General features: G+C 33.4%; 1 protein-coding gene across 1 annotated transcript; it reads left to right on the plus strand.

The window, feature by feature from the left end:
• The first annotated feature begins 3,862 nt into the window (after positions 1-3,862).
• On the plus strand, positions 3,863-112,525 carry CUL3 (cullin 3). The gene is made up of 16 exons (XM_074298586.1): positions 3,863-4,480; positions 37,990-38,187; positions 58,544-58,657; positions 77,269-77,429; positions 78,774-78,888; positions 79,654-79,882; positions 83,589-83,734; positions 88,287-88,463; positions 91,484-91,654; positions 92,109-92,216; positions 99,226-99,350; positions 100,084-100,180; positions 102,340-102,474; positions 104,883-105,069; positions 106,347-106,492; positions 107,753-112,525. The coding sequence occupies exons 1-16, from the start codon at positions 4,415-4,417 to the stop codon at positions 107,882-107,884; spliced, it is 2,307 nt and encodes a 768-aa protein (XP_074154687.1). The 5' UTR covers positions 3,863-4,414; the 3' UTR covers positions 107,885-112,525.
• Positions 112,526-128,985: the final 16,460 nt, after the last annotated feature.

Consider the following 128,985-nt stretch of genomic DNA (forward strand, 5'->3'; position numbering starts at 1 on the left):
TCATCTTTGACTTCCTTGGAACTCATATACATACACACACATATAGACACATATGTACAGATACATACACGTTTATAGAATACACATATGTACATTTGTCCAGTAGTATGGTTACTAGATCAAAATGTAAAAACATTTTAATCAATTTTCTTAATTCCAAATTTTTTTCTGAACAATTGGCCCAAGTTAAAACTCTACCAACATAGGATCTGTGAAGATTGGGCAGCGGACCTATTGGGCAGTAATGTCAAAAAACAGTGGTGAAATATTTTAAAAAGGAAAAAGTATCTTGATTTGCCTGCCTCATAGCCTCTTGTCAATAATTGTTTGCTTCTTTTAACACCTCTGCTACTTTGTGAAGTGTGAGGTTAAACCTGGGATTTTAAAGTTTGTATTTCTTCATATTGGTTGATGATATCTAGTATTCTAGACTTAAAAGAGTTAGAAGGGACCTTGGAGATAATCTAGTCTAAACTCCTCATTTTAAAGATGAGAAAACTAAAGCCCAGGAACTGTCATGATTTGTTCAAAGTCACACATTCAGACTGTGATAAATATCAGACTTTAATGAAGAGGCTTTTTTGTGCCCCCATCCGTACTCAAGCTTCTTAAGTCAAGCTCCATTGATTTTCTTTAAACAAATGCCACTCAGGCTGTTTTCCAAAAAGCATTTGGTGCTGTAATGAAGGGAACCATGGGCTTAGTTCAAAAGTGAGAGTAGATACTTCTTAGATGTATGACCCTGGGCAAGTCACTGAATCTCCTCTTCAATTTCCTCAGTTGTAAAGTGGGGATAAAAATAGCACCTACATCCCAGGAAGCTTTGCAAACTTTACAACAATCTATGTAAATGCTAGCTGTTATTACAAATGACTAACAAGGTATCCAAGAAAGGAAAGAAAGTTGCAATTTAGACAAGAAACCTAGGCTTTATTCTTTGAAGTCAATATCTGTCAGATATTACTCAAATTTCTATATAATTTCAAAACAGTTTTTCTTCATAATGATCAGGCAAGGTGCTTAAAATATTTAGTATATTAGATATAGTAATATATAGTATATTTATCCACATCTTGATAATAATGAAGGTTTTCAGAGTTGAAGTGCTGGGGCTAATACTTTTATACCTGATCCCTTTGAGCTCTATAAGTCAATTATATTAGTTAAATTGTAAGATTTTCAGTTATCTTTCAAAGACCAAAGTCTGTTCCATCAAATCAGATATGCCATTGGTCAAGAAATTATTAAGATGGCTTAAAACACTAATTGACTATCTTTAAGATCAGTAAATTTCTCTCTCACTTAATAACCACTTCTGTGCAAAGATCTTTTTCTCTTTCAATTTCAGATTGCACATTTCAAGGCTGAAGATGAAGTCCCAGAGAATTTAACGCATTCTGCCTGTGTCCTCTACATAGGCATGTTGGCAAATGGGGCTGTCATTTTCCTGAATGAGCATGTTCCCGAATGAGCAAAAATATAGGCTGGCATACATGTGAAATTCTGGCAGCTATTTTCTTTGCTCTTCTTTCTCTGCTAGATTGGGAATCAACATACATTAAAGGAAGTACCCACAAGCCTTGAATGTAGAAGTCTGGGAACCATTGAGTAAGAGGGAGTTCTAAGGCTAGAAGACTTTTTCAATATAACTGGATGATGTGCTACTTTTCTATAAAAGAAAAAGCGTACAAATTCATTATTCTATCAGACCTCTTAATAGTAATTCCTATCACTCCAAAGCCAAAAACTTAGATGTAGAAAAGGTGATGGACTTCCCCATGAAACTGGGGACAGTTATAGTTCAAAAGACCTTCTGTTGATTACATTATGTATTTTTAGATCTAAAGTAACCAAAATAGCTTGCCATGATGGGCTAGCTTGTCCTTTGTTTCAACAGAAAGAAAATATGAAAATCTGGATTTACAAAACAAATAAACCTACAAAGTGACTTCATTTTATAAAAGCATTCCTTTATACTTCCTTTAGACAGCGGAATGCCCAGATATATTTAAAGTAGGGCTGAATTTTAAAAATTTGGATTTAAAAGGTTTTTTGTTGTTGTTGTTTGTTTTTTAAAGAAAACAGCCTTATTACACAATGCAAGGCAAACCAGAAGCTGGGAGAGCAGCTTTGATCTGGTGCTAATGAGGTAAAGGCATCACAACAAAATAAGGAATGTGCTGTTGAAGTTATATTGTAGAACCAATGGAAAAACATCAATTGCTGCAATAATCTAATAAGTATATAAGGGTAGACTTAATTAGTACAAGAATGATCAGCTCCTTCCTTGGATCCATACCATAGGAGACTACATGATACTTACTTTACACCCCTCCCAATCATACCTCATTGTTCCAGTTCTCAGGTGACCTATATTTAGCCTTATAAGTTATGGGCAGGTCTTGCCTCAAGCAACATACTCATTTCTCAAGTCTTTGTTTTGATTTGAGCAAGAAACAACAACAAAAACGATTTTAAAAAAAGGAACAATTTTTTTCAAATAACCATAGACTAATCAACAAAGTAAGTGTTGAAAGCATAACAACACCCAGTAGTTTAATTACTCAATGAATTCATTAACCTGAGGTAACTCCAACCTCTTAAAAAAAATGCCTGAACTTATTAAATAGTTCTGATCTAAAAAAGAATCATAAACAAACGTTCTCAAAAGTCGAGAACATGCTGCAGAAAATATTGGTAGGTTCTGAGTGTGCAAATGGTTATTTCAGAGGGGTTTAAATAGGAGGGTCCTCTTGTAGGGCTTGTAGAGCAATTTAGTCAAGTAAGCAAAATCAGGAAGTAAAGTTGATTATAATTGGAAAGTAAAACCACGAACGACTCAGACCTTGTGGGGCAACTGAATGAGACGCCAAAACAACAACAACAACAACCGAAAACAAAAAACAAAACAAAAACTCTCCCCCCAAAAAAAGACCAAAAAGCAAAAACAAAACCCCAGACAAAAGTCCCAAACCTTGAGAGCATTACAAAAGATAAATGATTTTAAGTCTAATTTTAAGGATTATCAGTAATTGTGAACAGACTCTGAATTGTTTAAATTGTATTTTCCTTCATGTTTCTACAACTAGATCACCTCTGTCTAACCAGTTTACACCTGATTTAGTGAATTGACATGACTTTATTGCCATAGCAACTGCTTCCCCCCCCCCCCCGAGTCCTGCCAAAAACGTCATGCCTGAGCCGCCTTCCGTGAACCCCGGGGCTTGGGCCGCTTGGTAGCTAGGTGAGCCCACGGAAGATTCACCTTCCCATCTCTGGAAAACCCGTTCCGGCCGTCGCCCCCTCCCCCCAGCCCCTTCCAAGGGCTGACAGCAGGGCAGGTACCTCCTCCCACCCAAACTCCCTCCTCCGGTCTCCCACCCCACTGGTCCATCCTGTTTCATTATGCCCCAGAAAAACAGCCTTTGATGCAGGGATGCCTTGCCACAGCCTCCACAACAGAACCCCCACCGAGGATCTCACGCCTCGCCACAACTAGGGTCACTACTCTCACTCCCACGTGACCAGGACCTCGTTCCGCTCTCCACCAATCAAGAGTCACCTCCGCCCCGAACCTGGTCTCGGACTCTCCAGTTTCGAAAACGTAGCTTTCCGCTCCCCGCCCTCAACCCCTCCCCTTCCCCGCCCCTCCCCTCCGGCTCCTCCCACTCCCCCCCACCTCCCGCCCCCCCATCCTTCCTCCCTTGGCTCATCCCCACCCGCTCCGCCCGCCTCGGCGGCCCCGCTCCGGCCTCGGGCCGCTCTCGCGAGATCAGCGCTCCCTCTCCCCCCCTCCCCCCCCACGCTGCGGCCGCCTCCCCCTCCCGTCCCACCCCCTACCCCCCTTCCCCCAATCTCTCTTACTCTCTGGCTCTCCTCCCTCCCTCCCTCCCCCCTCCACCCTCTGGGCCGGATCTTGTCTCGCTGAGGCGGAGGAGGAGAAGGAGGAGGAGGAGGAGGTTCGGCCTGCGCAGTGAGATGTTTGTCCGTCGCCGCCGCCGCCGCCATCGCGGAGGAGCGCGATAGAGGGAGCCCAGCCGCGAGTGACGGGCCCGGGGGGAGGGGGAGCCCCGCGGAGCCGCCGCGCCAGCGCAGCCCCCGAGGGAAGGCCGAGCCACAGCCGCAGCCGCAGCCGCCGGGGCCGGGCCGGGGCCGGGGCCGGAGCTAGAGCCGCCAGAGCCGCCTAAGCCGGAGCCGGGGCCGGAGCCGGGGCCGGGGCCGGGGCCGCGGGGGTCCGGCCGCCTCCCCCACCCCCGAAGTCCCCCTCCCCCCTTCCCAGCCCGGGAGCCGCCGGTGTGTCCAGCCCGCCCGCCTTCGATGTGACACGGGCGCCCCGGAGCGCGACCTGAAGCCGCCACCGCCGGAGCAGCAGGAGGAGGAGGAGGAGCAGGAGCAGGGGAGGAGGAGGAGAACCATGTCGAACCTGAGCAAAGGGACGGGCAGCCGGAAGGACACCAAGATGCGGATCCGGGCCTTTCCGGTGAGTCTCTCCTCCGCGCCCGGGGCCGAGGGGCCGGGGGCCCGGCCGAGAGACGCACTCGAGGCCCCGGGCTGAACTCCCCCCAACAGGCCTCAGGGCCGGCCGCTCCCCCCTCCCCCCACCGCCGCCTCTAGGGCCGCGGGGCTGGAACCTTCCCGGCAACGGGGGAAGCTCGGGGGGCGCCCCGCGGGGGCGGGCAGCGAGGAGGGGGCGCCCCGGAGCGGGCGGGCTGCCCCTGCGTCTCTTCCGCAGGGCCGGCCCAGCGGCGGCGGCCCAGCTGGCGCCCGGGGGCCTGCGCGCCCCCCGTCTGCAGGCCCGGGGGCCCGGCCTCTCGCCCCGCCGCCCCCGGCCTCTATCCCGGGGGCGCCCGGCGCTGCTCATTGTAAGCCCCGGCGCGTGTGTGCGTATGAGTGCGTGCGTGCGTGTGAGTGTGAACTTTGAAAGGGGGTTTGCTCTGCTCTGAGAGAAAAGTGCCCGAGCGGCTGCCCGGCGCCCGAGCCGCGTCCCGCGGTCGGAGTTTGGCGGTCGGGCGCTGTGACAGGTGTGCCCCTGCCTGCGCCCCCACCGTGCGCGCTGCACACCAGGGACCCAGAGCGGCTTGGACAGACTCCGGGGGGCTGTCACCTGGTGTGCGGGCTGTCCGGGAGACTCTGGAGGTCACGTTTGGTGGAGGCTAGTGACGAACGTAGAATAATAACAGACTGCACATACTTGTGCGAAGAGAGTATTAACAGGCGTCTAGCCAGGCAGAGATTCTTCTGAACTCAGAGCTGTAGTGATAAAACGGTAATTATAAACAAAACTCCCGCAGAGTAGGAGTTAAGAATTTTGCTTTTTCAAAGGTGTATGCATATATATGCACAGTTAACTGCTGAGAAGGAAGAGTTGTTTTTTAAGTTCTCAAAAGAAAAAAGCCTTACTCCGTAACTTGAAATTAACAATTGTCATAGGTATTTTTCATTTTATTTTTGTATTTGGTGGGAGAAGTGCTGGGAAACTTGTGATATCTTAATCCTAAACTTTTAAAATGCAATATATATATATAGTTAAGAATTTGGGGGAGGGGGAATGAAATGACTATATGCAAAGTTTAGGGGATTAGAATGCATTTATAATATTTTATAAATGTATTTTAGTCTTGTGAAGTAGGTAAAGCAAGTTTTATCCCCATTTTACGGATGAGAAAACTGAGGTGCACAGAGTTTGTGACTTTCCTAATGAAGGAGAGCTATTTCATTATGAATAAAAGGAGTTTTGCCCACCGACAATTCTTTGTGAGTATGAGAGCTTTCATTAATTTAAGAGTGTGGAATGAGATTATACTGATAGATTTTGCACTTGTAAAAGGAACTGCGAGAACTTTTAGTCTAACTTTTTAATTACAGATGAGGAAATCCAGGAAGGCCCAGAGAGAAGGGAAGTTAATTTGTCCAAGTTCACACACAGCCAAGTAGCCAGGAAGGGATTTGAACTCAGATCTTTCTATTCTGAATGTCTACTCCCCTTTCTACTACTTCACTTAACAGTCTTTGATGAAATTTATTATCACCTTTTCCTTGAGGAGGAAAAATGGTACTGTACTAATACTTCCGTTGATGAATTCTTAAGTTGAATCCAGAACTGCATTTAAATGAATATGAAAATTTTGCCTTTTTTTTTTTTTTTTTTTTTTTTTTTTAACAAATCCTCAGGATTGAGTCTTAGGAAATCAATTGCTTTTTAATTATTACTAAGTGTCAGATTTTGTAGGAAACAGTATGATTTTCCAGTCACTTACCCTGTCATAGTGAGTTCATATTTAACATTTTGAATATTAACTTTTGCTGAGATTTATTATAAAATATAGCAGCATTCATATCGATAACATCTCTGTGTTAAGAGTAAAACTTGGGTTGGGCTTTCCTTTTGTCTCAGTGTACTTTTGACAATGTTCAAATCTTTAATTACTGGTTGGTTTTACTTCACCATCCTCCAGTAAATTTCAGTTTTGGCATTAGCTGAAGAGTGTGAACTTCAGGAATTAGCAAGATTTTTGCCTTGTTTGAAACAAAATTTAGAGCAGCATCATGGTCTGATGCTAATCAAGGTATTCGCCTAGCATCTCCTGTTTGCTACAAGCTGGGGATACAAAGACAAAAATGAAACAAATCCTTTCCTTCAAGGAGTAGGGGGGAGGCATTAAATGTAGCTTGGGGGTCAGGAAAACCTTCAAGTAGAAGTTAATCTGAGCCTTGAAGGAAGTGAGAGACTCTGAGAGTCAGATGAGGAGGAGATAGTATGCTCCAGTTTTGGGTACCAATCAGTATAGAAGTTAGAGAAGGAAAATGGGGTGTGCCTTGTGTTGTGGAACAGCAAGAAGAGTGGTTTGCCTGCATTGTGATCTACTTTAAGGAGAGTGAAGTGAAATAAGGCTATAAAAGGGCTTTAAAAAGGATTTTATGTTTTATCCTTCAGATAGCTGGAAGCCATTGGAGTTTATTCAAGTATATCCCAGTTGTACTTCAGAAATATTCAGTTCCCATATGTAATTACTTATAATTTAAAAGAATGTTAAAATTCCTTCTTTTTTCTTTATCAATATCTAGTTTTAAATTCCTTGTTAGTGTGGCACCTGTGGCAACACATTAATTACAGATAAGTACCTCTATAGTGATGTATTTCATTGGTGGCTTATTCATCTTCAGTTATAAAAAAATTTGACAGACCTTGTTTTTCTTTTCTTCCTGGTTAGTTGCTTTTATTTTTGGAACAGATTGAAGTTGGAGTCACTACTCAGAAATAGTAAATGAATAGAATTTCCTATTGAGAAAATTTGTATTGTCTTATTAAATCTATCACTGTAAGTTTGACTACAGTCATTTTAAATTAATAGGAATTAGATTTTTTAAGGTCTCAAAATTTCACTTCAAGTTATTAACTTCCCTACTCCTGGAGAATTCAGATGGAAAAAAATTACTGTTTTTTTCCCCATGACTTGTCTGCTAATTAGCTACTTAATTTCCAGCTCACAAGCTAATTTATGCTAGCATTTTCTTTTTTGTTTATTTGTTTTGGCAAGGTTATTGGTGTTAAGTAATTTGTCCAGGGTTACATTGCTAGTAAGAGTGAAATATCTGAGATAGAATTTGAACTCAGGTCCTTCTGACTTCGGGGCCAGTGCTCTTTTCATTGGGCTTTTTAGCTGTCCCATGCTGGCATTTTCAAAACGACTTTGAACATTTTTTCTTAGTGCCAGTAGTAAAAGGAGGCTCTTTTCTATTTTTGAGCATGTATAAATATGCTCTACACCAAATCCTTCAGATGCTTCATTATGTCATGGTGGTGACCTAGAGTTTTTGAAGGTTATGTCAGGAGAGCCCAAATTATGGCATAGTCTTTTTAAATTGAGCCTAAAGACTGATATGTCTATTTTCCGAGGATTGACCTAGCTAAGTTCAGACAGGCTCATCTCAGATTAGCTCAGGATGATTTATTTCTGAGGTATAGTAGCTTTTGTAGACTGTATGTACAAAATTACAGATGAATTATGATCTGCTTTGGTAGAGGGAATGCTTACCCAGATGAAATCACAGGTTCTTGAAATGTTAAAGTATTATAAATGACTTTTTCAGCATTCAGACCATGACTCAAAAAATTATTGTTGCCTTGATTTGATACTAGAGTTTTTAAGCAACATTATTACAATGCCAAAAACTGATTTTTCTCTATGATGAAAAAATAATGAGGTTTCTATATTTGTTTATTATTTACAGAAATTAAGGATTTTTGACAATTCTACTTTTTGAACTCTGATTTGAATAAAATATTTCTTTACATTTTATTGTTCAAGTTTTGTAAACAATTTTTCTTCTTGCGCTTTATAGTACATGTCAGGAAAGCTTGTGTAGATAGCAGCTTTGTATAGGCATGTAACAATAGAAGTTTAGGAAACTTGAATACTGCTAAAAAGTGTATATAGCACTTCCTTTCCTTTTCAAATTGTGCCCTTTACTGAACCCTTTAGAGATTCCTTGTTAAGCTTTTCCCAGATGGAGGGTCTGTCCTTAAGACAATTTATCTGGGGAACTGCTCATTATTTAGTGTCTACCAGCCTTTCCTTAGGGAATAGATTCTGGGGTGATACTACCTAGGCTGTTTACATGATGCTTGATTAAGATGTGTAACAGTGGAAAACAGATAGAAGAATATTTCTTGTTTTCAAATTGTCTAGGTTGTGCTTGGAAGCCAACAAAAGAGAGTATTAGTATTTTAGGGTTACTTTTAGGTTTTTCAAAAGGACAACAGTTACATATAGTAGGGACCTGCATATCATATTAATTATTAGTCATTTCCAAGATTATTTAAGTCTAAATTGAGAAAGTTATTTGATTCTTATGTCTGATTTAAGTTCATCTGTTTAGGCTTAATTAGGTAATTTAGTACTGCAATTCTGGATATGGGGAAATAAATTTTCAGTTTAAACTCTGAAAGGCTTAGAGATAGTAAAAGAATTAAGCTTCAAGAGTGATGAGTGGGGGACAGGACTCACAAACGACTTTTCAGCTTTTGTGTGTGGCCTCAGACAGTTCTGCTATTCTTACAGTAAAATTTCTTCTTTAAAAGTAACAATTGTAGAAATAGCTATGTGGAAAAAGGAGAAACTACTAAAGCAAGTCAATATAAAATGTTAAGAAGTGGGAATTGACTAGATAATTATATACTTGTAAAAAAATTATGGAGCATACCTTTTCAAATCCAGTTGGCCCGAAAATATATTTTTGCAATCAGTTCTAAATCTTTTAAAATTTGGGATTTTATTTACTCTAGTTATCTTTTGATATATCTGCATTAGGTATTATTTGTGCCATTTTGGCTTTAGTTGAGAAAGAAAGATGTTTACAATAACTATCCATAAAAAATGTACATTTGCTCTAAAAATAACATTTTTTCTTCAGTTGCTGGGAGCTTACATAATTGATCATTGATATCAGTAATTGAATTAAGTAGATCTGTAGTGGTTTATGAAAATTGGTTATTTTGGTAATACATTCTACTATAGTCTTTGTCCTCTGAAGTAAAATACATAAAAGCTTCTTTAGTTTGGAATCCACTATTTTTCCTACATTAAAATAATTGAAAGTAACAACTGCTTTTATTCCTCAAAAATCTGCCATTTGAACTGTTTTGCTAATGATAGCATTCAAGTCCATGAATTTGAAAAAAGCAAAATTTTGCTGAATTTTTCACACCCCTTTCACCTCATGAATTATAGAATCTGAGTACTAGAAAAATCCTCAGAAGCCATCCTACTACAACCTGTAATTGATCACAAGTCTTCTCTTCAAAATTTATGAGTAATGATCATCCAAACTTTTTTTTTAAGACTGCCAAATATAACCTTTAGTGAGCATAAAGTGCCTGTAATAAATTGAATTGAAGGTAAAATGTGAAAGAAGTAGTAATCATAATTCACATGTTCACCATTTAAACATTTTCAAAGATTTTATTCACATCAAATCCATAAAAGTAGTATGTTATTCCCATTTTACAAATGAGGAAACTCATAAGGCTCAGAGACATTAAGTAACTTAAGTATAGTCAAATATCTAATTTCAGTGATGAACTCTTAAGTTTGTTCACATCCAAATCCAATTCTCTTTCTACTATGCCATACTGATAGTGTTGTTAAATAATAGATACATTTATTGTACAGAGAAACAGAAGTAAGTTAAAATATCATCTCATGCAAATTTTGGTTAGTAAGTATAGTATAGAATGCTGTCATTTCCTAAATATTTTAAAAACTTTTAATAAATGCTTTTAGTGCCAGTTTACAGAAACCATATCAAGAAATTGGTTTCATTGAAGATTTGGCATCTTTTAGTATCTTTAAAAGAATGTTGTGTTAAAAGCTGTTGGCAGAGAGAAGTACTAAAAGTGTCCTTTCAGCCATCATTTAAATAAGTGTATGCAGACTACTTTGGAAATAATATTTATTTGGATCTAAAAGTTCAGCAATGTTTATTTTTGAAAATGAACCATGCTAATTTCCAGTCATATCTTATGCATAATACTGTTTCATTTACTAATTGATCATATTGTAATCTTCTCCAAGTTATAATTACTTTGTGAGAGATGATCTGATCTTTTTGCCCCTCCCCCCCTTTTAAAAATTCTTGAACCTATTTAGGAGATAGGAGACACAGGATTAAGATATCATATGATATTGTTACCAAAGTAATTAGTCACTCCATCTCTAAAACTATAGTGATTATGATTACATAGGTAAATCAGTAGAGAGGTAGTAAGCCAGTGAATGTTAGGAAGCATTTGAACTAATAATTATGTGAACTAATATGTAAAATGAAATGGATCTTGATTGTATGATTAATAAAGATTTAAAGCCAGTTATCATAAAGGGGCAGTTATCCTGGACTTGTGGGAAAGAATTTTAAGTGTTAAGTTATTATTATTATTATTATTATTATTATTATTATTATTATTATTATTGCATAATATATGGGTATTTGTGTTTTTTTGGTGAGTTTTTTAAATTAATCAATTAATTTTTAATTATTTTTATAATTATAATATTTTTTGGCAGTGCATATGCATAGGTAATTTTTTTTTTTTTTTTTTTTTTTTTTTTACATTATCCCTTGTATTCCCTTCTGTTCCAAATTTTTCCCCTCCTTCCCTCCACCCCCTCCCTTAGATGGCAGGCATTTCCATACATATTAAATATCTTATAGTATATCCTAGGTACAATATATATGTACAGAACCGAATTTTGTTGTTGTTGTTTCAAAGGAAGACATGTATTCGGGAGGTAAAAATAATCTGGGAAGAAAAACAAAACAAAACAAAATGCTCACAATTTACACTCATTTCTCAGTGTTTCTTCTTTGGGTGTAGCTGATTCTGTCCATCATTGATCAATTGGAATTGGATTAGCTCTTCTCTATGTTGAAGATATCCACTTCCATCAGAATACATCCTCATACCGTATCATTGTTGAAGTGTATAATGATCTCCTAGTTCTGCTCGGTTCACTCAACAAGTCTCTCCAAACCTCTCTGTATTCCTCCTGTTGGTCATTTCTTACAAAACAATAATATTCCATAACATTCATATACCATAATTTACCCAACCATTCTCCAATTGATGGGCATCCATTCATCTTCCAGCTTCTAGCCACTATGAAAAGGGCTGCCACAAACATTTTGGCACATACAGGTCCCTTTCCCTCCTTTAGTATTTACTTGGGATATAAGCCCAGTAGTAGTATGGCTGAGGGTATGCACATTTTGACAACTTTTTGGACATAATTGCTCTCCAGAATGGTTGGATTCTTTCACAACTCCACCAACAATGCATCAGTGTCCCAGTTTTCCCACATCCCCTCTAATATTCATCATTATTTGTTCCTGTCATCTTAGCCAACCTGACAGGTGTGCAGTGGTATCTCAGAGTTGCCTTAATTTGCATTTCTCCGATCAATAGTGATTTGGAACACTCTTTCATATGAGTGAAATAGTTTTAATTTCATCATCTGAAAATTGTCTGTTCATATCCTTTGACCATTTATCAATTGGAGAATGGTTTGATTTCTTACATATTAAAGTCAATTCTCTGTATATTTTGGAGATGAGGCCTTTATCAGAACCTTTTAACAGTAAAAATGTTTTCCCAATTTGTTACTTCTCTTCTAATCTTGTTTGCATTAGTTTTGTTTGTGCAAAACCTTTTTAATTTGATGTAATCAAAATTTTCTATTTTATGATCTATAAATGATCTCTAGTTCTCCTTTGGACACAAATTCCTTCTTCCTCCACAAGTTTGAGAGGTAAACTATCCTATGTTCCTCTAATTTATTTATGATCTCGTTCTTTATGCCTAAATCTTGGACCCATTTTGATCTTATCTTAATATATGGGGTTAAATGTGGGTCCATGCCTAGTTTCTGCCATGTTAAATTATTTTCTATCTGAGAATTTTATGTTAGTCATAATTTTAGGGCAAAAAGGGAACATTAGAAGGTGTACCCTGCCCCCCCCCCCCAAATTTATGACGAACTTAAGATGAACAAACATGGATATTTTTCTATACAAAGAAAAGCCCAAAAAATTGTATGTAAAGACTTAAGCTGTGCTTAAGTGCCATTTGTTTTTTAATGTACATGCATACACACTCTGTAGTAACAGAATTACTGTTTTTGGCCTCTTCTGAGCCTTTTTTTTCCTTCTGTATTCTTTTAATATCTATCTCACTCATCTTTCAGCAAATATAATTCATAATCATCCGTGGTTTTGTTTAAAAAATGTATAGATCAATTTGCACCGCTAGTCCATTATCTTTCTGACTAAGAAAGGGGGTGGCATGCTTCATCATCAGACTTGTCCATAGACTTTCCAATTAGTTTTCTTTTACAATATTGTGGTTGCTTTATTAGTAGTCTTATTTCTCTTTGCATCTGTTCATAGATGTCTTCTCAGATTTCTATGAACTCGTTTGTCATTTCTTATGGTACAATATAATATTCCATTACATTCCAATAATATTCTATTACACTCTAATAACGCAATTTGGTTACTATCCCTCAGTTAAGAGGTATCCACTTTATTTCCAATTCTTTGCTACAGGAAAAAAAAATTAGAAATATTTGCGTTGTATATGGGCTCTTTCCCTTTGACTTTGGACTTTAGGAGATACATGCCTGTCTTTTTTCATAATAATATTTGCCAAGGTAATGAGTATGAGATAGAATTTTAGAATTATTTTTATTTTGCCCTTATTTTGACCAATTCTCCCTTTCCCCAAAGTTGTTGGTAGCTTCCATTTATTTTGAGAATTGCTTTCATATCTTTGTAATATTTGCCTTTTGGGAAATTGCTTTTATTTTTATGTATTCATATTGGTTTTCTGTATTATATATTTTTAATATCAAGCTGTTAACAGAACAAATAAGCTACAAAGATTGTTTTCCTTCTGCAACTGTTTCCTTCCTGAATCTAACCACACTGGTCTTGTGCAAAACTTTTCAATTTTATGTAATCAGAATTGTCCATTGTATCTTCTGTGACCTACTCTTTCTTAATGAATTAAAAATCCTTCCTTTGGGCATTGTGGTGGAAGGTATTTCACAAGATAAACACTATATAGCACTTTAAAAGATTTGTTATTTAGTTTTTTTTTTCCAATTACAACAGGCATTTATTTCTTTTTCACTCAGCCTCCCTTCCCAAAAGAAAGACATCCTTTATTATAAATACATATTTTTAGGCAAAACAGATTCTCCAAGTTGGCCATGTCTAACAATGTTTCATTCTGATAGTTAGGCATCTCTTTGTCAGAAGGTTCATTCTTAAGTATCTGTACCCTGAAATCATGGTTTTTTTCATTATGTTGATCAGAGTTTTTAAGTTTTTCAGTTTCCCCACACACCCAGTTCTATTGTATAAATTATTCTCCTGGTTAAGCTCACTTTATTCTGCATCAATTCATAGAAGTCTTCTCAGGTTTCTCTTAAACTGTTTCTTTTCATCAATTTGTATAGCACTGTGGTATTTCATTACATTGATTCACCAAAATTTGTTTACCCATCCCTCTAATTAATGAGCACTTCTTTTCTTTCTATAGCTATTTGGGGGGGGGTGTATAGGGATTTTGTTTTAATCAATATCTTCCTTGGAGTATAAGACCAGTAATGTAGTAAAATCTGTTATTCTCAAAGTTATAGATATTTTTGTCACTTTCTTTGCTTAAATCCAAATTGCTTTTCAAAATGATTATGACACTTCAGAATTCCATCAACAATGTCTTATTATGTCTGTCCTACACCCCATTTGTTTCTAGTTCTTTGTCATCACAAAAAAGCTGTTGTAATTATTTTTGTCTACTCTTTGATTTCTTTATAGTATGAACTTACTAATAGTCAAAGGAATATATAAACAGTTTAGTAACTTTTTGGACACAATTCCAAGTTGTTTTCTAGAATTGCTGGAGTAATTAACAATTCAACCAACAGTGGATTATTAATGTGCCTATTTTCCACAGTCACTTCAGCATTTATCATTTTTCCTTCTTTGTACATTTTGCTAATCTGATTATTTGTGAGGTTCTACCTCAGAATTACTTTAATTTGCTTTTCTTTAATTATTACTGATTTGAAGTTTTTGTATTTGTCTTGCTGCAAATTTTTTTTTCCAATTAGCTGTTTTCCTTTTTAACCAAAACCAATTTACTTTATTGATGTTTTTATTTCTAGCGTTTTAAGGGTTACAAAATCTCCCCACAGCAACTTGGTTGTGCATTTATTCTTATCTCCATTTTTATCACATGAAAAAACTTAAGATTCAACAAATGTGATATAAGTTGTGGGATGGTGCCACAGCTTATCAGTTTCCAACCCTGGACTTAATTTAATGTCTTCAAGTCTAGAGCTCTTTCCAATTTATAGAAATCTTGTAAGTTGTCAAAAGTTTCCTTTTGCACTTTTGAAATAGGAAAGATTTCAAGAAACCCATTTAAAATAAATTACTTGAGCATAGTATAAACTAGCAGTGTTTAGAATGATTCATTTTTACCTATTCAGCCTGATATATTTTAGACTAGGCAACACTTTGCCAATTTTCAGCTACTGTTTTTGCTTGAAAGCATAAAATTGCACTTAAAAATAGTTATAATTAATTGCTTGTCCATTAACTGTAACTGATTTTACTTTAAATCTGTTTCTAAACCTAATATTCATAACTTTTTGGTCTAATTTAGGGATTTTTTTTTTTTAAAGAAGAGATTTGTGATTTCATTGGTATAGAAACTCTCAAGAAAATTTCAACCAATGCAAATTTGCAATCTAGAGAGTTTTCTGGGGGCATTTAGAGGGTGGATAATTTATCTAGAGTCACATAGCCACTATGTATCTGCAGTGGAATTTGAACTCAGTCCTGCTGCCTGTTCCAAAGATAATTCAGCGATGTGTTTTTTATTGTAAGGAGAAAAATATTCTACATAATGAATAATTCTTGAACATGGTTGGCTAATAACTATTTATCAAGTATTTACTGAGTTCTAGGAACTGTGCAAATCACCAGAAATAAAAATACAGGGTGAAATAATTATTAATTTTAAGAAGCTTGCATTCTGGTGGGGGAGACAATTATAGTATATATAAAATAAACACAAAGGAAATACCATAGAGTAGAGGGAGATGGGACCAACAGTTGTAGGATTGGGAAGAATCATGTCTAACCTAGCACTTGAACTGATTTTTAAGGAAGAAAAGAATTCTGTAAAGTAGACCTGAAGAGACGGTACATTCCAGGCATAGGTGGGGAGGATAGTTACAAAGGTATAGGTACAGAGAAGGGAGATGAGGACAACATAACATCTGAGGGCTTAGAGAAAAGGCCAGTTTGGCAGGGTTGTAGATGGCTTTGGAAAGATGTATTGATGTCAAGTTGTAAAGGACTTTAAAAGCTAATAGGAGACCCTGGCGTTGATTGAGCAGGGGAGTTGTATAGTCGGGTCTGCATTTAATGAAAATAATTTTGGCATCAGTGTGGAAAATGGTTTGCAATGAAGAGAGACTTGAGGCAGGAAGAGTAGATAGGAGTACTTTGCAATCCTTGACAGAGATTATGGGGGTTTGCCTGAGCTGATGAGCTAGCTGTTGGAGTAGAGGGCTTGAATTTGAATAGCATTATGTAGATTGCAAAAGTTGTATTTTTAATCTTATTTTTTTTGTGATTATGTCTCCGAAATATACTTTCCTGTAAATCTTGTACATTTGAAATGTTAAAAACATGAAGGACTGAAAAAATTACCTTTATAGTTTTCCACATTTTATATTCTCGTTGGCAATGTATATTAGAATTGCTTAACAGGATATCCTATAGAACCCGAAGATGTTTTAAAGCTTCTTAAACTGTGAGTTAAGTGATTCCCCTATAGGATCTCATAACTTAATATGGGGTTGTAAAATTGTGATTTATTATCATGTCTGCCTATTTTATATACCTATATACCCAAGGTCATGTAAAAATCTCTTGCGTGAAAAGGAGTCAGGAATGGAAAAAGTTTAAGAAACCTTGTTGTGGAAATGTTATGCTAATTCTTTTAGAGCTTTTTTTTGATGGCAAAATTTTGATTTGCTTATACCACGTATCTATACTGAAAGTAAATCTAGAGATTCATGTTGTATTGTAAATAAATTTTAACATGAATCAATGATGCTCCCTTGTTCATGGAAATATATACATGTGTCAGATTTAAGTGCTTTGTGAGCTGAACATAGACTGTTTCCTTAATTATCTTTGTGTATTCATATACAAATCTGCCACAAGTCCTTAATAAATGCTTGTTGATTGAACTGTTAGGATTCAGTGAGAACTGGATAATTATTGAGCAGGTAGAATCAAACAACTTGCATCAACTCCCCCCTTTAATTTGTAACTGACAGGATCAACTTCTAAAGTGTCTATGTCTCTGGGTTTGTTTCTTCATCTTCAAAATGAAAGGGTTTCTTTAGCTTTAAATCTATGATCTTATGGGAAAATTGGCTTGGATATGCCAACTATTTGGGGGACACCCTTGATTTTTTTCCTAAAAATCATATACAGTAGGTTAAAATCTTATTTTACCTTTGGTAATATGATGCAATTCACTTTCCCAAGAACATAACATGTTAAATAAGAAACATAAAAGATAAGTAAATATATTTAATGAATGATATTTATGGCCATATGTGTTGTTTTTTAAAGTATTTTTTGATCAGAGAATTTTAAATTGGGAAGAGCCTTTATAGCTGTTCAGTTCAACCTCCTTATTTTTATGGATGAGAAAACAGTACAAGAGAAGTCGGGTCACTTGCCTTCACATAGTTGGGACTGCAATTCAGGTCTCTTGACTGACTTAATCCATACCACTAAATTGAAACCTAAGACAGAGCCATTCATTGTTCATGTTATAGAATGAAGACAGTTATTTAAAAAAACAAAACAAAACAAAACAACTTTCTGAGTAATAAGAAAAATAATCATAGGTTTTTTTTTTTGAGATAGTACGATATAGTAGAAAGAACACTGGATCATTATAGCCAGGTTCTTGCATTCTTCACTGTTGCTATGAATTTGGGTTGATTACAAGTCTTTGGATCTTCTTTTGCTCTTTGGTAGAATAAGAAAATTGACAAAATCTCTTCTTGCTCTAAAATGGTATGGTTTTATTTGTTTATTTTTAAAGTTAGCTTATACAAGTTATAGATAAATGAAAGCTCATGAATTCTAGTGTAGCAATTGTTTAATTGTAATCTTAACTTCTCTTTTCAACTTTTTACATTCTATAAAGTAAAACTGTAAACTCACATGGAATTTATGCTCATTAAATCAAAATGTGAAGGACATGAATGATCTGACAGCACTTTTAATTTGAAATAAAATTTAGGTTTGCATAGCATGATACCATAAATATTTATTTTATGTGACAATACCCTAGAATCCTTTTTGTGTGGTGTTATTCTCAATCTCAAACCCACCCCATCAATTCCCTCCAGAAAAAAAGATTCTTTTAAGAGAGAAAGAATTAGATATTTAAAAATTTATAGTATTTCACAAAGGCTCAAGTCTTTACCCTTATTTTGTGGATGAAATAATGAGGTGTTATTTTGCCATTTGTCCCAGTTGGGAGTTTGTTTTTCATGTTAGATTTTTCATTGTAATTTAAGGGAGTCCTGTTTCATCTTTTGTTAAATGACCTTTTAATATCAGAACCCAAAGCTCCATTGTGAGGGGGGTAACTTAATTATCCTTGATTAGTTCTACTTTAACATTTATAATTTGAGAAGTTACTGTAATTGACCATAAAGTAAACCATTTTCTCTTATCACTTTTGGAACTTTCTGAACTACTTGAATTTAGCTTTCTTATTGTTTTTCCACCTAAAGTCCAAATGGGCATTGAAAAAAAAATTGCTTTTTTCTAATATGGCTTCTTCAAGAGTGTTAGGGAATAGCATCACTAATCTCCAGTTGCATGTATGCAAATGACAGGTTCTAGTTATTATTTCAGAATGTTGGTTTGATAGCTTTATTTAAAAGTCAGTTTTCTAAGTATGGAAACTTTGTCTCTTTTGTGTCTTGGGGTTTCTTTTGAGGAGGAGATTCTTGTTTTTGTCTAGTTTAAAATTTTTTTTTAATTTAAGTCATTCTAAGACATGAACTACTCAGGCCTAAATAATATAAACTGTTTCTGGCATACAGGCAGTGTCATCTTAAGAATGGACAAAAGTGGAATCCTAAACCCATCTTCCCTTTCATTCATCTTCACCTTCCATAGAGGATCTTTCCCTCTGTTCCCTGTCATCTTGGTAAAATATTAAATGTCAGATACTGTTCCTAGGGATACAGGATATTTGGAGGGGCTTATGATGCATTATTGCATCTCATGTTTTGGCTCCAATTGTATAGTTGTTGTTTTTTAGCACTACTATACTTCTTTACTAATATGGGAACATTTATAGCATTGTTTCTCTGGGAAAGTATATTTCAAATTGGTCACAAATTCAATCCATTCATAAATATGGGAATGTTGTATGAGAAACTTTAATTTAATTTTTTTTTTTTTTTTTTTTTTTTTTTTTTTTTTTTTGCTGAGGCAATTGGAGTTAAGGGATTTGTCTAGGGTAGGGTTACACAGCTAGGAAGTGTTAAGTGTCTAAGATCAGATTTGAACTCAGGTCCTCCTGGCTTGAGGGCTGGTGCTCTAACCACTGCACAACTTAGCTGCCCCTTAATTTAACATTTTATAACTGATATAGATAGATCATCCTAAACTTTTATTTTGCTGTGTTTTGATAATCCTCAGGAACTATTCACATGTTAACTTATAAAGCCTTTCACTGGATTTCCCTCTATTGATATTGTTTTCTGTCTACTTCAGATTTCACTTTTAGTAGCAAACTCCCTTTTCTCTTCCTTTCTCTTCTTACCTTTCCACCCGCATTTCAAATAAGTGAAAGATTGCCAAATGAAATGATATTATCAGAATTGATAAATCCATAGACTTAGTTCTACATAGAATTATAAGCCAATAGAAAGGGTCTAGTGAGGTATTTATTATCCGTCTTTTGGAGTGATACATGGAAGCTATGCAAGGGTTCCCCCCCCCCAAACTTTGAAACCTTTTAAAGTATGTAGTGATGTTTCAGTTAGATGTGACTTGATTAAAGCAGAGAAAAGGGGTGAAGATTTAGTGGTATGTTAATCTGACTTGGTCTAGAAGTCTCACTGTGCTATATTTTATTCTTTTAACAAATACTTTAATGCCGTGTGTGTGTGTGTGTGTGTGTGTGTGTGTGTCCCTATTGTTAAGGAATTTATTATCTAATGAGAAGCAGAATCCTGAGAAGTTATTTGTAATTTTTTCACTAATCTAACTATTGTCATTCTTTGAACTTCTTTACCAAAGCAACTAATTTGAGCTTTTAGATTTTAATTTGAGAATTAGATTAAAGCATCACTCATTTTTCTTTTCATTTGCTGTGGCTCATTTTTTTTTTTTTTTTTTTTTTTGGCTTTGTCATTTTGAATTGCCTGGAATCTCAAATTCTCACCCTTTTCCCCCACCCACCATTTTTAAAATTTTTTCTTAGAGCAAATTATTCACAAGGGACTAAAGGCTTCTTTCTTGTCCTTTGTGTGCTGTGGATATGAAGAATAAAATTCTTTTCATTTACATTTCAATGTATGTAGTTCACTCAGTCTTTGAGCAGTACCATCAGAATGTGTAAGTACTGTACATTTTATAGTATGCAAAATCAGATTTTTCTCTAATTTGGTTATTCATTTTGCGATTATTTCAAGTAATATTAAAAAGAAAAAAATCAGAGATTCCTGAAGGGAAATCTAGAATATATTGTGCAAGCAGTTTTCCATAATAATTGATTTTGAATTTGGGGTACAAAGTGTGGGCACTGAGGAAGGGATGTACCTTCTGGAGACTGAAATGATTGACTTGCCTTAGATTCAAAAAATGTTCTTAGTGAATTTAACTATATGCATTTAAAATGTTGGCATTTTAATGATTACTATTATAGTTTATTCTTGCACAATTGATTTATTTGAATTTTTTCATTAACTTTTTGAATAAAGGTATTATGTGAATCTAATTTATAAATTATCTGCCAGAATGATATCCCTCGATTTGTCATGGCAACATAGAAATGGGTCTAAATGTCTTAAATTCTTTGATTAATTAGTCTGGGAGGGAAGAAAAACATTTATTAAGCACCTACTATGTGTTACTTTGTGCTAAGCACTTTACAGATCATTGGCTGACCATTTGACGTTATCTGTTCCCTCATTTTTCTTTCTTTCTTTTTTTTTTTTTTTAAAGGAGGAGGACTGGAAATAACTTGCTCTTAAAGTTGTTTGAAGGGAAAAAAAGACCGCAAACTAAAAAATGATGTAAAGTGAATTAATTTAACCATTTTTGTTCAAATTACACTACAATCAGAACACTCAATCACTTGTGCAGAATTATCCTAATGCAATCTAATAATAGTTTTCACTTTTTGAGAATATTTATATTTAGGCACCATCAGTTCTGTGAAGTTTTTCTGAGTTAAATATTTATAAGCATGTCTGTAGTTGATGAGACTAGGAGTTGACTGATTTAGTTTTTTAATCCCTTAACTTTCATCAGTCTTTCATTATTGTGTTCTGAAACTACATGATTGAGTTGAGACCTATAAAACATTGATTATTCTGCCAACAGTGCTGTAGTGTTCCATTTGATGCCAGTTGTGAATTAATTTGGCAAAAGTAGTTATCCAAAAGAATTTGAACGTGAGGCTTCAGTTCACTTTAGTTTCAAATTTTGTTTCATGGAAACCCTTGACCAAGTGAGAAGAATCTAAGAATAGTGCCTGTCGTGAAATTGATTTTTGTAGATTTTTTTAATCATTGAGGAAGAAAGAAAAAATATGGTGCCGATTACACAAATAATCTCCTTTAAATATAATTTTATTTAGATTCTGATTAGTCCCTGGAATTTAAAGTTAGTATTATTTGTTGAAAAAGATTGCATGAATGTGATGGATATTTTAGAAAACTGTATTATCAGAGTAGTTTTAAGTTATAGGTGTCAAACATTGAGCCAGCTTATTCAGCAAAATAACCCCAGTGCAGTTTGAACCAAATTAAGCTAGGAAGTATTTAACAAAATAAAATACAATAAATGATAGATAACAATACATTTAAAAGCTAAGTCAGTATGCAAGGATAAGGCTGGTTATATATGGCTTAATGGTCTTTTTTTTTTTTTTAATTTCTTTGTAGATTTTTATGAGATATTGCCTAGATTTTTAGTTAACAGTAGTTTTTACTGTTTAAATGTTAAAAATGTACATAAGCACTATAAAAGCCCAGTAAGTTAAGCAAATAGGGCTTTCTCATTTTGTCTGGCTTAGTTTTTAATGTGTACCACCTCTATGAAATTTATTATATACAAATATGAATTTATAAAACAAAGTGAGGGAATTTTCTGTAAAAACTTTGTTAATTGACCACATGGTATCTCCTTTAAATATCTTCTTAAGTGAATTTAAAATTTTAAAAACAATAATTTTTCAAGCTTATGTTGTACAAGATGAAAGATTCCTATTAAATGCACAAGAAACTGTTGACATGGAGTCTTAAGTAGTATAAAATAAAGCAGCTCTTTGACTATTTCCTTTTACAGGTGAAAAATCATTACACTGATGATTCTTGCCTCCTAGTTTATTTGCATGGATACTAGTAGGTTTTGTATTAGCCTTTTCCTATTAATCACTTCTTATCTCTGTCTTCCTTAATTCTGCAAGAATCTGACCTAGACTGATTTTTGTACTGAAAAGAGCCCTGTAGTCTTTTCTGTATTGTTATAGCTGTACAATATTATGCTTCCCCCCCTTCTATTATAATAAATTACAAGAAATTTTTTTGAGCACCTGTGTGCAAAGATCCTGGAAGTTCTAGAGTTATAAAAAGTGGCAAAAGAAAGTTCCTGATATTACAGGGCTTATGATATGAGAATAAAGATATTCTAATATCTGTACAAATATAATATGTACAGAATAATTTGGGGTGTTATCTCAGAGGAAAGGAGGTAAGATTGAGAAGTGGAAAGGACATGGACTTCCGTCTAAAATTTGAAGAAAGTCAGGGAAGCCAGTAAGAGAAGAGAGAGGAAGAAGAGAATTCCAGTCAAGGAGCACAGCCAGTGAAAATTAACGGTTGGAGTCTGAAGATGAAGTATTTTGTGCAAGGAACAGCAAAAGTCTGCTGGTTTGCAGAATGCATGGAGGGGAATAAAATGGAAAAAGCTTGGAAAGGTAGGAAAGAGGCAGGTTATGAAGGGCCTCAAAAACCCAAAACAAGATGGTTCGATGTTGGTGGATGTTCAGTGGATGGGATAAAAGGAATTGTGGTTAAACAGCCTTATGCTGTTTAATATTTTTATCATTTATCTAGATAAAGGGTTAGGCATCATGTTCATTTAATTTGATAATAACCAAAAAAAATTGAAATGAATAGCTAACAGTGAATAACATATTCTAAAATGGTCTTTGTCAGACCAGAGGCTAGGGATGAATGGAATACAATTAAATTCAATAGATATAAATAAATTTAAAAAAAAATAAAATTCCGCAAATATAAGTTGGAAGTGAATTGTGTAGACAGCATTTATTATGAAAAAAGATCTAGAGGTTTAAGTGAACTGCCAGTTTAACATGAGTCATCACTTTAATGTGGTATCCAAAAGCAACAAATGGGATCTCAAGTTAGGAAGAGAAAAGGTGTACAGCTGACAGGAATAGGAAAGTGACATCATCAGTGTGCTCTCCCTTCTTCAGACCTCATTTGGAGTGGGAAGAGATTTAGGGTTGGGCTTTAGAATATCCAGGCATGAGGTGATGAAGTTTTGTGCCATACTGGTTGGAAGTATCTGAGGAGAGAAGGGACAAAAGAAAAATGTTACAAAAATAGAATCATCAGGAATCAGCAAATAATGGAATATTGGCAAGGAGGATGAGAATGCATGAGATGTCCATTCCTAACTCAAGGAGCCAACATGTACACATAAAAAGTGTATATATAATAATTATATACAAAATCAATTCAAGGTAACTTAGAGGGTGTTAGTGCCAGCAGTTGGATCAGGAAAAGTATCACTATGAGATGATCTTTTTGCTAAGCTTTGAATGAAGGATTCAGTGTGGCAGAGGGAGGAGGAGGTGATTTCCTGGCATGCTTGGCAAAAATGTAGAAATGGGAGATGGATGGTTTCTTTTGTATGAGTTCGGCAAAAGGGCTAGTTGGGTTGTAGGAAAGAATGTGAAGTGGAATAACATGGAACAATTCTGGAAAGGTAGGTTGGACCTAAGTTGTGAAGAGCTTTAATGAGTAACAAAGATGTTTGTATTTGTTCTTAGTGTTAAAAGGGTAACCGTTGAGAAAGCAGTTGCATTATAATGCTTAGCACAGAAGCTGGGAATGTAAACCACAAATATACCTTAGGGAAAACAGTTTGAATTACAACAGTAGATAATTGAGTAGAAAAGCATCTAAGTGATCTGAAAGTAGAATTTCTAAGTTTTAAGTTTTTAGAAATGGTATATGTAGTTTCATGAGATGGTTACTTAACTTGAAGTAAGGTAGAGAAATGAAGATTGCTATAGTTGAGTAATTGGGTTGCCATTTGTTAGAAGGAATAGGAGAGATCCCAAGTGAAGATTGAATTCTCTGAGGATGGCAAAGGGATGGATTCAAGAGGAAAATGATGAAATAGATAATAGTTATTAAGGAAATTAGGGTGGGTGACATAGAGATCTGTAGGTGATGGTAATATAAATAGAATATTAAATCGAATTTAATAGAATAAAGAAGAAAAAAGTTATTGAGGTATGGTGGGGCAAGAAAGGTTTGGAAGATAAAATTCAGAATAAAGGTTACTAATGTTACCTGTGACTATGGGACAGTAGACGAGTGACCACCATGGATTGTGATCAGTGTGATTTTTTTTTTTTTTTGCCCCCAGGGGAAAACTAGGCTTATAAAAAGGACAAAATAGATTGAAAGGAGTTTGGAGAATAGAATTAATGGAGTGTAAGTTTTGGGAGAGTTAGAGGCTAGTCCCCCAAAGATAAAGTAGTCAGAGAATATCAGCAAGCAATATTCACTGAATCACTCATTTAGTGAAGTGTTCTAAATCACTCAAACAATTATGTAAATTAAAACTCAAATGATTAAAACCAAAATGATAAATGATAGAAGGGCTGAGGGTCAGCTATTTTAAAACACTATTGGTATTGATCCAGCTATTTTTAAAAACATTTTGGAATTAGGGTTAGAATACTAACTAAACTTCATACTCTTTAACTTATTAATATCACTACACTATGTATACCCTAAGGAAGTCAGAGATGGGAAAAGTCCTGTATATACAATATTTATAACAACACTTCATAGTAGTAAAACTAGAAAGAAAATGAATGCCTGTTATTTGGAGAAATGGCTTGGATACAGTGTGAATTTAAGGGAACATTATGACATGATAGAAAATAATGAAAGTGAAGAATACAAAGAAATTTGAAACTTGTTTGAACTGCTGAAAGAATGAAATAAACAGAAACAACAGTTTATAGATGACCACAGTTATGTAAAAATCTTTAAAATACAATTTCTTTTTAATTCAATGACTAGTCTTCAAATTATGAAGCAAAGCCCCCTCCCTTTTTTTTTTCTTGTATGAAGTGGTAGGCTGCAAGTGGAAAATGAGGGTACTGTTGGCTGATAGTACTTATGTACTTGTTTTTTTTTTTTTTTTTTTTTTTTTTTTTTTTTAAATATCTTAATTGTTATACTTTGTCCCTAGGGAGGATATGGTTTGAGCTCCTAGGAATCATCAGTAAAGTGTACTTTATTAAGATAAACTTTTTTCAGCAACATTGAAATTGGTTTTTTGATTTCTTTTTTAAGATAAAGCATGCATTTTGCATCTAAGGCAAAGAAATTGAGGATTGGGAAACCAAATCTATGGGAAAGAAATATAGAAAGTATTGAGAGTAAGAAGAGAAAAACAGCCTAAGTCAATGAAAAGAGCAGTGGATTTTAAGGAAGAGCTGGATTTGAATCTCGTCTTTGATACATAGTTTTGTTACTTTAGTTGTGTTACTTAATTTCTTGGTCTCAATTTCTTTTCATTTATCTTAATCTCCAAAATTGTTCTTCCTATTTCATATGGTTGTATGGAAAGGATTTTTTTGTAAAATGTAAAACACTATAAAAATGTACATTTTTGTTGTTCCTAGAAACTTAGTTTGAAATTCTAGATAGAATTTAGAATGCTGATTTTTCAGAGTTTGATCATTTCTGATAAAGTGACCTCTAAAATAAGATAACTGTCAAAAAAAAAACTAATGATTTAGTCATATAAATGTCTTGTCACTTCCATTCAATTGTTATTAGATTTTTGGACAGCAAAAATACATATATTCTAGTTTTTCCTGATTACATATAGCATTGTTTAACTTCAAAATATTCATTATAATTTTTTTTAAATTGGCGTTTATACAATCAAGAATTATCTGTTAAAAGAGTACTGTGAGAACAGCTAGTGCAACTTCATACTTGAACAAGGATATTCTTTATATCATAAAAAATGATCTTTTTATCTAGCTTTTTTGCTTGACAACTTCCCATTCAAGGGAAGTTACTATTTCTTACTCCTTAAATTGGACATCCCAATTTGGATAGCTCTAATTCATGTCTTAAATTTGACTCTTTGAAACTTTTGCTTATCTCTCATTCCTTATTCTACCTCTGTGGTTCTGCAAAATGTTTAAGTGCTAGCCCTTCATATATTTGAAGATTCCTTCAAGTCTTTTTCTCTCAACTAAACATCTTTTAACTGATTTTCATATGGCATAAGTTCTATTTGCTTTCCAGAATCCCCTTTCTTGCTTAATAATATTCCTAAAATGAAAAAAAAAATAACAGAATATAGTGCTGGAACTGTGGTCTGATCAGGGCAGATTACAGCAGAATTCTAGGTCTCTAATTTTTGACACCATAGCCCGTTAAGAATTCTAAGAATGCACTAATTAGTTATCTTGGCTTCCATATCACATCTTTTACTAATATTGAGCTTGCATTTCACTAGAATTCCTAGGTTGGTTGGTTATTTTGTTTATTTAAGTGAAATAATGTCTAATCGTGCCTCTCTCATTGTCTGTGTGTGAAGTAGTTTCCTTATTAAATTTATCTATTCATTTTAGTTCTATTCAGTTTTCTGAATTACCTATGGACATATTTTTATTTTTTGAATCGTGTCATCTGTTATATTAAGTATCCCTTACAGCTTTGTACTATCTAGAAAAGCATGTCATCTGTGCTTTTATCAGAGTTGTTGTTAAACAGGACAGGGCCAATCATAAATACTTCTGACACTTCACCTCCTTTAATGATAACAGTGAATCATTGAAGATTAATCTCTTAATTTTGCCAGATTACAAATTTGAATCTCCCTTAGTTTTCTTGCTTACATCATTTACCTTTTCCACAAGATTATATTGAGAAATGTTCAGATGACTTGATGTAATTTAGGTAAAAAATATCAGCATCATTCCTCTGGTGTACCAATCTGGCAATGATATCAGAATTGTAAATGAATCCATCATTTTTCTACTTGACAAAAGGAATATATTTCTTGGGACTTAGATTGGTCAGAACAATTAATTGGAGTTAGACTACTTCAGGGAGTTGTTTTTAATTACATTAACCTAATCACCAGGGTTCTCCTGGTTCTGCTAATCTTGTTGTATTCATTTTATGTCTTCACTTAGTAAATATACTATCATTTGTTCATTCATTGCTACCATAAATGTTCTCATGAATATTTGGGTTCTGTAATTTTTCACAGATCACTGACTTTTTTTTTGCTCTCAGTGATCATGTGAATGACCAGTTATTCTAGTACCAGATATATAGTTCATCTGAGCTAAGGAACTTGAACTTAATAGTATGTAGATGCTCTTACAATCTCATTAATTTTATATTGATTTGTTAGGTATATTTTTTCTGTTCTTAACCAGTCCAGATCTCGTTGGCAAAAAAAAAAAAAAAAAGAAAGAAAGAAAAAGAAACAAAGTAGGAATTGAATAAGACTGCCTTCTCTCTGTTGTCAGAGCAATCATCTAAGCCTATCTTTTTTTCCTTTAATATAGTTACATATAGTTAACTTATTACCACTCCTCTCGCTTTTGTTACTTACTGCTTTTCTTACCATTCTCAGCTCATTATAATCCAATAAGCTGCTTGAAGTCAGCCTATTTATTTTTTTTGGATCCTCAGTGGTTTGTAATAGTAGGTACTTAAAATGCTTCTTGATTAATTTGGTCCTTAAACTTATCATGCAATTTTTAAAAAATTGATTAAGTACTTGCTTACTTAATTTGTAATGTCTTTAAATCATAACTCCATTGACAATGGAGTTGATATGTTAATGATAATTGATAGGAAATGAAAAAATAAAATCTTTATGCAACTATGCTTTGTTTTTTCAGAAAACTTTATAACATCAGAATTCTTTTTGCTTTTTTTTTTTTTTTTCAGAATTTTTTCGAGAGTTTCTCATTATTCCAAGGTTAAATCTCACCTATAGAAAATTGTCTTGACTTTCTGAACTTTAAAATCTGTTATTCTTGATCTAGTGTTGTCACATTTTTTCCCCTGCTTTTTCAGCACTTATTTTTCAGTTGGAGTGTTCACTTTCTCCCAAAGTTGCTATCATTTCCCACCCATAAGAATCTTCTGACTCCAGTCCATCCTGCATCCATTTGTTAAAATGATTTTCTAAAGTGAAGGTCTGACCATGCTGCTCTCCTGTACTCCTCAGTAGATTCCAGTGGATTCCCATTATCCCCAGAATTGAAATCTTCCTTTTGGCTTTCAGAGCTCCTCACCACTTATCCTTCCCCCCTCATGTCTGCCTCCTGATTACAAGTCTCAGGTGGCAGAGATCTTTCCTGATTCCTCCTTGTTTTCCTGCCTTCCCTCAGTTGATGACCTTCAGTCCTTTCAGTACGTGACTTTTTGCCTGTTGTCTTCCCCTTTAGATCAGGAACTCCTTGAGAGCAACCTCTGTGTTCTGCCATCATTTGTATCCTTAATGCTTGATATCACCTGGCACATAGTAGGTACTTAATAAATGTGTGTTGACTGACTAGATCCTACGGACAATGGGGAATCAGTGAACCAATTGAATGAAGAAAGAGAATTTATGTGGGTAGCTTAGAAGATATGGATTGGAGAAGGACGAGACTTGAGTCAGGCCAGTTAATGGGCTGTGGCATTAATTAAAAAGTTTTTTAAGCTTTTTCTTTTGTTGTTTTTTTTTTTAATAGCTTTCTTATATATAAAAACATGCATGGGTAATTTTTCAGCACTGGCTCTTGAAAAAACTTCTGTTTCAACTTTTCTCCTCTTCCCTCTACCCCCTCCCCTAGATGGCAGGTAGTCCCATACATGTTAAATATGTTAAAGTATATGTTAAATCCAATATTTGTATACATATTTATATACTTACTTGTTGCACAACAAAGATTAGATTTAGAAAGAAGGTAAAAATACCCTGAGAAGAAAAAACAAAAATACAATCAAAGTATAACAGAAAGAGTGGAAATGTTATGTTGTGGTCATACTCATTTCCCAATGTTCTTTCTCTGGGTGTAACTGGTTCTGTTCATTATAGATCAATTGGAACTGATTTGGATCCTCTCTTTGTTGAAAAGAGCCATCCATCAGAATTGATCGTCATGGAATATTATTGAAGTGTATAATGATCTCCTGGTTCTGCTTATTTCACTCAGCATCAATTCATGTAGGTCTCTCCAGGCTTCTCTGTATTCATCCCGCTGGTCAATTTCTTATAGAACAAGAATATTCCATAACATTCATATACCACAATTTATTCAGCCATTCTCCAATGGTGAGCATTCCTTTAAGCTTTTTATTTTCAAAACATATGCATGGCTAATTTTTAAACATTGATCCTTACAAAATCTTGCATTCCAAATTTTCTCCTCCTTCTCCCCACCCCCTCCTCTAGATGGCAAGCAAGCCAATATATGTTAAACATGGCAAAATATATGTTAAATCCAATGTGTTTAAGCATATTTATACAATTCTCTTAACTGCACAAGAAAAATCAGATCAAAAAGGAAAGTAAATGAGTAAGAAAACAAAAATCAAGCAAACAACAATAAAAAGAGTGAAAAGAGTGAGAATGTTATGTTGTGATCCACATTTAGTTCTGTAGAATTAATTTAGGTAGAAATCATGAAATCCTGCATTTAGGTGGTGGTGTGTATGAGAGAAGGTTGGATGATGAAATGTTATGAAGGTAAAATGGCAGGATTTTGCATCTGATTATATGTGTGGTATGAAGAAGGGAGAAGGATGCTGAGGGTACCAACCTGGGAACCTGCAAGAAGAGTGGTGCCCACAGAAATCAGGTTTGAAATAGGGAGGGAAGAGGGGTTATTTGGTAAAAAAAGATGAGTTTTGTATTAGACATTTTAAAGAGGCACAGTTGGTGATTCAGTACTGAAGCTCAGAGAAGATATAGTGTCTCCCTCCCTCCCCCACTCCCTTTTCCTCTTTTTCTGCTTCTCCTTCTCTCCCCTCTCCCACAAGTGTATAGATATATAATCACATTTCTGAAGGTTACAAATAAGTATGTATTTGTAAACCATCAACAGATATGTGATAATTAAACCCATGAGAACTCATGAGGTCACAGAGTTTATAGAGAAAAAAAGAGGACCAAAAACAGAGTCATCAGGAATATCCCCCCTTAGGGGGTATGATTTGGATGATTAACTAGCAAAGGAGTTGTCAGATGGGTAGGAGGAGAATCAGGAAAGATTAGTGTCAGAAAAGCAAAGGAGAGAAAGTTAAGTTTTTTTGATAGTGTTAAATGAATAGAGAGATCAAGTAGGGTGAGAATTGAGAAAAGATTATTAGATTTGACAGTTGAGATCATTGGTAACTTTGAAGAGATCATTTTCAGTTGACTGGTTTGAAGGGATTGCAAAGTTTCCCAGTAGAATTTTCTATTTTCTCAACCTTTTGAAAGATGAAACTACCATGAGTAAAGTCAGGAAATGGTTACGTGTTCTGTTTGGAGTAGTAAGTTTCAGCAGATGAAGTCCTCATCCCTTCTATATGTATATTGTGTTATATGTTTAAAATTCATCCATTTCCACATTCTGTCTTTTGAACTATATTGTAATCATATCATCTTTCCTCTCCCTGTAACATTTTTGTCAGAACTAACCAACATATTAACTGATTGAGCATATGCAGTGTCCCACTCGATTTCCATACTTCAAAAGAAAAGAAGGTGTGTCTTATCATCTCTTCTTGAAGTTAGGATTGTTCTGATTCTTTTGAATAAAATATAACCCCTTTGAGTTATATTTTAGTTATGAGTTCATCCCATTCTCTTTTACTTTATGCTCTTTATGTCCTAAGCCAGGTTATGAAAATCATCTAGGAGCTTTTCTTTTATACTGGAGAAAACAATGGAAACAAAATTAGGAGGGATTTCAAGGTACTTGTAACATAGAAGAAGGGGTTGGGAGGTAATACAACCTTGCTACGGTGGCAACCATTTATGCCCAATTGGAATATTTAGTACTTGGTATAGCTAATTGAAAGTTAACAATTGTATTGTAAATAGCTTTCATGTAATTGGAGTGACTACTTAAATAACCTATAAAGATCATTTAGGATTGGTTCTACTGTTATATTCCTAGTAAATTGTTTCGGAGTAGCTCAAGTTTGTTATCTTGACATTACATTTCTTGAGATTTTCATAATCCTTATGCCATTTTTACCGTGAACTTGTTTTAAAGGCATTTAGATTTTTTCCCTTTGATTTTAAGCTATTTCATGGAAAGTAAAATTTTTTTTAATATACTCCAACAACCTCATTTTTTTTTTTTTTGGTGCATATTGTACTCAAAATTTTGAAAGTGATGATGAAATTAATTTCATATTTTTTGTTTTAATGGTAGGAAATTAGATCATTTTATATTTTTAAAGTCAATTTTGATGGATTAGCTTGATGGCAGCCCTGTTTGAGATATTTCTGCCAAAAAAGGGGACATGAGATGATCAGAAAAAGTAAAAAAGGACAACTTGACTATGTAAGATTGGTTTTGCACAAACATAATCAATGCTCTTAGAATTAGATGTTAAGTCTACTGGGGAAAACATTTTTGATAGCATGATTACCTTATAAAAGGACTAGTATCCAAAATTTGTAAGGAATTGATGCAAATATATAGAAACAAGAATTATTTCTCAGTAGATAAATGGTCAGAGGATTTAAACAGTTCTCAAAAGAAAAATAGGCTAGTAACTATGTGGGAAAAATACTTAGCATAAACAAATAATACATATACAAATTAAGTAACTGAAATATACTTCATATTTATCAGATTGGCAAAGATGACAAAAAAAGAAAATGGTAATTGTTGAAAGTCCTGAGAGGACAGGCTTCGCAATTTAATGAACTGTTGACGGCACTGAAATTCATTTGAACCCCCCCAAAAAATCACTAACCCATCTATAATACCTTTGAAACATTGTTACTACTTCCTAGTCTTTTGCCCCATAAAACATCAAAGATAGAGGATAGGATGTCATATGCACATAATATTTATAGCAGTATGCTGCTATTATTATAGCAAAAAATTGGATGTCTCCATGTAGCTAAACAAATTATATGAATGTAATGAAGTAAGAAATAATCTTGAATTTAGCAAGATTTGTGTGAACTGATAACTAATGAAGTGAGAAGAACCAGAGAACAATTTATGCAATGATCATAAGTGTTATGAAATTGGGGGAGGAGATGGTAAGGGAAAAATTTTTTAAAGATTAAAGAGTTCTGATTAATACTTTGTTCTACCGGAGCTTCAAATGATGGATGATGGAACATTCATTGAACAACTTTTAAGACCAAGACCATATATTTTTAAAAAAAATTTTATATACAAAGCATATGCACAGGTAATTTTTCAACATTGACCCTTGCAAAAAACTTGTTTAAGTTTTTCACCTCCTCCCCTAGATGGCAGGTAGTCTCATTCATTTTAATATGTTAAAGTGTATGTTAAATACAATGTATACATATTTGTACAGTTATCTTGTTGCACTAGAAAGAGGGTAAAAATAACCTGAGAAGAGAAAACAAATGCAGGCAATAACAGAAAGAGTGGAAACAGTGTTTTTATATGGGTGTAGTTGGTTCTGTTCATTAAAAATCAATTGGAACTGATTTGGATCCTCTCATTGTTGAAGAGAGCCACATCCATCAGAATTGATCATCATACAGTATTGTTGTTGAAGTGTAAAATGATCTGCTTATTCTGCTCATTTCACTCAGCATCAGTTCGTGTATAAGACCATATATTTTTAGACATGACTGATTTGTGAATTCATTTTACTTGACTAATTTTGTTACAATGTAGGTATTTTGTTTTTTGAGGGAATAGTTGGGTGACTGGAGTGATATAGATGTAAGTGAAATATTTGAAAATATATGAAAGAGAGCAGAAGGAAGTTCAGAAGGGGAAAGGAAAGCTGTATAGTGTTAGTACTGCTGTGTTAAATTTAATCTATATTTTAAAAAACAAGAGATATAATAGGAATTATTAGCTTCATGAACAGCCTTCTTTTGTTCTTGTTTGTATATATTTTTGTTCGATGTCTCCCAAGTTCATAATTTCTAAAAAGACGGTATTCTGATCAGTCAGAAGAATCTTTATTTGAGCTCTGAGTCGTTCTACTTTTATTAATTGGCATTGAGCTAATCAGTTCTTCAGGGTATTATTTGAAGCTATTTAACAAGGTTGCTATGGAGAAAACTTGTCAAAGAGGTTTTTATTAATATGTAGATTTTTATATCACCTATATTTCCCTTTGCATTTCTCCAGGAAAACAAATTATATTATTTATTTTAAGCAAGAAGGAAGAAAAAAAACTCAACAAAAGTAATAGACACATTTTTAAAATTTAACACATATAGTGTACTACAGCTCTGGGACTCCTATTCCCAGAAAGAAGTATCTTCTCAAGTTTTTCATTTATCATTTTGCAATAATTTTCATTTTATTATGTGATGATTCTTTTACTTGTGTGTGTGCATTTATTTGTATGTATATACAGCTGTACATACATATAGATATAATTTTCTAGGGTCCTGCTTCCCTTCTTTTGCAATATTCATTCAAGGCTTTCTAGTCATCTTGTTCTTTGTTTCTTTATGGCTCAGTAGTAGTCATTGCATTTATGTGCCATAATTTTTCTAGCCAGCTCCTTAATCAATGGGCTTCTACTTGATTTGCAGTTCATAGCTACCACAAAAACGCTACCATAAGTATTTTGGCATATTTTTTGAGGGGGAGAGGTAATGATGGCATTACTAACCTTCTTTTACCTAGTAGCGGTCAGAGGTCATGGACATTTGAATCATTTTATTTGCATAATTTTATATAATAGCTAATAACTTACATGGTAAACCTTAAGGCAGAGTTCTCAAACTACTGCCTTCCAGTCAGATGCGGCCTGCTGAGGACATTTATCAGGTTATGGCAAATGGGCCGAAGGGAGGAGACAGTGTGAGCTTTTGTTTTTACTATAGTCTGGCCCTCCAACAGTCTGGGGGACAGTGAACTGGTCCCCGATTTAAAAAGTTTGAGGACCACTGCAAGGTGTAGTGTCTGTTAAAGTTATAGAAGAACAAGCAATAGATATGAAGGTTCAGTTACAATTTAAATGATTTCCTGAATAATACTTGATATTTGAGCTGTTTTTAGGCATTAATAGGGACTTTTTTTGGGAGGGGGGGGGTAACTAATAGAAAGCAATAGGTTAAGTAGATGTCTGTCTATTGGGGCATAATTAAAGGAATTTATGACACATAAAAATATTATTCTTGACAAATAAAGAATTCAGAAAAACTGAGAAGACAAGTGTTTTTTTTTTTTTAATAATATTATTTTTCCAAATACATGCAAGGATGATTTTCAACATTAATCTTTGCAAGACTTTGTGTTCCAAATTTTTCTTCCTCTCTTACTCCCCAACCCCTCAAGATAGCAAGCAATCTGATATAGGTTAAACATATGCAATTTTTCTAAACATAATTGAGGAGACAAGGCTTTTTTTGTTTTTTTGTTTTTTTCTTAAAGCTTAATTTCAAAACACGGATAGATAATTTTCAGCATTTACCCTTCTAAAAACTTGTGTTCCAAATTTTTTTTCTCCTTCCCTTCCCCTATCCCCTTACCTAAACAGCGAGTAATCCAGTTATGTTAAATACATGCAGTTCTTCTATACATATTTACACCATTATGCTGCATAAGAAAAATCAGATCAAAGAGGGAAAAAATGAGAACGAAAACAAAAAGCAAATAACAAAAAAAGTGAAAATGCTATGTTGTGATCTTTATTCATTCCCCACCCACAGTCTCTTCATCAGACAGTCAGTGGAACTGGTCTGAATCATTTCATTGTTGAAAAAAGCCAAGTCCATCAGAATTGATCATCCTATAATCTTGCTGTTGCTGTGTACATTGTTTGAGGAGACAAATATTTGAGCATATCGTACATATTGTACTGTAATAACACATGGAAATGTTAAAAAGCAGGTGATCTCAGATTAAAGGCAGTTGACAACTATTGGTTCCACAGAAACTGACATTGAAGCTCTGTCAAATGCAGTCACTGTGTCAGTTGGTTTTGCTTATGTTTTCTTTGAGACAGAAGGGTACAATTAAAGGGAAAGTTGCTTTTGGAAAATGACTTTAATGTAAAAAATACAAGACAACAATAAAGCTTGTTTTAAATGAAGAAAGCAGAATGTATATTAATATAAAAATAAGATTGTTGAGACTTCTTTACACAGCAGATAAACTATCTTTGAAAGGCTTTTTTGTTTTATTTTTTGAGGGGCAAGCATAGTGATATTCAGGAATCAGTGGTTGAGACAAGTGACATTCTTCAGAGTTGTATTTCATAAAAAGTAGAGAAAGTGTGAGAATGTGTGTGTATGTCTGTGTATATACGTATAAATGTTTAATATTTGGGAATCATTTCCATAGGGGTGATAATTGAAAGCATATGAGTAGATGAGATCACCATAGAAAGACAGCCAAGAACAGCCTTTGGGAGACACCCATGATTAAAGAAGATGAGATATCAGCAAAAGATGCCCTTTTTAAGGCATTTGTAGATATGTTTCTTTGTGTGAGTAGATTCTTTTCAGATTTACTTGATTAAAATTGTTATGGTCAAGGTAAAATTGAAGGTTAACATGGTGGAGACAAGTTGTTGGCACAGTGGATAGAGCACTGGTCTTGAAATCAGAAGGACCTGAATTCAACTACTGCCCCTGAACTAGTTGTGTGATCCTGAGCAAATTTCATTTATCCTGTTTGATTCACTTTCCTCATCTGTAAAGTAGAGATAATAACTGTACTTACTTCTCCTAGGCTGTTGGGAGGATTAAATGGAATGATAATTGTTAAGTGCTTTAGCTGTGATAGCTAAATGATTAGCTGTCATCATTATTATTAGGTTATGAAGATCCGTGTATGTCAAGTAATCAATCAATAAATATTTATTAAATGCTTTCTAAAAGAATATTTTGCATTTGATCCTGGAGGCAAAAAGGAGCTACAGAGTTAGGGGATGGGGTGAGACATGATCAGAAATATGCTTTAGGAAAATCACTTAAATGGATGAACGGAGAATGGATAGAAATAGGGAGACTTGAAGCAGGAAGACCCACTGGGATTGCAGTAAATCAGATGTGAGATGATGACTAATGGGGGCAGTATGAGGAGGAAAGGGGACTTATTTGAGAGATGTTGCAAAGGTGAAGTCAACAGATATTGATAATGTAATTATGTCAAGTTTCTGATTCTCGATTTAAATGAGTTATGAAAATCTATAAAATTTTCTTTTTCCTTTTGAATTTTTAGAGAATTAAATTTAAATAAACTTGAGAGGAGTGTTATAAAAGTGTTCTTTATCCCTTGGTTGTTATTCTTATATGTATAATTTATTTTTCAATGTTAAAGAGCCTTCTTAAGTTTAACGAAATCAAAGTCTAATACTGGAAAGACTGTTGAATAATATGGTGAATTCATTGAATTATAGTACTCAGCTTGGCCAAGCAATGCAATGCATATTGGTTGGCTTGGAATTCTTCCCGAATCCAGGCAGGTTCTCTTCACTAAGCCATCTAACTATCACAAGGTAGTATCCTCCTACTTTTCTCTCAGCCACAAACTCATCAGTTCAGTGACTCTGTCTTTTTGGCTGTTCCACAAACTAAAGACTCCATCTACTGGCTCTAGGCATTTTTTCTGTCTCCCATTCCTGGAATACTACCTGACTTCCTTTAAATCCTCTCATGAATCATCCAATTCTTGATTTGGACAAAATGAAGCCTTCCCTCTCTCTGTTATTTCCTATTTATCCTGGATATAGCTGTGTGTGTGTGTGTGTGTGTGTGTGTGTGTGTGTGTGTGTGTGTGTGTGTGTGTGTGTGTGTGTGTGTGCGCGCGTGCGCGCTCACGTGGGCATGTGCTCCCGTGGTGTGTGCATGCATGTTGTGCGTACTACCCCATTAGAGTGAAAGCTCCTTAAAGGCAAGAAATGTCTTGGCTCTTTTTATATCCTTAGCTCTTAGTAAGGTGCCTAGCACAACAATTGTTCATTCTTCATTTTTTGAAGAGGATCAGTGACATCACAAGGTGATATTTTGATTTGCATGTGAATTGGATTTAAGTGAGCAGAGTTGCCACAGTCTTTAGCATCTCTCTTTCTCTTCCTGAGTCATCAAAACCCAGTAGTGACAGAGAAGTCTGGACAATTGGTGGAAGGTCCAGGATGCAGTGGATGACCTTGGTATCTTCCATATATGACAACTCTAAGCACTCCATAGCACCTCTGTCAGCTGACTTCATTTCCATTAGAACAAATGGGCTTATCAGCCCATTTTGCTCAGGGATGCTTTCACATGCTTGGTGTTGGTATCACCTAACTCTCACTAATGGCTTTAAAGCCCATCAGTTATTCTTAACCTGATTAAGCCCATCTGCCGAAACAATTTACGGAGGTATGACTAGTGTACTACAGCTTCTTGGAGCCACAGGTGAGAGTGGGTGAGGTGGGCACCAAACATGGATGAGCAGTGCTCAAAAGAACTCAGCAAGTCCTCACACCAGAGTTTCTAATCCTCCCTGGATATTCTGTATACCTCTGGGATGTAGTAGATACTTAATGATTGAATTATTCCTGACTAGTCATTTTTAGCTAATTTTATTTTGTAAAAAATGATTTCACAATACTGTGACTATGATTCAAATAAACTAATTCCTTTTCTTTATATCTTTTTTCTTGGCTATTACAGATGACCATGGATGAAAAATATGTAAACAGCATTTGGGATCTTCTGAAAAATGCAATCCAAGAGATCCAGCGTAAGAATAACAGTGGTCTTAGTTTTGAGGAGCTGTATAGAAATGCATATACTATGGTTTTGCATAAACATGGAGAAAAGCTCTACACTGGACTAAGGGAAGTTGTTACTGAGCACCTCATAAATAAGGTATCTATAACTTTTAAAGACTTGATTTTTTTTTTTAACATTAAAGCTTTTCATTTTTCAAAACATATTCATGGAAAATTCTTTAACATTAGTCCTTGCAAAACCCTGTTTCAATTCCCCCCCTTCCCCTATGCCCTCCCCAGATGTCAAGTAGTCCAATATATGTTAAGCATGGTAGAAATATATGTTAAATCCAATATATGTATACATATTTAACAATTATTCTGCTGCACAAGAAAAAAAAGAAAAGCAAAATAGAATGCAAGCAGATAACAACAATAAGAGGCAAACTGTTTTCCTCCTTTAGAAATTTGTTTTCATTGTATACTGACAATCTGGAAAATTTTTCTTTGATTTGAAACTTCATTAATTTAGTGCCTACTTATTTGTAATTAGCAATCTTTTAGATGGGAGTTGTGATGATGCTGTTTGTATTTTCTTTGTAGAAGGAGTTTGCTAAGCAATTTAAAAGTATAAAGAAGACTAAAAAGGATTATGCTTACTTGAGAGAATAAAGTTTTCAAGTACCTTAGAAGTGATTGTTTACTAAACTGGCTGTCTGGCTGTCTGATACTTCTAGACTAGAGCATTAAAAGGTTAAGTGATGTCTTACCCAAGTTCACAGAGTTATGTTATATGTGCCCATGAATTTCTGGCTAAGTGCTATGGTTTAGGATTAACTCCCCCCCCAAAAAAAAAAAAAAAAAAAAAAAAAAGAATGATTTTATGTTGTAATTGAGGACTAAGATGTGTGTTCCAATAAATAAGTGCAATGTAGTTTGAGAGAAAAAGTAATAGTAGCTAACTGGTAAGGTGCCATTAGAGAGATCTTCCAAGAGGAGCTTTATAACACCTGAACTGTGAGTCTTAAAAGGAAGAGAAGGATTTATGCTTGGCACACAAAGCAAAGAACATCAATAGATAAATTAGAAAACAGCCATCATTTATTTATTTATTTTGAAAGCATAGCCCTACACTGTAATATTTAGGGATTGAATTGGACATTTTCTGAAGACCTGTTTTCTAGTATAGGAGACCCTATTCTGCACACTGGATGTGGTGTAAAAATTACCAAGAAATGTAAAGAAGTACTGTGGCCTCAGAGAAGGGCAGTAGCGTAGACTTTGGTTTAACTTCTGCATCCAATACTTAGCTTCTCTGTGTCTTAGGATCTTCGTTTATAAAATGGGCCCATCATTTTCATTACCAACCTTGAAGGATTCTTGTAAGGAAAGTGCTTTATAAACCCTTACAAATTATATGTATATTTATTGTCATTGTTATGAATGACTTTTATCTTTTTGATTTGGAGAAGTAAAGCAACGTGATTTCTGAACCCAAATTTAGAAAAAGAGACCACAATGTAATTTTAACTTTTCCTTGGAAATTGATTGTCAGCCATTCCAGGTTACATGGAGACATTTCAGTGCAGTCTCTGATAGTCCTGGAATTTATAGGTTCTTCATGATATGATTTTTAGAATTTGGGCAACATGGAGAAGAGCATCCTTTAAGGACCTTATACTAGATAAAAACCAAGTTTGCATTTCTGATTCACTACTTGCTAGGGAATTTGCTGGTATTGATTTGAGGAGCCTCAGTGCTTGAGAGAATTGGGCTAATGTCTCTGCAGTTATTTTCCTATAATTGGACATTGATAGAAATGACTCTCAGGTCAATAACTTTCATAATTCAGCTATAAAATGCACGGCATTGTCAGGGATATAAAGTAATATAAGAGTCTAACCCTGCTTTCTAGAACAAAGCTTCTTAAATATAGTTCATGACAGTTGTGGGAGTTGCAAAAAAAACCCTGGTCAATACGAAAAGCAACCAAAAATTAATTGAAAATCAAACACATAATGAATCTAGGTGACAGTGCTTGCCTTTGTGGCATTGTGTAATTTCAGTGTAGCCTTGGCTCTGAATACACAACATGATCACTTTACATTGTGCATCCATGAACACTCCCAGAAATATCTTGGCTCAGATTTAGGTTGCATGATAATTTCTTGGGTGAAAAGGGATTGTCAGTGGAAAAAGTTTAAGAAGCTATTTTAGAGCATCCTGAAATATAAATATTAATGATAACTAGCATTTATATCCTTTGAACCTCACTGACCCTGTGAGATGGATGCTGTTATAATTGCTATTTTATAGATGAGAAAACTGAGACTGAGAGGTTGACTTGAGTAGGCTTATATAATGCCAGCACAGATTTGAACTCTGGCCTTTTGATTTTAAGTCTAGCTTTCTATCTACTCTGCCAACTAAGCACATTAAATGTTAAGTAATAATTCCAGGCAATATTTAGAGTACTAAATGGGCAGTACAAATGGTTCTATAGTAATCCTTAGAAAGAAAGAGATTGATAGGAAGTAAACTATGTCTCATATTTTGTCGTTTAGTTGTGTCCAACTCTTTGTAACCTCATTTGGGGTTTTATTAACCAAGATACTGGAGTGGCTTGCCATTGCCTTCTCTGGCTCATTTTACAGATGAGGGAACTGAAGCTGACACATGTAAGTGGCTTGCCCAGGGTCTCACAGCCCTTAAGTATATGAGGCCAGATTGAAATTCCTGAAGAGGAGTCTGCCCAGCTCAGGCCTGTCCCTGTTCTGTTCACCATGCCATTTACCACCAATGGCTCCCTTCTCCATTCCTTTATTCCCTCATCTCCTTCCTCAAACTGTACCAGCTTCCCTAGTTACCTTTAAGACTCAGCAGAAATCCCATCTATTCTTATCTCATTCTTCTGATTTTCTACCCTTTATTCAGATTTTCACTTGAAAATAGCCCTGGTGAAGTCAAAATATATGCAAAGATAGTTTTCAGCATTCATCTTCGTAAAACCCTGTGTTCTCCCTTCTTTCCTTTTACCCACTCCTCTAGACAGCAAATAATCCAATATATGTCAAACATGTACAGTTTTTCTACATATTTCCACACTTGTCATACTGCACAAGAAAAATCAGATCAGAAAGGAAACTAAGCAAATGAAAAAGGTGATAATAATTTGTTGTGATTCACATTAAGTCTTCACAGTCCTCTATCTGGATGCAGATGGTTCTCTCCATTGGAGTTTGCTTGAGTCACCTCATTGTTGAAAAGAGCCTTGTCTATCACAATTGACTCCCTGTGAACTGATTGGGAACAGCAGTTCATCTGATCTTTGTTGGTGGTCTGATTTCACTGTGTGTTTAATGATTGAGTTTGACAGGTTATTTTGAGGTCTGTATATATAATATGGAAATTTGTTATATGTTAATCATTTAAAGAATATTAAATTTCTGGCACATAATTCTAGTAACCACATCATAGTTTTCAAGGTACTTAGCAGGTGCCAAATTTTTGAACACTATGGTTCAAGTTTAACCCTCTGACACCTACTAGTTGTATTATCCTAGGAAAGCCACTTAACCTTAACCTCTTAGTACTTCAGGAATGCTATAATGTGGTAAGTTGTAGAGAAATGGTCAACATATATTGGTAGCTTTAGTTTTCTCACTTTTGAATTCCATATATCAATGATTTCATGCAGTTTTTATCATTTCTGATGTTATGTTGGGGATAATAGGGGATAGATTTCAAAGATTGGAGTTAGATTGTGGAAAATAGTGAATACCAATCTAAGGAGTATGAATTTCATCCTATTACAAATTCAGATTTTTAAATGAATTCAAAGACCCATTTTACTAATATAAATATTCACAGATAGAAACTACTAAGAAAACTAGAAAACAATCGAGCAAAGATTAGATATAAACCAACATCTTATGCTGTATACCTACACAAAGTTATTAAGGAAGAAAGAACTTCAACATTGTGGATTGGGGAAGAGTTCAGAAAACAAATAATTTTGTTTGCATAAAATTAAAAAAAAACAAACTTTTGAATAAGAGAAACCAGTGCAGCTAAAAACTAGAAGAGAGATGGGTATTGAGAGGAAAAAAATCTTTTCAGTAAGTTTCTCAAAAAGAAGTTCTATCTAAGAAATATGAGGAACTTATTCAAATTTATAAGAATAACATAAACATTTTTAATAAGTTGGTGGAGGACATGATCAGGCATTTCTCAGGGAAGAAATTCAGGGTCCCCTGAGCATGTGAAAAAATTTTCTAAATCATTAATAATTAAAGGAAGGAAAATTAAAGTATAAGATTCTACTTTATATGTTCAACTGACCTTGTTATAAAGAACTACAGGAAATGTTACAAATTTTGAATTATACTCAAATAATACTCAAAGTGACGCTAAACTACATATCTTTTCACTCACTAATCCCACTTAGTACTTACTGCATGTACCCCCAGCCAGATCAAAGGAGAAAAAAGGATCCATTGGAACAGTAATTTATAATAGCTATTTTTGTTGTAGCAAAGAACTAGAAACAAAAGAGATACTATCAGTTGGAAATGGCTAAACAAATTATAGCATATCAATTTATTAAAATATTACTGTGCCATAAGAAATGATGAAAGAAATGGTTTCAGAGAAACCTGGGAAGACTTAATTGAACAAAATGAAGTGATCAGAACTAGAATGGTGCATACACTAACATTTCATTTTTTTGAATGTTTCATTTTTTTCCCCAATTACATGTAAAAACAATTTGAAAAAATTTATTTTTCTACATTTTTTGAGTTCCAAATTTTCTCTTTCATTGAGACAGTAAACAATTTGACATAGTTATACATGTAACAACAGCATCTTAAAGAAAACAACTTTGAAAGATTAAGAACTCTGAACAATTCAATCATTTATAAAAAGGTCTTCCTTGTCCTAAGCTGATCATGGGACTGAAAGATGCAGAATGAAATAAACATTGTCAGACATAGTCAAAATTTGTTTTGCTTGATACTATTTTTTTTTTTTTTTTAAACGATTTTTGTTGTTGTTGTTTTTTTTGATGGGGATAAGTGAGCGAGAGGGAGAGGTTAAAGACAGGGTAGCACATTTCCTTCTCTAAAAGACATAAAGAAAAGAAAGTAATTGAGCTTAGACTAGAATGCCAGAAAAAAATGGAGATAAGTAGAGCAGCTTTTTGAAGACAATATGTCAAATTTTAGAAAAGTAAGTTTTACATATTTGGGACTTCTAATTTCATATATAGCCCTTTCTGTTCTATTATATATATGGAAATGCCCTCCTCTTATCTCATATCGAAGGTCAGAATTTTTTTAATGGTGCAGTTGCTGGCCATTGGAAGTTTTTTTGTTTTTGCTTTAACAAAAGATAATGATGGCAAAAAATATAGTATTCTAGAAATACACTACTGCTAGTTTAGTATAGCATAAGTTTAAATTGTGTAGAAAGTTGAGAGACTAGAGAGAGAACTTTTTTATCCTATTTTTTAAAAATTAATTTTATAATTATAACATTTTTTGACAATACATATGCATAGGTAATTTTTTACAACACTATCCCTTGTACTCCCTTCTGTTCCGAATTTTTCCCCTCCTTCCCTCCACCCCCTCCCCTAGATGGCAGGCATTCCCATACATATTAAATCCTATTTAAATCCTAAATTGTATCCTAGGTACAATATATATATATGCAGAACCAAATTTTGTTGTTGTTGTTGTTGCAAAGGAAGAATTGGATTTGGAAGGTAAAAATAACCTGGGGAGAAAAACAAAAAAATGGTAACAGTTTACACTTATTTCCCAGTGTTCCTTCTTTGGGTGTAGATGATTCTGTCCATCATTGATCAATTGGAATTAGATTAGCTCTTCTCTGTGTTGAAGATATCCATTTCCATCAGAAGACATCCTCATATAGTATCATTGTTGAATGATCTCCTAGTTCTGCTCATTTCACTCAGCATCAGTGGATGTAAGTCTCTCCAAGCCTCTCTGTATTCCTCCTGTTGGTCATTTCTTACAAAACAATAATATTCCATAACATTCATATACCATAATTTACCCAACCATTTTCCAATTGATGGGCATCCGTTCATTTTCCAGTTTCTAGCCACTACAAAAAGGGCTGCCACAAACATTTTGGCACATACAGATCCCTTTCCCTTCTTTAGTATTTCCTTGGAATATAAGCCCAGTAGTAGCACTGCTGGATCAAAGAGTATTCACAGTTTGATAACTTTTTGGGCATAATTCCAGATTGCTCTCCAGAATGGTTGGATTCTTTCACAACTCCACCAACAATGCATCAGTGTCCCAGTTTTCCCACATCCCCTCTAACATTCATCATTATTTGTTCCTGTCATCTTAGCCAATCTGACAGGTGTGCAGTGGTATCTCAGAGTTGCCTTAATTTGCATTTCTCTGATCAATAGTGATTTGGAACACTCTTTCATATGAGTGGAAATAGTTTCAATTTCATCATCTGAAAATTGTCTGTTTATATCCTTTGACTATCAATTGGAGAATGGCTTGATTTCTTATAAATTAGAGTCAATTCTCTGTATATTTTGGAGAGATAGAACTCTTAAACTACTTTAATTTTAATATTCAAAAGGATATTTTTAAAGCTGAGAGGTCTTAAAAATGATCTAGTATAAAATTCTTTCCCCATCTCCAACTGAAGAAATTCTTATGTTTTATATGGTGATAAAATATTCAAATGAAACTGTTAGGAGGTAATCAATGGTTTGGGAATAAAACTGGAAATAAGTCTTAAATTTGGCATCTCTTTGCAAGAAGTAATCATTGGAGAGAGAGTGTGTGTGTGCATGTGTGTATGCGTATGTGTATGTGTGTGTATATTTTGGACCATGATTCAGTTGGTCAGAATCCATACTTAGGAATGACTGGGAAGAAAGTTATTTTCCATTAAGAATTTTGATTATGTGGGGCAGCTAGGTGGCACAGTGGATAGAACACCAGCCCTGAATTCAGGAGGACCTGAGTTCAAATCTGGTCTCAGACACTTAACACTTCCTAGCTATGTGACCCTGGGCAAGTCACTTAACCCCAGCCTAAGGGGAGATGGGGAGAATTTTGATTATGAAAAAGAATTGTCTAAGTAGATGGAACAGCACATTCAAGCAAAGACTTTTCAAGTATAGGGAACCCCACCCCATCTTTTGTTTTCTATAGTTTTTTTATTTTAAAATTTTGAATCACTTGATCTTTGACACCTTCATTTCCAAATATATTTTTCTTCTTTTCTTATACCTATCAAGCCATTCTTTAAAACAAAGAACAAAAAAGAGACAATTTAGCAAGAATCACCAACACATCAGGTAATTTCATAGTATATGCAGTATTTCACATCCTTTATTTTCATCTCTTTTCCAGGACATAGTAAAGCTAATAATTGCAAAATTTTTAGTTTCATTTTTATTCATTTTTCAGTGTATTATTTTATTCACATATATCACTCCCAAGTCTTTCCCTGCTTCTCTTAATTCTTCATATGAATTTTTTCTTGTGGCATCATAATATTCCATTATGCTAGATTGTAAATTACTGGAGGGCAGAGGTTATTTTTATCTTTGTATACTAAGAACTTCATTTAATGCCTGAACTTAAGGGATGTTTAATAACTATTAGTTGAATTAATGAACATTTTCAGTTCTTTATCCCTGACAAAAAAGAGTTTTTATAAATATTTTGGACCCTTATTCAAATATTTAATATTCTTGGGGTATACCAAATTTATATATAAAATTAATGATTGAGGTTAGAAAAGGCATCAGCCTTCTATAAAATCAAGATATCTATATTGATATTTTCAGAGAAAGTCTAAAACTAGAGTTCTTAACCTAGGGTTTTTCAATATAATTGGTTTCTTTCCCTCTGTTTTATTTTGTCATTTAAAAATAATTTTTCTCATAATGTTTAGATTGCTGGGGTGGGGATGGGGGGTCTCTGATAGACATAGGGTGAAAAATTCCTATTTTAGAACAAGTATCTAATAAATGTGTGTGTGTTTTTAAATTGAATTGGATTTAGTTTTTGTGAATTATATATATACTTATCCATTTGTTGCTTCTCAAGGAAGCTTCTTAAGGTAGCCAGCCATATTTGTTAATTTTAGGATGACTGAGTTTTATAATGCATTTTAAAATGTCACTATTGAAGATTCTGCCATTTCAATTAGAGTATGCTTGTTTTTTTAGCTTATTTTTATTTCTTTTGTTTATATACCATCTTCGTTCTAAATCTCTCTCCCTTTCCCATCCAGTAAGTCATATGCTCTATCAAAGATGAAAAAAAGAAAGTGAAAGAACACAGTACAGCAGAACCAACTATTAAGTCGGCCTGTCTGCTGAATCACCCTCTATTTTCCCCACTTTAAAGGAAGGAAGGGAAAGCACTTGGAGTACTTTTAGATTTTTCTTTTTAAATCTTTTTTAAAAAGGTGTACTTTTTAAAAATGCTTATCCCTTTTTACTACAAAATATTCATAGTAGCACTTTTTGTAATATCTAGGAATTGGTAGAGTAAATAGCCATTAATTGAGTAATGACTAAACAGATTGGTAAGAGTTTATATAATAAATTAATGTAGGTGATGAATACAGAAAAGCATGGAAAGATCTATATACACTGGTACAGACTGAAGTAAGTAGAACCAAGAAAACAATTTATACAATGACTGTGACAATGTAAATGGAAAGAACATTCACTAAAAAAGAAAGTCATTGTTAGAAATTTAACGAAGATCAAGCTAATTCAAATAAAGAGAAATGAGAAGACATCTCTAACATATAACCCACCCCACTTGGAGATAAGAAGTCTAGCAGTAATAACATATTGCACATATTTTTGGATTTTTTTCAGTGAATCAGTTCATTGTGCCAACTGTTTGTCATCTCTTTAAAAATATATATATATTTATTTATTATTTGGGATGGCTCTCAGATGGTGAAGGATACTTAAGATGACTATGGCAATTAAAGAAACCCAAATAGCAATAAAAGCTTTTTAGCTTTTTTTTTTTTTTTTTTAATGAAAGGTTATTTGGAAGTATCATCAGTTACCAGTTTTAATCCATGTTTTCATTACAAAAATGGCTACTCAACTGCCAGAAAATAAAGCAGTGAGCATGCCAATAGGGTTTCATCAAAAATGGGTTTCGTTCAGCAACTTAGTTTTTTTGTTTTTGTTTAGCAAAAATGTTTGGTGAAATATGCTATATTATGGAAAAAGAAAAGTGATATTGACTAGATTATAGTATAATTAATAGAATGTGGAACTATGTGTTATTTTTAGTTTAATTTTCAGATCTACATTCTTTCCCTCCTATTTCCTCTACCCGTGTCAAGAAATAAAGAAAAACAAAAGCCCTATTACAGATATATACATGCATGCATGTGTACATATAATCAAACCCCCATGTTGGCCATGTCCAACATACAAATGCATACACAATACAAATGTGCATACGTGCTACAAATGAATGCATGTGTCTCAATTTGTACTGAATTCATGCCTTCTCATCAGAAAGGTGGGTAAGGTAGCATCTTTCATCTCTAGTCTAATGAAATTAGGATCACTCGTTGTGTTGTATTCCCAAGTCTTTCAAAGTTGTTAATCTTTATAGTATTGTTTTTTATGATATCATAGTTTACATTTTAGGTTAATTAATACTGAATGTGCTCACTTTACATTGCTTCAGTTCATATAAGTTTTCTCATGTTTTTCTAAAAAATTTTTTAATAAGTCACTGAATTTAATCATTCATTCATATATATATATATATATATATATATATATATATATATATATATATATATATATATATATAACTTGTTCAACTGATTTCTGGTGAATATCCCATCATCTTACAATTCCTTGCTACTATAAAACGAGCTGCTTTAAATATTTTTTATGTCTGTAAGTCCATTTCCTTTTCGTCTTTCCTTGATCTCTTTAACAGTATAGATTGATTAGTAGTGTAACTTTGAGTCAGTGTATATGCATTTTAATAGATTTTGAGCATAGTTCCAAATTACTTTCCAGAATAGCTAGAACAGTTCATAGATCTGTTAACAGTGCATTAACATATGCATTTTCCTACAGCTTCTCTAATATTTGTCATTTTTAAAAATCAACTTCCATCTGATGGATGTTAATAGAATCTCAGAGTTGTCTATTTCTGTGTTTCTCTAATTGTTAGTTATTTAGAGTAGGGTTTTTTTGTGGCTATTGGTAGCTTGGATTTCTTACTCTGAAAATTGCTTATTCATATCCTTTGAATAATTATTAACTGGGTAATGGAATTTGTTATTTATTAATATGAATTAATTTCCTTTATATCTTTATATGAGACCTTAGAAATAAGAGTTATTACAGATACTCTCCTCCCTTTTCCCATCCTCATTTACTGTTTCTCAATGTTACTGCATTGGTTTTACTTGTGCAAAATCTTTTTTTGTTTGTTTGTTTTATGTAATTAAAATTGTCTTATTTTGCCATCTTATGATCCTTTGTAATTCGTGTTTGGTCATGAACTCATTCCTTATTAATAGACTTGATTGCTTTTTTGTTTAATTTGTTTATGATGCCATGATTTGGAACTATATGAATGGTGTGAGTAGTGATCAGTAATTTGCTGTATACTTGGAAAATAGTCTCCAGTGGAGTGCACTAGGTATCTAGATGCCATTATATGTAACTTGCTAATAAGTTCTATTGTTAAGATAATATATAGGCAAGATTCAAAGGACCCTCACTTGATCCTGGAACTAGGAATAATGGATAGATGTTGGCAGCAGCATATTAAGGCTTGCAATCAGGAAAATCTTTCAAAATACTCTAATAATTGAAATTTTAAAACAAGTGCTGCTGGATGGTTACTTGTTGGGTATATTTTAGAGAGGATTCATTTTTTATATAGAGTTTGGTATAGATGGCCACTGAAGCATTTTGCAGTGTTCTTGCTTTGATAAATGACTAGGTTGTGTATATCTCATTTGTACTCTGAAATTAGGCTTAGTAGTCAAGAATAGAAATGTCATCCTTACTCTATTGAGGAAAACAAAATTATGTAATCATTTGCCTGCTGTCTTTAAAGGGAATTACAATTCTATTTCAAAATTAACAGCTACTTCCACGCATCCTCTTTAAGTGAATTCTTTTTTATATTTTGGGAGATAGCTAGTTTTTGAAACTCTTTAGTTTATGGGAGAGGATGGATTATGCAACTATGTGTCATTGGTTTTTCCCCTATGCTTATAAGAATTAAAGCATCTGTTTTATTAATTTTATCATTGTACGTGCTGCTCTATATTTGACTATGCCAGTTACTTTGTGATGTTTATCAGTCTTTACTTTGGTTAGTTAAGTAGTTATTACAGGTTTTGACGGAGAAACATCATTTCACTTCTCTGTGCCTTTTTTTTTTTTTTTAAACCAGGCTAGCGAAAGGCCATTATGCAATGTAAAGAATGAGTAAAGTGATATTTAGCTTGAAAAAGAAAAGACTTCACGGGGCCTTCAGAATAAACTTGGCTCTGGATAGCAGCAATAGCAAGAGTAGAGGAAAATGTAGGCTTAATATAAGGTAAATTTTTTTTGACAGAACTGTCTAAAAGAGGAAGCATTGGTTGTATTGTCTGCTCTCTATGTAAACAATTGAAACTGGTTTGAATCAACTCATTGTTGAAAAGAGCCATGTTCATCAGAATTGATCATCTTATAGTCTTGTTGCCATGTATCATGATCTCCTGGTTCTTCTCATTTCACTTAGCATCAGTTCTTGTAAGTTTCTCCAGGCCTCTCTGAAATCATCCTATTGATCTTTTCTTACAGAACAATAATATTCCATAACATTTGTATACCATAATTTATTCAGCCATTCTCCAATTGATGGGCATCTATTCAGTTTTTAGCCACTACAAAAAGGGCTGCCACAAACATTTTTGCACATGTGGGTCCCCTTTCCCTTCTTTAAGATTTCTTTGGGATATAAGTTCAGTAGTAACACTGATGAATCAAAAGGTATGCACAGTTTGATAACTTTTTGAGCATAGTTCCAAATTGCTCTCCAGAATGGCTGGATGTACTCACAATTCCACCAACAATGTACCAGTGTCCCAGTTTTATTTCTCTGATTAATAATGACTTGGAACATCTTTTCATATGGCTAGAAATAGTTTCAATTTCTTCGTCCAAAAATTGTCTGTTCATTTCCTTTGACCATTTATCAGTTGGAGAATGGCTTGATTTCTTATAAATTACGAGTCAATTCTCTATATATTTTAGAAATGAGGCCTTTATCAGAACCTTTGACTGTAAAAATGTTTTCCCAGTTTATTGCTTCTCTTCTAATCTTGTCTGCATTAGTTTTGCTTGTACAAAAACTTTTTAACTTAATATAATCAAAATTATCTATTTTGTGATCAATAATGATCTTTAGTTCTTCTTTGGTCACACATTCTTTCGTCTTCCACAGCTCTGAGAGTTAACTATTCTATATTATTTTAATTTATTTATAATATCATTCTTTATGTCTAGATCATAAACCCATTTTGATCTTATCTTGGTATACAGTGTTAAGTGTGGATCAATGCCTAATTTCTGCCATACTCGGTTCCAATTTTCCCAGCAGTTTTTGTCAAATAGTGAATTCTTATCTCAAAAGTTTGGGGCTTTTGGGTTTGTCAAACACTAGATTGCTAAAGTTATTGACTATTTTGTCCTGTGAACCTAACCTATTCCACTGATCAATTAGTCTATTTCTTAGCCAGCACCAAATAGTTTTGATGACTGCTGCTTTATAATACAGTTTTACATCTAATAACAGCTAGGCCACTTTCATTTTTTTTTTGTTTGTTTTTCTTTTACTTTTTCCTTCATTAAATCCCTTGAAATTCTTGACCTTTTATTCTTCCAGGTGAATTTTGTTGTTATTTTTTCTAGTTCAGTAAAATAATTTTTTGGTAGTTTGATTTGTATAGCACTAAATAAATAGATTAGTTCAGGTAGTATTGTCATCTTTATTGTATTTGCTCGACCTATCCAAGAGCATTTGATATTTTTCCAATTGTTTAGATCTGATTTTGTGTGGAAAGTGTTTTGTAGTTCTGCTTTGACTTTCCCTGGGCAGATAGATTCCCAAATATTTTATACTATGGACAATTACTTTAAATAGAATTTTTCTTTGTATCTCTTGTTGTTGGATTTTGTTAGTGATGTATAAAAATGCTGATGATTTATGTGGATTTATTGTATAATTTTTGATAAATTTGTGGATTATTTCTAATAGCCTTTTAGTTGATTCTCTGGGGGTGTCTAAGTATTTACTGTAAATTTTCTAGCAAAGAGTGTGTGGTTATTTCTTAGAAATGTAGTAGATGAGATTATGTTCAGAAATGGGTTAGACTAGATGTGCCCTGAAATTCCTTTTAATACTAATTTTATTATTCAATGTGTATATGTGTGCATGCATGCTACATTTGTCTGTGCATCTCTGTAGTATTTACATTTGTCTGTGCATCTCTGTAGTATTTTCAATGATTTGCAGTTGTGGTTCCCTCACCAGATTGGGATTGTTAGCTCTTACTTAGCCTTTTGGAAGGTTTTTTTTTTTTTTTTTTGTTTTTTGTTTTTTGTTTTTCTTGGTACATTGAAGAATAAGTAGATGAGCTGAAATTTTTAGGAAGAAAATGATTCAGGGGAAACTATATATATGGACAGACATACTTTCACATTATAAGCAATTTTTAATTAAAAATATTGTGTTTTTTTTTCCTTTTTTAAAAAAACACTTGACAGAGCATCAAACATAACAAAAATGGTAACATTTTAACTTATTTTTGATGGGAGGATTAATTCCAGAATCAGCTGTTAATATAACAGACCATCAAGTACTGAGAGCTCAGATGAAAATTTGTAAAATGCAAGAAAAAAATGATACAAATTTCTTTCTTTATCCCCCCCCCCCTTTGAGGCTGGGGTTAAGTGACTTGCCCAGGGTCACACAGCTAGGGAAGTGTTAAGTGTCTGAGACCAGATTTGAATTCAGGTCCTCCTGAATTCAGGGCTGGTGCTCTATCCACTGCGCCACCTAGCTGCCCCCTTTATTTTCAAAAAAAATTAATAATAGCTTTTTATTTTCAAAATACATACAAAGATAGTTTTCCACATTGCATCCTTATAAAACTTTTGTGTTCCAAATTCTTCTCCCTCCTTTTCTTCCACCTCCCTCCCTTAGACAGCATTTAGCCAATATAGATTAAACATATATAATTTTTCTAAACATATTTCCATACTTAACATGCTGCACAAGAAAAATGAGATGAAAGTGGGGGTGGGGGTAGGGGGAGAAAAGCAAGCAAATAATAGAAAAAATAAACATACTATGTTTTTATGCATATTCAGTCCCAACAGTCTTCTTTATGGATGCAGGCTCTCTCCATCACAAGTCTGTTGAACTGACCTGAATCACCTCATTTTTCTTTTTTTAATTGTTGCTGGTTTTGTTGAAATTTTAACTTAGTTTATTAGATGTGAAGCCTTTTATTTTCAAACACATGCATAGTTTTCAACATTTACTCTTAAAAAACCTTGTGTTCCAATTTTTTTCTCTCTTCTCTCCCTTCCCCCCACTCCCTCTCCTAGACAGTAAGGAATCTGTGTTAAATATGTGCAATTCTTTTATTCATTTTTCTACAATTACATATTGCACAAGAGAAATCAGATCAAAAAAGCAAAAAAAAAAATGAGAAAGAAAACAAAATACAAGCAAACAATAAAAGTGAAAATAATATGTTATGATTCACATTCAGTCTCCACAGGCCTCTCTTTGGGATGCAGATAGCTCTCTCCATCACAAGACCATTGGAACTGACCCGAATCCCCTCACTGCCAAAAAGAGCCATGTCCTTCAGAATTGATCATTGAGTAGTTTTGTTGTTGCTGAGTACAACAATTCGTGTGTTGCTGTGTGCTTGGTTCTACTCACCTGCTGATCATTTTTTATAGAGCAATAATATTCCATAACATTAATGTACCATAACTTATTTGGCCATTTTCCAACTGATGGGCATCTACTCAGTTTCCAGTTCCTTACCACTATAAAAGGGTTGCCACAAATATTTTTGCACGTGTGAATCCTTTTCCCTTTTTAATAATCTCTTTGGGATACAGGTCCAGTAGAAACACTGCACAGTTTGATAGCCCTTTGGGGAAAGTTCCAAATTGCTCTCCAGAATTGTTGAATCAATTTATAACTCCACCAACAGTGTATTAGTGTCCCAATTTTCCCTTATCTCTCCAACATTCATCATTGTCCTTTTCCTGTTACCTTAGCCAATCTGAGAGGTTTGTATTGATACCTCAGAGCTGCTATATTTGCCTTTCTCTAATCAATAGGGATTTAAAGCTTTTGTTCATATGACTAGAAATGGCTTTAATTTCTTCATCTGAAAATTGTTTGTTCATAGTCTTTGGCCATTTGTCAATTGGAGAATGGCTTGTATTCTGATAAATTTGAGTCAATTCTCTATATATTTTAGAGATGAGGCCTTTATCAGAACCTCTGGATGTAAAAATTTTTTCCCAGTTTTCTCCCTCCCTTCCAATATTGGCTGCATTGGTTTTGTTTGTACAAATATTTTCCAGTTTAATGTAATCAAAATCATCCATTTTTGCATTTTATAATGTACTCTAATTCTTTGGCCACAAATTTCTTCCATCTCCACAGATCTGAGAGGTAGACTATCTCTTTTGTTCTCCTAATCAGCTTATAATATCACTCTTTATCTAAATCATGAACTCATTTTTAACCTTATCTTGGTATTGGGTGTTAGGTACTAGTCATTGCCTAGTTTCTGTCATACTATTTTCCAATTTTCCCAGCAATTTTTGTCAAGCTGGGGTTTTGGGGTTTATCAAACACTAGGTTACTATAGTCATTAACTGTTGTGTCTTATGAACCTAACCTATTCCAATGACTGACTACTCTATTTTTTAGCCAATACAAAATAGTTTTGATGAGTGCTCTTTTATAATATAGTTTTAGGTTGGGTTCAGCTAGGCCACATTTATATTTCTTTTTCATTAATTCCCTTGAAATTCTTGACTTTTTGTTCTTTCAGATGAACTTTATTTTTTTTAACTCTGTAAAATAATTTCTTGACAGTTTGGCTGGTGTGGCACTAAATAAGTAGATTAATTTAGGTAGAATTATCATTTTTATTATATTAACTCAGCCTACCCATGAGCACTTGATATACTTCCAATGGTTCAGATATGACTTTGTGCAGAAAGTGTTTTGTAATTGTGTTCATGTTGTTCCTGACTATGTTTAATAGGTAGACTCCCAAATACTTTATATTAATTTATGGTTACTTTAAATAGAATTTCTCTTTGTATCTCTTGTTGCTAGATTTATTTTGTAGTCTGCTACTTTGTTAAAGTTGTTAATTGTTTCAAGTAATTTTTTTTATTTCTCTAAGCATATTATCATATCATCTGCAAAGAGTGATAATTTTGTTTCTTCATTCCTATTCTTAATTCCTTCAGTTTTTTTTTTTTTTTTTTATTAAAGGTAACATTGCTTAATACAATATTGAATAGTAATGGTGAAAGTGAGCAGCCTTGTTTCACCTCTGATCTTATTGGGAATGCGTCTAGTCTATTCCCATTACATATGATGCTGGGCTTAGAATAAGAAACACCTGTCTTCAAGTACAGCTTAAGGCCATTAATAACTCTGACCTTGGACAAGTCATTTAACCTTTGTTTTCCTCAGTTTCCTCTACAGTAAAATAGAGATTATGATAACTCCTGTCTCCCAGAATTGTTTTGAGAATTATACGAGGTGATATCTGTAAAGTGCTTAGTATCACACATGGTACCTTATAAGTGCTATAGAAATGTTTATTCTCATCTCTTTTCACCCTTGTTCTAATTAGTATCAGAGATCAGAACTGAGATGGATGGAAAATATAGACAGTCATATCTGCACACTGTATAAATTTTGACCAACAGTCTGTGTATTTATGACAGACTGATAGATGAACTAGATCTGCCTAGAGTTAGAGAGGAAAAAAGACTTGTTGCTTTTAGGAAATTGCAAGACTTTTTTCCCCACTCTAAACTTCCCATAAAAGCCAAATTTGCCTATTTTTCCAGTTCTTAAGAGTCTATGGCAGCAGGAAGTGGAATATTACTGTGTCCAAAGACCTAAAGTTGAATATCATGGAGAAGTATATGTGTATATGAGCAGACATGTAACCAATGAGGAACTTTTGTCATCAAGGGATTATATGAAAAATTATGATTGTATTTGGTAAGAGTGCAGGTTAATAGATGCATAGCCAGAGAGCCTCGCTGGTATCTTCATAGTGCTGAAAGAAAGTGAGTAAGCTTCCAGAACTTTAGGTAGACTATGGGAAAGAAACTTTTGGTTTAATTTAAAAAAAAAAAAAAAAAAAAAAAAAAAGAATAGTTATATATGATCAGCTGGCATGGGTGAATTTGATCTTCATTCTTGCAAGGAACTCTTGAAATGATGAGAGCACAGATATTTAAGTATTAAAAAACAAGGGTACTATATTTTAGTTTTTTGAATTATGAACATTTTTGGCTACTTTTTCTCCTTAGTTACCAATATATCAGGTATACTTGATAAGTCTTTGGGGAAAGGGGTAATTTGTTGAAAGTACTCATTTTCTTATAAATGGTTATGCTTTTATAGGATTGGGGCTTTTGTTTGTTTGTTTTTGGATTGGATCTGTAATTTTCTTGATGTGGGGAATTCCCGATAAGTAAACTACCAATGGAAAACAGTACTTACTTGAGAATGTCATAGAGTTTCCTGGGTCATCGAAAGGTTATATACATTTAGAGATCAGAGATACGATTTGTGATTATTGAATTGTCATTACTGGGGATACTAGTAGAGGGAGCTGGTTTAGTCTGTGAGGGATTTTAATTTTTGAAAAGTATCTTAACTTATGATTTTTGTTTAGAAATATCATATATTTGTTCTTTCATCATAAAATTTCATTGCTATTACATATTTTAAAAATAATTAATTTTTTTTCTAAAGAGAGTCCAGTTGTACTGAGTAGCTAAAAATTTCTTGTTAAACATGTAATTTTAATACTATCTAAATTAGCATCATACAACTAATTTTCCTCCTACTTTTTAGTTTTGATTTATTGATGTCACTTAGTCAATGTTTATGAGTATGTGTATGTGTTTGTATGTATATGTGTGTAAACGTAATTGTAAATGGAATGTTTTACAGAGCACAGAAAAAAATTGGCTGAGCCACAGTACTCTTAACTTAGAGAGGAATGGATCTTAAACCACAGATGTTGTTTTGACCTCTGGTAACAAAGTTTGATTATATAATATTGGACTACATCCTCTTTAAAAATTTTTTATAATAGCTTTTTATTTTTCATAACACATGCAAAGGTAGTTTCAAACATTTACCCTTGTAAAACCTATTGTTCCATATTTTTCTCCCTTCCTCTTTTACCCTAGATAGCAAGTAATCTAGGATAGGTTAAACATGTGCAATTCTTCTAAACATGTTTCCACATTTACCATGCTGCATAAGAAAAATAAGAACAAAAAGAAAAAAAAATGAGAGGAAAAAAGCCCAAGCAAACAACAACAAAGGTGAAAATAATATGTTGTGCTCCATAGTCAGTCGCCATAGTCCTCTAAATGCAGATATTTTTCTCCATCACAAGTATATTTGAATTGGCTGAATATATCTTTTTAGGAGCTATTGTGGTTGCTTCCACTTTTTATAGGAAGACAGATCTCTTGTATCATAGTAAAAAGATAAAAATGGATTGTACCCCTTTTCCTCTCCCTTTGTATTTCTTCTTATGTGTCAGATAAGGCTTGCTTTTGGAATCTGATAGGTTTTTTGTTTTTTTTTTTTTTTGTAATTTTTTTTATTTTTATAATTATAACATTTTCTTTGACAGTACATATGCATAGGTTTTTTTTTTTTGTTTTTTTTGTTTTTTTTTACAACATTATCCCTTGTACTCCCTTCTGTTCCGAGTTTTTCCCCTCCTTCCCTCCACCCTCTCCCCTAGATGTCAGGCATTCCCATACATATTAAATATGTTATAGTATATCCTAGATACAATATATATGCGCAGAATTGAATTTTGTTGTTGTTGCAAAGGAAGGATTGTATTCGGAAGGTAAAAATAATCTGGGAAGAAAAACAAAACAAAAACAATGCTCACAGTTTTTAATTTTTTAATTAAATTTTTTAATCAATTATAATTTGTAACCAATTTGTAACCTTTAAATGATATTCTTGTATCTTTCATAGGATTATAGATTTAGAGCTTCTAGACCAGGACCTTATATGCTATCAAATCCAGTCCCCTTATTTTGTAGATGAGTAAACTGAGTCAGAGAGAGGTTAAATGGCTTGCCCGGGGTCACACAGTAAGTGTCTGAGGGGAATTTGAATCCACCTATTATTAAGTCTCCTTACCCACACTATTCTTTTTTTTATCTTTTTTTTTTTTTTTTTAGGACAGCCTTCTATTACTTTCTATTGTGTTAATTCTTATTATTCCATTATTCCTTCATCTTGAAACATGTCAGAATTTTTATTCTTTTTAAAATTGTATTTCAAATTTTATCATGCTCATTATATTTTATAATAAAATTGTTTTGTCATTTAAAAACACTCTACTTGTATCTATTATAATTTATAACATTTTGCAATTTTCCATAACTTTTTTCTGCGTCTAATTGTTCCTGATGAAACTTTGGATCCTTACTTGGTATCTGCTTAATAATCCAAATATTAACACGACTATTCTTAGCCATACACTACACATCTGACACCCCAACCGCCTTCTCTTCAGTCGCTCACATCTGCCGCGATGTCAACTACGGCTGACTAATTCGCAACCTTCACGCCAACGGGGCTTCCCTATTCTTTATATGCCTGTTTTTACATGTTTATATGTTTATATGACATACTGTAAAGTTGTTTGTTAAATGTTTCTACTCCTGCCATGTTGTTGTAGAGAAAAAAGTTATGTTATTTCTTTAAAAGAGGACTTTTTAATTCCATCAGGTCAGACTTCCCTACTTTGCCCTAAAAATTTTACTTTTAAAAAAGATGAGAATACAGTATAACATAAGAAATTTAAAATATCAAGGCTCCCATATTCCTGACCTGGGCAAATTTTACCAAAACTGAGCTTTCTATAGATTGCTTTCTTTAAAAATGAATATTGTTACTTTTTTCTTTTTCTTTCTTTCTTGCAATTAGGATTAAGATGACTGCCTAGGGTCACACAGCTACGAAGTGTTAAGTATCTGAGTCCAGATTTGAACTCCGGTCTTCTTGACTTCAGGGCTAATGCTCTAACCATTGCACTACCTAACTGCCCCTACTTTTTATTTAATAAACCATTCAAACTAAACTCAGTCTCTTCTGTTGCAGGTGCGAGAAGATGTACTAAATTCGTTGAATAACAACTTTCTTCAAACACTAAATCAAGCTTGGAATGATCATCAGACAGCTATGGTGATGATTAGAGACATTCTAATGTATATGGTAGGTAGCAATTTTTTCAAGAGGGATAATTATTGTAAAATATAATTTTTTTTTAACAAACTTACCATTTCTAAGTCCCAAGATTTTATATTTCCTTAATAATCAGTGGAAGTATTATTCTCCTTTTTGTTTTTTCCTGTAATTTGTGATTCAGAATTAAGTTTAAAAAAAAAAAAAAAAGCTTTTATTTTTCAAAATACATGCAAAGATAGCTTTCAACATCCACCCTTGCAAAACCTTGTATTCCATATTTTTCTCCTTTCCTCCCCACCACTTGCACTGCCCTAGACAGCAAGTAATCCAATATAAGTTGAACATGTACCAATTCTTCTTATCCTCCTTCCTCCTTCTTTCTCTGTTTTCTCTTCTTTTTCTTCTTTTTTTAAGAATTCACATTTTTTTTAATTAAAATTTTTTATGTTCAAAACATATGCATAGATAATTTTTCAGCATTAATCCTTGCAAAACCCTGTCCCTTAGATGGCAAGTAATCCAATATAGGCACACATTTGTACAATTATCTTGCTGCACAAGTAAAGAAAAAAATGAGAAAAAATAAAATGCAAGTAAACAACAACAAAAAGAGTGAAAATATGTATGTTGTGATCCATACTTAGTTCCCACAGTCCTCTATCTGGGTGTAGATAGATGATTCTCTTCATCACAAGATCATTGGAACTGGTCTGAATCATCTCATTGTGAAAAGTCAGTTCTAAACATATTTCCACATTTATTATGCCGCACAAGAAAAATCAGATCAAAAAAGGGGGGAATGAGTGAAAGAAAACAAGCAGACATCAAAAGGTAAAAATACTATATTGTGATCTACACTCTGGCTTTAAATGGCTCTTTCCATCATAAGTCTATTGCAATTGTCTTGGAATCACTTTAGAATGTAAAATTCTTAGAAGAGACTGGGGGGGAAAATGGGGGTAAATACAGTATGTTAACTTACACAAATTTTTTATGCTGAACATTCAATTCAAAGTTCTTTAAGTGAAGGAAATGTTCGTTTTCCTGTAATTTATATGGGTAATTATTTTAATATAGATGACTGAATTTGAAAAATTGCTGACTCAGCATAGTTTATTTACTCCTTTAAGTGGTGCTTTTCATGTTCTTAGAAAGAAATTAGTTGGTTGATAGTATTTTGAAAGTGTACTTGCATTCTTTATCATTTTCCCCCACAGTAAAAATCCACTCCTGAAAAATCTTTTTGTTTTTTTCCCCCACATGTGTAGTAAGATAAAATCTTTGGAAAATGTTATGTATAAAGTAGACTAATTGATTAATATAAGAGAATTGAATAATCCATGTTAAGCAGTTTTCTTTTGGATTACAGAATTGTATCATTATAGTTATATATACATAAATTTCCTATATGATAAATTATCACAAGCCTGGTTGTGATACTCTAATCTTTATGCTATAAAATGCAATTGGGTTGGAGCTAGAGGCTCTGTTGAAATGATAAGGATATTTGTTCACCAGGCCCTCTTTACTTACCCAGCTAGGTATATAATTTTTTTAAAAACTGATATAGCACTTAAAGTTTTCAGAAGGATTTACATAGATTTTTTTTTTTCTTAAGCCTTACAAAAACCCTGTGAGGTAGATAGCAAAAATAATACTTACACCCTATTTTAAAGATGAAATGTAAGTTTCCAAAGTTCAAATCCTTACTACTGGTCATGTAGGTAGTAAAAGGAGTAGGATTTGAACATCCATTGTTTTAATTCTAAAATTGTCACTTTGTTGGCCACAACTTACTGTCTCTGAAACTTAGTAATTATATAGTATCCAAGCCCTATAATTTCTCTGTCACTTGGACATCTCTAGGATTTACTGCAAAGTCATAGACTTGTTTTGATCCTTATTGAAGGAAGGAATTCTATTATGATGTCCTCAGGCTGACATTTCACAGGTCCTTGATGTATTATAAAATTAACTCATCATAGTTTAGAGAAACAAAAATTAATAGATCTTTATTAATTGTAAACACAGACTGATCTGATCAAATAACAACCATTATCCTTCTATGTCTATTAAGTATACCAGTTTTCTTTCAAGACTTTGTAGTTTTAGCCATATTGACCCCAGGGATTAAAATGCAACCGAAAAACAGATATTTCCATTTATTGTTCTAAATTTTTCTTTTCTTTCTTCATTCTTCTTTGCCTGACAGTAATCCATCCTCTGACAACATGAATGAATAGTATGGATCTGATCTTACTGGTGGTAGTAAGAACGTGATTATACAAAAAAGCTGTATTATTTTGATGAAATTGTATAAATACAATATAGCCAATATCAGAGAGAGAGAACTGTCTTTGGTCTCAATTTATTCTTATCTTCCCTTAATAAGTGTTCCATTTTTTTTTCCTCTTTAGGCAGTAGCCTACTCAATTCTTTTCCTCCCTTGCTTTCAACAGAAAATCTTGTCAAGTGTTCCAGTGAAAAAATAGATGGAAAGTTCTCTACTAAAGGGAGAAGACATGATAACATGTGACTTATGGATAGAAGGAAAAGTTTAGAATAGGTACTGATGGGAGTGGAATTGAGTAAAAGAATGTGTATAGTGTAGTAAGAGCCCTTTTGAGACTATATAACAAATTTATAGTGGACCCACTTAGTTTGATTATATGACATTGTCGACATTCTGTAACATGGCTATTCTTCCCAATTCTACACTCGAGATTTTCTCTTCTTTCTCTGGTCCTGGAGGAAGAGATAGTTCTTCTCCTCACCAAGGCTAAGTCTTATTCCTGTCCCTTCCTGTTTTCTCCAGCAGTATTGTCATTTTGATTATTTCTTTCCATCTCCTTCCCTTTGCCTGGAAAATGCCAAGATCTCCATCCTCATTAAAAGCCTTCCCTTTTTCCTACTTTCCCTTCAAGTTATCAATCCTATATCTCTTCTCTCTTTTTACTGCCAAAGTCCTGGGGAGGAGAAAACATGCTCATTGTCTCCATTTTCTCAATTCCTTTTCACTTTCTAAACGTCTTGCAATCTAATTTCTGAGCTCATGACTTAATTGAACTTTCTCTCTCTAGGATTAATGACAATTGCCAAATATGACCCTTTCTCAGTCCTATTCTTCTTGACCTATACAGTATTTGACACAATTGATCATCTTCTTCCCATGCTTCTGCTCACTTTCTATTCTCTCAGTTTTTGTGATACTGTTCTCTCCTGGTTTTCCTACATGTCTGTCCAGGGATGTATGGAGTGCTTAGAAGGACGAGTATCTTTAGTATGAGGTCTTGCTGAGCCCTTCAGGACTGCTCATCCACCTGATTCACCTTCCTCTCACCTGTGGTTCCAAGAAGCTGGAGCATGCTCAGCAGCCACACCCTGGTAAACCTCAACAGACAGGCTAAACCAGGTTGAGAGTAATCCACAGGCCTCAAACCTGTTGGTGAGTTAGGGGGATGTCTACCCCAAGGATGTAAAGATTTTTCCCTGCAGTATGGGTAGATGAGTGGCCATGTAGGCAGCTGCAGTTGTCACTATAGAATGATTAGAGCATAGTCACTCATACATGGAGAACACCAAGATTATTCCCTGCATTCCAGGCTTTCATCAATTGTCCTGACGTTTGTCTTACTACTGGACTTCAGTGACTCAGAAACAGAGAACAAGGCTGATGTCTATGTGCATCTCTGCCTCAGTTAAATAGAGTTCATGTACAAAATAAGACATCACCCTGTGATGTGATTAATCCTCTTCTAAAATGAAAGACAAACAACAAGAGGATGGACCACTGCTTTTTAGTCTCCTCGTTGAATTCGTCCAACAAACTACCCAACCATCCTATTCCCTTTGTTAGCTCTATACTAAAGCTCTAGCTTGGGTCTTAACTTACCTCTGAATTTTCCTGATGAGTGAGCTCCCATGTACTGTGTACTATGATTTCTCTGACTACTACTCTGTGCATTTATTCCCAGTCTGTTTCCTGAACTCCAGTCCTATATCACCAGATGCATATTGAACTTCTCTGAGCATGTATTGACATTGTTTCTCATCTCCATGCTGCTGCATAAGTTTCCTTAGAATGCACTCTGTCCCTTACCTTCACCTGGTAAAATCTGTAACTATATTCACACTTAATTCAACTGCTATCTTAATCTAAAAGACTTCTATCCTGATCCTATCCAAATACCAGTGTCTTTTCCCCAAAACTTGCATTGTATACATTTTATATTCATGTTTCTATTAACATCTTGTTTAAAATAGATATATCAATAGATATCGGTTTCTTTACATTGTAGACTTTTTCATTCTTGTCTTTATATTTCAAATTCTTAGCACAGTTCTTGATACATTAATGTTTTTTAAAATAAATATTCCTTTACACTATTTGTGTCTTTGGTATAGTATTAGGCAGAGTGGTTTCTGAGATGATTTCCTTTTATTTCCTCTTAATTTGCTGTGAATTATTTTTATTATTGATTTTGGTAAATTTCCTTTCTTTTAATCAGAGGTTATAGTTAATAATCTAATTTGCTTTTTCAAGCATTCACTCCTAGATTATTAATTTTTTTTAATCAGTTCATTTTTTTTTTTTTTTTTTTTTTTTTTTTTTTGCAATTTTAAAATGTCTGTTGTTAAAATTAATGGATACTCCAACAAAGTTCTATCCTTGGAGGACCTTTTCGCTTTACTTTCCCCTTTCTGATTCTACCCACTTTCAGGGGGTTCCAACTAATTTTTATGCAGATAATCTTCAGAGCTACATAATCCTACTCTGGCTTGGAGCATTTCTTCACCATTTCCAGCCACTTGATGTAAATGAATGGTTAAATAATTTCTCATATTCAGCTTCTCAAAAACTGAACTCATTGTTTTCCTCTTTAAAACTTGACCTTTCACCAACTTTTGTTTCTGTTGATGAAATTACCATCAACTCTTTCATACAATGTCATCTTTTACTCTTAGTACCTTACATCAAATCTGCCTCTCAAATACTTTTTCCTCCATTTTTTTCTCCATTCATACTGTCATTACCATAGTTGAGACTTTGGTTATTTCTCATCTTTGCTACTGTAATTAATTTATTTTGCCTCAGTTTCTCTTTTGTTCTTTACCTAAATGCCAAAATTATATATTCTAGATTTAGTTGCCAAGCAATCTTCCAAATGCACAAAGTCTAATCATTATACTTAATATATACATATATATTAAGCAATATATATATATATATTGTTTAAGAACAGTTAACTGCCTAATTTTGTTGATCTTTTTGATTTTAAGAATTTGAGTATTTTAATATTTGTTGGTTTTCTGTCTTTATTAAAATTAAGTCCACTTTATCTTTTTTTTCCCTCATTTGATGATGAAAGTATTTAGAGAGTTAAATTTTCCCTAGAGATTTGCTTTAGCAATTCTATTTTCCACCTTTGTTTTATACTATTCCCCTTTAGACTCTATTCTGTTGTTGTAATTATTGTCTTAGAATTGTTTCAGTTATGTCTGACTCTTTGTGGCTACATTTGAGATTTTCCTGTCAAAGGTACTGAAATGGGTTGCCATTTCCTTCTCCAACTTATTTTGCAAATGAGGAAATTGAGGCAAATGGGATCACACAAACTAGTAAGTGTCTGAGGCCATGTTTGAACTTGGAAAGATGAGTCTTCCTAGAAATTCCAGGTTCAGTGCTCTTTATTCATTGCATACTTAGCTTTCCCATACTTCATTCTAACTGAACTGAATTATCAACCTTCCTTCTGTCTTTCTGAACTCCTTCTGTATTTACTGTGGTTGAACTCCTCTTCCTTTAACACCCATCTTAGGTGCTGCCTCCATGAATAGAATCTTCACTGATTTATACTTCTCTTCCCTCAATTGAAAGTTTTAGATATCTTCTACCATTTTCTTGTAGCTATGCTCTTATCACAGTCTAGCTTTTATCACATTTTTATTCATTCACATTCACACATGCAAACATGTATGTCTTTCCGTTTCCACAATAAAATTGTCTTAATCAGTAAACATGAATTTAGTGTATCCTATGTGCTAAGTGCTGGATACAAAGAGGCAGAAGACAGATTCTGTCTGCAACAAGTTTATATCTAGTGGAGAAAAGTGTAGGAATTGTTTTAGTATTCATTTTCTAGGTCTCCAGCATAATACTTTTCATAGTGACTTAACACACTCTTGAATAATTTAACATGGAAAAACATTTAACTTAACAATTCGGTTGCATGTATCTCAGTTTTTCTATATTTTGGAAGCAATGATGCCTGTGGTAGCATCCTGCTGGTGTTTTAAGTCTCTGCCCAGTTCAATCCATCCTCCATTCAGCCTCTAAAGTGGTTTTTCCTAAAACTTGGAGTCTGATCATGTTTTTTTCCCATCCCTTTTCTCAGTAAACTCCAATGGCTTCCTGTTGCCTCCAGGAGCAATACGAAGTGCTTTATTTGGTATTCAAAGCCCTTAGTAAACCTAGCATTTATGCCTTGCTCCCTAACAGGTCCCCTTGTGATCCAGGTGTCCTCTGGCCTTCTTACTGTCCTCCATGCCTGGAATACTCTTCTCTGCTCTGATTAATGACCTCTCTGGCTCTATTGAAGTCCCAAATAACATGGGTGTTTTCTTTCTTTTGATTATTTCCTGTTTATTCTGTACATAGCTTCTTTTGTATATTGTTTCCCCATTAGATTGTAAGCTCCTTGATGGGGATTGTCTTTCTCTCTTTTGTATTCCTAGTTTTTAATAAACACTGCTATGTGCCAAGCAGAGAACACAAAAGAAACTTGCAGACACTGGCCCTGTTCTTAAATGCTCACTCTCTAATAGGAGAGACAGCATGCAGACTGTTTGAACAAGATGTAGACAGGATGTGTTGAAGATAACAGAAGGAAGATGTTAGCATTAATGGAAATCGAAAAAAAAAAAAGTCCCAAACTGAATTTATTACCTTCCCTGATGTACCTTTTCTACATACAGCTTCAGGTATTGTCCCTGTCACCTTTGAACCCTCACTTTTTTCACTGCCCCCCCCCATCTCCTCCATGTATATGAGGGAGCATTTCATCACTTCATGTACTGACTATGCCCACAGCCTGTTGTATGGGCTTCAAGTCTCTTCCCAGACCACTTCCCTATCCACTAAACTCCAGGATTCAATAGAAAAGTTACTGTTTGACTTTTAAAGTCCCTTATAACCTGGCTCCTTTCCACTTTTCCAGTCTTTTTAATATTCTTCACAAAAGACACTTCATCTCTCAACTCTTGAGGTGTTCATCCCACCCCACTGACTGTCCCTCAAGTGTGGAATTTTTCCCTTCTCAATTGCTTATGCTAGCTTCTTTCAAGTCTTAGCTAAAGCAACCCTTTGCTTAGATGGGGCTGATGTGCTCAGGAAGGGTATGGATATATCTGTAGGCAGTATGGAAGCAGCCAGAAGAGACTGAGAAGTGAGAAGGTAGGAATGATAGAGGAAGAGAGCTGTGGAGAAGATAAGATAAAAATGAATGATTTTATACATTTAGAGGACTTCACCATGCCATGAAGATGGACCAATCTCTTCATGTAAATCAGACATGAAGGAGATGGTGACTTAAGATATCTGAATGAGGTGCAGTGAGAAGGAAAGGATAAGAAGGAACTCTGAGGAAATGGCCTCAATTTCTTCAGTGGCACAAGAGGCAAAGTTCTCAGCTAAGAGAATGAGAAGAGGGGGAACCCATGGGAATTTTGAGATATATTTAGACAAATTCTGTGAAACATTAAAAGTACAGCACCTTTTCTAAGTTGATCCTACCTGTAGTTGGAATTATTTTAAGGAAGGGAGACAATAAAAGAAAACATGAAAGATCCTCAAGCATAAGTTCTATAGAAGTGTGGGTTTGTTCAATTACAAATCTGATGGCATTCATCTTTAATGAAACTAGGAATTACTGGAAACAGATTTCTGTGAAAGCTTTTTTGAATTTGAGAAAGGAAAGATTGACTAGATACAGTATTCTACTTGACAGTTTTAATTAACCTATTCTTTATGAACAACTTCATGTCTAACAGCTATTGGTACCTACTTAGGGTAAATATGTGAATTGTTCTGTTTAAGAACTATTCATTCTTAGTCATAGAAAGCATAGGCTTAAAGAAGTTTTAGAATTGGTTTTGTTTAACACTTTCATGTTTAAGATCAGATAACTGAAACCTAGAAAAGGCAAATAGCTAACTTAAAAGATCTTATAGGGAGCTAGTAGCAATCCAGCCTTCTAGACCCCTATCCATCCACATTTTAAATAAACTAAACAAATTTTAAAACTTGAACAATCTACTATTTAAAGAAATTGCATGGTGAGTCTTTTGATAATCATGTTTTGGTTTCCTCCACTCCAATTTCAGATCCCGTTTATGCCATTTTAATACAAGTTCCATTTTGGCAGTCTTATTTGTAATTCTTTCTCCAGAACTGAAAACGATTCTTGGCACAAAGTGAGTGCGCGCGCGTGCACGCACACACACACACACACACACACACACACACACACACACACACACACACACACACACACACTTGTTTATCTGTGCCTCATGGTGGATTTTATGTATATTGTGTAAATGAGGGTTTTCATACATTTATGTTCAGATTATTTGTAGTCAGAGTTTAGATTGTACTTTGCAAACAAATATTTCAAATTCATTTTTATTTTGTGGAGTATCATAGACCTATAATTATCTCCGCAAGAATTCTATATATATCCAAATCATGTAGTAGTTCAGTTGTTAATTAATCAGCTATGTTTAATGATTTTTATTAAAACTCCATGGGGCCACGTTTCCTTTGAGTTGTTAAATTTAAGAATAGGAATTCCAGTTTGCCAAGTATGGTGTATTGAATTGCGTGATGACAGTTCTCATGTGTCTCATGTATGAGTTGTCTTTTTCTTTTGGGAGGGGGGCACTATTTTGTTTTTTTCTTTTTCAAGATTACCTTCTATAACTGTTATATAACTTAGCTAAGTTAATTAAGTAGTTGGTAAATTTTTTATTCCATTGATCATGGGTATTATCTTAGTCCATACCTTCTTGTCCTGTGCAGACCATCATTGCTGCCCCATGAATCACCATTCTTGCATTCTCCAAGTCTTCTTTTAGGTCTTTGATAAGACCTGGATATCAGTGTATTATTTAGGCTGTTTATCTGTTTTGTTACCCTTGTTCTTTGTGCATGTCTTCCTTTTCCACCTCCCTTTTCCAATAATAATCTTTCTAATAGTATGTTTTACATATCATTACTTATGTACGTTGGATTATAACAAAATACTGTAGTCTGCTTGCATTTGTCCTTAGTTTTTCCATTGTTCTGTGGAATAGCCATAATAGCTATTCTTCAGTGATTTTGATATAGATAAATTGCAGGCTCATAGAGTCACTGACTGTGTGGAGGGGTGTGTGTGTGTGTGTGTGTACATTTAGGAAGTAGCTTGAGATCATTAAAAATGTTGTACAATTTCTCTGAAACAATCCAGTTGACTTTTCCCCTTGCATTCATTTCTGGATTAACTCATTAACTATCTATTGTGTCTGTTCAAGATACAAGTATTGATGGACTGGATCATTGAACTGTCTGTCCTATTGCATGCTATATTCTGAACAATAAGCATTCTATCTCCACTTGGTGATTCTTGTATGCATTGTTATGATGAAGTTTTAGACAACTATGAATTTATTTAGAAGGTTCTTCAGTATTCTCTACTTTATACAATCTATGGAATGCAATCTCTAATTAGCTTCTGGAAGACCTCAACATCTGTGCCATGAGTTCTTAAACTTTTTGTGTGTGTATCATGGACTCCTTTAGCCATCTGGTGGTGCATCTTGCTCCTTTCTCTGCACAGTTTTCTTAAATCCATAAAATACATATGATTATCAAGGAAATCAAAAGTTGATGAAAATGACAAAGTATTTTTTTGTTTCTGCTCTCAGTTTATGATTTTTCTTAAATCAAGGTTAGAACCCTTAATCAATAGGGGATAAACCCCTCCTCCCCTTTCTTGGATCTTGTAGTGTACATTCTTTGTGATAATGACAAAAAAGATTTGGTGGGTTTCCATGCTTCAGTTGTTGTTATACAGTGAGTTGATGATGGGACTCAATTGTTAAAGTTTTTGTGTCTATCAAGGAACAGCATATGATTTTAACATATATGGGACATAGCTTGCTGAAGGAAAGACTTAAAAAGCTACAGCTTTTTTTTTAATCCTCTAAGATGTGTAAATAGGCACAGAATAATCTTAGATTCCATGTTTTTTATGTAATTATACAGTTGTAATCTATTCTAGTAATAATAGATAACAATTTATGTAGTGCTTTAAGGTTTACAAATCACTTTGTATACATATGTACATACATACATGCATATGTACATACACACATTATCTCATGTGATCCTCACAACAACTCTGTGAGGTAAGTGTTGTTATTATCCTCATTTTACAGATGAGGAAACTGAGGCTGAGAGAGATTAAGTGACTTGTCCAGAGTCACACTCCTGGTAAGTGTCTGAGGTAGGATTTGAACTCAAGTCTTCCTTATTCCTAAGTCCAGCATGCAATCAGCTGTGCTTCCTAGTTTCTTAGAAAATTGTTTGAAATTCTATTCCCTTCTCGTGTTTTCATCAAGGATGCTATTAACATGTGTGTAAATCATTCTTATAAAGATGAAAAAGTAGACAGATGGTTTGGCAGATATTGATGACTTTGCAGTTGTAGTTTTGGATAATACTCTTTCTTTTCCCTTCAGTTTGTTGTCATCTCGTTCATATATCTTGAGTTACTTTTCCAGTATTCCCTAAATTATTATGTCACCTTCAGTAAAGATATCCTCCTATGTCCTGTCTGTTTCAACTGCTCTTATCTTTTATCTTCATTAGTACCATTTCTACCTCTTTATTTAGTGTATCAGAAATTGATCTGGTAAAACATAGTGACTATGCTTTTATTGCTAAATAAAATAATTTCTATAAGAAATGCTGTTTCATTTTTTGCTTTTATTTGTATTCATTGTTTTTCTGGTTGTATTTTTTATAGTTTCACTTTCTAAATGCTTTTAAAGTGATAAGATTTAATTGGGCCCCACAACAATCTCTACAAATAAACTACCCTCCATTGCTTGTTGATATTCTATGAGACTATAATGTTCATAATATTTTATTGTCCTTTGAGGGATTTTTTTAAAATATGAAATTATATTCTCTCCTAGTGTTTGACAAACTGTTGGCCTAGAGCCAAAAACAGGCCCAAGCTAAAAATATTTTTTTGTTTGCCTTAAAATAAAGTTTTATGCTTTAAAATGTAAAAAATTATTCTTACCTATCAGATTTGGCCTTCCTGACTAAACTCTAACATGAGTATTATTGCCCTTGTAATTTGATCTGGATAGTAAGTACATGTGTTGTCTAACTAAGATGGTTTCTAGACTCATTAATTAAATTTCTGTGTGAAATGGTGATATTTGATTTCAGTGTCTTTTTATTGTTCCCATTTTTGAGCATTAGTAACATACTTAACTGGTTCAGTTTGAAACTGCTGTAATTTTATATTGTACCTTCATCTCATCTTGATCCTTTTGATTTGCATCTTCACAAGAGTCTTTACAAGAATCATCTGTGTCCATAGAAGTGATTATGAAATGACTCCCACTTAGATAACCATTCATTTGCTATCAAGACATGTTCAGATTTGGTTTTGTTATGTTGTTTAGTGCTTTCCATATCTTAATGCCTTTCAGATTTCTTCTTGGGAAAAAAAAAAAAAGTAAGACAGTGGAACAGTTTTTCAGATTTCACCCATACCAAAATTTTTGAAAAAGAAGTTTGGCACTAGGTGCAGAATCACAAAAGCCAAATCTTTAAAATAAGGAATATTGCACTTAAATTTTAAACAATTCATAAAATACTAAAGAACTTAAATTCTTTATTTCATTCAGCATTCCTACCACAGCCCAACTTACCTGGTATTAGGCACTGTAATAAATCCTATTCCGTTCCATTCCCACTACTTTCTCTGTTTGCTAGGCCTTTCCTTATTGGGTTCCCCTACTGCACTGACTTGGCCTAAACCTCTCCTTTGCAACTCCCAAGTGATGTAAGATGTTGATTTTTTTTTTTTTTTTTTTTTTTTTTTTTTAATTCAGCCATGAGTACCATACTGCAACACAGTAATTCAGGAGTAGAGACAGTAAAGTACTCATTAATATGCATTCACATTGTGCCACCAAAGAAAAACTCTACACTTGAGATTAGAATTTCAAGAACAAATAATACATTTTACAAATACCAAGAAAACAGTACCTAATAATAGAGCAGACACTTACGCAGTGCTTGTTGACTGAAGTGAAAGGCAGTCAGGGAGTTCAAACTGCAACCAAAAATCATGTCTTTCATTGCTAAGTCCAGCCATCACTGAAGAAAGATGGATCTTAAGCAAAAGAGAAGAATTTGAAGAATTTCTACCAAAAACTAAAATCTTTCACAGGTGAGCTGCAATATTTGACAAGTTAGCACCTTAAAAAATAGAAACAAATGACATGTAAGTAAACAATTATCAATAAAAGACAAAGTCAACTCTCAAAAATTGGTTTAAGGAAAATAAAAGCTCAAGGATGTGAGGTGCTTAAAAATAAGGTCTAATTGAGGAATAAAAAGAAGGAAAAACTGGATTTAATGCTTTGAATTAAATTCTTTGTTTATCATCTTTTCTATCATCTTGATTAGAATTAAGGATTCTCCACCAAACCTATTTAATTTTTTTAATCTTATCTGGTTTTCTTTTTTATTAATGGTATGTCTTCAAATAGTCAAGTCACATCTCCATTTGGAGTTTACCATGGTCTACGGTATAAGATGTTGATATAAAAATAATTTTTGCCAAATGACTTTTTAGTTTTTCTGGAAGATTTTGTCCAAATAATTTCTCATTTCCTATTTTCAAATAATGACTTATTGAACAAGGGTTTTTAATTTTTCTGTAGCATATTGCATGTAACCATTTTTCCACTTTATAAAAGAGATCTTACCCATATCTCAGGGCATGAAATTTAACATATCATAAAACAGCTGTTATAAAGGAAAAATTCCTTGGTCCAAATAGATTTACAGATTAAAACTATCGGACTCCCTTTTGTGGAGACAAATAAAAAAGTCAGTGTATGTTACCCACAAAATATTGTGGATGAAAATGGATTATAGGTAATCATCATTTTATTTAATGCTAGTCAGCTAGAATACTCAGAAGTCATTTGTATCCTCAAAGGACTTCCTAAAAGCAGCAGAGAGAATCTGCCTTTTTCTAATAATTCCCAACATTTAGAATGCCCTTTATTAGAACTGTAGGATAAAATACTGATGGACTTGGAAAATCTGGGTTTGAATCTTTTCAGACACTTAAAAAAGCTATATGATCCTGGGTCTTCCACTTAAACTTTGTATGCTCTTATAAAGTAAAGGGATTAGACACAGATTTTAAGATCTCATGTACTCTTAACTCTGATCTTATGATCTTATGATAATACAAATGCTGCATAAATTTTTAATAATTACGAGAAAAACCCAAAGCAGGAAGGGATAAAGCAAACAAAGCTATTGGGGGTAGGAGGGGACCACTCATTAATGTTGAAATATGGGTTTTTAAAAAAAATTTTACAACAGACCATAACACAGCCAATAAGTTACTGTGACTAAAACATTTGGAGAGATTGTCATTGGACATAGTTGGGTGGTATCAATGCAAGAAAATAATTAATTTACACATTTGATACTATTCTGATCCAACAGCTAATATACTATATAGAGTTAGACAAAAGAGTTAAATTCATTTGCAAGAGCATAAGGAAAATATGCAAGGAGGAAAAAAAAACTAGAAATGAAGACTAGGACTTTGACCTCATTTTACAGCGTAAAGCAGATATAAAAATTGTTACTGATTTTAAAGTGGAAAAATGGTTACATGCAATATGCTACAGAAAAATTAAAAACCCTTGTTCAATAAGTCATTATTTGAAAATAGGAAATGAGAAATTATTTGGACAAAATCTTCCAGAAAAACTGAAAAGTCATTTGGCAAAAATTATTTTTATATCAACATCTTATACCGTAGACCATGGTAAACTCCAAATGGAGATGTGACTTGACTATTTGAAGACATACCATTAATAAAAAAGAAAACCAGATAAGATTAAAAAAATTAAATATGGTTTGGTGGAGAATCCTTAATTCTAATCAAGATGATAGAAAAGATGATAAACAAATGGGTAATTATTATGACAAAGAAAATAAAAAAACTTTTTTGCATACAAAATCAATGCTAAAAGGAATGTATCAGTTGGGGAGAAATCTTTGCCTCATCTCTAATAAGGGTCTGACCAAGTATATAACCAATGAAATAACCAATCTTGTAAGGTATACTAATATCTTAATCATGTAAGATAAATCATTATCTTAATATTGGCATAATGATTACAATTCTCATTGTCAATATGGTGAAAGATTTCACATCACTACTCAGGAAATACAAATCAAAACTACTTTGAGGTCTTACTTCATACCAAGAAAATTGACAAGATGACAAAATATCAGAATAAATTAGTTATAGAAAATAGAAGAAAGGCAAATTAACATGTTGTCAATAGAACTATGAATGGATCTAGCTAATTTTAGAAAGCAAATCCTTAAAAAGTGATTAAAATATCCATACTTTTTGACCCAGAGATTCTCTTATGACGTATATACCAAAGAGATCAAAGATAGAAAGAAAAGTCCTCTTTATACTAAAGCATACATAATAATGCTTTTTGGGGGAGAACAAAGACCTGAGATCAAAAGTACATATCCATTACTTGGGGAATAACAATAAATTACTTAATATTAACAAATTGCCTAAGATGCATAGTTATAAAAAATTAAGAGAACCTATTACTCCTAATTTAATTATTGGTACAAACAGAACAAGTCTTTTCCTTTTTTCTTTACATATAATAGCCATAAATTGTGTCTTTTCCAGATTAAAAATTTCTGGTTCTTTCTTACCCAACTTAATCAAAGTCCTTAAAATATAATATACCATATCGAACACAGTTTCTCAGTTTGGCAGTTTGGTTTCGCCCGAGAGCATAAAATACAGCCCCTGCCATCATCTTCTTTAGCGGGGGAAGCTGTTAGACTTCTCTTAATGCAATCTAAGATTACATAAGCTTTTTTTTTTTTTTGACTAAAGTTGCACAGTGTACTTATTGAACTTTCAGACTATTAACACCTTCCCCCTTCCCATCTTTTTAAGCTGACTTAACATACTTTGCCTAATTTTTGTCTGTCTGTTTGACCTGCATTTAATGTTTTATACCCCAGACTAAGTCTAATTAGATTACATTCACTGTTCTAGAATATTGAGATCTTTTTTTTTTTTTAATCCTGTCTTATATGATATAGAATGCAGTATGGTGTAGTGCAAACAGCATTGCCTCTGGCACCAAAGGATCTGGGTAATTTAGGTACATTTCTCATCTTTGCTGTAATTCTAGTTTTTTGTACATTTTTCCTATCGTTTCATTTCATGTGATAGTGTTTCTGAATGAAGTTTAAACTGCTAGAGTTGGGTTCAGAGGACCTGGCTTCCAGTCCTGCATCTATCATTTATTCCATTGAACAAGACCTTTGTTGTGGCCCAGTCCTTAGGTCTCTTCACCTGTAAAACTAAGGGTTTTCCTTTTTTTTTTTTGTTTTGTTTTGTTTTGTTTTTTAATATCCTTGATATATCCTGATATTTGTAAACAAATGATCATCTGATCTATGATGCTATAATCTTCAGGATGGTGTTTTTCTTTGTGCTTCTAAGTACTGTTAGGGAAGGTAACCAAGGATCCCTTGAAATATCACTGCTTTGGTTACATTTAGAAACCCAACAATTTCACTTGCTCTTCCAAGAATAACTTTGAGATATCCTTTGATATAACTGTGACTTCTCTTTTGTAGCACTGCTTGTAACTAAAAGGTCAATATTAATATGGTTGGAGATCCTTTGGGAGTTTGGTTAGTTGGTTGCTAGATTACAGGTTTACATTTAAAATACTGACAATTAAGTGAATATGATAGGTAATAGTAAAATCTGTGATTTTTAGCTCTATTACCTTTCCACTTCTTTAACTTAATCATGGTAGAAGGAAGCCCTATGGATCTTGCAAATCATTTAATTTTTATGTTTTTTGGATTGCTGGGGTCAAAGGAATCATGAACTTGTGTGTTTCAGTGAGCTTGCCTCTCAGACTTTGTAGGGTCCTATGGCTTTAAATTGTAGGGAGAAAGGTGACCCAGGAGAGATGGATAACTCAGGTATTAAACTATAGACACCAAGGGGGCAGCTAGGTGGCGCAGTGGATAGAGCACCAGCCCTGAATTCAGGAGGACCCCAGTTCAAATTTGGTCTCAGACACTTAACAATTTCTAGCTGTGTGATCCTGGGCAAGTCACTTAACCCCAACCTCAGAAAAAGAAAAAGAAAAAAAAGAACTATAAAGACACCAAGATAAACAATTCTGATGTGGAAGGAAAATGGAGATTTCTGAAAATTGATAGCATAGTGAACTAATCAATCAAATTTGAAGCAAAAGACAGATAATGGAAGAGGAATACAAAGAAATGGCATGGTCCTTAAAAAAAAACTTAGCAGTGTTAATGCTCAGAATGAATTGAAACTACCAAGGAAAAGAAGGACAACAAAGATCTGGAAATCTCTTCAGTTAACCTATTCCTTTCTGTCCCCTTGTTTTTTGTAAGGAAAAGGAGCTTGACTATAGTCCAGTGAGCTGAACTTTTTTTTCCTGGCAAACTCTAGACTATATTTTCAAAATGATAAATTGCAATGATCGTAACTGGTTTACATGCTACTATGCACTTTTTTAGTTAAAATTTTTAACCAGAGGAAAGAACTTGAGCTTTAATTTAAACAATGAGTCATTAACAATGTCTATTGAATTTTATCCTGAATTCTGTTGGGATGTCTTCATTTGAATCCTTAGAGTTAGTGATTGGTTTAACTTTATATACTATCATTTTGAACCCAATTCCATATCTCAGATTATTCATTTGTTCCTTCAAAGTATGTGTGTAATTACCATACATATGTAATAGAGGAATCCATTTCTCATTTTGGGGGAGCAGTTTGTTTTCTGCTTTTAATAAGGATAGTGCTATTACTATTTCTTAAAATCTGGGTCTTTTCAGGGATTAACTTATTTTGGTTGTAAAGCCAGTTAAGATATATAAAAGTTATATGGTTACAAAGGACTTGAATATTGAAAACGATTGATTGGACCCAAAGTCATTAAAGTCTTGATATCAAGTTGGAAAGAGTTGGGGCAATCAACAGGCTTGTGTTAAATGTTCTATCAGTGACTTGGATAAAGATATTGCTGACTTGCTCATCAGATTTGCAAAAATACAAAACCAAGAGGAAAAGTTTAACATATTAATTAGATGCCAGCAACAGAATCTGTCAAGATCTTGGACAGCAATATAATGAAAAAAAGTTTAGTAATAACAGTATAGTAAAACTGTTGTGAGTTCCAGATACCACTTTTACAGTTGTGATATGGGTAGTACACATCTGATAGCATTTTTCACAGTGAAAAATAGTAGAGGGTTTTGGTGGAATGCAGGCTCATGATACAGTAGCATTATATAGTAGTCCCATAAAAGTACATTTTCCACTTTAAGGGATTTTTAGTAAATAAGATTAGCAAAGTGATAGACAGACCTATCACCTTGGTCAGTACTTATATATATGATTCTGTTCCGTATTGGGCGTCATGTTTTAGAATGGGATTTGATTAGTTAAAGAATGTCTAGAGAATGAGCAAGATGGTCAAAAGCTTTGAGATCATCAATCACAGTTTATTTGTGAACAACAGTCAATTTATTCAATGTCTCCTGAACATCAACATTGTACTAGACTGATCGGTCATATTCTTGTGGTCTATAGTGAAGAATGTATGTATACAAGTAAGCATTTACAAATTAAATACATATTTTATTATGAGAAAATTCCATTAGAGATACTACCTAAGGTTCAGTTGAATACTTAGCCTGGGCTGGAGAATGTGGCCTAATTTCTTTCAAATTTTTCAGAGATTTTAATGTGGAAAATGAATTAGCCTTGTTTTCCCTGTCCTCAGAAGGTGGTAGGATTTATGAGCAAAGGGTAGAAACTACTGAGTGACTTAAGAAAAAGTTTATGAACAGTGAGAGATAATTGAGAATAAAAAGGGCTGTCACAGGATCAGATCCATTCTTTTTCACAAAAGGTTGTAAAACAAAGGTAGATGAAGTGTATCCGATAGTTTTTAAGAGTCCCTTCCAGCTCAGAAATTCTCTCATTTTGTTAACATACAAACAACTAGGCTGCCTTGTATGGCCAAGATTATTTTTGTGCATGACTTTTAGATAATTAAAGCAATTTTTGTATAATTTTGAGTACAAGTAAGTAGTCTATTTTTACCTCAAAATAATGCATTGAAAAGAATTTTATTTTTACTCATTTGGGGAAATTAAAAGTTTTATATACAATCATATATTATATGTGCTTATTTACTTTGGTTTTGAATTACAGGACCGTGTCTATGTCCAGCAAAATAATGTGGAGAATGTCTACAATTTGGGATTAATTATTTTTCGAGATCAAGTTGTACGATATGGGTGTATTAGAGATCACCTCAGGCAAACTCTGTTGGACATGATTGCAAGAGAAAGAAAAGGAGAAGTCGTAGACAGGTATGATAACTTCTATTTACTGCTGTAATTTTTGAAATAATATTTGAGTGAATATTTTTCAGCTGATGAGTCAATGGTTAAAGCTGTAATTTTAATCCCCCTCCTCCCCCAGGCAATTGGGGTTAAGTGACTTGCCCAGGATCACATAACTAGGAAGCATTATATGTCTGAGATCAAATTTGAACTCAGGTCCTCCTAATTAAAGCGCTAGTGTTCTATCCACTGTGTCACCTAGCTACCCCAAAGCTATAATTTTAAACAATAAGATTTATTTATTTTCTTCTAATATGTTCTTAAAGGATCAAAAGGTGTTTTCTCTTAACTTTAAACATTGAGAATCTTTTTTTAGAAAATAAATTTTTTCATTGGAAAGATTTTTGTAGACAGTTGTCCTCATGTTGACTTTTCATACTTGTTTTCATTATCTTGGCTTTTTTTTTTTTTTTTTTTTAGTGGTTTATTCCTTTAGTCTTTTATGAAAAGTCTATATTCTGTTTTTATTATTTCATCTTTTTTTTCAGACTTTTAAAAATTGAGCCCTGAAATTATTTTAGCTTTTACATTTTCAAATTAGATTCTTATCAATTTTTTTTCTTTGATTTCTGGCAGTAATAATAATAGCTAAGGTAGCTCTTTAAGGTTTGCAGTGTATTTGAAAAATACTTCATTTTTATCCTCATAACCCTGGGAGGTAAGACTATCTTTATTCACATTTTACATTTAAGGAAACTGAGGCAGGCAGTGGTGAAGTGACTTGTCTAAGATTACAGATCCAGGATCTGTACAGTCAAGGATCTGAACTCAGGTCTTCCTGACTCTAGATCAGATGCTCTATACTGTGACACACCCCTAGCCACCTCTGGATGGTATTTTTTATTTTAATATATATAATTATGTACTTGTCCTGTGACTCAAGTGGCAAGAACCTTGCAAGATGGTTCTTGAAATGATAAGCACCTTATTTGTAATATACATGACTCTTATGCTTCACTACTATGGTCAAGGTTGCTCTGAAGCAATGTGAGGGGCAATAGATTTTTTTTTTCTTTTTTAACTATGCTAAATAGTCCCCCTTTTTAATGGTTGTTATTGTTGTTGTTGTTTTTAATCCATAGGTATGTTTTGATATCTTAGGCGCTTCAGAATACATACAGTATCTTAATCAACAATATCTAGAATTAGACCTAGCACAACATTTAGAAATAGTGTACATTCTTTTGTACATATAGTATTTTTCTTAGAGATTTTTTGTATACAGGCATGATATTTTCTAAACACTTGATGTTTTGATCCTTTTAAAATTTATTTTACTATCTGTTTAAATTGTTAAATTCCTTTTCACAGAGGTGCAATAAGAAATGCTTGCCAGATGTTAATGATTCTAGGTCTTGAAGGAAGATCAGTTTATGAAGAAGATTTTGAAGCTCCATTTTTGGAGATGTCTGCAGAATTCTTCCAGGTAAATTAATAATGCTGTAAATAAATGTTGTTAAAATGTGTCTTCATGCATACGATGTAATACAGTTCAGTCAAGTTTTCAATGTAAATTAAATTTATGGAAAACAACATTTTTTCTAAGAATGTGGTGAATAGCACAAAGCATTTTAGTGTTTCATTTAGTTTTCACTTTAATTGAAATGTTCATTTATAAAACAAGTTCCCAAAATAGGCAGTATAGCTATTTTTTACTATAGTTATTTTATAACAAAAGTTGCTGTGTGCTGGACAGTGACAAAAGTTTTACTAAATATGTTAAATAGTAACTTGAGGAATTCAAGTCATATCTGACGATTATGGGCTTACTACAAGATCCATTGAAAAGGTAATTTCTTGGTAGATTAAGGTAGCTACCTTGTCATCTTAAGATTTTTTTAGACTCTCTTTAATGTCCATCAAATTAGAGTGAGGGTCAGTAAACAATGATCAAAATCTGCAGAGTAGGTGTTAGATACTTATTTAATTTCAAAAGTATGCTTTTTCAGACTTAGGTGTTATGGTTAAAGAACATCATTTGACTTATAGACTGGATTTTTTTTTTTTTTTAAGAACCATTATAATTAGGATCTTCTCAACAATCTGCATAAAATGTTTATAGCACCTTTTTAAGATATTGTCTTGTGATCAGTAGTGTAGAAGTGAAAATAAAAACACAAATATTTTTTACATTTTAGGTCTTCTATATGTAAAAAAGTTATTCAAGAATTTTTTTTTTTTTTAATAACAGATGGAAAGTCAGAAATTTTTAGCTGAAAACAGTGCTTCAGTTTATATAAAGAAAGTAGAAGCAAGAATTAATGAAGAAATAGAACGAGTGATGCACTGCTTGGACAAATCGACTGAGGAGCCGATTGTAAAGGTGGTTGAGAGAGAACTAATTTCTAAACATATGAAAACCATAGTAGAAATGGAGAATTCTGGGCTTGTGCATATGTTGAAAAATGGAAAAACAGAAGGTAAGTTTTAAAAATATCAAGTGTTGGCAGGTTCTTTAAATTTTATGAGTTTTTGAAATTAATTGTGGTTTTTCAAATATTGATGTAGGTTCTTCAGGGGTAATAATAGAGCATCATTCTGGGATTACTCTCTTATTGATCTTAAGTACTTGAGCTTCTCTGCTTCTGGCGTGTCTGCCTACTTAGAACTGTTTTAGAAGAACTTTATAATCTCCTGGGTCCCTTCTTTTCTCTCTCCATTTTCCCTCCTTCACTTGAATTTCCCCTTGACAGAAAAAAAGGTGAGCTCCAGGATGCTTTTCCTATAAATTTAAAAAAAAAAAAAAAAAAAAAAATTGTGGACAGGTTTTTGAACTTATACTTTGTGATTGTTTAGAATTAAATCATTGTGTGTGTGTGTGAATTTTTTTTTCAAGTGAAGTTTAATGTGGTTTCAGTAGTTATGTTTGACTATTTACTTTTTTATACTTTGTTAGGAAAGTTCTTAGAATTTTAAATTTATATTAAAGAACATTGAAAGGTAAGACAGAACAATCAGAAACTCTTTCAACTATTTTAGAGAAAAATCAAGTACTTCACAGTTTGGATATTAATTGTCTTATTGATGTTCATGTTTAGATTATAGGATTTTAGAAGTATTAACATACTTCCAAGGCTCCTACCACTATATCACACTACTTTCTTTTGTCTTTGTTTTCCTAGAATGACTTTAGAAAATTCAGAGGCTACACAGGCAGTTAAAACTTTTTGAAACTCCAGAAAGCAATTGCTTTTATGCTATTTTCATTGTCATCAAATTTGTTTTTAAGTTAATAACATTGTAATAAAAAATACAAATGCAACTCTCTGATACTTTGTGTTTCTTGTTAGAATTGTTAATAGCCATTTTCTGTACATCCAGTTTTACTAAAGGAGTTAGGGAATGTTTCTAGCTATATCTGAAACATTTAAAAAGATTCACGAAAAATGATTTATCTGATTCATAGTAGCAGGTGCCAAAGCTATTGCAGCAGTCCAGGTAAGAGGTAATATGAGCTTGAACTAGAGTGGTAATTGTGTGAGTAGAGTGAAAGAGAAGCAACATACAGGTCATTTTGGGGAAAGAGAAACAAGATTTGATAACTGGTAATCCATCAGGTGCCAAGTACTATCATTCAGAGGCAGTCTTGCATAGTTGATAAGAGTATAGAAATTGGAATTCCAAAGATCTGGGTTGAAATCCTTCTTGTGTCACTTGTTTGTTCCTGAGCACATCACTAACCATCATTGAGCCTCAGTTTCCTCATTTGTAAATGGAAGAGTTGGCACATCAGTGACCTCTCCTATCCTTCTCAGCTCTAGAATTATGATCCATTCTCTGTGTATTTACCCTTGCTTATTTACTCTCATGCCTGTAGTTGTCTCCTTCCTCATTCTTGCCTCTTAGAATTCTTTCTTTCCTTTAAGATTTAAGTCAAGTTCTACTTTCTGCCAGGGCCGTAGAATGTGAAGACCTGTGCTCAAAAAGACCTAAATTTAAATCTTATCTCATCATCTGTTTATCTTAGTTTTCTCAATTGTAAAATAGGAATAATAATAGCATCTGCCTTCTAGGGTTGTGAGGATCAAATGAGATGATTTTTATAAAGTGTTTTATACAGAGCATGAAACATAGTAGGCACCAAACAAAAGTTAATCATTTATTTTGGTTATGATAATTATTACTCACTAGAAAACTCTTAAAACATTTCTCCTCGTATTTGGCCTGTCATACTTTCTCCAACTTATAGGAAGAGTTTGGAGATATGAACTATTCTGAACTAGTCAGTAGTTCTTGAATGTTGTTCTTACTGCTGTTGTCAAAAATCTTTCCTTTTCTTACATCATTTCTGACCAATTCTTTTTCTTTTTACACACAAAATAAAAAACCATATGCAAAATAAGTATAAACTACAGACAGCTTTTAATTACACATATACAAATTTAGAAATGGGATAGTTGGGTACAAATTTGCCCAAAGTGCTTTTGTTTCACAAATTTAGTTTAGTATGGCTATATCAGTCAAACTCAAAATATTAGTTTTTAAACTTGAGAAATTCAGTAGAAATTATTGTCAGGTTTCCTAATTAGTAGATTCTGAATAATCATTTACCGTTTTAAGATAATATTTCAAAAACTTCATTGGTCAAAAGTAATAATTTAAAATGTAATTTGTATATTGAAGGTTAAAAATGTTAAACCAAATATGGGTATAAAAACACTGGTTTATGCTAAATAACAATTTATATTCCCCATTTCATTTTAAAAATGTGTGTTAAATTATTTTATTAACAAGATCCTCTGTATGATTTAACCAAACTGATGAACATCATCTTGTTAGCATTAATCCATTTTAAAATTTTCCCTTATTAATATTTTTGAATATATTTCAAGTAACAGTGATAATTACAACAACAAAATCATTCTCAAACTATTTCATTTTAATGAAGAAAAAGATATTCATCAAAATATAATTCAGTACAGGAATCTGAAGATTTTGATGAAGGTAATCCCTCTCCCTCTCCCCTACCCCCCTGCCATCCTCACCCAACAGAAATTCATAATGGTGAAAGTGAAGTCTTATTGAGATTATTTGCCAACAAAGTGAAAAACCTCTCTGAATTTAGATAGGTTCATCCTCGGTAGACAGATGTGATGGGTATCAATGGGCTTGTACAACAAGCTGTTCCGGGTACTCCCATTGTCATAGCCTTCAGGAACATAAGGTTAGTTCTAAACCATAAAGAGATTTAATAGAGTAGTATTTAATCATAATAATCTTTTTTAAATTTCAAGTTTCTTACATTTTAATCTAATAATAGCCATAAAATGGGAGAGGGACAGTGTTTATCCTAAATGAAAGATTATAAATTTACAGTATAACAGAATCTTATAATATAGATATTATGGTAGAATATTTATTCCTTCCCAGTAGAGGAGTTTGTAGAGTTATTCTGAGAAGGTTTAGTGAAGAGAATACTTTTCTTTCCCTTTGTTTCAAACAAAGTTTGCAAAGATGAGAAATGTTCAAATGATGTTTATCTTAAGCAGTTTTTCATTATCTTTATTTATATATATATATATATATATACATACATATATATGTGTGTGTGTATATATATGTATATATATGTGTATGTATGTGTGTGTGTATGTATATATATATATATATGCTTCTTAGATTCTTTGGCTGAAATAATTAGTTATGATTGTCACATGACTTTCAAAAGATGAACAAGAATCAAAAAATTGTTTTCAATACCTATAGAGCTTGAGGTCATTTTGATTTTTCTCCCTAATTGTTATCATAAACATTGTTGCCACAATTTCATTTTTATAAGATAATTATAGAAACCATATCTCTAATATAAGAATTATAGTAGATAAATGAATTAGAAGTTCTCCTCTAAAATTTTGACGATGTTTTGCTGTAAATGTGTATTCTAATTTTGATATTTTGAGATTTCTATGTTATAATTTTAACTTTTAATATATCTTAAGGAAAATTAGTTTGAATCAAAACTTATTTGTGTAATATCTTATTCTAGTTGTATTTTTTAATTGCATATTGAGCATCATAATGAAGACTACTCATTGCAGCATTAATAGCCTTTTTAGAATAAAATACTTTGTTTTTACTCACATTTTAAAAATTTTACTGTAATCACTTTTTTCTTTCTAATTGTAGACCTTGCCTGCATGTACAAGTTATTTAGCCGTGTGCCAAACGGTTTGAAAACTATGTGTGAGTGTATGAGCTCATATCTAAGGGAACAAGGCAAAGCCCTTGTTTCTGAGGAAGGAGAAGGAAAGAATCCAGTTGATTACATTCAGGTAAGTATTTGTATATCTTTTATATGAGTATTTCAGTTAGTGCTTTTTAAAAACAGTCATGACAGTAGGAATATTGAGAATTTTTTAAATGCCTTTAGATCTTAATATAAATAGCTTCAAACTTGACTATGCCATAAATGATCATTTGATAGCTGGAATATCTTAAATGTTTGGAGAAAAGTGACAAATATTGTAAGTCTTACATTTTCTGTCAGTTCCCCAAACATATCTGATCACTTTGATCTGCTATTAAATCTTAGTTCGACCTTCTTACTGAAATAAGTACCCCTGAGAATAGAAGTATATCACATAATTTATAAATATTCTAATTTTCTGAGGCATTAATGTTTCACAAAGAAAGCAAAGTTATATTCTTAGTGTGTTCCAATTATTTTTTTTTAACTTCTAAGCAAAACCAACTTTATAAAGTAAATTGTCATAACTTTAACACACAAATTTTACAGTGTGTTAATTTTATCTCCAGCTTCTTTATACACTCAGTTTTAGTTAGTACTTTCATTGTTTTTGACCTGGCTAAGGCCCAGCAATGAAGATGCATCTCTTTATCAACTATTTAACTGCATGTAGTTGCATACAAAATTACAACGAAGTGCTTTCCCAATATTTAAATAATTACTTGGGGATTTAGGTGATTATCCCTATAGAATCATAGTCATAGGATTTGATAGTTGGTTATGGGGATCTCATTGGCTATCCAGTTCATCACAGACTTGAGCGGAAGCCCTGCTATATGCTAATCTGACTGTTTGAAAACTACCAAAGAAGGGGAACCCAACTCTTCTTAGGTCCTCATATTCTAGTTCTTGACTGTTTTAAGAGGAAGTTTTTCCTGAATAACATGCTTACATTTGTCTCTGATTTTAAAAAAAAGTATCTGTAATAAATTTTACATGTTCCTTTAAAAAATTTCTGTTTGTGAATCCATCTGAATTTTCTTGTGCATTTTTAAAAATGTTTCATTGACATTTTTTGGCAACAAGACTGCTGATCACGAGCCCTCAACTATCTTTCTCTTTTTAAAAATTACTTCCACCCTCTATCTTTTAAAATAAACTTGTAAAAATAATAAGCATAGTATAACAAAACAGATCCACACAGTGGGTATGTCCAAAAATGTATCTTTCTTTTTGCATGTTGAATCTACCTCTCTGTCAGAAGGTGAATGGATGATATATGCTTCATTATAGGGCCTTTGGAAATATGGTTTGTCATTGCATTCAGCAGAGTTCTTGAGTCTTTTAAAAATTTTATTGTGGGTTTTTTTGTTTGTTTTTAACAGTCCTGTTCTTTTATTTATTGTTCTCCTAGTTCTGCTCACTTTACATACTGCTGCCCAGTATTCTTTGAATTTTTTTCTTCATCCTTTATTTTTTCCTCTTTTAAGTTATTTTTTATTTACAATTTTTTTTAATTTCTGAATTTCATATTTTCCTCTCCTTTTTGCTCCAGTCACCCATTCATAAGACAAATATTACATCACTTATACATTTGAAATTATACAAAGGCTATTTCCATATTATTTACATTGCAACAACAAAAAAGGCAAGGTTTCTGTCATTTCCTAAGAAGGATTATATTCATACAATCATGTAGTTTATCCATTCCAATCCTAATTGTTATAACTCAGCCCTCTCTTTAGATTTAAATTACTTTTTATTTTTCCATTCTTGAGTCTTTACTTTTGGAATTTTGAAAATAAGTGAATTTTTCCACTTTGCCTCTACAAGTTTTGTTTGTGATATTTAGGAATACAATGCTTCAAATTTTAAATTATGATTTTCAGGAATTCATTGTTTCTTAAACCATTTCTTCTGTTTTTCTTCACAAGCCAGTTGTATTTGATATTCTGTATCATATTGTTAGTTCTTTGTTGGGGTTTTTCCCCCTGTTGTGGTCTTCATTTTGTTCTAATATTTCCAACAGTTAGAGATTTTAATAAACTATTCTCTTCTAGTTTTTAGAGTCAGTTCCTTAGAAAAAGCTTACCACTTTCTTTGATGGATTATTTATTCTTTCTCTTTCCAGTAAGAGTCTTTATTTTATTTTTTTTGTCCCTTCATTTCTTCTATGTTTCCATGCAGTCTTTGTGGAAAACCATTATTTTCTTTGAGACTTCTTTTATAAGAGTTATTCTTCCCTGCGTTTGGGAGAATTTCTAGCTCTACAACAGTTTTGTATACTCAGTGTCATCTTTGCTTTTCTCATCTGTTCAGCTTTAATTTCTGAAGAATTTTTTTGCCTGCCTTTGCCAGGGCTGGGCTCTGGCCTTTCCTCCTTTTTTTTGGGGGGGGGGTCTTTGACTCTGCTTGGTCTCACACTTTCCCCACATAACCTGCTAACATTCATTTCTCAGGGTCAGGGCTCTGAGCCTCCTGACAAGCACATTTAGTTCCCTGTCCTGCCTTCTGTGGTCCCCTCAAAGGTTGTGGTATGAGCATTCTACTGGATAACTTTGTGGCCTCACCTCTTACTAAAATTTTTCACTGGGTGGCTGCCGGCTGAGTTGTAGAGACACCATGTCTCTGTGAATTTTACCCATTGCTCCTGGTTCTGCCCTTTGGGGCCAACTATTTGAAGACATTGTCACACATGAATCTCTTGAGTCTTGTCTTCTCCAGGACAAACACACCCAGGTTCTTTGTTCTGTCCTTATATGTCATGGACTCAAGACCCATCTCCACTTAGACTATCTTCCAGGCAGTCTTCACCAAGGTCGGGTCATTCTTAAACAGGTCCTGGCACTGAGTCCAGTGCTCCAGATTGCAGCCAGAGTGCAGGGCTCAGTGAGGTACCGTTTCAGAGTGCTGACACCTTGAGCCAGAAGTCCATTGAAACTCAAGATCTGTTTCAATGTAACTGCTCTCTACCCATTTTACTTCAATTTTATATTTGTGAAGATGATTTCTTTTTGATAACTTAATTATAGCTATTAAATATGATTATATTAGAATTAGCCCAGTTTTCTGGCCTGTCGAAGATTTTTTGGTTACATGTTCTCTGTGTTAACTTTTTATTCCATTTTTTTTGTTGTTGTTATTTTTAAATTAATTGGGTATGATACTTTACCGAGATCAATGATAAAAATATTAAACAGCAATCAGACAGTTTTACCACAGTTCTTCTCTGGAGATCTATTGATCTCCTGACATTGGACCATTAATAACTACTCCTATCCTTTCTATCTAGCCAGTTCAGAATCCATCAAATCGTTTTGTCATTTAGTCTATAGTTTATTCTCCCTAAGAGAAGTACAAGATACTTTACAAATGCTTTGCTAAAAACTACATACTAATTAATAATTTGATCAACTAAAGGAATAGTTTGATAGAACCTTTCCTTTTTTTATGTTCAGTTTTTTCTTTGGTTAAATGTAAACAGAAATTAAGTTCCAAGTTCTCTCCCTTCTTTCTTCTTTCCTCCCACTCCCACTTGAGAAGACAAGCAGTTTGATATAGATTGCACATATATGTTCACTTATGTAAAACATTTCCCTTTTAGCCATGTGGCAAAAGAAAACCTAGATCCAAAAAATCGATAATGAAAAAGAAAGTTTAAAAAAAAAAAAAAAAAAGGATGCTTCAATTTGCATTAAGATTTCATTAGTCCTTTCTTTGGAGGCAGGAGAGCATTTTTCATCAAGAATCCTTCACAATCATTTGACATCATTATATTGCTAAGAATTGATCATTATACAATATTGCTGTTACTGTTATTCTGGTACAGTTCACTTCACTTTCCACAAGTTCATAAAAGCATCCAGGTTTTTCTGAGAGTATCCTTCTTGTTATTTCTTATCCCACAATAGTGTTCCATCACAATCATATACTATAATTTGTTCAGGCCTTCTACAGTTGATGGGCATTCCCTCAATTTCCAGTTCTTCGCCACCATAAAAATACAATTGATATCAATATTTTTATATGTATAAGCCTTTTTTTCCCCCAGCTCTCAAGTTTTATTGCTGGGTATGTTGCATCTGTACAGTTTCATAGCTCTTTGGACATAGTTCCAAATTTTGATACAGAATGGCTTGATGATCAGTTCACAGTTCCACCAACAGTACATTAGTTTTCTTTCATCCCCTCCAGGATGTATCATATTCTTTTTCTGTTATGTTAGCCAAACAGAAAAGTGTAAGGTAGTATCTCAAAGTTGTTTTAATTTGCATTTCTGTAAGTGATAATTAATCCAACTTGATCTTAATGAAGCCAGCCTAACTTTTTGGGATCACCATTTATTTTTTCAGATGCACCAGCCATATTTTTAATAGCCAGTTGTGGAATTTTCTAAGGCATTTAACAACTCTTCCTCCTGTTCTTAAATCTGGTTAACATTTGCCTTTCTCCTGTCTTCAACTAACTTCTGTGATCTTTGACGCATCTAATTCATTGTTATAAGTAGAGTAAGCTAATTTCTCCCCACCTTAAAATAGTCATTCATTCTACCAATTTCAATATGCCAATTCAGTAAAAAATTAGAATTTATCAAAATGTTCTTTTTTTTTTTTTTTTTTTTTTTTTCTCCTTGTAAGGGTTTACTGGATCTGAAGAGTAGGTTTGATCGCTTTCTCCAAGAATCATTCAATAATGACCGGCTCTTTAAACAGACAATTGCGGGTGACTTTGAGTATTTTCTCAACCTCAACTCCAGATCCCCAGAATACCTCTCATTATTTATTGATGATAAGCTTAAAAAAGGAGTGAAAGGAGTAAGTATGAATATATTTGAGGCTATATAAAAGTAAGATCAATGGAAAAGTTAGAACAGCAAAAAGACAAATTACTTTTTATGATTTGAGTGTTATATGAAATCTTTTATGGATTATTTTAGTATTGATGCATTGTGAAACATGTACTTTTTATATTTCAGTCAACAGAATAGGTATCAAGACCAAACTATAAAAGACAACAAAGCTGTTTTTCTCAAGTGAATGAGCCTCTAGTTGCAATTGTCACAGCTGCTTTTTTGAACATATTTATCAATGACCTACACTTCATACTTTTGGAACCAATCAAGGGGGTAGAAGTTATACATTTTAAGTTCTGCTAAATAGGTGATATACTTGACACATGTTTGATAACAGAGTTATATATTGTGTGACAGTATCATGTTTTGAGACAAGGGAGAATCATCTAGTATTTATTAAGCATCTTCTATGTGCCAGACACTGTGCTAAACTTAAGGGATACAATGAAAGGCTAAAAAACCAAACAAAACAGTTCGTTTTCTCAAGGAATTTGTAGCCTGATGAGAGAGAGAGAAGAAACAAACAACAATGTACCAACAAGACAGATACATGTTAAATTTGGTGTAATCTTATAGGAAAGACATTAACATTAAGAAAGACTGATTTCAGAAAGACTTTAGTTGAGACTTGAGGAAGCAAGAAGAGAAGAGTGTCCAGTTTTTGAAAACACTCAGATTTGGGAGGCGCAGAGTGTCTTGTGCTAATAACAGCCAAGGAGATAAGTGTCACTGGACTGTAGATGAGTGGAAGGCGTTAAAATGTAAGACCTTGAAGTAGGGTGGGGAGGAGGTTACAAAGGGCTTTGAAAGGCAAACTAAAGAGTTTATATTTATCTGGAGGTAGTGGGAAGCCAGTGGTATTTAACAAATAAGAGGGTGACAGTCAGGCTTGTGTTGTAGGAAGATCAGTTTGATAGCTAATTAGAAAGTAGATTGGCATTAGAAGCAGGGACGGACACCAGTCAGCAGGCTACAGCAACAATCCATCTGTGAGGTGATGAGTCCCCAGCAGGGTGGTAGCGTCAGAGGAGAGAAGGAGGCATATACTCGAGGTGTTACAAAGGTAGAGAGGACAAAATCTGGCCACTGATTGGATGGGGGTGGGGAGCTTGGAGTGTGGAGCTGAGGATGACACGTGGTTTGAGCCTGGTATCCAGCTCACTAACCGAGTGTGTGTCGCTTGGGATACTAATGCTCGGTCACAATAAGGAGGTTTGTTAGAAGGGAAGCATTGGAATGAACATAATGGGTTTATTTCCAGACATGTTGGGTTTAAGATACAAGTGGGGGAAATCAAGTTCAAGATGTTTAAATGGCAACTGAAGTTGCAAAACTGGAGGCAAGAATAGAGTTTGAAAAAGGATCATTAGATCTAAATTCTTTGCATAGAGATGACAGTTAAATAAATAGTTAAATATTTAAAAAATAGTTAAATCCATGGTCATTCATGGGATCACCAAATAATCCAGCACACGAGGAGGAGAGAAGAGAACCCAAAACAGTCCTTTGGAAGGCATCCATTCTTAGCAGGCATGAAATGGATGAAGAAAAAGAAGTGGATGTCATTTAGTCAAAAGCAGGAGAGAGGAATGCAGAAAAGATAGTGTTGAGAAAAAGACAGCTAAACTGTATCCTAAGTTGAAGACTGTAAGAAGTATGGGGATATGGGGTGAGAAAAGGCCATTAGGCTGGACAATTAAGAGATCATTGGTAACTTGGAGAGAGCAGTTTCAATTAAATGATCAGGTTGGAAGCCACACCACTGAGAGTTAAGGAGATAGTAAGAGGAAAGGATGGGAAGGCATTAATTATGTGCCTCCTATAGGTATTTGAGGAGAAGAACTCTAGGATGACAGTTTGCAGAATTTGGATGGCTTAAATTTGAGGCTTTTGTTAAGGATAAGAGTTTATTTGTAAGCAGTGAGGGAGCAGCCAAAAGACAGGAAACTGCTAAAAGATAGGTGATAGTGAGGGCCATCTGCTGCAGAAGATGGCATACAGTGGAATGATTTATACATGTAAAGAATTAAACCTTGGCAAAAAAAAAAAAAATGGTCCATCTCTTTATGTGAAATAGACCTGAAGGAGGAAATAGTGCCTTGAAATCTCTGAAAGACATGAGCTGAGGAAATAGTAAGGTTTTAGCAAATGTTCTCTTTTTTCAATGAAATATAAGATTAAGTTCTCAGCTCAGAGCTATAAAGGAGCAGGAGTTGGGGAAGTTTAATTAGGGATGAAAAGTTTTTGATTAAAAACTGGACCAGTCATCTCATTGTCATCAGAAACTCACAGGTGAAGACACCAAGCTTGCTTGGCATTTCGTCTGCCGTATAATCTTGGAGGATTGCCAAAAGTACTGGGAAATTAAACTGATGTGCTCAGGATGGTCAAAGATATTTTTCAGAGTTGGACCTACGAGCCAGTTATTTCTGTGCATGGGGACAGTTCTGTCCACTCTTCCAAGATGATTCTGTTGTTGGATTTTTATAAGACCCACCAATTGTAGTCTGAGATAGAAAAAGAGGAATGGCAATATCTATCAAAATACAAATCTAATAGGTGATCATTACCAGTTTGAGAGATGTCAGGGGAATAGTTTGACTTTTAAAATTTATCTCTTTTATCATAAATGACATTGCTGTAGCTTTTCCAAAACTCATTTGTTTTTCCCACATAGATGAAGTCAGAAGAAAAAACTCCATTCAGTAGTATTTAGAAAAAAGTAATGTGTGGCTCTCAGGTAGACTGGATATAGATTTACTGGTTAGGAAGGAGAGAAGTGAGGAAAATGGGTTAGTGGGAAAGGACATATGAAAAGCAAAGAAGGAAACATGTAGTTATAGTTAATTGCCTGATATACAAAAAGTAAGAGGTTTTCTTTCAGCCATTGAGATCCCTTATGCATTTGTTTGTTATACACTTAAGATTATGTGGTAATTCTTTTCATAGAAATCAAATTTCTGAATTATTTCAATTTTACAGCTTACAGAACAAGAAGTAGAAACAATATTGGATAAGGCAATGGTCCTATTTAGGTTTATGCAAGAAAAAGATGTATTTGAACGTTACTATAAACAACATTTGGCCCGAAGACTTCTTACAAATAAAAGTGTTTCTGATGACTCCGAAAAAAATATGATATCTAAATTAAAGGTAAGATAAAATATCACATCTATTAATATTTAATACAGATGTTTAACACAGGTAATATAATTGTTAGCACGGTAAGATGTATGTGATTATTTTAAGTAAGCTTTTAATTTGTAAATTTTTTTTTCTCCTCACAGTTAATGTAGTTTGTTCCATACAATGCCTTTTTCTAGAATTAATAAAATCCTAAGAATCCCAGTGTCTTTTGTAATTCATTTAGTGCTGCCCGAATACTCTTCATTCCATTCTCTTTTCTCCCCAGCTAACTGAATTTAGTGGAGATAATTCACATTTCAAAAGCTTTATCTTGGTCTTGTCACCGTTTTCCTCAAAATAATTTAATAAAGATTAACCTTACTATTAAAAGATTTCATATTTAATTTTCTATAAAAACATTGAGAGTTAATTTAATGAATAAAAGATTTAGTTTTTGTTTATGTTTCCTTTATTTCCAAAGACTGAATGTGGATGTCAGTTCACATCAAAACTGGAAGGAATGTTCAGGGATATGAGCATCTCAAATACAACTATGGATGAATTCAGGCAGCATCTACAAGCCACAGGAGTAAGACTGTTTTTATTTTTCTGGTATTCATATTTATCTATCTATATATCTATATTTTTAATATAAACTTTTTCACAGTAAACATTTTGTTTGGTAAACAACATAATCTAAGTCTTCTCTTTTGAAAGTGAGTTAATTTATTCTACTTCATTGAGAGCTGTAAGCATTTATTTGCTTCTTATATATTGTGTATTAAGTATTGAGTATTTTTTTCAGAGAACTTTACTCTCATAGCCCACAAAACTTTTCAGAACCTTTGATAGTCTTTCAATATAAAAAAGCTTTTGTGTATAGCTCAGATTCTTTGTTATTTAAAAACATTTTTTATTCTGAATATGGTATAAGGTTGTTGCTAAAAACAAGAGACAAGTAGAAAAACTATTACTAGAAAGAATGAGACCTAACTTTTTTACTTACTCTTAAGCATCATTCTATTAAACTATATCATCTCAGAAAATCACCTTTTGTTCCTGTTTTTTTTATATAAAATCAGAATAAATACAAAATTAATTTGTTTATATTTACATTGAATTTTTAAAAATTGAGAACATTGATTTTAACTTGTTTGAAAAAACTAAAAGTATTACATAATGTTGGACATCATCCAGAAGAATCTAGATTATACTACAAATTCCTCATAGTAGAAATGATATTACTATAGTAATGTTATAGCTATGTATTAATGCTAATTACTTATGGAATAGAAAGCCATGTTCTAAGCACTGTGTATATAAAGTTTTCCAAGTATGGGGCAAAAACTTTGAAAAATAGTAGAAAAATTTGTTTATCTATCTGATAAATCACATCATACCCAACATTTCTTCTTTGGTGTTTATATTTGTGAATGAATATGACTGAGATTGTCCATATGGGTTATAAGCTTCCATTTATAAATGTAGTATGTTATATAGTCCATTAGAATTTAAAGCTGACAACTCCAAGTAACGCAACTTAATTATTAATAATTTTTTAATGCTGAAACAAAATACTTATAACACGTTTCATTTGGATGAACAAAGAATGTATAGACTTTCTAGATAAAGAAATTGCAAAAATAGGAATGAAGAGGAGAGTAGTATTTCCAAGCCTCAAATTCTGTGACAAATCTATAATCATGAAAATATTTTGGTACTGGTTCAGAAATAGAAAAATAAACCAGTGAGCAAAACTCAGCAAAGAAATTTCACAAAACAGAATCTCATCTTTGGTGAACTTGAGAAAGAATTCCATTCTCTTTGGCAAAAATTATTAAGCAAATTAGAAAGCAGTCCAGTCCACAATAAACTCAAAATAAATTTGTTATCCAAATACAAAAAAAAAAAAAAAATTATACCATGTACAGTGAGTGTCTATGTGAAGATATGACAAAAGTATCCCAACCCCTTTTATTTAAGGCCCATATCAGAACTAATCAGCTCTGCTAGAACTACATATTAGCATATTGACTTTTAAACTTTGGGACTCATACTATATTGGACCAAGACGCTCCCCTTTCCCTCATGCCCCCCTAAAAAAAAAAAAGAAAAGGGGGGGATTTTTTTTTTTTTTAAGGAATCAATCTTAAGTAATATCCGGGGAGGGGGGTTAGTATTTGACTATACCAATCATAAATAAACATGGAAGAAGATTGATTTAGTATATCTCCTATTTGTTGAGATGGCTCTAATCACAGCAGGTTGCTTCACATTACAGATTCATTATTAAATTAGAAATATTCTCAGATGCTACGTTTGGTTGTGGTTTTTTGTTTTTTTTTTTTTTTCATATGTTCATTCAATCATGGATTTGTTCATTTGTTGTGATAACTTTTAGACTTTTTTCTGCAATTATAGTGGAGAGGAGAGATATGGAACAGAAGAGATTTGGGGTCAAGATAAATGAGACAATTTGGTTAATTTTGGTAAACAGTTTTTCTTCTTTTGGAATTTATATTAATGCATTTAATAACTATTTTGAGGCATATCAACTTTCTGTGTGCCACCTTTCTCCTTTCCCAATTTATTATTTACTTGCTGTGTTCTTTTAAATTTCGAGTTGTGAATTCTGTCCTTCCATCTGCTCCTCCCACCCATTGAGAAAGCAAAAAAAGTTATATTAATTATACATGTGGAGTCCTGCAAAACATATTTCCCTATTAGTTATATTGGGGGGGGGAAGAGGGCAAGGAAAATGAAGTTTTAAAAAATTATGCTTTAATCTGCATTCCGTCTCCCCTCTCTCTGAAGGTGGATAGCATTTTTTTTTTTTTTTTTTTTTTTTTTTTTTATGAAAAGTCCTTCAGAATTATCTAGATTAACTTGATGTTACTATGTACAGTGTTCTGCTCATTTCACAACCAGAGAGATAGAGTATCTGGGTAATTAATTTATTAATTAGGTTAGCTAGTGATAAATTGATAGTCTGTAGTTTCTTGATAACCAAAGATACCTAATGGATAAACTTGAATGTCTTAATGTTTTTTTTTTTTTGTTTTTTGTTTTTTTTTTGAAAGGGAATACCCCTGATAAGAGATGTGAACCCTGATTAATAAACATTTTAAAAGGAAGTTGGGTTAAAAGTTTTCAACTCATATTTGAGATTGTAGTTTAATCGAGACACTCAGCCACCTCCAGTGGTTGGAACAAAAGAATCCATGTCTATTCTCCACTCTGGTTGGTTTTCTCCTTCAGGAGCTGGGTAACCTAATAGAAGGGAATGACTTCATTGCTTTGAGACAGAAATTAATCAGATTAGATTCTTTTTAAACTCTAAACCAAGGTCTCTTAGGTTGGGTGGGGTCCTCCCACTCACGATTTAGGAAAATATTCTCATACGATTTGAGAAATCTCATCTGTAAGCCTTGTCTTTCAGGGACTAGCTGATTGACCCTAAAGGGGCTGCTCTATGAATGAGGAAAGAAAAAGAAAAAGCCTTAATCCTAGAATAGAAATAAATATTTCTCTCACTTTGAATTAAACAATATGTTGGCTATGTTTTTCTTAAATCATCCTGCTTGCTTTTTTCATATATATATATATATGTGTGTGTGTGTGTGTGTGAGTGTGAGAGAGAGAGAGAGAGAGAGAGAGAGAGAGAGAGAGAGAGAGAGAGAGAGAGAGAGAGAGAGAGAGATCAGTCTCCCATCTATCTTGAGTGTGGGAAGGACACAAGTTATAATTAATTTGGCTGCATACATTCACTCACATACAGATTCTTCCCTATGGTTCTCTTCTTATCAACATTGAGAGGTTGTTCATATATATATATATATATATATATATATATATATATATATATATATATATATATATATATATATATATATATATATATATATATATATGCTATAGATAGGTAGGTAAGTAGATTAGATAGATAGGCCAAAGAAAGTAAAGACAAAAGGGGTAATTAGGAAGCTATTGATGACCTTCTATAGGCAATTTGAAAGCCACATTATAGGGGTTTGGAGCAATGGGTATGGATCCATTTTTTTTTTTTTTTTTTTTTTTTTTTTCAAAAAGTTTGATAGTGATATGAAGTAGAGAGATAGAATATTAACTGGACAGAATAAAAAATGTTTCAAGAACAAGTTTCTTAGGCCTGAAGAATACTGAACAGATTTTTAGACTAAGATGAGTAAACCAATGTATCCTGGGAGAAAGTATCAGTATGTCTAGAATAAAGTACTAGAGGAATGGGGAGAGGGGGAGAAGAAGGATAAATTTGCTTTGAGTGAGAAGGAGCAAGGGAGCCTGAAAGCTCTGAGATAGAAAAGGAAGGTGGAAAAATGAATGAGAATCCTTCAGATTTTTTTTGGGGGGGTAGCTCTTCAGATTTCTTATTTCTCTTTATCACGTTCTATTTATGTTAAATTGTATTTTAAAATAATATATAATTTGGAACTTTTTTATGTGCTTTTTATTCATTTCTCTATTGGAGAAATGGCTTTTGTTCTTATATGGTTGAATCAATTTATCATATGTTTTGGAATATTAGACTTTCATCAGAGAAATTTATTATAAAAATCTTTCTCAGGTAAAATTCTTCTACTTCACTCTGCATTAATTTTGATTTTGAAAAAGTTAGAGTATAAAAACATTAATTTAGATTTACTCTTAAGGAAAAACTTACTAATAATTACAACTTTTCAAAAAGTAAGCCTCATAAATTTAAGGAGTGATTGAACAAGTTGTGGTACATAATTGTGATGGAATATAGCTGTGCTATAAGAATGACAAGCAGCATGGTTTTAGAAAAACCTGGGAAGTCTTACATGACTTGTTGTAAAAGAGGTGAACAGAAGTTAGAAAAGTTGTATGTAGTGACAGCAGTGTTAAAACAGTGATCTGCTGTGAAAGACCCAGCTACTCTGATCAAGACAGTGATCTAAAACAGTCCAAAGGACCTATGACCAAAAAAAAAAAAAAAAAAAAAAAATGATCTCCAGAGAGAGAACTGAACTTGAATGAAGATGGAGCGATATTTTCACATGTGTGTGTGTGTGTGTGTGTGTGTGTGTTGTAACATGATTGATATGGAAATTTATTTTGTGTGCCTATATATACATTTTTTCCTTGTCTTTTAAAATAAGGGTAGATAATGTAAAATACCTAGGAGTACACTTGCCAAAAGAAACCCAAAAATTATATAAACAAAATTATGTTAAAAAAACAACAACAAACATTTTTATATAAATAAAACCAGATTAAGATGATTGGAGAATAATTATTTGTGGGTAGACATCTCCATATAATGACAATTTTACCAAAACCTATACCAATTTATCTATTCAAGGCCATACCAATTAAATTAGAAATACATGATGCTTCATTTGAAAGTACAAAAAAGTAAAAGTTTAAAGGAACTAATGAAAAAAATGTAAAGGAAGAAAGGTTTAGTAGCAATAAATCTTAAATTATGTTTTAAGGCAGTAATGATCAAAACTATCAAATACTAAGAAAGGTAGATCAGCAAATAGAATAGACTTATACTTTACAACAGGAAAATACACAGACTCCTCTTTTGTTTGACAAATTTAAAAACTTTAAGATTTGGGGATAAGAATTCATTATTTGTTAAAAACTGGAAAACAATGTGGCAGAAACTGGGCATTGATCAGGATAAGGTCAAAATAAGAAAAGTTGAAGAACATGGAACATGTGACTTAGAAAACTTAACGATAGGTAGCCAATTTATGAATAAGCAAAAGCAAAGGTGTGAAAATGGAATAATATCAGTTACATTAAATTTAAAAGGTTTTGTGCAAATAAAACATGTAAGCAAGATCAGAAGAAAAACAATTCGGGGAACTTTTGTAGACAGATTTTCAATTAAAGGTCTCATAAAGACAATATGACTCATGAAATAATGAAGAATGAAATAAGCATAAACAAGAGAACATTTATTTTGAGAACAAGTTTGAATGAATGAGTCACTTTAACTAGTTTTAATGCCCATTCTTAAGCTTTCAATAACTTTCCTGTCCCTTTCTTTCCTAAACTCCAGTCTCACATTATCAGCTGTTGCTAAATGTCTCAAAGTAGTTTAATATGCACTCAAACTTAGTAATTTAACAGCAGAACTTGAATATTTTTCTCTTGCTCATCCATACTTCTGTTTCTTTCAGGGTGCCATAATCTTTCCAGTATCCAAATGGATAGCCTATAAATTATTAATTTCTTGGCATCTCACATCTAATATATCCAGTAAGCTGCAAAGGACTTCTCCATTAAAACCCCCATAATATCTCGTGAATTCATTACATTCTTTTATTGTTCACACAGTCGTCACCTGCCGAGTACTGCATTAGACTGGTTTTCCTGCTTCCATATACCTCCAAAATATATTTCATCCTTCACACAATTATTTTCTAGATAAAAGTCTAATATCACTCCCTTAATCAAAACCTTCACTAGCTAGTAGCCTGGCATATTTTAAGTCCACTACCATCTGGTTCCCGCGATTCTTTGCTGTCTTATTACACAATACTTTCCTTTATGAACTTTGTTCTAATCAAACTTGAAATTCCTCTCACCTAGGTATATGCACAACCCATACTTTGAAGCCCACAATACACTTTCTTCTCATCCTTATCTCGCTGAATTCTTGTGTTCCAAGTCTCAGTAGAATCGCCATTTCCTCCATGAAACATTCTCCAATCTTCCTGATTTTTTGCCCTGAGTTATTCTTCTAAGATATCTGCCTTTAAGTTCAGGAATTATGTTTTTGTTATTGCATCCTCAATACAATGCTGTGAAAATAAGTATCTGAAGAGTCATAGTTTATGATAGTTAAATAAACTTGCATCATATAGTTAAAATACTTCAAACTTTTTTAATGAGGCTTATATAAGTTAAGGTATGAAGAAATGGAAAACTTAATTAAGTGGGTTGAAATGTTGAATTGAAATTAAAAGGATTTTTGTTTTATTTGTACATTTGTAATTCAGGGATGCCCATAATGTTTCTAAAACTTCAGCAAAGAACTAACACTAGAAGTATCTTTAAAGAAAGTGATTGTTTGTGATTCCTTGACAATTTTCTTTACAGCTTAAAGTAAACTTCATGACCTTATAAATGTGTTTAAAGGTCACAACTTGTTTTTCTTTAACCTTTTCACTATTGACCCTCGTTCTTAAACTGAAACAGTTCTCTATAGTTAATTTCATAGGATCGCTTGACTGCTCAATATTTTTCTCTCAGATCTTTAGCTCTTACCAACATTATTTCTTTATATGTAGTAAATACTGGTAGGTTTTTGAAAAGGTCAAGTCTAGTAGATGGTAAAGGAAGGTCACAAAATTTAACAGTACATGTTATATTTCTGCTATGTGCTCTGTTTTAGGCAGAGGAAATTATACTTGTGTATGAAGATGGGATATTAAATAAGTAATCTTAGAGATTAGAACCCTGCTTTGCCATGTGCTTGTTACCAGCTTAAGGCCAGCCTTATAGCAGTAACTCATTGTATTAATTGAAAGATATAATTGATTCTAATTAAAATTTGAGATATTTTTCCCTGTTGTGCATAGGTATCATTAGGTGGTGTTGACCTCACAGTTCGAGTCCTCACAACAGGATACTGGCCCACTCAGTCAGCTACACCAAAGTGCAACATCCCGCCAGCACCAAGACATGCTTTTGAAATATTTAGAAGGTAAATACTAAATTAGGCTTTGTGTTTCCAATACTGCTTCACGTTGAAGTAAGTTAGAAATTTAAAAAAAAGAATACAGATTAAATGCATTTTTTTCTTTTGCATATATGGTAAAAATCATTAAATTTCATCTAAAATGCTACCATTTTACTACTTTAGTAAGACTGGGGGACCCAGGAATATCATAAAAGTAGTTTCAAGTAGTATATCAGCAATGAGTAGAGGGCTGTTTTAATTGCTGTGAATGAAAAGATCTTGAAAAGTATGCCAACTATAAAATTCTTGATGGATCTTAAAATAGTAGTGTTTGGAAAATTGGCACATCGATTTTATGCTGGATTGTTTTTGAGAGTAATATATTATTAGTCTTCTATTTGATACTTTTTTGAAAAGTCTTTTGCAGGAATACATGGAGGCAGGGGGCACAGGCATAGACTCAATACTCAACTACTATTAAATTATAACATAATGGCTATTTTAAGAATTTTCAGTTTCTATGCTGAAATATTACCTGAGTGACAGTGCCTCTACTAAGTGCCTCTTTGAAGGTTGGCTCCATTCTTCCATATGTACTTAGTGTGGACTTAGAGCAAGTCAATTCTCTTTGGCCATTGATTTTCTCAGCTACAAGATATAGTTGGTTATTATCTTGTCTATATTTTAAAATATATAAAGTATATGAATTGTTAAATTTTTTTGTATGTGAATTGTTATTTTTTTTGTAATGCTGTAGGTTTTATTTAGCCAAACACAGTGGTCGCCAACTGACACTCCAGCACCATATGGGTTCTGCAGATCTCAATGCCACCTTTTATGGACCAGTTAAAAAGGTAAGTGTTTGAATTTTTGTATATACCTACACTAAGTAATTTAAATTTTAAAAATACTGTCTTTGAAATAAATTATTTGGTTAACTTTTCTTTGGTTATATAGACTATAGCTATGTCATACAAATTCTTAAGAGGGCTGGTAGATAAGAACCTGGATTTTGATTGTTTTCTTACCTCATTTAAATTTTTTCATTTTACAAACAGGTTATTTGCTATCAGTCTTGTCCGAAGGTCTAAGTCAGTGGTCCTCAAACTTTTAGATAAGGGGCCAGTTCACTGTCCCTTAGACTGTGGGAGGGCCAGACTATAGTAAAAACAAAAACTCACACTCTGTCTCTGCCCCTCAGCCCATTTGCCATACCTGGTGGGCCGCATAAACATCCTTAGCAGGCCACAGTTTGAGAACCCCTGGTCTAAGTGCTAACAATTACTAAGACTAATAATTCTCATAGAAAGCTTAATTTCTTTTTAATCATATAAGCATTAAAGTATATAAATTTTTTAATTTTAAATTCGCCAAAGGTGACTTTATGTTCTGGTAATCCTGAGATGTCATGGGCTAGATAATTTTGCAAGTAGGCAAAAAAGTTGAAAGTTAGTAAAATAAATATGAAATTTTATAATTGGCTGGCATTTTTAAATTAGGAAAATTTAATGAATCTTTTAATATTTAATTCAGAACAATGAGATTGTGTTTTATTGTTTGCTTTTCTCAATCTTTTGCTTGCTTTAAGTGCCTCAAGAAAATTTATAAAAATAAAAATGTTAAAAGAATAAGCTGACTTAAAATAATAATTCTAATTTACTAATGGATAAAATTTTTCTGTCTTGATGTTATTGTCAACTGTGTATAATATAAAGGAGGCAGTTTGGTGTAATGAACAGAGAGCCAGTCTGAGTCAGAAAGAAGTCCTGTTTCTGATATGCACTGAATTAGTGATCCCTGAGCAAGTCACTTAACCTCGGTGCACTCAGTAGTTCTAAGGTGATGAAGGAAAGTACCAGTTTCCATGGGAGACTTCCCTCACCCAAGAGTTTCCTATGCCAGCAAAATCATAAATCCAATCACTATCTCCATAAAACAAGTTTAGAATTATCACAATTGTGTATAGATTGGAATGAAACTACATTCATTTTTTTATCATTTTAATAATATATTCATACTATTTTAAAATCCATCACTTATATAAATTTGAAGATACGTTGAAGTAAGCAATATCCCTGAGATAAAATTGAAGTATGCTTACCAATCAGGGATAAAATAACCAAGGGTTACAAAGATTCTTCAGATAAATCAATGTTTGGAAGTTGGAATTGAGTTACTACTAGTAGACTTTAAAAGAAAACTTTAAAATTATTTATTAACCAAAAATAAATAAATAAATATGCAAAATAAACCTTATATAAATACCAAGCATTTAACAAATGTTTAATAATTTATGCTCCTTTCTTTTTTTAATAAATATCTAGTTATACTTGTGATGCTTGTTCTTTCTGGATCATCTCATAATTCTTTCCACATTTCACTGTGTGCTTTCTATATATTGTTTTTAATGGAACCATCATATTCCATTACTGTAACAATTACAATGCATTCAGCCAGTTTCCAAGTTGGTGACAGAGATTATGAGTATCAACCAACATTTTCTCACAGATAGATGTTTTTCCCTTGTAAATTTTTTTTTTTTTTGGACAGGGATTGAAGTTTTGCATTGTATACATGATTTTTTTTTCCTATTTAACTTACATAAGAATAAATTTGTTAATCTTTTTCTAAAATTATTTTTGGAATGGTTTTGAAAAAAATCAGTATATTTCCAAAATATATATGAAAATCTTATATTGTTATTCCTTCAAAGTCTTATATTATTAATCCTTAGTAAATTATTAAGCTACAGACCTTTTCACTACCTAAGATTTTTTTTTCCCATTTAATTGTTTTAAAATAATTTCTGTGTCATTTACATATCCAGTATATTATTTCTTAGTACTAAAACTCCTTGTTTCTAAATCCTGATCCATCTGTATTATATATCCCAGGCAAAGTGACAGTAGCTATGAAATTTTTATGAGAATAAAAGACAGTGTACTCTAGAAGTAATTGAAGTTTAAATAGAAAACAAGACTTTTTATTGTTATATTTTTATTTTAAAAAATAGGAAGATGGATCAGAAGTTGGTGTTGGAGGTGCCCAAGTTACTGGCTCTAATACACGGAAGCACATATTGCAAGTCTCTACTTTCCAGATGACAATATTAATGCTCTTTAATAATAGAGAAAAATATACATTTGAGGTATGATTTACAACTCTGACTTTTAACTGGTATCATTTTAACTTGAAGATGACAATTTCTGTGTCTTAATGTAATGCTACCTATCTCGTTTCTGCTTTATGGAAATTTACATAAAACTGTGCTTGAAAGTCTTTGAAACATTATTTTAGTATTGTTTATTTGTGGAGTTGACTTTTATTGCAATTTTTTGTTCCAACTCACAGTTCCTTGCTAGAATATCCTATGAGAATGAAGATCCAGTGACACATGTCTTTCATGGTGCTAAAATTGACTCACCCCATTCTTCTGATTAGAGACTCCTTTAAGCCATTAAACATCATACCCCTGGTGATTGTCCTTCCTTTCTGTCCACAGAATAGACTTTGGCTTCTTCATAGGAATCATTGTACTTTTAAAATGTCCCCTGTTCTTTCCATTCAATTTCTTTTCAAACTAGAATTAATTGTTAGAATTTGGAGTTGGTTTCCTAGATAGAAATGTTGCTAATCCCTCTCCATTATACTTTTTTTGGCCAAAAAAGTCTTTTTCTCCTCTTTTTTTTTTCTTTCCTAAAACGAACACACACACAACACACAGTTTTATATATATTACTTATTTCCTGTGTACCGGATGTCATATTTCCTTTTAAAAAGACTATTTTTTGATCTTGGTGCAAACTTAGCAAGAAAATCAATTGACTTTTAATTTGAGTTAAGATATTTTTCTTGAGCAAATGATCCAATGTAAACTAAAGAATTTTAAATGGATGATTTTCTTCTAAAAGTCATAACTTTGATTTGAGGAACCATTTTTTGGGGAGGGAACCCAGCCATTTGTCTTGTCTTGAATGACAAGCGAGTTCCCTCAGTAGTCACTAACTTATTTTATAAACATATTTTCAGAGTATTCTTAATTATGCAGGATTTATTAATTAGATATAGAACTTTGATAGACCAAGTTAATTGTGCTATGATCAATACTAGCTAGAATCATATTAATTCTTGCATCAAAGTTTTTTTTAAAAGGTGTTATGCCACAATGTAATCAAAATTTTTCCTTGTTTAAATTTGATTAGGCAACTTAAATCTTCAAAAATAGAGGGCTTCAGTGATTATCTCCTCTAGACTAAATGACAAATTAAAAAATTTATGTTTACCATCTCCTGAAGTTGAAAAAATCTGTTTCCCAACCCTCCTTTTTCAATTGCCTAAAGTTTATAAGTTTCAGCAATGGAAATGAAGTAATTAAAATGAAAGAAATTGCTAAGAGGAAAAATATGTAGTCATTGATGATGACCATGTCACTTAGAATTCATCACTTCCCAATTATAAAAGAAATCAAGAAATTATATAAGAAGATATACTAAAGCATTCTTGATCTTTGAAAAGTGATTCAGCTCATCAGTCACATAAACAGTGAGCTTGATCATTCCTGTTTATGTGTTCATATTGTGCAGTGCTGCTGAGGTGGTGGCAGGAGTTTAGCCCACTCTTCTGAGCTGCTCCCTTGCCTTTTCTTTAGGAATGATTTGTGTCTGATAATGATAAACTGGACCCTTGAAAAAGAACAGGCTTCCTAATACAGTGAAACAAGACCAAAGGTACCAACCTCATTTTGTTAGATATTTGCTCCAGACCCCAGTGATCATGAAAATAGTGGTTAGTGGCTAAAAAGCATACTGGAGTTTGAAGTAAAAGAGTAAAAAGATTTTTTCCCTTTCACATTGCTTCTATGGAGTGAAGTTAGACCAATTAGAATGTGTATGAGAAAAAATAGATCATACATTTATTCTAATGACAGGTTTTTGGGGTTTTTTAGCATTATATATCTTATACTGTTTCTCTGTGATTTAACTTTTGCTTAGTGTTAATTACCAACCATGTTTAAATATTTTCATGTTCTAAATTATGTACCATAAATTGTATTAATTTGAACTTACTATTTTAAAATTTGTGATTTTAGCTAGGGAATAGTTGTACCATTTTCAATTTTTTAAAAGTGTTTACTAAGGAAATTGATGGCATTAGTACATCTAGAGGAAATATTTTTATATGCCTGCAAAAGTTTTGTTAATTTGGAAATGTCTGGGAATGAGTCTTGATAGTCACAATTCATTCTTCCTGAATGACCCCTACTTGTATATATACTGCTGACCTAATTATTTGAAAACTCCTGAAAACGATGAAAATGCTTTATTTTCAAGTGTTAAAAATTTATTTTAAAAATGTTCTTTGATTCACATTGGTCCTTTTCCCAGTTGGCTGAAGTTTTATTATAATGTGATATATGTAGAGATGGCACTTTTGTGAGTTTACTTTAATATAATTTCCCTTGACTTCTTAGTCATTCTCTTTTCTGATAGCCTAATCTGTTTGGATCTTTCTTCAAAAAAAAAAAAATCTAATTGTATTGATCTGATAAATTTTCAGGAAATTCAACAAGAGACTGATATCCCTGAAAGAGAACTTGTTAGGGCCCTGCAGTCCCTTGCATGTGGCAAACCAACACAACGTGTTCTCACAAAAGAGCCCAAGTCAAAGGAAATAGAAAATGGTCACATGTTTACGGTGAATGACCAGTTCACATCCAAACTGCACAGAGTCAAGATTCAAACAGGTATCTGTACTGGTGTTTCCTGTTGTTCCTTAAAAACATCATGTAATGCTGAAATCTTACGTTAAGAATGGATTTTTAGTATTGCTCACCTGAGCTTGAAGGGAAAAAAGTGAATATGCAGAAGAGTAAATTAAAAATTACAGAATATGAACATTTTCCAATATTCAGATGGGTAACAAAAAGACTTATTTTTCATGAATCAAAATCCTTTAAGAAACTGTTGAGAAACTGATGCTTGGATTTTTTTTTTTTTTTTTTTTGCATAAATATAACAGAGTTTCGTTATGTTACTTTTATTTAATTGCAATAATAAAAAGAACTTTCAAATGTCTCAAGTGGAATTATTTCTTCATGTTCCTTTAGAAAAGAATTTGTTCATACATATTTTTAAAAGTTCGCCATAGAATATGAATCTCTACCAAGAAATTAATGGTTTCTATTTACATGCAGATATTTTAAAATTCCTTTCCATTTTGTTGATCGTTTTGTTGTTGCTTTAAAAAAAAATATTAGTTCACAATTCACAACAACATAAGGAATTAAAAAATAGTAATAAAAGTAGTTACTTTATGTGTTCAATAGTATTTTTAACTAAGAGTATCTTGGAAACTAATGTTTTCCTTCCTGAGTTTTCATTCTTTTGCCATATGAAATTTAAGTAAGTAAGCTTTAAGAAGAAATAGCCCCACATTCACAACACATATTGATTCATTGGGCCTCATGAGATGGTACAGGCAATTTAGATGGAATAGGTGAGTCTGGAAAGTCCCCTTGTGACACATGATTTAATTGTATCATGGAAATAAAATGAACCTGCAGTGAATTTTGTTGCCCTGACAAATTCCAGTATTAAACAGGTCCAGAAACTACCTTTGAAATTACTTTATTTTTTTCTTTTCCTTTTTAAAAGAGTTCCTGACTTAGAGAAAGGAAGGAAAAATGAGAGCGAAGGAACCTGAAACTAGATTTCTTGTCATTTTGTTGTGTCATATATAAAATGTGATCTTCAAAAAAAATTACTGAATAGTATAGTGTTAAAGTAGGATATAACTTAAGTAAGAATTAAATTATATGTGATAATATATTATGAATAGTTATGATTGTTTATAGATATAATATTATTTAAATATTGGGAAAAATGTCAACTTATTTACAGGAACATTGTCAGTGAACATCCCTATATTCATTCTGTGTATATCTTGTAAATAACATTTTATTGTATATAACTTGTTTTATTGTAAATAACTTATATACCATTTGCTTTATTACTCTTATAGTTGCTGCCAAACAAGGGGAATCAGACCCAGAAAGAAAAGAAACAAGGCAGAAAGTAGATGACGACAGAAAGCATGAGATAGAGGCTGCTATAGTACGGATAATGAAATCTAGAAAGAAGATGCAGCACAATGTGCTAGTAGCAGAGGTAAGATTATTAAAACATCCTAAATGAACAGGAGAACCAGTAAGAATTACTTTTTTATATAAAATTTTAAAATATGGGTTGTCAACGAGTAAAAGTAAACTTTACTAATAGCCATTGATAACCAAGACATTAAAATCTCTTCAATTTTAAAGGACAGACTTTTTTTCATAGTTCAGGTGCCGTGTTTCAAAAAATAAATCTAGTAATAACAATAATAAATAAAAATAACGATTCACATTTATTTGTAATAATAGAAAATATAACATTTAAGAGCTTTTAAAAAATGTCTAAAAAATATTGAGGAACCATTTTTCTCCCTCCAGATCGGTATCTTTACATGTTTCTGCTAAAATTTACACTAGAAAGAATAATATAGTAATGATGGCCTTACCATTTTTAATGCCTTTTCTAGGGAAAAAAAAAATTTGTAGTTATTTCAGAAGTAAAAAAGTTTGAGTATTTAATAAAGAAAAATTACAGCAGAATGAAAGAACATTGCTTTCATGATGATGTTTGTGGTCTATCAGAGTAGCTTTTTTGCTTGACTTATTTTGTGTCATCTGCTTCAGAACAGTGAATGTTTTAACATCACCTTAAAATCATTACATGTATTGAGATTCAGTTTCAGATTCATCAAATGATAATACTTGGCATTTAATGCATAGTACTTTAAGGTTTACATATCATATAATATTTATATATTAACCCATTTGAGTCTCGCAGATGTGATTTTGAATTTTCTTTATCTGTACAATAATATTAGTAATCATCATTTGACTTTGCACTTTTGTCAAATAGCTGTTCAGTTATATAGGAATTTGAATTATGATTGTAGTATTGAAGGCTAGTGCCATAATTTAGATAAAAAATAGGCTTTGGATCCTTCATTTTCTTATTTTTTATTTATTTCTTTTCACACTTGATTGTTTGGCTTTCATCTTGGAAAAGTTACAAAATGGAGAATTGTAGACCAGGATGGAGAAAAGTATCTCTAGCAAGGATTACCTTTATTACTCACCTCATACATTCTAGAGTAAAATTATCCAATATTCTAATTATCACCAATTTTCTGCTTCAACAAAGTGAAGTTCAGAGTGAGCTTTAGTGTTCAGCACATCATCAAATTTTATAAACTATTAAGTTTTAGAGTCAAAGGTCACACATAGACTTTCCTATTCAAAACAGATGAGGTTTTCATATTTATAGTGCAGCTTTTTCTGTGATTAAGGGTTGGTCTTTTTTTTTTTCCCCCCTCTTTAGGTAACTCAACAGCTGAAGGCCCGATTCTTACCAAGTCCAGTTGTTATTAAAAAACGTATTGAAGGACTTATTGAGAGAGAATATTTGGCACGAACACCTGAGGATCGCAAAGTATACACTTACGTAGCATAAAATGCGTTCAGAAAATTGATTTATTCTTGGACTATACTCTTCGCATGAACTGGGAAGTTCTTTTAAATCATTAAATATTAAGACGACCATCTCTTCTATTAAATTGCAGTACGTGTTCTAGACCATTCAGATCAAGCCTTTACTCCCTTTGAGAGTTTTCAACATCAATTGATTGAGCTTCAGGCTTTTCAACGTTATCCCTGTAGAGATCATCTTTACAGTTCCTCGGGAAAATGTGAATGTGCCGCGTTTTGTTTTCAATACTGTATGAAAACAGGAAAAAAAATAAAACAAAAATTTAGAAAATACAGCTCATTAAAAAATAAAATTGTTGGAATTTCATTTTCCCAGGTCTTCAGTGTTGATGTAAATGTGTTTTTGTAGTGTTGCTTAGCACTTTGCGCATTGTATAAGTTGGGTAACAGAAAGATAAAAGAAATGAAAATTCCCAATTATATTGCCCTGCTTCCGACGTTTCTTGAGTCATGTTTAATTTAAAGATTTGGTAAATAAACAAAAACCCAAGGATACAATTTTAGCATGTTTCACTACTCAAATTGCACTTACTAATCTAACCTCACAACCATGAATCTTTGTTCTGTCTTAATTGGCTTTTTTCCTGTTTTAATTTTTAATTTTTCCAAATTAAGTCCTTATATTGATTAGGTTTTGTTCTGCATTATTTCTAGTGGTAAAAAAAGAAAAAAAAGAAAATATTTTAGTATGTATAAATTGTATAATAATTTTTTTTTGCTGTTGTACTCCCTAATGATAGTGGATTGTACAGGGCGGTGTTTTTCATTTATTGTAGACAAATTTAAAATAAATGGATTTAGTGTTCACATACCCACTAATTCAAATATGTCAGAGCACAAAGGTGGCAGTTGGTTATTTCGGCCCCTTTGAAAAGCACACCAGTCTACACTTTGTTATAAATGTCTTAGTTTTTTTTTTTTTTTGTTTTTGTTTTTGTTTTTTTGCAACCATAGAGTTCCTCCACCTTAAATACTTTGGGAGAAAAAAGTGAAGCCTGTTGTGCACTATTAATTTACTGTTTTAAAATACAATCTAAAGATGCAATAAATATGATTACTTTAATCTTTTAATGAAATCTTCAGTTCTTACAGCCAAATTTTATGTTTTAGAGTGTGATAAAGCAATATTTTTTTAAAGCTGGTGATTTGTGGACAGATTTTGTGTTCCACAGAACCAGCTTTACTTTTTTCAAAAATGTGCTTTGTACTGAAGTTGAACTTCAGTTTTCCTGTACTTCCAAACATTTGCAGATGTTTTTGAACTAACATCTGCCAAGGACTATATTTTTCTTTATTTTAACATCCAAGTATTTTTTATCTTTAATTTTATTTAATTTTGATTCTATTTTGTTTTCCTAAGGCAATGTTTCAAAATTGTAATTGGGACAAACCACTATAAGATGCCTGTTGAGTGGAAAAATAGATTGTTACTAACAAGTTTGAATTGAATAACTGACGCTTGGTTGAATATAAGTACTATTGATACATTTATTAATGTGTGTCTCAGAAGATGGTTTCTGTTCAACTTTATAGTCAAGTTAAAGTTATTGAATTTTAATCTGGATTAAAAATTCCACGTAAATATTTTTTCCCATGCGTCTTGGGTAATAATTTTTCCTTTTAGATTGGCAAATGTGCTTATGTTAGATTTTCCTCTTTTTTTTTTTGCAGCTTCTTCAGAATCTTACATTAATACCATTTCAACAGTTTTTGCTTTTTTTCACATTGAAATATAAGAGAGATTAAAAATAATAATAATCAGCATCATTCTCAGGTTTATCTTTTCTCATCCCTGTAAGCTTTGAATTGTGGAATCAGTTATAATATGAAAAGCCAGAAGGGTTACATGGCCAATTGTATGTAATTAGAATTTTAGTTAAGGGTCATTAAGTTTTCCTAAAAATTTCTGGGGTTTTTGTTTTGTTTTGTTTTTGTAATTTCTCTGCCAGTATTAAGTTATATAAGTTGGATTTTTTGGTGTATGTGTGCTTTTATTCATAAAGCACAAAAGTTTGTTGTTGGTTTTTGTTTTTTTTTTTTTTTTAAGTTGGGAGTGAAAAAGGGAAGATTACTTAAAAGAAGTGTCTTAAATATTCTAATGAAGTGCTTAGACTTTTGTTCTTCAAAAAAAATTCATGCCACTTGATGTTAAAAATCAGTAAAATAGATTCATTTTTGGTGTTGGAGTGGAAAGCAAGTAGAAAGTACAGTTGTTTCTTTCTCTGGCATATGTAGTTTTTTTGTGCTTCTTAATCAACATTTCAGAAACACCAAATGAATGAACATTTTGACATAGATTATCAGAGAAAATTGTTTAGTTTTGTAGATGCTATTTGGTGCTGCATAAAAATTAACTATAGTATATAACTACCAGAATGTTGCCTGGAAAGGGTTTTAGCTCTTTTACAAAGTAAACTATCTAATTATATCTTAATTTGATATTGCTTTGTTTCCACAGATTCAGAGATTCTATTCATTTTGTTTTTTCTTAATATTGTGGCTTTAAAAATTAAATATGTCCTTAGTAAGCCATTGATTTAGATAAACATGACTTTATATGAAGAATGCAAATAGATTACATCAACAGTGTTTTTTTAATGATAGAAGTTTACATACTCATGTTTTGTCTCATATTGTATCTTTACATTGTGCTTTGTGTCTTTAGAATTGACCTCTTGGATCAGAGAATTTAAATATGGAGGGGCATTTAGAACTTCTTTAATCAAATCCCTACTTTGTTTTATGGATGAGAAAATTGAGATCATAACCATAAAGATTCTAAATTTTATGTAGTTAAAATTTATAGAACTCAGAATAAGGATTTTCTATCTATAAGATGTATTTATTGCATTTAACATACTACTAACAGTTCAAAGCTATACTTAAACATAACAAATATCTGAAGTAAGAATAAGAAGTATTAGATTATTAGTATTTGGGCTTCCCAAGAAAATCCTAATACCTTATAATTGGAAAGTAATATTGATACAATACATTTTCAGAAGTAATCTTAAAAGATTGCCAAGTTTTCTCAATCATACAAAACATGTAGTCCAAATCAAAAGTTTTCATTTCAACCAGTTAAGTATTTATTGCTTGATAAGACATGAATACAAATTAGACAACATCTGAAGTTAATCAAAAGATAGCAAAATTATTTCTGTTGTAGTCATAGAAATAATCTTGAATTATAACTATGATATTGACATAGCATGTTGGCTATGTTTTTGAGGAATATTTTTAGCTTTTTATCTTCTCATTCACTTGAAGAAAAGTTATAGTAAGCTATGTGCTATAAAACTACTTAGCAAGTGGATGCAGATGCATAAATATATCAGTATGTTGTTCTTATAGTATTTTTCTTCATTAAATATTAATAATGAAAGCGCAGGTAATTTTGGGGTTTGTTTTTTTTTTTTTTTTACTCCATTCATTTAAAAGTAAATTTTAATTCCTCTGTTTTCCTCACAGAAAACTGGTTTGATAATTCTTTCCTTAAGTAAGTACTGTGAACTTTTAAATGTAAAAGTCATCACTCTAAATATTAACAATTGGCATCATTTTCTTTTTCTCAGATGAAACAGTATTTGAAAATGTGTTGTAAGAAATATTTTAACTACAATAGATACTTCTGACTTAATACATTTAGGCCCATCATAAATATTGATACTAATATTGACTCCAACTGGGTTTCCAGCACTCCTTTTACTTGATAAAACATAATGTGAGTTTTGCTGAAGAATATTTTAGAAATGAATATTTTGGTCATGTAAACCTGCTATTACAAGATTATAATCTTTTAGAATATGTTCTTAGTTGGTAGAGGAAAAAGAATGTGATGTTAAGTGTATCTTTAGAAGTATAAAGAGAGAAATTGCAATCTTTGAATTTAGGGAGTATGGAACAAAATTTATATATATATATATATATATACATTCAAGAACATTTGCAGCCTGGCAGATTTAATCTTTTCAACTATTCATTTGGATCTGAGTTTTTCTAACTAAAACGGTTCCTTAAATATTAATTTTTTTTATTTTTCTGTTAACAAAATTTAAAAAGGGGGAAAATGATGTACAAAGAATAAAGTGTAATTTTATCTTAGGGTATAATGAATAACAAAGTTATTGATGTTTTCACTAATATAAATGAAAATTCACATACAATAGATTTTGGTGGTGCCCAATATAATGCTTATACAGCTGGCTGACGTAGAAAATTCAGACAGAATGAATTTTCTTTTTTGCCTATATGACTCTAAATACTATGATTCTCCCCTCCCTACCAATTGATTGTTTTGGTATTATTTGAATTCAGGGCTATGAAAGGTAAGATCTGTTTTTTCGTAATGTTTTAACTTCTATCATGGAATTTCCTTTACAGATACTTTGATGAAAGTTTGTATGAATTGGTTTTTGCTATCATTAGTGTCATGAAGAACTTGATGACTTGAATAAGGAACATGAAACTGGTTCAAAATCAACGGGAAAATTTGTGAGTGAAAGTCATTTCTACTTAATGACTCTTGAAAATAGACTGTATACATATAGTATGTGGTGTATATTCAAACTTTTCTTGTTCAAAATATACTTTAGAAATATCAAAACTTGGCATGTGAACTTCGTAGATAATTTTCTACATCTTATTAATTATTTTATTATCCTTTAAAAGACATCTATGAATTTTCCTTTAACAAATAGCCCTTTGACAAGATAACATACTTGTTTAGTGGTATTACTATTCAAAAATATTTAGTCTTATTTTCAGAGCGGTGAGTTGGAGCTATGGAAGAAAATTAAGTCTCATAAATCAAGCATTAAAAAGTAGTGCCTATGTTAATCATTGAGTTTTAGAGGGTCAGCTTTTTGTCTGTCATTACACAATAAGTGTCCAAGGTGGAGTTTGAACTCTCATTCTCCAAAGATGATATTTTTTTCATTGAGTCAAGTCATGCCTGACAAAACAAATCTTTGGTTTCTGAATCAGCTAGTTAGCTTTATACTCTTGTATGATTTGCCAATAGTCAATCCACTCGTGGCCACATGTAGGCTAAAAGGATGGATAAATATAAATTCATCAAGGTACATGAGTTAATGATTGGTCTTTTTAAACTATATAAATTTAGGAATATCAGCACCAGAAGAATGATACTCATAGATGAGAAAATAATAGCAAACATACATCTTGACCAGTAAAGATTGTCATTTCTAGAAGACTATATGTCACAAACTATGAATGGTTAAAAACAAGATAGACTTAGCCATATGAAATATAACATATTTTGGTTATTTGTTTCAGAATCCATAGAACCAGTGACAAATGGCTGTGTGAATTTCACGTTTCCCAGGGATTCTCTAAAGTGCTGCTGGTTTTCAGTCCCTGTCTGTCTTGAGCTTTCAATCTTTAGTGCTTGTTTTGTGTATAATAACATTGGGGTCGGATGTAGAAACTAAGGTGACCTGTGCCATCAAGGAGCTTCATCTTTTGGATGTATCAGCTGAGTTGTCTTTCTGATACTGGCTGAACTGAGCCTCTTGACCTGGTCCTCTTATAGCCAGGATGTGAAGCACAGTCAAGGCCATCTGTCCATCACCAAGGTGCATCCCAATAAGCAATGGTCTGGAATCAGGGTTAGGGTTTAGTCCCTGCTCCACAGACAATTAACTGTTTTAAGTGTGAAAACCTTGCTTCATTCATTGAACTAATCAGACAAATTAGATTTTATTCGGTAGAATGAATTGGGCCCCAGTATTTTTTTTTCATTGTAAATATAATTTTGCCTAAATGGTGTCCATTTTGTAAAATTTTACAAGACTATAAGCCCCTTCCTGTTCTGTTTGTTCAGAGTTGACTGTACTTAATTTTTCTTATTTTTCTTCATAGTTGAAGAAAATGTAAACATATTAAGGCATTTATGGAAGTTTTTCTAAAATTTAGTTTAATATTAAGAAAAATTATGATGTCTGGTTATATCGTCAATAAGAGTCAAGAATCATAGTAATGTTACAGTTTGTTTTAATACACTGTTTCCTAACATGTTAAGTAGGAAAATTATTTGACTATGGTAAAGATTTATCTTTACTAATATAATTTTCCAACTTTAATGTAACCATTTATATTAGTTGTAATTTGTAAAAATGTTTCCTTATGCTAGGCAGTTTTTTGATTTCAGATAGGATACTAGTTTCATGTGTGCTGATAAACATAATAATAATACCTCCCATTTATAGAGCGCTTTAAAATTTGCAAAGCACTTTACATACATTATCTCCTTTGACCCTCACAAGTAACCTTGTGAGGTAGGTGCTATTTTTGTCCCTATTTAACCAGTGAGGAAATAATATGAATTTGGGCCCCAGTCTCCTCTACAAGTCCAAAAATGTTTTAATGGTTTTTGATGGGAATCTTGTTCAATTGGCACTACACACTTCTAATTCTAAGCTTCTTTAAATACAGGCTACTAAACCCTGATGTGACCATGCATTATGATACTGTGTGTTATCCAGATGTGGGCTTTTTAGTTACTTCCCTTCTGCTGTTGGTATACTCACTTTAGATTCTTGCACCTTAACACTTGATATAGTCATTTCCATTCTGCTATATCCTGGCATACCAGATAACCAAAGCTGTCTGTTTTATTTTTGGTGGCTTTAGACAAGATTGTCAGCAATATAGTACATGATTTTAATTCACTGGTTTTGTGACATTTTTTCAGGCTCTTAAAGGTTGGGTTAGTCTGAACTCTCAGTAACTGACATGTATTTGTTTAATTAAAGGTGATCTTGATCATTCTGCTTTTGAGCTTGAAAGATGCCCTTTGGAATCTAGGTTTACTAGAAAGAAAGCTCTGAAAGGAAGGAAGATTTCTGAAAAAATTCAATTGAGAAAAGTACAAACTTTGACCTTGAATTTCCTCTTAGCATTTACATGGACTGGTTTTAAAATACATTCTCCATTGCTCCAGTAGTGATCTCATCAATCTAGATGTTACCTTCAATGGTACAGAGCAACAATCCGTCTATACTTTCTGTACAACTCTCATTCCCATTAAATCTTCCAGTGGGACCTGCTAGATCTAGATATGCTAGAAGCCTTTTTCTGGGTCTTTTAGCATTGCCTGGCTACTTGTGCAGCACTCACTGTCCAACTATTAAACCCTTCTTATGATGTCCTTTCCACCTTTTTTTCCAGTCATCTGATAGATAACATCTTTTATTAATAATTAAAAAAATATATTGGGGCAAATCTTATCGGTAGTTATTGTGGCTGCACCAATAAAATCACATCACCAAAGTACCATGTTGGCATATATAGTAGATGCCCATTTATCCAGAATGATTGAGGAATGGGGTGTTCTGGTTAATTGAGTATTCTGTTAACTGAGGTTACCATATATACCATGCATGGATATTATTAAATAAATTTCAAAGAAGTAGAATGCTGAAAAATATAATACATAAAAAGTGCTGAATATCATTTAATGCACCATTGATTCACAAGAAATTTCAGGACTTTGTGCTTTATAATCATTATAAGCATCACTTCTTATGGTACAGTACTGTAAGTGTAGGAGATTAGAATGAACCTGTACCATCTGGAAAACATATCATGGAAGGTTTTGTTTATTTGTAAATAAATTTCTGGTACTAGCTTGTATATTTGTCATTTGTCTCTTGCTTATAAAAAAAGAATTTGAAATGTGGGTATAAAACCACTGGTTGAATTCTCCAGGGGGTTATATAAATAAAATATTTTTAAAACATTTTTAGCCTTGCAATTTAATTAGATGTTATTCAGCCATCATTGCTAATAATAAACAATGCTTTTTCCCTCCAGAAGCAAATACCATTTTGTATTCAGAACTAAGGCTTTAGCAATTAGCCCATCAATCGGTTTGAGGAAGAGAATTTAAAAAAAAAAAACAAAAAAAACTAAGCCTCTCCTCCTCCAATCTTATAATTTGTTAGCTGACTTGATCTTTCCTCAGGTAAAGTTTTTTTAAATTTCTGGTGGAAAAAAAATTACAGATATCTATTTAAAAGATCAGATGCCAGCACTATGTATTCCAACTCCTTCATTTAATGCATTAACTGAAGTGTAGGGAAGTTCAGTGATGGGGTCAAAGATATTTGCCTCTTAGTGACAGAGACAGGAGAACTAGAATCGTTTGATAATACTTTAGATTCAACAAATCCAACTTTAACAATACTAAGGTCTTGTCACATACAAATCATTGAAAATATCTTTGTATAGATAAGCCAGTGAGAATGTGAATTCATACACTGGATAATGAGAGAAGCTAAAGAATATGAGCTGTCTGAACAGAGATTGTGTTCACCTGGGGCCAATGAAGAGCCAGGGAAGTTTTTATCAAGAAGGTGGCAAATGCATTTAACAGTGAAGAAGAGATGAATCCAAACAAAATGAAATGGAATTCATTCAATAATTAGGACATAGCAGACAAGACAGAACAAAAAGGTGACAGAATTTCCAGTTTGGCTGAAAGGTCACATTCTTGAAAGTAGTATATAAGACTGGAAGGTTGGTGAAGGTCAGTGACTTTGAACAGGAGAGAATAAGTAGGGCTAACCACACTATCCAAACATGCATGGAGGAGGAGCTTGACCCAAATTTGGCACAAAACTTCAATTTATAAACAAAAGCTAAAGAAATGAGTAAGCCATTACAGCCCTATATGTATTGTGTATATATGTATATAATAATGGTTTACATATGCATATATTTTACATATATACTATAAAGAAATAAATAGGAAAGAGTGACTACCTAAAAACTAAAAAGCAGAGACTGAAAGGAAAAAAAAAAGGGTAGAGAGTTTCCATGAACTACAGAAATACCTAGAAGAAATAAAAGGAAAACCAGGAATAGTTCAAGAAAGAATTGGAAAAATTACAAACACTTAGAAAATAGTTAAACCTTAATCAGCATATTCCCTGAAAACTAGAATAGACTAAAGAAAAGTCTGTGATTCCATGAGACAGCCAGAAATATCAGAATAAAATCAGGAGGTTGAGGGGGAAAATAAGATATCTGTCTTAAAAACAAACGTTCTGGAAAACAAATCGGGGAAAGATCATTTACAAATCATGATACTTTCAAAACAAAAAGGAATCCTAAATACTGTGTTTCTGGAAATCAAATAACTGCTTACATTTAGTAGAAGTTGAGCATGAAGTGTAGATTCTACCAATTGTTTCATTAAAGAAACTCCAAAAGAAAATGACCAAGGAATATCATAGCCTAAATCACAGTTCCTACATCAAAGAAAAAAATAATACAGGTATCCAGAAAGTAGTTGCAAATACCAAATATCGCATAAAACCTACATAGCTCCTACTTAAATCAGAATAAATCTTGTAATACAGTATTCCAAAAGCCCAGAGTCCTACAACCAGGGATAACTTACCCTGAAAAGAGGAGTATAATATTAGAGAAACAAAAATGGACTTTTGATGGAATAGGGGATTTTAGAGGATTTGTCATGAAAAGACCAAAGCTGAATAGGAATTTTGAAATATAAACATATGTATCACAAGAAACCTAGAAAAGTAAATTTATTTGAGCCATTGGAAGGGGCTATGTGATGATGTATTAATATTCTAATAGGGTAAAAGAAACAAGTGTTTCTTCAAAGGACATATAAGGAGTTAAGAAAAGTAGCACCCAAGGTTGGATTGGTTTATGTTTAAGGGTTTTAGGAAGTGAAAGAAAATGGAAGGTAAGAAGAATACACTAGTACAAAACAAAGAAGAGTATAATTTAACTCCCACAAAATTTCAGGGCAAAACAAACACTAAGGAGGGCCAAGACTTGTGGAAATCAATTGTCATTTATCTGACAGACAAAAATAAAGTTAATACCAACTTGCTTTATAAATACATCAAACTAAACGAATATAAATGGGAGAACAGGTAATTGGATAATAGAAAAGGGAAATATCAAAACAAACTTCCAGTACCGACAAGGGAATTAAAAGACAAAGAAAACTAGAATCTAAAGGAGTGTTCATCATTTGGAGAATGAATAAATTATATATGAATAAAATGACATATTGCACTGTAGCTATAATTATAATCGTTAACATTTAGATAATGCTTTAAGATTTGCAAAGCATTCATTTGATTCTCACAACAGTTCTAAGGTAGGTCTTGTTACTTTTATTCCCATTTTATAGATTAGGAAACAAGTTAAATGAATTGCCCAGTGAGACAGCTAGAAAGTGTCTGGATTTGAAAGAGGCAGGATTTGAAATTATATTTTCTTGAATCCCAAACCCCACATATACACACACCACCTTTTGACCACCTCCCTGTCTCATAAGAAATGATTACTTCAGAGAATCTTGAGTCATGAACTGATGCAGTGAGAATCTGGACAACAATTTATACAATAACATCAACATTTTTTAAGCATTAAAAAAACACCAATCAGGTCTCCAGAGGATTTAGGCTGAATCATTATGACCCATCTTCTAATGGGGAAGTGATGGACTTGATATAGAAACATATTTTTATCATCACTGAGTGGATTTGTTTTGATTGCTTATATTTATTTATTTTTGTTATTTTAATTATGGGGAGATATTGGGAAAGATAGTGAATTAGCAGTCACTATGCCAAAAAAGATCATCAAAACTTTTTTTTTTTTTTAAATATACAGAAGAGAACACAAGGAAATTCAGAAGGAAAGAGAAGTAAGAGTTTTGAAAGTAAGATATATACCACACACACATATATATAAAACTGTCCCCAAAAGTGTCATTTAAACCATCATTTAACTTACTAAGGTCTTTTTAGATTCTGATTCATCAAAGATATTTGCTCTCTTTTTCTTCCCAACTTCTTGTCATTTGTAAACTTGAGAAGTAAGCTATTAATCCATTTGATCTCTTCCTCTTTTTTTCCATTTTTTTATTAAAGCTTTTTATTTTCAAAATATATACATGAATAATTTTCACCATTCACCCTTATAAAATCTTGTGTTCTAATTTCCCCCCTCCTCATACTCCCTCCTCTAGATGGCAAGTGATACAATATATGTTAAAACATGCAATTCTTCCATACATATTTCCACAAATATCTTGCTACACGAGAAAAATCAGATCAAAAAGGTGAAAAAATGAGAAAGAAAACAAAATGCAAGTAAACAACAACAAAGAGTGAAAATACTATGTTGTGATCCACACTCAGTTCCCACAGTCCTCTCCCTGAGTACAAATGGCTTTCTTCATCACAAGACCATTGGAACTGCTCTGAATCATCTCATTGTTGAAAAGAGTTATGTCTATCAGAAATAATCATCAGATAGTCTAATTATTGCTGTGTATAATGAGCTCCTGGTTCTACTCATTTCACTTAGCATCAGTTCATATAAATCTCTCTAGCCTCTCTGAAATCATCCTGCTGGTCATTTCTTACAGAACAATAATATTCCATAATGTTCATATACCATAATTTATTCAGCCATTCTCCAACTGATGGGTATCTAGTCTGTTTCTAGTATCTTGCCACTACAAAAAGGGCTACTACTACATATTTGCACATGGGGGTCCCTTTCCCTCCTTAAAGATTTCTTTGTGATATAAGCCCAGTAGAAACACTTCTGGACAGTCTGATAGCCCTTTGGACAGATTTCTAAATTGCTCTCCAGAATGGTTGGATCAGTTCACATCTCCACCATCAATGTATTAGTGTCCCAGTTTTCCACATCCCCTCTAAATGTGTCATCTTTTCCTGTCAGCCAATCTGAGAGGTGTGTAGTAATATCTCACAGTTGTCTTAATTTGCATTTCTCTAATCAATAGTGACAGAGCATTTTTCATATGACTCTGAAAATTATTTGTTCATATCCTTTGACCCATTTATCAATTGGAGAATGGCTTGTATTATAAATTTGAATCAATTATCTATATTTTAGAGATGAGACCTTTATCAGAACCCTTGAATGTAAAACTTTTTCCCATTTTACTGCTTCCCCTCTAATCATGCCTGTATTGGTTTTGTTTGTACAAAAACTTTTTAACATAATAAAAATTATCCATTTTGCATTCTGTAATGTACTTGAGTTCTTCTTTGGCCATAAATTCCTTCCTTTTCCACAGATATGTATCTCTTCCTTTTTTTAACATGATAACATGAGAAACTTGTTTGAATATTTTTAAGTTTTGAGTTCAGATTCTACCCTTCCTTTCCTTCCCTAGATGGTAAGAAATCAAATATAGGTTGTACATGTGCAGTCATGCAAAACATTTTCATATTAGTCATTTCGTACAAGAAAGAAAGTGGGAAAATAGCAAACTTCATTCTGTATTCAAAGAAAAGTTATTCTCTGAAGGTCGTTAGTATGCTTCATCATTTGCCCTTTGTGATTATCTTGGATAATTGCATTACTGAGAATAGCTAAGTCATTCACAATTCTTTATTGAATAATCTTGCTGCTACTATGCACAACATTCTCTTGATTCTGTTCACTTCACTTTGCATCAGTTCACGTTAAGTCTTTCCAGGATTTTCTCAAATCATCTTGCTTGTCATTTCTTATAGCATAATAATATTCCATTACAATTGCTACAAATTACCCCAGCTCATTTATCTTTTTCCCAATTGATCCCTTCAATCTCCATTTCTTAACCAACCACCACCACAAGAGCTGCTATAAATATATTTGAAAAATTTCTAATGAATATTATTTTAGTCAAATCCGTACTATTTCATTTAAAGATACTTTGATTCTCTGATAATTTTCACAATAATACTGATGTTCTAATTGGTAAGGATTTAGGGTTTTCATTCAAAGGAAATTTATGCAGGAATTGGGCCCAGAAATAAATATGGGAGATATAAGCATAAAAACAGATGATTACTCTTCTCTCTTTCCACTCAGTTGTCAGAGTGATCTACCCCTTACTCAGTAAATTCAAATGACTCCCTATTGACCACAGGATTATGTGTAAAAGTCTGCCATTCAAAACACTTCATATTTTTCCTACACTCACACACTTTCTAATCTTATACTTCATAACCCCTGTTCTCATGCATTCTTCAACCAAGTCTTCTTGAAGAAGAAATTTCCATCTCCTGTTCCTAGGCATTTTCATTGACTGTCATTCAAGCATGGAAAGCTCTCCTTTCTCATATCAGTCTCCTGGTTATGTTGATTTCAATTCCCATGTCTAATATAGGAGACCTTTCCCAGTTCAGAACAGCAGTTCCTTTCAGGCTTTTGTCTTACCTTTTGAATAATTAAATCATTGTTAAATGTCTCAGTTGCTCTGCTTTTTGTCCTTAAGTATAAAGCAGATGTTCAGATTGAAATCCTATTGCAACCATATTATGTCTTTGTACTATATTTGTTTCCTTTTCCTCAATTCTTCAGCCCTGTTCTTGTCTTCTCTGAAACCTTGTTTCAATTCCATTTTATCTTACTATTGCATCCTCTTAAATGACTAAGAATGACTGTGTTAAGATTGACTTAGTGCCTTAAACTAGCTGAGATTTATGTATAGACTGTACTTGTTTCTTTTTTATTGTTATACACATTTAGTGGTCTAAAATCAGCCAGAATGGAAATATCTACCTTGTAAAATGCTTACTTTGTCATTTTGCTCTTTGAGCAGCAGGCCAGGGTTGCAAAAAAGTATCTCAATAGGGGCAGGCATCCCAAAAGAATGTTCTGGCAGGAAAATTAGTTTGATGTTGAGTATGCCCAATTTAAGATAGCCAAAAGTGGATATGTTGTTTAAACAGAAGAAAATGTAGGTTATCTCCTAATACTGGAAAGAGAGGAGTAAAAATAGAGGTGTAGTCTTAGCATAAGGATCCTGACAGTTATAATGCTTAGAAGTAAAAAGGAGTTTTATGAATCAATTAGCTTATTAGTTTTATTGAGTGGCATTTAAATCAGAGAAAAATGCAAATTTAGTTATACACATATATGAATTTATGATTTCATCAATGTGGATAGTCGCTCCAAATGGTACATATCACAACTTCTTTTTATCTCCCATTTGAGTAGATCAGATCTACACATTAGGAATATTATTTTAGCAATTGGATAAATTGGTTAGTAGAAACCTAAAGCAGGGAGATCAATTAGAAATTAAAATCAGCAAACTCTTTGGAAAAATAGGGAAAGAAGGAGTCCTTCCAAATACTTTTATGACAGATATGATGCTGATACCTAAACTGGGTAGGGTCAAAACAGAAAAAGAAAATTATAGACCAATTTTTCTAATGAATATTGATGCAAAAATCTTAAAATATTAGCAAAGAGACTGTATCAAGTTATCACCAGGTTAATACACCATGACTAAGTAGGATTTATACCAGGAATGCAGGGCTGGCTAAAAGTTAAAAAAAAAAAAAAAAAAAATTGCATAATTAACCCTATCAATGATCAAACTAACAGAAATCATGATTATCTCAATAAAGAAAAAGCAGTTGACAAAATTCAACATCCGTTCCTATTAAAAACACTAGAGAACATAGGAATAATGGAGTTTATATAAAACTATTATAAAGCAGCTGTCCTCAAAACTATTTGGTATTGTCTAAAAAAAAGAGTAGTCAATCAGTGGAATAGGTTAGGTTCACAATATACAATAGTTAATGACTATAGTAGTCTAGTGTTTGATAAACCCAAAGATCCCAGCTTCTGGGATAAAAATTCATGATTTGAAAAAAAATTGCTGGGAAAATTGGAAAAAATACAATGCAAATTAAGACAACTCTGAGGTACTGTTACATTATCTCTCAGATTGGCTAAATGACAGGAAAAGATAAATGTTGGAGGGGATGTAGAAAACGGACACATACATTGTTGGTGGAGTTGTGAATGCTATGCTCAACGATCTATCAAACTGTGCATACCATTTGATCCAGCAGTGTTTCTACTGGGCTTATATCTCAAAGAAATCTTTGAGGGAAAGGGACCCCCATGTACAAAAATGTTTGTGGCTGCTCTTTTTGTAGTAGCAAAAAACTGGAAACTGAGTGGATGTCCATCATTTGGGGAATGGCTGAATAAGTCATGGTATGTGAATATTATGGAATATTGTTGTTCTATAAGAACAGATCAGTAGGATGATTTCAGAGAGGCCTGGAGAGACTTACATGAACTGATGCTGAGTGAAGTAGAACTATGAGAACTTTTTTTATAGAACAAGAATATATGATGATCAAAGGTGTGGTTCTTTTTTTAATAGCAAGTATTGATTCAGGCCAGTTCCAATGGACTTGTGATGGAAAGAGGCATATGCACCCAGAGAAAGGACTCTGGGGACTGAGTGTGGATTCAGAACTAGTATTTTCATCTTTTGTTGTTTGCTTGCTTTTTGTTTGCTTTCTCATTTTTTTCCCTTTATGATCTGATTTTTCTTATGCAGCATGATAATTGTGGAAATATGTTTAAAAGAATTGCACATGTTTAACATATATTGGATTACTTGCTGTGTAGGGGAGAGGGTGAAGGGGGAGAGAGGGAGAAAAAATTGAAACACAAGGTTTTGCAAGGGTGAATGTTGAAAACTTCATATATTTTGAAAATTAAAAAGTAAAAAAATTAAGAGTTAGGAAGTAATTAGAATAATCAAATGAGAGGTAACTCATTTCAGTTTCATAAATAGATTTTCTCAGGATTCTCTGCCTTAACTGAATCTCATATCAAGAACCTTGAGGTTCATTTTTTCTTAAACTGATTTTGGCTGTTTTGGTAGGTGATAATGTACATAATTTTCCTTCCCCTTCTATTTTTTTTTTAAGAACTCATATTCTAAATTGTGTTGCCCTGTCTCTACCACCTATTGCTGGCAAGGATGACTATATCTGAAAAAAGCAATTTCTAGCTTTTTTTTTTTTTAGTTTTTGCAAGTTTGTGACAACTGTTTTAGCATAGGAATCTTTAGGTCTTCACTCTCCCAAAAATCTTCCATCAGATTTGGGTTTTCCCTTAAATGGATAAGATTTCTACTTCTCTCAAACCCACCCCCAGAGAAACTGGCTTTTGGAATAAAAGGAGAAAGGACTTAAGAGAAGCTTTTATAACCCAGCTACCACTTAGCAATGATTTCTGCCATGGAGTTATAACTATTGGATATCACCTAGCACATGGATATATGCTAAGGAGGATGCCTCCAGGTAAGACCAGATTCTTGCAGTTTGTACCAAGAACTAAAACATGGTGGTGGTCTAAATGATCAGTGTTGTTTTCTTCCACTCCTGGGAGAGTATTGCTGGCTTCTCCCCAACTTCCTTCTCCCCCACATTGAACTAAACAGCACCACATAGGAAGGGAGCAGGAAGAGAGAAAGAGAGCAGGCTCTCTACTGAAGCTTCTTGAAGAAACAGCTCTTTGGGAATAGAATGAGGTTTCTGGTTGTGACTCTTTGCCGTTCATCCTTCATTTTTAAAGGGACCAATGACCTCACAAGTAATGTCTTGACTTGCTCATGAATTGGATTTAAATGTGGCAGAGGCAGACAGAATCATTGGCCTACCTCTCTCCTCCTGCATCATGGAAGGCCAGAACTTAAGTCAGGATGATTGGCAATGACCCAGGAAGGGATGGATGGCCTTGGTATCTCCAATGTCTGGCCAAGCTTTAAACACTTCCCGTCCCTTTTCAATGGCCTTTGTGGCCATTGAAACAAATTGTTCTTATTCACCCATTCTGGTTGGGTAAGTCTTCAAATGCTTGGGCTAGACATGGGACACTTTAAAAACAACAAGAAAGTGGCTCAAGTTTTAACTCATCCCAGCTCTTATCCACAGTGCCACCTATTGCTAGAAGTGCTCTCTGATTTTATCCCCTCTTTCTTTAAGCTGTTTATATTTTCTGATTTTTTTTTTCACATAAAAACTATAGTTGATCAGAACTTCTTTGTGATGCATCTCTATACATTAATTTTGTATCAAGGGGAACAATAATGGAGGGTACAAATTATTAACTTGGATTACACAAACAAAATTAGACAATTAGACCATTATGTAGAAGGCTGGGGGCACATTAAGAGAATTTTATGGTTTTAATTATTAATAATTTTGCCAAACTGTCCAAAACCTAGAACTAACATAGATTAGAGCTGTGCCATCCTTGTCCTAGGCAAAAAAGAGCAATTGTTGAAAAAGGAATGGCTTGGAGGAAAAGCCCTTGCCTCCAGCTTTCATTCTGCTCCAAGTGGGCCACAGAGTGCTGGCCTTGGAGCCAGGAATTTCTTGTCACTTCAGTTCTTCATGACACTACTTAAGGTTTTCTTGGTAAAGATACTGGAGTGGTTGGTCTCCATTTCTTTTTTCATCTCATTTTACCTATGAGGAAAAACAGAATTAAGTGACTTGCCTTTAAGAGTCTCAGGCTACCTTTGAAATCAGGAAGATGTCTTCCTGACTATAAGCCCAGTGTTCTGTACCCTCACTTAACAGCCCCTGGGATTAGCAAGTCCTGAGTTCAAATCCAACCTCAGACAAATATTTCCTAGTTCTATGACTCTGGGCAAGAACTCTAACCCTGTTTGCCTCAGTTTCCTCATCTGTCAAACGAGCCAGAGAAGGAAATGAAAAACCTCTTACTGTCTTTGCCAAGAAAACCTTAAATGGAGTCACAAAGAGTTGGACATGACTTAAACAACTGAACAATCACAGAGTAGAGCAGTGCAAAAGACAAGGGTAGATCTCACATCCAAGCCTATGTAATGGGCAAGAAAAACCCAATCTGAAAAGAATCAGCCATTTATCCCGTGAGAAGAGTGAATTATTTTACATTCTCGAAGACATTCTCTCTTTTAATTGATTATTCTATTAATATGACAGCAAAATTCTAAGCTTTATTCTTCTTAGGCTGCTAAACAACTGTTGCCCCAAATTTTAATTGGAGTCAGGTTGGTCAGGGTTCCAATCCTGATTGCCTATAAACCTACTTGATACCTAACATTTTATTGCTATGATTCCTGGTCTCCTTCTCTGTAAGTAATGGGATTGTTCTTGATATTTTCTAGGGTCCTTTCTAGCTTCAAACTTCACTATATGAAGAGTAGCAACGCTGATTGTAGAGCAATGAGTAAAATGCCACTTAGTCCTATAGCAAAGACCATATAGTAATACTAAGAATGATATTTTTCTTTTTTTTTTTTTTTTAATTAAATCTGAGTAACAGGAGACTGTTGGAGTGCACTTGAGATGCTTGAAGGCAGGAGATGATAAGTTAAATTCAGGGAACAAGCTCAAGGCAAGTCAACAAGCATTTAAGACTTATGTGCCAGTTATAGTGCCAACCTATGTGAGGGATAGCAGAAAGCCAAGAGCAGGGGAGATTGTCAGCCTCTCTGAGTTTCTATATCTGCCATCATTTCAAGTACTTTTGGCTTTCAGCTTCAAGAGAAAAGATGGAAGATGGCAACTGCACTTCAGAATGTTGTAGAGAAAAAACTTTGGGAAGAAAGCAGCATGAGTGAAGCTAACCTATCCTTGGATTACTATGTTATATATAGACTTCAGGGAATTTCTCCTTGGCTGAGTTCTGGGACTCTCTCTCAGTTGGGCTATTATCCCAACAGGAGGGCTTCTTCACTCTGTACTGTCTGGTATATATTCTTCTGTGTATATTTGTTTCAATTATTGTCTTGAATCAAGTCTTGGATATAAAGGTTGGAGTCCTGCTTCTCTCATTGATAAATAACGATCTGAAGTTTAGCCTGATCCCGAAAATCATATCCCTTAGATAAATAATAGTTAACAGAGAAGATAGATATGGTTTTAACCCTGAGCTAGCTCCCACTCTCTCAGGAAAGCCAGGTGGCCAAATAGGCCTAACTGCCTGCTTTCCCTCCTGGCAGGAAGTAAAGCCTCCCTTGAAAAAGGTGGGAGGTGGGGTGAGAGAAAAGTCCAAAGATGTCTATTATTCCTCCCTGGAGCCATAAAATGACAGCAACATGCTACTTTTTGATGACAGCCTGACTACATAAGCAAAAAGAAAAGCAGGTTCAATCCTCAAGAAGAAAACAGCACATAAAAAGAAACTGGAAAATGGGGAGTAGATAGGGAAAGAAAGGGAAGGAAATGGGAGGATTGTGGCAAAGTCCTGAAAGTCAGAGGTGAAATCACAAGAAGAATCAAGATTGGTCTAATTTCTACCCTTCATAGCCCCTTGCTTTGGAAACCCAGAATTTAGACTATAGATTCTACACATTACTAGCCAAATAAATTTATTTGAACTGCTCTGCCAAGGTATTCAAAGAACCTATGGGAATGCAATCTGATTCTAAGCTGCATATGGTGTATAGTTGTGTCCAAATGAGTGTAAGGGATTAAAAAATGTTATAGAAAATCTGAAGAGGAAGAAATCATTGGGAGCAGTAATTATATCATGCTGGGATGGGCCTTCAGTAAGCTGTACATTGAAGGAGGAATTAGTAATATTTACTTTATATTCTAATATGCATATTATATAATATATAGTGTCATATTATTGTTTTGGGCCAGAACTTGAAAGAAGGTGCTAAGTCAATGGAATTGATAGAGACAATGGTGGTTTAGCACGGTGCTTAACAGTTCTCTAATTCAGTACATGTACTTAGTTCTTACTATAGTTCCACAAGATTCACAGCTATGATGAGAGAGGATATAAACTCGGACAAGCTCATCCAGAATGAGAACTAGGGAAGACCAGAGAAGTGGTGGCAATCCTCCTGCCTCCCCCACAGAAACCAAGACACATACAGGAGGACCTCAAGAAGTTGGCAGAAGCAGAGAAGACAAAGGACTGGTGGCAGGAGCTTAAACTGTCGGAACTAAGGAGAGAGATAGGCCTCTAAAAAAGCTAACCTGACCCCAGGAAAGGAGATAAGACTTGGAAGGAGACAATAAAGGATTTGGACTTTTAATACCTGGCTGCATTTGGGGAGATTACTGAACTGAAACTAAGGCTGCCTTCAGAGACCCCAAGAAAACCTCAACAAGAGATTACATTTTAGAGAAGAATATTACATATTATATAATATATATGACATAATAATAAAATTAAATTTAACAAAAACTAGAAATAGGTGAGATAAGTTAATTGGTTGGTTGTTGTCCAGCATTCTGTAACATGACCAAAATGACATCACTAGGTTGGAGTCAAGTACTAATGTATGGACTGTGACTGATAAGGACCAAGAAAAGCTAGGGATGCTCTACCACAGGTAGGTCACAAATAGTCCATAAGCTGAGATGAATATAAACAGAATGATGTTCAGGAATAGTTAGATGATTCTACATAGGGCTAAAATGCTAGATTTTTAGCTTTTATTTTCATGCCAAGAAGTTTGGACTTTATCCTGTAGGCAGTGGGAAGCCACTGAAAAGTTGTTTACCAGTTAAGTGACATGACTGAAGGAAGTTAACACTATAATTTTTATAGTGCTTTACATAGTTTACAAAAGGATTTTCCCCCACATGATTATCATTTAATTACTACAACAATTTTATAAAATAGGTAAGGGAAGAAATCCTCCCTTTATGGATGAAGAAACAGAAGTCCTGAATTCTCAGTTATTAAAGTTCAGCAATCTTCAGACAATATGCAGATTTGTCAATTTGGGGCATTTTAGCAGAGGGAGGAAGGCTACATGGAAAAATTAAAACAGTGATTATAAAGAGAAAACATGGAAAATGGGGAAGCAATCTAGGTGATAAATTCTAATCTTTTCTCATTTATAGATTCATTTGCTGTAAAGCAAAGGGAAAATGGCCAGATTTGAACATAAAAAGCCCTCTTTCAAAACCTTGCTTTGTGATCGCTTTAGCTTTGTCAGTCTCAGTCTCCACATCTGTAAAATGAGAATAAAACTTGAACCGCCCTCCTCTTGGGATTGTTATCCCTACTCTGCCAGGTACTACTACCCAGCATTATTTTTGCCTCCTTTGAAATCCCAGAATTGATGGGGACTCGTGGTAACCAGTGCAATGGGTGAGCTCATGCTAATTATCCGCATTGACACCCAAGCTTCGAAGCTCGGCAGGTCAGTGGAGTGGACGGCTCAGGTGCCTGAGCAGCCAGCCTACCGCTCCTTCT

The sequence above is a fragment of the Sminthopsis crassicaudata genome, chromosome 3, assembly GCF_048593235.1.
Source record: "Sminthopsis crassicaudata isolate SCR6 chromosome 3, ASM4859323v1, whole genome shotgun sequence".
NCBI lineage: Eukaryota > Metazoa > Chordata > Mammalia > Dasyuromorphia > Dasyuridae > Sminthopsis > Sminthopsis crassicaudata.

Bases quoted from the DNA above. Each gene is read 5' to 3' on its own strand.
- CUL3 (XM_074298586.1), top strand. From the start codon at position 4,415: ATGTCGAACCTGAGCAAAGGGACGGGCAGCCGGAAGGACACCAAGATG. The intron at 4,481-37,989 runs GTGAGTCTCTCC...TGGCTATTACAG, and splicing joins TGCGGATCCGGGCCTTTCCG to ATGACCATGGATGAAAAATA. The intron at 91,655-92,108 runs GTAAGATAAAAT...TTATTTCCAAAG, and splicing joins ATATGATATCTAAATTAAAG to ACTGAATGTGGATGTCAGTT.